We start from the raw sequence: 111988 nt of genomic DNA on the forward strand, positions 1-111988 counted from the left end.
TTAAGTATAAGGATTGGGTTGATGCACAATAATCTTACTTTACTCGACTAGAGATGAGATGAAAGGAATATCCCTAAAAAATATTTTATGGGATCATTCATTTTTTAAGGATTGGCTCTCACTATCTCATAAACACTATGGATTAAGATGGGGAGCAGGGATGCAGGTATTAATTAATTTTTAAACTGTGATTAGGTGGAGGTTAAGGAAGTAATGAGGACTAGGATCCATGATCTTGAATTTGACCTTGACCTTGAGAACTAGATGACAATGGAGTCGTAAGTAATAGCTTTCTCAACTAATAACTGTGGGGTAATTAAACCGCGTCAATTAATTGCGTACTGTAGTGAAAATAGTAGTTGTGAATTAATAGCTTCTTGTACGTTAATTTACGTTTAATTTTTTATTTAAATCTTGACTCACCGTCACTTTGTCTCCTCTATTATATTAAAGTGTATTATTTGCGCTTAGAGTATTTAAAATATTTTAATATCCACACCTATAAAGAGATGCCGAGTGCTACTTTTTAGATATAATAAGGGATAATTTGCACACTTTGTTAGTTGAGGAGGTAAAATAATATCGAGTCAAAGTTTGTCGGAGCACAATGTAATTGAGTTTAGAATTTACGATGACCACTGACCTATGCGTTTACTTTGACCCACTGTGGTTTGTGATTTTACTCATATAAATTTTCAATAAAAAAAGAAAGTATAGTTTTGTAGATATGTACAAAATTTTGGATTTTCTTTTTTATCTAAGTTTCAATTACAATCTTAAAAGTGTTATGATTTTTGTTGAAATTGATATTTTGAACTTTTTCAAAAATGCCTTTATGATTTTTTTTTACTAACAAATCCTTCTTTCTTGAGCACTAGTAGGAACACTAGTATTTAGGTCAAAGTGCAATTTAAAGTCAATTTATATCACAAGATTATTGGTCCTTTTAGAGTATCGGAGCCACTTTTTATAGAGATTATAATTTAAATTTCATCAATCTTCTTTTATTATTTATTTTCTAACTTATATTCCTGTGTGATGGGCCCAACATCTTAATATCTATCATCTATTCATGTAACTCATCTAATGAAAATGCGTATAAATTCAAACTCTAAGTCGTTGATGTCTACTTTCAGCTTCATGGTCAACAGATCTGAACACCAGCAGCTATTCGAAGTGTAGAATTTTCTTCCAACTTGCAAATGTTTGTATGTGTCCAACTTAAGTGATGATTATGAAATATTGGCTAGATGAAGGTTGACATCGATAACAACTAAGAATAATTTGTTGCAAATGCCTGTCAAGAACTGTTACTAGCTAACTTTCAACTCCTTTATATCAAAATAATGATAATAACAGTAATGATAATAAATAAATAATATGAATTGTTAGCTCTTTTCTTTGCTGTTGGTCTAAGGCACAATTATCATGTGATTTCATTAGCTTAAATTAACTTACACTTCTATGACAAGTATATATACTGATCAGTATTCTATTCTGTACCAAGATACCAATGGTTCCCAAGTATTTTTTTTAATTTTATTTTTGTTTTGACATAAATAAGAATTAAATAATATCTCAATTAAATCGATGTCGCTGAGATTTAAACCCGGAAACACTTTTATATCATCAGCCCCTGTAATCTTTTGAGCATTATCCCATTGGTATCAAGAGAAAGAAACAAGAGTTAATGGTAAGAGTAGCCTTTTTTTGTTTTACTGACTCACAGTAATCTACTATTCTTTTGAGCATTTCCTGACTCTCTGAATAGAATTATCACAGTAATCTACTGATGCATGCAATCCTCTCTCTATAAAGCCATTCTTTTGAATGTATTAATTGTGTATCAAATCTGTTTGGTGGAGTATATCTCCTGTGATAATAAACTTTAGCTATGAAGGTATGATCAGGTGCCGTCCTTCCCTGCAAGGCTAGACAACCATCCTTTGGAGCTGACCAAATATTCTTGGTAGATCTTGAGGCAAACATATGCTTGGTTTGCTACGCATCTCGCACTCGGAGCCTTGGAGGTAATGTGAAATCCACGATTATGACTATTTTAGGTAGAAACATCGTTCTGATTAAAAACTCAATCCGTTCTACTATCAAATCTAGCGATTCTTTAGCTAATTTCTATCGGTTTACGCCACAAAAATCATAATTTTGTTATTTTAGAAAAGAGGATACTTTTTCGTAGAGATCTTAGACTTGTATGATTCTTTCGGATTTTGGATCTCCATGATTAGCATTATCTTTTTCTTTATTTGTCTCATTTTTGCTATGTTAATTTGTATAATGCTGAAAAGTTGTAATTTGGAAACCATTGGAGATTGAATAAAGTGACTAGAATTTTGTTTTCCGTTGTTCTTAATGTTCTCTTGATCAATAAGACTATGATGCCCTAGTTGTCGATATTTTCATTAAAAAACCAAGAAGATTGAGGAAGGTGCTCTCGCTTTAGCTCATCAGTGTTCATCCGTTCAATCCTCTCACACTCCCTGCATTGAAATAACCCATGTAAATTTGTGTAGCTCATATAAGTCAAATAGTTGGATAAATTTTTCAATACATCTAAAATAATAATATATTTATCATATAAAATTTGATCAGTATTATTTTTGATGCATCAGAAAGTTTATCAAATTATGTACAACCTTATCTCTAGTAAGTATCTATAAATTTGACTTACTCAAATATGATGGAAAAGTAATCGTTTCAGTTTAAATATAACCAATATAGGTTAAAGTGAAACAAATGAAACTATAAGGAGATGAAGTAAATTTAAACCTAACCATATGAGACTAAAATATAGTTTTTCATTATCCAAAGAAGGAATACGTAGCATTACCCTTTACATTGATGAAAATATTTTGTAAGGTGAATAGAGAAACAACGAGAAAGAGCCAACCATCCATTGATACAAAGACATTTAGGTCCCGTAATCTTTTAGCTAATATATAAAGTTATTCAGTCTAAGCTCTAAGCTTTGAGCTACTATGTTGCTCCTCCAAGCCAATACAACGCCGAGTCATTAAAATGAGCCAAGCCGAACCGCCAAACCTAACTGAACTTGAACTTGTACCTCCTAAGCTCCTAGGTCACAAGTAGATGAATACCCTTCTAATTTCCTAAAGTTAGGTGGTCTAAATTACTATGTCATTCAAAGCCTTAAAAGCATAGCACGAGGAACGTGAGGATTTTGGTTCAATGATAATTCAAGCTAAGGGTTGACCTTGACCAACACCTACAACACATATATAGAAACAACACCTCCATGAGATTTATATCCTAAAGTATATTTTCTATGATTCAAACGGGGCCCACCGCTACCATGCAATGATCAGCCCTTTTAACCGATCTAAATTTAGTTTTTGATCAAACTATCTCTATTTTAAATTTTATTTATCCAAATAAATTCCACCTCAAATGTAATCTTAAAATACGTATATTTTGTGTTAAAAGAAGAAAACAACTTTGCTGGCATTACGTGTATGAGAGTCAAAGTCTTTTTCCCGTAAAAAAGGGCAACTAAATTATTACGCCGGATAAGGTTAAAAAATTTAACGCGTCGGTCCTCGTTTGGTCAAAGTCAACGTTGCATCAGCACGGACCCCCCGCGAGGTCAACGCGGCACTCCCTCTTGCCAGATGGGCCGACCGCGTGGCTCTAGCTGTGACGTCAGCCCATTGGCGCACGTGACGGTATGACGCTGTGACGCCAGCAATGATCTCATGCGGTCGCCATTGCCGACGTCGCGGCGAAGTTTTCTCCTTCCCGGCTGCTGTTGTTGAACTTGAATGCTGGAAGCTTACATGCTTAAAATGGAGTTATGAGAACTCGATTTACTCAAGCGACGACTTTTGAGTCAACGATTCTTTCCTTCGTAGAAAATCTCTTTCCTGTAAGCGTGAGCGACTTCTCGGTGCTGCGTCGCTAGGAAAAACATTGCTATTGAGCAGATTCTATATCTATACTTTTTAAGTCTTTTTAATTGAGTATCAAGAATCGCTCATCAGCGATCGAGCGTCCCAGAGAGAAAACCTCTTGTCTTTTATGATTCTGGGACAAATCCATCGTTGACTTGATTAGCGACATTGGGAGAAAACTTCGTTCTCTTTCCTAGTGATTGCCAAACATGTTCTCTTCACCGGTTGAGGATCGAAAGGAATCAACAGATGCTTCTATGCCTTTCTGTCTCCACTGTTTGCCAGAGTAATCGACAATATATTTTTTTTGTCTAGAAAAATTGAGCATATTTTTCGGTCCAATTATTTTTTAGAAATAAAAGGAAAAGATAAAAGTCAAATTCTCCAAATCAAGAAATATCTTGAATAATGATATAAACCCGGATTGCTATGATACCATAGAATGGAAGGGGGCGCACACCTAGGCTCGACGGGTATGCCCCGACGGCTAGGGTTTGCACACGCAGGTGGATGGGAGTTGATCTGCACTGAGATTTTGTGGGTGCACACTGAAGTGAGTCTAATGATCTAATTTATGGCCGAGGGTTGAAGGAAATGTGGCTTGTGTCCCTTGGCCAAAGAAGAAGGTGGTAGGGTTTGTGTTCTCCAAGGGATTTAGGGTGGCATGTGTGAAGGGGATGTCAGTAGATAGATGACGAGCAAGGGAAGAAGAAAGAAGACGGTAGGCTAAGATAAGCTTACTGTCTAAGGAACGGAAGAAAGTCGCACCAGGGAAGGAACAACTAGGGCTAAGAGGGATAAGGAGCGAGAAGACTAGTCTAACTTATTTTATCACTCATGTGTATCTAAGATACAAATCATAAGGTCCTATTTATCTAGAAATAAAGTAAGAGTTCTAAGGTAACTAAAGCAATCTAAGAATTAATCCTATCCATCTAAATTCTCTCTTACATTTCAACGCAGTTCCATCCTAGATAGTCTGAATATGTAGAAAATCTAAATATGAAAAGCATAGATTATATCTTTTAGAATCATACAAATAACTGTTCTTATTATGCATTGTTCAAATCCTTTGAACTTTTTTTTATTCTTTCATGTCGTTCCAGTAAATTTTGAGAGCTTCTCATCTGGGAAAAGCTATGTTTCATTATTTTTAAAGATCTTTAAGATAAAATATCTAAGATAATGGAAAAGGCCCTTCGAATTTGATTCAGGCAAAGCAATGGAGAAATTTTATTCTAGTTTGGAGTCAAGAAGAAACTCACCAAGTTCTGGAGAGGTGAAAGAACTTGTTGAAGTTCATTAACGAATAACTCATCTCTAGAGAAGTTGAAGCTTGCCTGGGGATTTCACAGTGTTGAAGACGACGAGTCGCACTACTGTTGCTAGGGAACAGATCACTCAAAGTAGGAGAGAGAAATGTTTAGGGGAAATAATTAGAAGAAATAATAAGTTCCCACTTGAATCTATTTATACTGGAGTACACCGAATGGCTTGTTTCATAAAATGCAAATTGAATGAGGTGCATATGTCGAGCATCCGATAGTTGATATCATTGAGAAGAGTTAGATTTGCACTCCACTGTTTCAACTGGTCAAATAAATTCTGAAAATTTAGGGGAAATAGGGGTCTTGGACTGACTAGGTTGGAGATATGGAAATAAAATCTCACGTCAAGTCAAAATAAAAAAAATTAAATATGAATTGGTTTAGAACTTAAGTCGGTGTGTGGAAATCCGAGCAAGAGTAGAAAATTAAAAGTCGAATACAAGTAAGAAAAGTAAATACAACTAACATTCCAAGATAGATTTTTTAATATGGAAAATCTTTCTTGTATAGAGGAAAAAAATAATGGACCGGCTTAAGCTACTCGAGCTATAATACTAATTTGATAAGGATTAGCTTAGAGTACTCAAGCTCCAATACCAAATTGATAGTACCTCGCTAAGGATCATAATCGAATCAACCTAGATAGCAAACGAAGTCTTTGCTCACTGTTTGGAAGTTGTGCACACCGAGCTCGAGTTGCTAACTGGTTTTGGAAGCTGTGCGCACTAGGGTTTTGACAGGTTGAAGGGCTCGGTGAGACTAATCTAGGGGTTGTTGCTAATGGGACTTAAAAAAGAACTTCTAGTGACTAAGGAATGTTATGGGTGGTGTTAGGACTAAACGAAAAGTTATGGTAAGAATTAACAATAATAATGGCTCTTGTAAGATTGCGTACGATGAAAAAGAGGATTGCCACAGTGAAAGTGAAAGTTGCTAAGAGGAGAGGGCGGCAAGGGAGAGAAAGAGTTACTAGATGATAAGGATAAAACTAGAAAGATGAGAGATAGAGATTAGTGAAGATAAATAGTCATAAGCATCTCTAAGATATAACCTCTAAGACTCTATGCTTATCTAAATTGTCCTCAAATCTCTCTTAGATTGGTTCTCCATTCTGTCCCAAATAGAGTTCGAATGACGAAAGTTTGAATACCACAAACATAGATCATGACATTATAGATTTAATTCATATAGTTTCATAACTTTTGAATTTTGCATACTGATTATTTTTTCTAAACAATGCTGACTGTAAATTCCTACAATTAAGAAATATAGACTAATTATAACTTGAACTCTCAGAAATATAAACTAATTCTAACTTGAACCCAATTCTGATTTGGATTATATCGATTCACCATATTTTCATTCACCTTATCCCCAAGGTGAGAACCACATCGGAGACTCGGGTGGTTGAACCAACCCATGCGAGGGTGGTTGAACCCACTTATACGCGTCTATTGTAATCCCATGCAGTAGAACCAAATCTCACTCATTTGTCTTAACCACGGATGGCTATGTGAGGCCCCTCACAATCACAGCTGTCCATAGTGGTTTCAAGTTAATTGATCATAGTGTCCAAAGCTTCTCTTTCATCTCCCTAAATGTGTTCAAAACTTTCACAAGTAGATGAATGGGAACCTCTTTCGTTATGGCTTGGATGTTACAGCGGAGTTCTCCGATGAGAAGATCATCTAGGACCTGTCGGTTATGGGCCCTAGGTAAGGGAAGTAATTGAGCTCGGCTAAGCAAAGTCGATGGCAAGCTGAAGGCAAGGCTTGTCCACCCACAGACTTAGTGAGTCCACACAAATTAGAGCTCTTGAACTAGATTTGGATCATATTGTGATAGGGGTGCATCCAATTGGCTCTTAGTTATCAATTGATGTATCCCAATGGAGGGATGCATCCGATTGGGCCAACAAAAAAGATTGAATTTGGACTAGAAGCAGTGTGCATCGAGGCTGTCAAGTGCACAATGTCTAAGCTAATCCGATTATGGCCATGTCTTAGGTCAGTGGGCTCGATGTGCTAGTGTCAACCTTAGGAGATTTGTGGTAGAGCTCGGTACAAAGAAGATGAACGAGGCTCTAATATGACTAGTGCTCTCGGCGGCTGACAAATTTGTGTGTTGGCATTCTATGCGTGTGTCATTTGCTCTCTGATAAGGTGTGGCAAGCAACAACGTATGTGGTGGCTGTCCCATTGATGGATGCAACTCTAGGAAGGGTTGGAAGAGCACTCAACTCAAGAGAGTTGATAGTTAGGGTGCAGACACCACTAATGAACTCGGTAGGTTGTAAGCACACTCAATTTAAATAGAGATGATGTCCAGGGAAACACAAATCATGGAGGATGCTAGTACTTGGCCTGGTGAAGCCCTAATACATGAAGATCCTATGGAAGGTGGCCAGAGTTACACCAAATTGCAAACTAAGGTGGGTTCGAGTCTAGTCAAGGATGTGAGCACAAAATGATCAACTAATGCTTTAGCACGTCACAATCCGAAGGGGATGAGTCCATATCTAGAAGTGGGTGTTACTAAAGTAGTGAGGACCTTAGTAAGGATTGGGCTACAACATATCAGCTCAACCCTGAGCTTGGGCAATGCTTGAACACAATTTGGATCCGCTGGTAGTTGCTCTTTGAGTGAGCTTTGGTGTGTCTATAGTAAGAAAGGGGCCAACCTTTTAGTGGAAAGGCCCAAGAGAGGTTGAATCATGACTCAGCCTAGTTGTACAGGTGGGTCATAGTCGGATGCTTTAACGCACCCTTAGGTTTGATTTAGACGCGTGGGCAAACTGAATTATTGGGGCCTAACCTGGCCAATTCAGACTTTGGCTATTTGGGGTTATGGTTGCGTGTCCATATGGGTCAGATGGTCGACCAGGATAGAAAGGGCCCTAAGAAGGGCTGGATTGAGGCTCGACTCAAGTGAGGCCTTAGGAATAGTCCAAAGTCAAGGAATGATCCAGCTGATGGTTGGGCATGCTCATGTGTTGAGCTAGACAGACTGGACTTAGGGCATATCTGAGGTGATGTCTGCTAATGCATGCACATGAGGAAGGCCCTCAGAAGGGTCAGACTAAGTCTTGGCTCTGGCCTTAGGCTAAGCATGGTTTGGATGCAAAAGGAGAGCTTAATTAGTTTGTGCGCATACATACAACTTGAGTCGTGTCGTTTAGACTATGAGCTCAACCACGGCTTCCAAGGGCTCTCTGAGATAGTATATGGCTAATCTAAATGTCGGAGACGCAAGTCAGGTTGGGTCACTAAGGTGAACCTTTATGGTTATTAATGGTGTAAACAAGCCGAGCTTGAGTGAGCTAGACTTAGCCCGGTTCGGCTCAAATTAGAATACCTTTAGCTCAAGCTCAAGTTGAGCTGAATAATGCAAGATCTAGTCGAATCATCGATATCGAGCCAGCTCGAATTGGCTCGATCCAAAAATTTTGTAATATATTAGGCTAATCCAATAAAGCCTATTTCATTACAATTAGAGGGTAGTTATAAAGGCATATCGCAACTCTCTCAAGTTTAGCTCAAAAATTAATTAGAATACCTTCAGCCCGAGCATGAGTTGAGTTGAATAATGCAAACTCGGCTCAGCTTAGCGAAATATTGAGCTAGCTCAAATTGGCTCAATCCAAAATCTTTGTAATATATTAGACTAATCCTGCTGGGTAAAAGTGAGTTGCTTTAACCGACTATGATATATAAAATTTATATATCTATTTTGGTTTAATATATAATATCATCCCTCATATTATATATCTAGCCTATTCGAGCCAAGCTTGAACGAGCTGACTCTAGCTCGGCTTAGCTTAATTAAACTTTCAATCTCAAAAATTTAGCTCAGCTTAGCTCGGCTCATTTAGAGCTCGAGCCAAACTCACAATTCTCACAAGCTGATGAGCTTTTTTGACAGCCCTAATGACTGCTAGGTGCATATCCATTGATTGAGAGTTGAGAATGGTAATAGATAGCTGAGTGTTAGTAAAGGTGGTGCTCCCATGGATGTGATGCTACATCTTCATGCTTGCACAACTATGGATGAGGTGCGTCAAGGCTACGCACATATGTGGATGCAATAGCTTTGATCGGTGATTTGATCATCGGCTTCACGCCTCGATCTTAAATCGATAGTTCGCAAGTGTCTATGGGTTCCAACTCTCATTGTCCATGATAGGGCTCATCCATTGACCTCTGGTATGGCTGCCATGGATCAATGTGTTCATCCATTAGACACTGCACCAGGTTTCGCAATTCCATGACCATGAGTGCACAGCATCCGCCTACGGGTGTGCTAGTTGCTTTTGATATGGTATAGATCATGATAGCGTATGTGGTTGCTATCCAATGGATAGAGGAGGCATGTCATCATGCATGGACAACATGGATGTAGCAAAATAGCGTTCCGAATAAGCGTAGCTATTTTAGCTCTAGTTGTATCGTGCCGTATTATTCGGATCGTGTTGTCTCGTATTACCTATTTAATAATCAGATCGTGTATGTGTCTATCAAATTTGACTTGTTTAATAATTAAGTCGCATTCATGTTGAAATAAATTTAACTTTATCCGAATCTTATCCAACCCAAACCTACTTAAACCAAACCGATTACCACTAATATATGCGCTCATAAAGAAAAACTAGACACCTAAATATCAAGAAAATATTTGTACATATGTGCCAATTATATTAAAATCTTACAAGAAATATATATATATAAAGTGAATTTTATAATTAAAAATATACATGCAAGTGGGAGTCACAATTTTATTTTATTTTTTAAAAAAAAGTCAGCTCAAATAGGAATCCGTTCCCCCAGCTCGCTTTCTTCCGAAAGAGCCATTTTATTCAAATTGGCCCAGTTGGCCTGTCGGATCGACTTCCATTTAATCCAAACCTATCAATTTGGTTTGCCAAGTGGTGTTTGCACAGGAACTTCACGACACGATGCTGACATCCTGTCCTAATCTATTCACCTGCGCCTATCTTCCCTGTTGATTATGTCTAGGGTTGCTCTGGCAACCAAATTATTATTATTATTATTATTATTTCCTCTAAAGCATACATTTATGTAATCCTGACGTACGACACCTTATTCTTTTAACAAGTTTCATTGATGATTTTGTCGTATTTTTCTGAGCACTATCTTTAATAGAAAACCTACATATTTGGAAGCTATTAAATAACCATCATAATCTGTCTAAAAACTTTAAAACCCTGAGTGAAGCGTTGCGTTAGAGGTACAAGCACCAAGTTCAATGAGCTAGTTATTACTAATATATATATATAAGTTGAATAATTAATCGAACAAGCTGAAGCCATACATATATATATTTTGATAAAAATATTTATCTGAGTTTAATCTTAATGTCCACGAGATAATGGCTATGTGATTTGTAATGCACATGAAGGCTTTTGTGTTTTAAGTAATAGTAATCTACTACATCAAGTGCATGAGATGCGACACTGCATAGTATCAATTAGCCCATCCTTTCATCTATACATTAATATATTCCAAATGCAACAGAACCTTTATCCTCTTCTGTCCTCTCTATCTATGAGAGTTTGGCGTCTTCATCTGGCTTTGATCAGACACTACTTAGAACTCGGATTGGACCCAATGACATCTCGCCTTGAAGCCCATTTGGTTAGGATTGGGTATCTCCTTACTCGACCAGGGTCGTCTTAAGACTCAAAGCCGACAGCTTGACTATTAGCTCAACCTTGCTCAATCTTCCTTTACGAGTCATGACCTTAACTCCTCCTTCCCTCCTCTCTCATCCTTTCTCTTTCTATCACCACCTCCATTCTTCAGTGTTGGATTAGGCCTCATCATGAGGAGTAGAAGATGTCGTATATATTAATTTGACTAAGAGAATGGCATAGACTTTGGATGCCTATATGAAGATATACAAGACTAACCTTTCAAACAGAGAATAAAGGTCTGTTGTGGGAACTCTAAGAGACGCATAAGAGGTAAAATAGTATTTAGAGAGTCATACAAAGATACATAGTGTGTGGGCTTCCTGTGTACATGGACAATAGTAAAATGTCATAAAAGAATTAGGAATTATTTTATTTGAGATATTTTAGAGTTTGTATATTTTATTTCTTGCTTAGTAAATTTGCTTGTCTATTATCTCAATAGTTTGCTCTATAAATCACTGTGGCTTACTTAATTACTGTTGTTTTATTTCTCCTCCTCCTCCATCATGATGGCTTTCCCTCCCTCATGGCCAAACCTAGGATCGAAGCTTGACTAAATATTTTTTAGCCCAAACCCAAACCTAATCCATTGCCACTCCTAATAGCAATTAGTGTCCCATTATTTGCAATTTATATAAAATAGTAATGCTTAATGTCTATATGGTCATAATACTTACCTATGAGTAAGCAATGTAGCTTATTTAAGTATGCAATGCCTTCTTGTAATTAATTAATGCAAATTTTGGGTATGAAATGATATATAGCTCTTGCTGTTTGGTCTTATAAAGCATCAAATAATAGAGTTACTTTGCGCCTAAACTCATTCTAAAATGGGAACAAAAAGTTTAGCCCACTTTATTTCACTCAAACTAAAACTTTGCATTTAATTTTAATTATATTATTTGAACGAGATAGGTAGGTAACAAAAGAGGAGAGAGAATTATTTGGATAGTAAAATCATAATTAAATTTATGTATAGAATAAAAGTCTAACCGGCATAAATGCTTGCCCAGGAAAAAAGAGGTCTGAAGAGTTTCTATAATTCTTATAACTGCTTATTTTCCAATCACACAATAACTACTTGTCTGAATCAAAGGCAGCTATGCCACTGAGTTTTTTTACAGAACTATTAGTTATGTTCAGAAACCTTTTTTTTTATTTTTACGAGAATAGATTACTTTTAAATTTATTTATCAAACGGAGTCTAATTCTTTATAGTTTTAATAAAAATATTAAATTGATCTATAATTTTTTCCTAGACAAAAATTTTGTCCGGTCCTAAAACGCTAATATATTTAGCGTTTTATATATATATATATATATATATATATATTTCTTTAATTTAGTCCTTCAACAGTTTAACGGTTTTATTAGGGCTAAAAAAAATTAGACTCTATTTAATAAATAAGTTAAAGAATAATCCATTTAAATAAAAAAATTTAAAAATAGATCTACTTTGTTCAAATACTCCTATGCCACTTGCATCGTCTGCAGGGACCCAACCACCTTGAAAGCCGACTCCGGAGGAAGATATCAACAGAGAAACTGTACAGCCTCAACTTGCAAAACGTACGAGTGCCCCCACCACTGAAACAGACATGTATTGACACTTTCCGACTATATTAATTGCATTTCAATTATCTTTTTACTATATGTGCATGTTCATAGCAAACTTGGGGTTTCTTTTCGCAGTAATACACCTTGGTTCAATAATTAGATACTTTATTATGTATATCAATTAGCTGCCGAGTAAACCACATGCAAGTTTCCACATTTGTTGACTAAATATGAAGATGTACTACAGTTATGAGATACCAAAATCTTCTGATAGTTTCAAAATAATTCTTAGTAACCAATGTATGAATGTAGAATTATTTATGATACGATTTTCCCTTAGAATAAGGTTGAATCTATTCCATTTTTAGATCTAGATAGGATTCCGAAAGTTGTAATTATTGGATCTACGTGAAATTTTAATATATTATAGCCTTGGAAAAGAGCTTCCCAACAAATCTCGTTTAGGAAAATCGGATGGCGGGATTTCGAGATATCATTCGAGAAGTAGATGAACATCAAGGAGTCCGTTTATGAATCCATGGATTGAGGCACAAGATCCTAGGTGATGATGGATTATGATAGACCGGTGGTAATGGGGTGGGCACCGATGAGTAAGTGGTGGTGAAAGGATTATGGAAGATGTAATAGAGACTTGAAGAAGGGGGTGGAGGGGGCCGCCCTTAAGGGACTAGGGTGAGTGGCCGGTTGAGGGAAGCTAAAAGTAGCGGAGCAGCGGAATGAGAGAACGAGAGAAAAGAAGAAGATTAGGGCAAAACTTAATTCATTCAATAATCGCTCCTTGGTTGCCATCCACACCTTTAGAAGCTAACCAAATAATTCAAAAATGACAATTATTAACACTAGAAATAGTGGATTTTTGCTGACCGCATCCGAACAAGGTCGAACACGTTCGAACGCACTAAAAGCGTTCTTTGTCAATGCGAACTTGATGCAGGCGTTCAAATGCAACCGTTTGAACGAGCCCAATTGCGTTCCGATGCACATTTCATGTTCTCTGTTTTTGTGAACCTAATGCAGGCATCGCAAGCGCGTTCGAATACACCCACCCGCGTTCGAACGCGACCTACAGAAAACTTATTTTTCTCTGATCAAAACACTAAAATAATTAAAAAAAGACACTCATAAAAATGTATCCACGCTCGAGATGACATCGATGAAATCCGAATCGTATCAATTTGCAAGTTAATTCCACCGTCGGACCCCTTGTTACTTGCAAAAAAAGACTATTTGGTGTTCTAATAATATGCCTATTTAACATATGCAATGTGTAGCTTTCAACTTATTTTTTCCTTCGCGCCAGCCTTAGCGGTTTGCTAGGGCTCGGTCACGGTCTTTTGCCCCTCGGGTGAGGGGTTCTTCTCGTCGACCTTCTCTCCTCTCCCCTCCTCTAGCCAGCACACTAGGAGAGGAGAGAGGTTTTCTCTTCCCTCCCTCTTTTCTTTCCACTTCCTTTCTTCCCCTCCTTAACGAGTTAGGGGTTAGCTAAATAACTGGGTGGTGGTGCTAAGCTGCCTAAGCTAGGCCCGTCACCTCCTTCTACTCCAGACCTCATCTGCCTCCAACTTTGCCGATCTCTTGCTCTGCCCTCTCCGTACCCTACTTCACTGGAATCTCACTACGCCCTCTCCTCACCCCCTCTCCGTTGGAATCCCATACTCAATAGCGCTACCTCTATTCTACCCGTCCCTTCTTCAGTCTTCGCTAATGGTAGTTCTTGGCCTTGTTGTGGTTTCTATAGTCCCTACTCCATCTCCACTATTGCCCTCATGTCGTGGTGGTCATTGCCGCCTTCAACTAGTCGGAGCTCCAGGCTATGATCTAGTCGGCCTCTCTCCGCCGCTACCATCCCTTGCCCCGTGCCGCCTCGCCCCTTACTGGGCCTCCTCTGCTGTGGTTGCTATTGGTGGTGGACCCACCATGGCAGTCGTTGGGTGGTTGCCTTGCTGTCATGCCAGGATCCGCTGTCGAATCTAGTATGGTATTTTGATTGGAGTTTGTTCTGTTGGTTTGGCCGGCTTCTATACGTGTTGGGTTAATTTGGCCTGTGAAAGCCATAGGATACTAACCCTTTGTTGAGAAGTGCTCTGAGTCCAAATCTTTTGCAGTTGTTTCTCTTATGCAGAGAAGTCTTAGCAAATTAAGAGAGAGACTTGCTATTGGGCCGATGTCCTATCCCCTCAATTTTAATTTCTGCATGATTACTTGGATATTACATATTGATACTTTAGATTAATTGTTGATTAGTCTGTATTTCAGCCAAGACCGAGGCTTGTTTTAGGAGATTAATGAATCATCTCAAAAATAAAAATAAAAGGGGCGCATATGCAATGTGTAATAACTATCATTTTTTTTTAAACCAGGCCGCAGCCCCTCTTGTGTAATAACATCATAGTAGTTTTATAACCCGTATAATGACACATCATTCTCGCGTCCATGAAGATATAATATTCCTTAATAGAAAGGTGGAACTCTATTTACTTGCCTTTCTAAAGTAGAAGTGAGACGGTTCCCTCTATTATCTATATAAGTAGGTGGAGAGGAGGCGTACAAGTAGGCAAGCAATCTCTCTCTCTCTCTCTCTCTCTCTCTCTCTCTCTCTCTCTCTTTCTCTGCTCTCTCTCTCTCTCTCTGTCTCTCTCTGTCTCTCTCTCTCTCTCTCTTCCTTTCTCATTTTCAGCACACCACACAACTCTATATCCCATGCAGAGTGAAAAGAAGGTTTGATCTCTTGAAACTTCTACTAGGGTTTTGGTTTGTGGGCTGACAGAAGAGAGTGAGCACTCGGCGGCACGCTGCACCGGAGCGTGCCGGTGCTGCCGCGTGCTCGCTTCTCTATCTGTCAGCTCCCTCCTTATCCGTACTCGAGGTGCTACCAAATCCTGTCTACTAATTATTTAGGTTTTCTTTGTCTTTTCTTCTTGGATCTTTAATTTTTAGTACCTGTTACTATTTTAGTGCAGTCACACTGTACTACGGGACACTGATTCTATCAACTTAATTCATGATATTCTCTGCTCTTCCTCTACCAGTATCCTTTCTTTCTTTCTTTCAGCTTCGCAGTTAGGTGATAGGTGTTAGTTTGCTTTTATTTCATTCCTTGAGCTTGTGTTACTATCTTGTACTCTCTAATATTCGTTTCTTTGGTACGTGGTTCCTCACTTGTTTAATTTGTGAGCCCTTGACCAATATTACTTTTACTCTTTTAGGTTTGATATGAGGAAGGATATGTTTATTTTTGCCATTTAAGATGAGGTGTATTTATTATTCATCAATTGTCAGTACGTCATGTCTTGCAAGCTTCTTCTATTGTGTCATTGGAAGTTTGGAACCTATATTTATTTGTCCTTTTGTAGCATTATTATTTCTGCTGGTTGGTGGTAATCTGGTATGAATTTATTTGTCTATTTCAAGGGCAGGCCTATATTGATTGCATTGCTCTTTATCTTCTAGAAAGGACAACGTGCAGCATAAATACCACAATACCACTTGCTACAAAGAACTAGGGACGATGATCATCTCTCTCTCTCTCCTACTGGCATTCATTCATACAAGTAAAGAAACTTAACCACTCTGAAAGCCAAAAATCACTTGCTCCACTAGAAATCATTGGTCTCTATCACCGTTTCATTGTTTTGCAGAAGATTTGCCAGAGTGGCCATCATCTCTTCCTCTTCTTTTTTTTTATTTTTATTTTTTTTTTATTTTTGGTTATGTTTTGATGGGCCTAAAAAGTGAATTCTAATTTAAACGGGTACAGTTTTATATTTTCAAACAAAATGAGCATGATATGATTTAAATCTATGACCTTTGGCTCTAATAGTATACTAATTTATGAATTACTCTAAAAGCTTAAGTCATTACTGAATTATAGTTTTTATATTCTAACAGTGAATACCAGTTAAGTCTAGGCTGCTATTCCCTCTAAATTGCACGCATTTGTTTGCTTTGTTGTTCTTAATTATTGACCAAGATATATATATATATATATATATATATAGCTCTTTTATTAAAACATAAGTCACCAAAAAATGCTAACCCCAAGTAGAAAAGCAGTAGTAGTTAATAGAGGCATTCAATGTAGTTTGATTAAATATTGAATAAGGCTTCACTACTTCTTGTGATGTACTAACTCAAAGTCCTATCATTGAACTTAATGTATATGTATGTACCTATAGTGTATGCATTTACATATACGTCCATACATATATATATATATATATATATGGATCTTTTAGTCTAGACCACAAACCCAGGGTTTTTTCTCTACTATTTTGGATCAAAACACAATATGAAGCTTAGCGTTTGAATGGATATATAGAGGAAACACAATAATCAGGCCCAGGAACCCGAAGGCAGATTGGTGCTCTCTGACCTCCTTAGTAATTAAAGGGTATATATCCATGCAAAAACAATAGGTTTCGAAGGAAATATTGTACTTCAGATTGGTGTTCTCTGACCTCCTTAATAATTAAAGGGTATATATCCATGACAAAAGAAACTTTTGATATGTAAATCCGAAATTTTTAGAAAGGTATACATATTCAATGAGGAGCTTCTGAGGGGCAGACATGCAAAACGCCCATTCCTCTAGCTTTTTCTCCTCTGGAACACATGCATGTACTCCTTTTAATTTCTCTAGGTGTTACTTGTTAGCCACTTACAAGTTTCATTCAACCATAGAGCTTTTGAGAACCACAAGAGGGTTCCAGATCAGTTGGCCTTTCTCAGGTAAATAGTCCTTTTATTGTAGACTTTCAAATTGAATCGTTTGCACATATCTCCATGTCTTATTGGCCAGTAAATTCTAACAAGAAGTCTGTCAATTGATAGGATGTTATCTGCCAATTTCTGGGTATATTATTACTTCGCATGTCGTTTTGCTTCTCTCTCTTTCTCTTGGCATCTTATGCTATTAATTATAATTTTGACCAACATGGTAGCCCCAGTTATCCTGCACTGTTGCATTGCGTGTTGCAGGAGATAATTTATGTGGACCATCTTAGATTATTTTTTTTAATCATGATTGCCACTAAAAACTTTTAAATATCATATTAATAATTATATATTTCAAAACATATATAACATAATATGAGAACTACCTAATGCTATTTGATATCATAGTACAAGAGCACATAGATTAGGATCCAAGTTTCCGAAAGAGTTTATAAAATCAGTGACATATACTTGATATTTAAACTTCAAAGAAAAAAGTATTTTGGTCATCTGATTACTTTATGTGGCTGTTAAGGTTTTTGATTATATTAAAAATAATGATATACCCACAGACTCTACAAACTCTTTACAAACCTTTTTTGATATGGTTAATCCATTGATAATGATTGTATGAGATGAAATGATAAATTATTAATCAATCAGAGATTTTTTTTTTTTTTTATAGAAGTGATCATCCCAAATAGCATGAGAAATTTACTTGAAAAATCCCAACCTTATAAACCAGTGCAGGATTAAAACTGCTATATTACAATAGTATGTACAATTAGGGGTGCTCATGATCAAGTCGGGCTCGAGCATGGACAATGTCTAGCCTAGTCTATTCCTAGACTAGTATTTGATCGAGTTTGGGCTCGAGTCGTGTTCAAGTTTTTTGACCCAGTTTAGTTTATGCCCATGTTATTAGACGGGCCAATTGTGAACTAACAGATATACCATGTCTAATTAAATCTAAATATTAGAAAATAATATTTTTATATTGTAGAATATTTTTTTAATGACTAAAAAAATGTTGTTATATGATTTAAAATTTTCTAAATGTTCTCACTTCCATAATTATCTGTAATCTCGACCAAATTAGTCACAATCAAATTTTGTGCTCGTTGTTAATACTCTTTAATGAGCACAATAATAGAAACATATATTTAACATTTAATGAATATAAGTAATTAAATAAGATTTAATGAATTTAAATTTAAATCTTGTAAACATTGATCAAACTAATTGCGACTAGACATAGCTCAAAAGACATTCTCTATGGGTCTTAATGGATAGGCTAGGCACTACAAGCTCAGAGTGAGTCGGGCTTGGACATAGTTTGACCCCGAGCCAGTCCAATAGACTTTCGAGCTGGGTTGAGCCGGGTCCAAAATAGACTTGAGACAGGCTATGATCCAATTTTATTAGATTAGACATGGGCAAGCTTTGAGCTCAGGGGCATTTTGAGCATCCCTATTTACAATCTATCTAGCTGCTCGACACCCACGGCTAATGATTATCATTCTTCTTGCTTTTAGCCCCACGATAAGTTACTCCCTATGCAACAGTATATCAATTTGACTAGAACATAGCACATCTTAGTACTCCCATGATGTAACTCCCATGATGTAACACCCTAATTTACATATATAGTTATTGATAATTTGCTCATCATGATATTATGAGAATGTTAATGTTGCATAAACATTAGTGTGATGATGCTCTATATGTATATCTGTTGTGAATATAGAATGTAACGATCATGATAACTATGACATGCTTTATACCACTGTATCATTTCCACCTATCATTAGTAGTCGGATTCTGACTAGGCAGTACCCTTACTCACTTAGCCCAGGATTAAGGGCAGAGTGTATTTTATATGACTATACTATTAGCGGCCTACACCTGAGGTTGGGAGCCTATGTGACATATAGGTAGTTATACTGCATAGTCAGAACTAGATTATGATGATAGAAGAACATGATTGTGAGGTGGGGATATAACTCTAGCGGTACTCGACGACGCAGGGTTAGGGCGTCTGTTGATGAGCCGAGGGCTCCCGATTCTCCCGCTGAGGGCGGTGATGATTTAGAGAGAGTGAGATATGGGCTTACGACTGGGGTCCTTAGTCTGATGGTCACAGACAACTGATCACTTGTAGTGTTGCCATATACTTGTAGGTCGCATTACCGTTAGATATGTATATATCCCCCCTCGATGTATGAGATGATGGATGATTATGTGATGGATGATTATTTCTTGAGAGTATTTACCCTGTGTGGTGAATAGCTCGGTGAGCGATGATAAGTATGATTAATGCTTTGGTAGGCATAAGATGACTAAACTGCTTTTTTATTTCTATACATAACATGTAAACACTATGATTACGATGTGTACGAATAAGAGATTGTATCAAGCTTATATCTGTGTGGACTTATCGTGATACGTTAGGAACTAGCATGTTCCAGGATAGTGACTGATAATCTTTATCGATTGTATTGATGTAGTAACTCATGTTAAGCCATCTCAACAAGTATATTGTTATTGCTAGCAAATATAGGCATACAATGTATATACACATGCGATGTCATTATTTTAGATAGTATGGATCCTACTCGCTAGGCTGTAAGCTCACCACCTCTTGGTGGCATTATTTCAGAGCTAGGAAACGCAGGTGCGGGTAGCGAGGAGTAGATACCTTTCTTTTCAGTTGATCTTTTAGTTGTATTAAGCCCCTGCGAGGGCGTTATGATTGATGATATATTTTGGATGTATATTTGGAAGGCTTCTTGTGGCATGTGGAACTTGTATTCGGACTCTTATGGTTGAATTTAATTATGGTGAATTTGTGCTGTTGTGTGCTTTATGAAATCCTTGTACTGACAAGGTTATGTGATGCACCGCGTGGGGGGATTTATCCACGCGGTTTACACGTGTATTTGGAGGTTTGGGTGTTTCACATGGGATGCTGATGTAGATGGCTAGATACAAAACCTTCAAAATCTTTATATTACAGCTCTGATGATGAAGTAGATTTTAGATAATAATAATTTATTCCTTTTATCTTTAATAGCTCATAGGATTTTGATATGACTCGGTCCATATTGGCTTCACTCGTGACATTGGATTTATTGGAGTAAGCCTACTTATCTAGTTGAGTCTTGTTAGAAGAAATAAAAAGATTTTTGCCAGGGCGTGTTCGAACGCAGGGATTACGTTCGAACGGGTATGCGAACGCCTACACACGTTCGTAAAAACAAAGAACGCAAATTATGTGTTTGAACAGAATCCGGTCATTCGGACGCGGTCATTCGAACGCCTACATATGTTCGCATCGACAGAGAACTGAAATTCCGCATTCGAGCGCGATCGGGCGCGTTCGAACACACTGTATTGAAAGTTGTTGGTTTGTTAGGATTTTTTTTTAACTTAGTTGATGGGTCTACAATGTGAGCCTCTATAAATATGTAGAGAAAAACTTAATTAGAGTTTATCTGATAATTGAGATTGTCTTTGGCCATCTCCTTCTCAATTGTCTCTAGCCGTTGGCGCTTTCTCCCACCTCCTTCCTTCCATCACCTAAGTCTTTGGTCAGCCCCCTTTAACTCCTAATCTCCCTCTTCTATAATAATTTCTCCCCGTTCATACCAAGGAGTTAACATAGCACTTATCTAGCCATTAGAAGGCTAACACGCTAGGATTTATTTGACCTTTGGCCACTGTTTTGTCGATATCTCAAGATCTAACTATCCAAATCCTACGATCTTAGATTCGTTAAAAAACTATTTCCAAAAACGACAACATATACAAATTTCAAGAAGATTCATCGATTGGATTGTTCGTAGATCCCTTTAAAAGTTATGAGCCTAATCGAGTCCAAAACTATTTTGGAACAGATCAGGCCAGTTCGTAACAACTGGTATCAGAGCCAATATTCCTCAGACCATTATGACTACCACAAGATTGAAGGCGGCAAGGAAAACAAGTAATCAAGGCTTGGAGATGAACCACATGGCTCCGTCAAGATCTCCATCCCCATAGAGCTCATGAGAACGGACAGAAGGCCCTCCCGATCTCGGGCAAACTATGGCGTTTATGGCGCAAACGTCGTTGAAGATCAAGGCAACTCTTGCTGACAGAAACCATTATCCTCCAAGATGTACCCCTAAGCATCATTGAAGACAAAAGGATCATCCCTTACCAAGAGATGGGAACCGACGAGGACCAATCTTGGAGGCACCATGGCAAAAGCGCGACGAACCGCATGGGCGCCGCACCAACTTATAACCCTTGCACCTAAAGGCACCTATGGCCCCTTATCTAGAGGAGGAGCCTTGGGATGAGTGGGAGGAGCCCCCACTTCAACCAAGGATCTAGTAACAAGAGCCGCTTCACCGAGGACGCGACTAAATGCTTCAACCCCGTACCGTTTGAGTTGATTTCCCTAAATTCAGTGGTAGTGACCCGTTAAATTGGATTTATAGGGTAGAGCAATTCTTCACATATCAAGAGACACCTGATCACCAAAATGTGCTTTTGGCATCATTCCACCTTGAAGACGTAGTGGTGAGATGGTTTTAAGCAGCATATCGCGCGTGCGCTTTTGCCACTTGGGAAGAGTTCGCTGCCACGCTTTTGTGTGCGTTTTGGAGCCTCCAACTATAAGGACTTCCAAGCTACCTTGACAAAGCTAACCCAAAAGACCTCTATAAGGGCATATCAAGAGGAGTTCGAAAGAATTAGCAATCGAGTCCACGGGTGGTCGGACTCACTCTCAAAAGCACTTTCGTCTCCGGGCTTTGACGTGATATTTAAGCGAAAGTCAAGGCGACTCATCCTACTACCTTGTTGGAAGCCTTCTCAACAACTCAAATGATGGAAGAGAAGATAAAGTAGTTGAAGGCAACACATCTTCCAACATGGAGCACTAGCGACTCGCGCGCTAATCCTAGACCGCCGGTCTTGGGTGTGGCACGTTCGGGGTGGGTTCGGCCAAGCCTCAATTGACCACCCCCACCACGGACAGCCCCTGACCCTAGAGAACAACCATGGATGATGGGATGATGCCTCACACAAGCGGAGATCGAAGATCGGTGCTCCAAGGGCTTATGCATCCATTGCGACGAGCGCTTTACACCAGACCACAAATGCTCCAAACAACCTGTGGCCATCATGCTCATGGAGGAGATGATCGAGGATGATCGCATTAAAGATCTTGAGGAGCAGCAAGATGAAGAAGTTGGCCACACCAAAGAGGACAACTCGCTTGAAGTCTAAGCTGTACTCTCCCTTCACTCTTCTACTGGCAAGTTGACTCTGAAAACTTTTCATGTCGAAGATATGATCAAGAAAAATGAAGTCCTAATTCTTATTGATTCAGAAAGCACCCACAATTTTATGGATTCTCGGATGGTGAGGCATTTGGGATTGGAGTCGAAGCCTTCCAATGGATTTGATGTGGTTATCGGTGATGGCACCATGTTGAGAACGGTAGGCATATGTCGCAAGGTCCAGCTACAAATTCAGAGCCATGTCTTCTGAACTGATATTTATTTGTTAGCTCTACGAGAAGCTAACTTGGTGCTTGGGGTGCAATGGCTTCAGAATCTTGAATAGGTCACCTTCAACTTCACCACCATGGCGATAGAGTTTAGTCATGAAGGCCAATTGATCTAGCTACTGGCTGCATAAAGCATGGAAGCCAAAGGGGAACTGCAGTCCCTAGAGGGGTTACCGAAATCTGAGTGCCGTGAGTTCTTCATACAACTCATTGTAGAGGCCAAAGACGTGATGATCTAACACACTTACCCGCTGATTTAAAGACTATTTTGTAGATAGCAAATATGAGGCCAAACTGTTATCCCTTTATCCAAAAGGATGCTATAACAAAGCTGGTCCAAGAGATATTATCCAGTGGGGTGATAAAACCAAGATGAAACTCCTATTCTTCATTGGTCTTGCTCATGCGAAAGAAGAACGGATCATGGCGGTTTTGTGTGGACTATCAAGCTCTCAATTCTATCACCATTAAAGACCGATATCCCATACCAGTGATTGAAGAGTTGTTGGATGAATCGACGGGTGCATATTACTTCTCAAAGCTGGATTTGAGGGCAGGATACCATTGAATCAGAGTCGAGCCATCCGATGTGCACAAGATGCCGTTTAGAACTCATGATGGGAACTATGAGTTTCTCGTTATGCCTTTTGGTCTTATCAATACTCCCGCCACCTTTCACAGCTTAATGAATGATATCTTTAGGCCTCATTTGAGGCAATATGTATTGATATTCTTTAATGATATATTGGTATACAGCCGTACATGGGAGGAGCATTTGTGACATCTTCGGACGATACTTAGCCTATTACGACATGAGTTGAAAGCCAAGGACTCCAAGTATTCATGGGGGCAACAAAGGGTTGAATACCTGGGCCACATCATATCTAAAGATGGCATGAAAGCTAACCCTAAGAAGATTTAAAGCATGATGGATTGGTCACGGCCCAAGACTACCAAGGAGCTACGCGGTTTCCTCGGCTTAACCAGCTACTATCGTCGGTTTGTGGCGAACTATGGCAAGGTTGCAACTCTCATCACGGCTTTGCTACGAAAGGGTGCATTCACATGGATGGACAAAGCAAGGGAAGCATTTGAAGCTTTGAAGAAGGCGACGATCTCAGCCCCGATCTTTGCTTTAGCTAATTTTACCAAATCGTTCATCATTGAGTGCAACGTGTCTAGAGTCGGTGTTGGGGCTGTTTTAATGCAAGTAAGGAAGACCTGTGGCCTACATGAGCAAGGCTCTTTCCAAAGATTCACAACTGCTATCTACCTTTGAAAGGGAGATGCTCGCCATCATTCATGCTATCACCAAGTGGAGGCTTTATCTCATCGGACGACTTTTCACGATCCGCACTGATCAAAGGAGTTTGTCATACTTCCTTAGACAGCACATACACACACTAGCCCAGCAAAGGTGGGTGTCTAAACTACTTGGATATGACTACGAGTTGGTGTATAAAAAGGGGATTGAAAACAGCGCTACCGATGCTTTATCTAGGTGCCCGAATCCAATCGAGTTGGCGGCGATTTCAACGTCGATTTTTTCTTTTTGTCTACCAGTTGCAAGAGGCATACAAGAACGATCCGGACACCATGACGATGTTGGACGACCTTGCAGCAGATCCCAGCTGTATGCAAGGAGTGGTGGTGAAAGATGGACTCTTGGTGGACAAAGACAAGATCATTGTTCCAGCTAACCACCACTTCCTCTTAAAGTTGATGCGCCACTTCTATGACTCCCCCATGGCTAGACATGAAGGGGTATTGCACACCTATAAATGGCAGAGTTAGAATTGCACATGAGCTGGAATGAAGAAGGCTGTGCAAACGTACGTCAAGGTTTGTGAAGTGTGTCAAAGAGCAAAGACAGAGTCAACAAAATCTGTTGGATTGCTACAACCGCTTCCAATTCCAATAAAGGTTTAGGAGGATGTTGCCATGGATTTCATTGATGGTCCACCCAAGGCCAAAGGATATTCCATGATCTTAGTGGTGATAGATCGCCTTAGTATGTATGCACATTTTGTAGCCTTAGTGCATCCTTACACGGCAAACCGAAGGTTTATATGCACGACATGGCCAAGATGCATAGTATGCCAAAATCAATTATTTCAGATTGTGATCCTATATTTGTGAGTTAATTTTAATAGGAATTCCAAGGGACTACCTTCCATATGAGTTCAGCCTATCATCCTCAAACGGACGGCCAATCCGAGGTACTGAACCATTGCTTAAAGTAGTACTTACGGTGCTTTGTCAACGAGCGACTGCACTAGTGGCTATCTTATTTGCCATGAGCTAAGTGGTCATACAATACGGCCTTTCATTCGGCCATTGCCATGACCCCATTCGAGATCGTCTATGGACAGCCACCTCCGACCTTGCATACATACTTGCCATCAGCCTAAGCCGACCAAACTGAGGTGGACACAGTTTTGCGAGATTGTGATAAGATGTTGAGAAGACTTAAGATGCACCTAGCGGCTACCCAAAATCGGATGAAGCAAGCCTACGACCAGCAGCACCAAGAGAGGTCCTTCTCGATTGGGGACTAGGTCTACATCAAGCTCCAACCATATTAACAAAGCTCGATTAGACCTATTCCTAATCAAAAGTTGGCTCCAAAGTTTTATAGACCATACCAAGCGACCGAGAGGATTAATCCTATGGCGTATCACTTAGACTTACCTAAGGAGACGCAAATACATCTAGTTTTTCACGTCTCAAAGCCTTAAGACTTGAGTTCCCCCTACCAAACTGATTAGAGCTATTCCACTCGAGCCAACAATGGCTAAAGCTGACGAGTCAGGAGCTGAACTGAGTACTCCTATTGCAGTTCGGATCCTAGCCCAACGATGCACTCAAGTCTAAGATGAGTGGGTGATTGAGATTTTGGTGGAGTGGCAAGGACATACAGTTGACGAAGTGACTTGGATGCCCGAATCCGACTTCATGGACCACTATTCCGTGCTAACACCTTGAGGGCAAGGTGAACAAAAGAGTGGTGGAGTGATACGACTCGGTCCATATTGGCTCAACTCGCGACATTGAGTTAATTAGGATGAGCCTATTTATCTAATTGAGTCTTGTTAGAAGAAATAAAAGGATTTCTGTTGGGGCGCGTTCGAACGGGTATGCAAACGCATGCACACGTTCGCAAAAACAGAGAACGCAAATTATGCGTTTGAACGGAATCAGGTCGTTCGAACGCCTGCATACTTTCGCATCGATAGAGAACTGAAATTTCGCGTTCGAATACGATCGGGCGCGTTTGAACACACTGCTGCGAAAGTTGTTAGTTTATTAGAGTTTTTTTAACTTAGTTGATGGGTCCTTAGGGTGAGCCTCTATAAATATATAGAGGAAACCATAATTAGAGTTTATTTAATAATTGAAATTGATTTTGGCCTTTATCTCCTTCTCAACTGTCTCTAGCCATTAGCGCTCTCTCACACCTCCTTCCTTCCACCGCCTAAGTCTTTGGTCAGCCTCCTCTAACTCATAATCCTCATCTTCTATAATAATTTCTCTCATTTCACACCAAGGAGTTAACCTAGCACTTATCTAGTCATTGCAGGGCTAATAAGTTAGAGTTTATTTGACCTTCAGCCACTGTTTGGTCGATATTTCGAAATCGAACTATTCAAACCTTGTGATCTTAGATTCATTGGAAAGCTCTTTCCAAAAGTGACAAATATCCAAAATTTAGGAAGATCCGCCGATTAGATAGCTCGCAGGTTTTTTCAAAAATTACGAGCCTAATCGAGTCCATAAACTATTTTATCAGAATAGTTCATAATAGATTTTGATGAGAAAGAGATCTTCAAAAGTCCTATCACCATTATCATAAAAGCATATTGTAGTCTTTGAGGTCATCTCAACCACAAGACAACTCTTCCCTTTTATAAATCCAAAAAAGAAATCAAATTTGACCTAAAAATAAAATATCTCAAACTTGAAATTCATCTTTATTCGCATTTGAACGACATCCCACATGTTTGAACACCCGAGCATTACGTGCCAATCAGTAGACAACATTCAACACAATCAACAAACTTCGAATGTTTCAAGTTGTTTAAAAACATGATTCATTATTCGAACGCGGTGTTCATTAGCACTATTTATTAACACTATTCATATCCTTTAAACTTTGAATATTTAACTTTTCTTTTACATGTGTCCTTTATTGTACATTATGCCGTAACTCATATACAAAGAAAGATACATTACCAATAACTTTCTTTGATTAGAAATTTATATATATGTATATATTTGGATTGAGTTAGGTTTTAGGATTTGTGACAAGGGGAATACTCATGGGAGGATTTAGTCTCAAAGTAGAAAGCAGGGAAAATAGGGGTGTTCATGGGCCAGTTGACTTGGGGCGTAGGCTTAGCCCAAGTGAGATCATCGATTGGAAAATTCAAGTCTACCGTGGGGCTTCCTAACCGAGAAGGCAACGTTGGCGGAGACGATGACATCGTCGTCGGAGGAAGAGGAGCGGCGACGATGGAAGTGGTGGCGGCAAGGAGGACGAGAAGACAAGAGGTGAGTGAGAGGAAAGGGAAAAAGAAGATGATGAGGATGGAGAAGGAGAAACAAGGAGAGAGAGGGAGAAGGAGAGCATCGAGATCAAGGAAGTAGTGGAGAATAGAATTAGATAAAGAAGTTTATATGGAATTCTGGGCCAGCCTCACCTACTAGCTTTAAAGTTACCGTATGGATATTTTGTTTTAAATTGTCATCTTCCAATCAATCAATTTTTAAGCCATCAAAAAGGTTGAATTCAAAGATAATTACGAAAGACAAGTTGCAGAGAATTGAATTAAATTTTATTTATATAAAATAATATTAATTAGAATTCATATAAAAAAGATATAAGTAAAATAGTAAACTTCTTCAACTTAAAGAACAATGCTAACAAGTTATATATGTGATTTGTGAGGATAATAATAACATTTTTATTTAGATAAAATGCTTATAAGAGAATGAAGAAAATTATATTTTTTTTCTATGAAAAAAATACTTCATTTTGGACAAAAATAAAATGGCATTAAATGAAAAGTAGAACTTTCTCTCTTCCATTCAAATATAAGGCAAGAGCAATATAGTCAGAAATTAGTAAATTGAATGATTTTGTACTCGAAATATTAAAAAAAAAAAAAGGAGAACATGCAATTTGAAATATATCTAAAGTTTTCCGGGGAAAAAATCTCCTATCTCTTATCTATATTTCAAAATACTTAGATTTTGCAAGTTAACTTTCATATTTTCTTTTCCTTGAGTAAAATTTAATTTGTACTTTTTGATATTTAGGAGTTATATTTCAACTAGAAAAGAACTAATTTCCATAATTTTATCATAGGCTTAATCGAGACATTTTGGAGCATTACAAAATATTAAACCCTTGAAATGAATAGAAAATATTTCACATAGCATGATAGTTCTTTAATACAATACGGTAGCTAGGCAAATCTCAACATGGTTAAAGTAAATTCAAGTTAACATAGTTTCTCAAGTGCTCATGATAAAGAGATGGCCTTTCTCTTGGAGGCTCTTCACTGTGTCGTATAAGCATTGAGCTACAGGGGTAAATTGGAGGCCGAGATCCTTCAAGCGTTGGTTTGATATCTTGTAAGGTTGCTTCCGGGGATTTACTTCGTCAGAACACCTATAGAGATGTTAAGCTAAACAATTTAATGAAGAACATATAAATAAATTAACCTTTCTTTATCATTAATGTGATATTTTAAAGGAGTAAAAAGTTTTTATTTTTAATTCCTAAATCATCAAAGATGGAGAATAAGAACAAGATGCACATCTTAAATGGTCAGAAGCCCAAAGGTGCTATAGTTTATTCTCATTAGACATACTTACAGATGGATTTTTCCTATTTTTATTTGTACCGGAAAAACTACCTTCACATAATGGCTTATGGGCATAATCCTCTATTAAATTATATATATCAAAGAAAGCTCCCACTCATATGAATCAAATGTCTTTATATATAGCATGTGGTTATTTTACATAGAGTGTAGGATTTTTCTTTTTCTGCGATGATAGAGTATTATTTCACAGTGTCTTCTTATTTTCACTCTGCATGATTATTTTATATAGAGTGTAGTACAGCGTATTTCCCCGCAGTGCATGCTTATAACCCCTCGTTACCTTGATTGAATGGTTATTTAATCATAGTGCGGGTATATATAATATTTTTGTTCATAGTTGTGATAAAAAAGAATATCATTTCAGAAAAGATTATTTATTACTACTACTTTAACATATACTTAAATAGTATTTTTATCATTTAGTTTAAAACATCACCAATTTCAAATACAATTTTATTATTTTTTTAATACTTTATATCACATCAAATATAATTATTAATTATTATATATACTTTATATTCACTTTCTATCACATCAAATATAATTATTAATTATTATATATACTTTATATTCACTTTATATCACATCAAATATAATTATTAATTATTATACTAGTATTAAATCAAATATTAGAATAACTTATACTTAATATCAATTATTTTCTTAAAAATTAGAATAGAAATATTTATTCCAACCATGGGAACATGTGAGTTAGTAGATCTTTGTTTCTTAGATTAACTAGATACCAAAGGACTATATGAGTAGATAGTTTGATGGTTATATTATTGGATCAATATCATGTGTATTCTTTTAAGTGTTAGTTTTTAAGTATTTAGATAATTTTTGTTAGGTAATATCGTGATATATGTGAAAATTAACAATAATTATTTTATTATATATATATATATATATATATATATGATGTCATGATGATGAGAGTAGTTGAATCCACAGTGGTGGGCTCGTGCATGCAATATATTCCTTATTATCTTCTAGATCATTCTGTACTTTTTTGTTTGCCTTTTCTCATAACCATCACCTCCGAATAAGAAATACTCTTCTTGGACAAGGTTGAAGAAGGTGTTAACCTACCAGCGGACACTTGGATGATCAACTGAGCCCACCAACCATAACACTTACTAGTGCTAGCTTTTGTTTCTTTTATGATTGCTATGTACGTATAGTGATAAAGAAATCCTCATGAAGTATGTAAAATGATATTCTTTCTTTCATTTTTGTGTAAAGAATAAATAATACTTGAGTCTGTCGGCCACCATTCCACGCGGTGGAGATTTGATGCTGGTCACTCGTTCGGGTTAGTCCTTATCGTGATCCAAAAAAAAGTTCAAAATTAACCTATGATTTAATTGACAGTTGTATTTTGATCTTGACTTTGATCTAGAGTGGGCAGTCAAGTGTAATTTACCCTAAAAAGAAGTTAAATCTATTAGAGAGAGAGAGAGAGAGAGAGCACTTACTTGGTTGGAACGGGGTATTCTGGGAAGAACTTTCCCAGAATACGCACGACTTCCTCGCGATGCAGCGCTCTCTCTGCGCAGAGGTATCTGCCGGAGGCCTCCTCCTCCTCGTAGACTCGCACGTGCGCCGCCGCCACGTCACGGACATGCACGTAGCCCTGTACAGCGTTGGTGTACTTCCTGACGGAGCCGTCCAAGTACTTGAGCACATGCATGATGCTGGCATTCACCGTCGGTTGGAGCAGTGGTCCGATCACCAGCACTGGGTTCACCACCACCAGGTCGACTCCCCTCTCCTTCGCTGTCTCCCACGCCGCCTTCTCCGCAGCCGTCTTCCCGTAGCAGTACCAGTTCTGTTAGATGACAATGTCTGATATAGTATCACTGCTTATTTTTTCTTTTAGAGGTCTGAGTTTTAAACATCCTAATTAAACCACTTCTAGTTCCCTGTTGCTGTAGGAAGAGATCGAATGTGAGTGGGTATTGATGAGGGGTCCCATACGATGATATATATGTATTTGCCATGTGGGCACCCGGCAACCACAAAGTTTTAAGTTTTTGGGTCAATTGGTTATCTAATCTGACCTTAGTTTTTTTGCAGTACTCAAGGTCGCTCCAGCACGACTCGTCGACGACGGCGTCGAGTTCGCGATTCGGGTCCATGGTGACTGCACCGATCGAGGAGGTGAACACCACACGGCGGACGGTGCCTGCGACGGCCGCCGCGTCGATCACGTACTTGGTCCCTCTCACCGCGGGCTCCACCATTTGCTCCTGTTGGAAGTAATCACTTATGGCCATTTCATTCATCTCGTAAACAATTAATGTAACTCTAAAAGAAGAGGATGGAATCTTGTACAGGGTCGTCAGTGACAGGGGAAGCAGTGTGGAAAACTCCTTGGCATCCTTCAATGGCGTGGCAGATCGCATCGTAGTCGAGCAAATCCGCCTTGCAAAGGATTAGTCTTTCTGCAGCCCCTTGCAGCTCTTTCAAATGTGCATTCTTGGGGTCATCTATTAATTTTTGGAAAAAAAAGAAAGTTTAATGTACTCCTACTATTCAAACTCTAACACAAAGATTATAATTTTTTAAGTAATTTAAAAGTAAATTGTACGCTTTTATCGTAGTCCCGTTAGTCCAAATGCATGTAGATACTATAATAAAGTAACAATATATATGTATATATATACCCGGATTCCTCACAGTTCCTCTTACAGTATAACCCTTCTCCAAGAGAAGCTTCACCAGCCACGAGGCGATGAACCCTCCGGCCCCGGTGACGCACACCGTGCGGCCATGGCCGGCAGCAATGGAGCCCTCAACCGTCATCTCAGCAACCGTCATCTTTACGAAGATTACTACTAATGCAACAAGAAGCAAGAAAGTAAAATAAGCTAAGGGAAAGAGTGGAGTGGGTTAGGGTAGGTATGTGGAGTTGAGAAAGGAGAGGAAGAAGGTGATGGATTTATAAAGAGGATAGATAGGTGGTGACCCACACTAAGATCCAATATTGTAGCTAAGGAGGAGGGTAGGTGGCGCGGTAATTAACTAAGAATTCTCTAGACGAACATTACATGTCATTAAGTGCTATCTATTAACTGCCAAGTCAAGTAAACGAGATGGAGAGAGAGAGAGAGAGAGAGAGAGAGAGAGAGAGAGAGAGAAAAAGAAAAGGGTAGGTGGGGCGGGTAACTTAATGCTTAATACTGCGGGGAAGAAGTATGAGAAACGTGCATATATTTTTCAACCATTTTGGCATAACAAAATGTCATTAATTAGTTATTTAATTTCAACAATAGTTGACCCCAAATTTAAAGTGTATCTATGAACTTCGTTTGGCACGTTTAGTATTTATGATACTCAGTTTCTCATTTCTAATCTTTGATACCCAACGTACGTTGCTGTCAGTATGTCTTGGGAAACACAAGCAAGCGATTTGCAAATATTGAACATAGGGTGTTGCATATAAATTTCTATTCTATTTCTACCGACAACAAGATGACGCAGAGTAGCGTCTTTGCCGTCCAGAGATGTTACAACTGTACAAGGAGAAGGTTATGGAGGGGGTGGAGCCACAACAAGGATCGAGGAGCATTAACCAAAGTGGAGGGTTCGGCGTGGGATGGTGTCGGTTAATGGAAACGACAGCAGGGTATGTTTGAGCCACTGGTAGTGATAGTGGTGACGGTGGTGGGGATGACGGTAATCATAGTGGGCATCGCCATTCCGGTTGCTCCCGCTCGAACGATGATCTGTGGACAGGAATAAGTCACTGTTTATCAAGAATAGGAATAACTTATCCACGTACAATGGAACCAGATGCTGGAGAACGATGGTGCTTTTCTCTTTTTATCCACTCCGTGTTTTGGCCACTCGATCGTGTGAACTAGTTAGCTCTTGTTTTTATTCCTCTTTACACGGTAATAAAGTTAGTAGAGTTTCACAGTTTGACACACAGACAGTTTAATATGTCGGCTAAAATTTGATGGAGAACCTTTGAATACTTAAATGATAGAACAAACAGTGACTGCCAACATCATCCAAAACTAGCGTGCTTTCAGCATCACCTAATATTAAAGCATGTTAGATCTCCGGCGGTTTTAACTTAAATACTCAGAAGTGGAAGAAGATACGAGGCAATCTGGGCAGTTGCCTTGTCTGGAGCCCCATGCCCGTTAGGTAATGCAATCATACTGTGCATGGGGCATTTGCCAGATCAAATATACTCTTTTGGGCATAGTTAAATTAAAGGAGTTCTATAGTATATTCAATCGCCTAGTGCTCCAATTTATGTTGACCGGCTTGTTTCCTTTATAGTTTGATCTACTATCATTTTACTCTCATCAGTTTTTATTTGTGTCATTAAACCTCCTTGCAATGCAAAAGACTATTGTTATTTTCATTAGCAAAATACTAAAATACCCTATCCTAGCTTAATTCCTCTCTAACACGTTAGTGCAAGTAGAGCATACATGCATACATACATACTACATATATACACAATACACACTAATATTGACCGTATTGGGATTATTGACACCAAAATTTCTTAGCAAAAGAAAATATATTAAAATAACCAAAGTACTCCTCTATTACTGTCAGCGCAAGTTAATACATAGGGGAAAAATATTATTTCATCTTCCCATTAACAGTAGACTACTTAATAGTTACATTTTGATTTGAACCATAGGGGGACTGAGTACTTAAGTTGAAAATATGTAAGAGTTACTTGCAATTTAGCCAAACCACGTATAGTATAATTTCCCAAACAAACCTTATGTTCATTATTAATGTTGCATATTAATTCCTCTTGGTGACATTATAATATATTACTAAGAGACAAGATTTTTTTTTTAAAAAAAAGGAGGAAAAAGAGCATGACTAGCTGATTTAGCTTAAAAAGGAACACTTCTGCCAATAGAGGCATCAGAAGTGTCAAAACTCAAGAGGTTAAAAAGGTCGCAGGGGAGCATAAGTCGCAAACCACAACCCTACCCTAGTGGGTTGCCCAATTAGCCTCCCAATTTTCTTTCCTAAGATAAAAGAAATCTTCACATCCTCAAACACTTCCAGTAGAGTAAAATAACCTGCCTTGAACGACCTAATGTGCCAAAGAACAATCATCTTAAAATCTATATAAGCTTAAGGTAGTTTGACTCCATACTAAGTTCACAGTTCTGGCATAGTAGCTGAGACGTTAGGAGTGGGTTCCCAAGCAATGGTCACAAACGAGCCCAAGTCAAACCAGAGCACTATCCTAGCTCCACCCTGATAGCTCCCTTGTATGAATGCTCTATTAGCATTTAGTTTAAGCCACCAATGATCGAGCGCTCTCCATTTCACTTAGATTATCGTCCTTCGCAATGTGCACATCTCAGTAGATCACGATGACAAATAGGAGGATCTGCCACACCTCTAAACATCATACTATTGCGCTGCTTCAATAGCACTCACAACATGGACACAATTACTGACATGATGCACTAGTTCTAGTTATCGTTCTCGTCGTAGGTGCTTTGGAGCCATTCAAGGCTAATCCTATCAACGATGGCCATGGAGGGGTGCATAGCCGTGTCCACCTACTACTAAACCACAAGCCTAAAATAATAAGCAAAAAACAGGTTATTTATCATCTTTCTATAAAACCCACATAGACTACAGCTCTCCTCTAGGCAGATCCTAAGGTTGTGCAGGAAGTTCCTGGTAAGAATGCAAGCTTCCAGTATAAGGACTGCCCCAGCGGAGCCACCCGGATTCTCTACAACTCCTTCCAACCAGTCTAGACATTCCTCTATGAGGGAGGACATAAGAGTAGATGGAGCTAGCTCTTGGCTCGCCCTTTGTGGTAAGACCACCAAATGCAACAATTATCGATAGTGGCATCATTGAAAGAGAGAGAAGCAATATCAAAAGCCACCTTTGAGCCTCCCTCACATAGAATCCTATCCATCCACTAGCTAAAGGTGAGATCCGGCACCTTCAGATTTTTGTCCAACAACGCATGTTGGATCTCCCTTAGTTGTCTCAATAAGGCAGTCTCAAAACCCAGGGTTTTGCAACTACCCAAATAGTTCTCCCACTGCCAACCCATTTCCTATCGCCTTTTTTCATGGCTTCGATCGTGTGATAGACGCGCCATATTCACGAAGCCTTGGTAAGCACATATAGGTCCATCGGATTTAACTCCCATATTTGGCTCTAAGGATCCTCACCCACATGGCCATCTCCTTATTAAGGATTTTAAAGACCAAATTTCCTAGAAAGACGATCTTGGCCACCCTAAGACGTCTAACACCGAGGCCCTTATCCTCCTTAGGGCTAGTGACCACATCCCTAAAGTTGTAGTCCTCTATCTTTTCAATTATCCCATAGAAATGATTTGGATTTTTGTTATCTTAATTTCTTAAGGATGGAGTCTGGCAACCAAATGCAGCACAGCCAATATGTGGGAATAGAGAGAAGCATGTCATTAACAAGGGTAAGCCTACTGGCCATGGAGAGGAGGTTGCACATTCGCCCAGTAGCTTCCTTCTATTCTATCAAGCATACCTTGGTATTCCTTGACCTCTATCCTACACACCAAGAACAAGACTCCTAGGTAGGAAAATGATAAGCGCTATAACTTTTAACCTTGTCACTGACGTGATATGATCCCTCACCTCCTATTTGAGCCAGGAAGGCAAGAAGAGCTCGGGCTTGTCCATATTAACTCGTTGGTTAGAGATGTTTGCGTACTCCTCCAAGCAACTAAGCACCTCCTTGGCATTAGAGATCATAGCTTGCATAGTTAAGGAGCAAGTCATCTAAAGGTGAAGCAAATTCTAATTATCCATGACCTTATGATGTTTGTTGCCTGGGATGTTGTGTTTTATTATGAATTCTTATCTGTAAGATTTTTAAAGCATGGCATTAAGGATGATAGATGATTAGGTTACATGTTTACCTTTAGATTTATAGAATAGTTGTTGCTATTCTTATTGTTATTCTTGTAGTTGTTGGGCTTGGAAGAGTTTCTATTGGCTTTACTCATGCAAAATTTAGAGTATATGGTTGTTATCCTCTTGATTATTTCATAGCCAGTGAGTTCATATTTGAGGCCTAAAAGGATTTAAGTAGGCACACATATTATAGACATGATAGTGAGATCTCAAAAAGCTTACTTAGGCCCTAGTTTTATGGATCTTGATTGGGATTGGAATAGTTTTAGACTTAGAATATATGAAACCAAAGGATTTGGGATAGTTGGGAATTGGAATACGGTGGTGATGATGATTTAGTTAATTTAATGCATTATAACAGAAGGGAAGTGCAGTTGAGCATGCGAGTAGAGAGATTATAATTGTTGTTTAATTTCTTTTCTTATTAAAATGACATTGAAATTAGTCTTCTTCGGAAGCTATAGAGAGGAATTTGACATTATTTTGTGTGCATTATATGGTCTTAGTAATTTTTTTAAGCTTCCTAAATTGGTCCACAAAATTGCATATATTTAACTTCAATTTTAGATGGAAAGCCTATTGTCAAGATTCATTTATTCCATAAAGAATACTTGATACATAACATGAAGGGATATACATCTATGATCCTTTAACATAAGCTCAATGTTTAGTTAAATCTGAAACAACAGAACAATACAAATAAGGTAACAAGCTCTAGAACACAAATAAAATATGACATTAGGCATAACCCAAAGAAATTCACAAATGCAAGGTGCCTTAAATTAGCCTGCGAGCTCTATTGCGATTTGGTACTCAAAGAGATGGCCCTTCAAATCTTTAACTTGAAAAAGAAATTCCCCAACCAAGCAAACAACAATAATAAAATAAAACCAAAATGATTTAGATTCGGTGACAAGGCATTGATCCAATAGAGAGTGGCAGGGCGAGCGAACAAAGGTGGCTAAGAATAGGAGCGACGAAGTGTAGGATGAGCATGGCGCAGCAACAATAATCGAAGAAACATCTAATAAAAATCTAGTGTGACAGAAGATGACAGTAGAATACGGGCAACAGGGTAGCAATAATTGTTAGAATATTAAGCTATTTGACTAGTTGATTAGATTAATTGGCTAGTGTAGAATTCAAGAATGATGCTTTGGTTTTGATGTGACTCTTAGTATTTTCTATGCCTTTGAATGATAGTAATTTTTAGATTCTCTAGATTATGAAAATCAAAAGAGTTATATATGATAACTAAGAGTCATATAATGATAACTAAGAGTCATGTAGTATATCTACGAGTCATGCAAACACTAAATATAAATGGTCTTATCTTGTGCAAGAAAATCAAGAAAAGTTTAAAGTTTTTATCTACTTCATCTTGTATTAATAGAACAATCTTCTTCTCTTGAGTTTTCCATCACCTTCTCTTAACAACAATATGGCAAGAGAAGTTTAAAGTTTTTATCTACTTCATCTTGTATTAAGAGAACAATCTTCTTCTCTTGAGTTTTCCATCACCTTCTCTTAACAACAATATGGCAAGAGACTGTATAGGGGCAGCAGGACAATGCAAGAAGGCAGTGGAGCTGCACGAGAAGTTGGAGGAGCAACGAGCAAGATCAAAAGGAGGCGAACAAGGAGGTGGTTAAGTGCAGGTGCGACATAGCAATGCTAAGAGATGGCAAGGCTAAAGAGGAGAAGGGTGTGGTCCAATTGGAGCCTTCTATGAAGAGAGCTAGCCAAACAAGGGAAATAAGAGGTAAGTGTTGGCGGTAACAATCTGATTCCAAAGAGTTACAATAAATTCGATCAAAGTAATATAAATAACTTACAGATTACAGAATATAGAATTCTGAATAGTCGAGTCTAGTGTTGGACACTATCTCCTTAAGACCAATTCGCCCTCCACCGATTGCTTCTGGAACAGTGGACGTCGGTCTCCTAGGATACAACGACTGCCTTGCACTGGAAAGGAAGCAGCTTTCTAATGCCTTGATTGAACTTGAACTGTGTTGTACTCTCTTTCGGATGCAGACTCGACTCTAGAAGGAATGAACCAAGTTATCTTCTCTAATGTTCTTTAATTATGCAGACTGACAGCCTATTTATAGAGGTATGCAAAATCACCGAATGGATGCACCAATTCGGATCAGAAACTAATTTACAGACCAGATTTGAACTCGTATCAGGCAAAAATTAAAATTGGACTTGACCCGTGCGTGCGAACCGAACCGAACCGAGCCGAGCGGCGCGCGTGTGTGTGAGTTAAGTTGCATAGTAACCTTTACCAGCCCAAAGCCCATAAGAAGTTTATTACTTATATATCATACTAACATTTCTCAAATATCCAATATGGTACTAAACTTCATTTTCTTTATTTTCCATTGCCATGATACCCACTTTAGAGCCAATTTTCATTCACTTCTCTTCATGGATTTGACTAAGTGAATATTTGACAATAAAGTACACTTTGAGCTAAATTAATTCCACCATTAAACCATCATTAATAATGTGTGGGCCCCACTTAAAACTTAGCTCAAAGTTAATAAAAATTCATGTTAAAAACATGAAATTACTAACAGTAAGTAATTAAGACATATTGTAGGAAACTCAGTGAACTTTGCTCAAAACAAAAATAGAGGAGAAAGAAGAGAGAAAAAAAGAGAATAAGGAAGGAGGAATGGTAAACAAGGAGACTCATGAGAGAGATATTAGTCACATTGCTTGTGGCAAGGGTTAAGCCCTATAACAATTCAACAATAATAAGATATTAGTCACATTGCTTGTGGTTAATTATATAAAGTAAAGTCGTACCTCGAGATAATCACTATCTAAATTATTGAATAAGACAAGTTTGTAATTTTTGTAACAGGTCAATAAAATCTAATGCAGACTAGTTTGTAATTTTTGTTGGGTATGGTTGAACTTTTTTATTTGGATAATCTATGTAGATACATATTTGAGTAGAAGAATAATATGTGACTTAATATTCGTATATTTGTATAGTTCAAAATATTATTAAAATAGTGATATAAAAAATGTCTTTTTGTATTTGTATGTGAATCTTTAATCTACTTTTCATACATATACATATACATATACATATACTTATTATACTATAGATTTGAATAATATCACAAATTTTTACAAGTTCACAAAGCAAATACAGATATATACAATTCGAATTACTTGTTTATTATTTAAATTTTCATTTATGACTTAAATAACTTGGGTAACTAATTTAATCCATCAACGCTATTTAGCTTGTTTGTTAAACGAGTTACACATGTTACCTATATAACAATTTAATAAATAATTTATTTTAACTCATTTAATAATTAGGTCATATTAACGTTGACTTTTTTTTTTCAATTATCTAGGTAAATTTAAGCATAATCATCAAATTGGGTTCCACTAACAGAGATGCACTTAAGCTCGACCAGCTATTATTTGGAGTTGGAGTTAAACCTATGACTTTCTTAGTTATAGAGAAAGTATTATTTCTACTATTTTAAAAGTTATAAAGAATTTTCTTTTTGAAATACCCGTATTTAGTATCATTGAAACAAAAGAAAAAAATTACTATTGTCCATGTTTATCCTACGAGCCAACCGGAACTACCCAAATCACGGCCTACCAAGGTTTGCGGTCGAATCCAACGATTAGCCAACTGATTCGATAACGGAGGCGGCCCAACGCTAACAGAATATGGCTAGTTCTACTTGTGCTGCTGCTGCTGCCGCTGTTACTATCTTCGCATCTCGCCTTCGTCTCTGCTCCGTTCGCCATTCCTCCGTGCTCCTCCGATTCGCCGGCCATCGCCACCCTTTCTCCTCTTCCTCGGCCTTTTCCTCTTCTCTTCCGCGCCGCCACTTTCGCCACCGGCATCGCATGGCGCACTCCGCCGCCGCCACGCGCGCCGCTCTTGGCCTGACGAAACCCAATGTCGTGGAGGCCCCTCAGGTCTACTCATTTGCCAAGTCGGGTTCTTTTAGCTCGTAGTATCGGTGCTGGTCTTTGCAAGCCAGGTGTTTGATGGAATTCCTAGGCGACGTATACTTTGGGTTTTTTAATTTTTGTTTGTCCTTGCATTTTATATGTGGGCGCTGAGTGTTTTTGAGAAAAAAGAAAGTTGTTGATGATTGATGCGAGTTGTTTGATGGAATTTGTAGCAGATGAATTTTTAAGCCCGGGATTGTAGGCTTTAAATTTTATTCTTTTCAACATTGTGTCTTTCTTTGGATTCGGATGTGGGTATTGAGCGATATAATGGCATTCTTTTTCCCTCCTTTTTTCCAATTTGTTTTCTTTTTATCTATATGTTGTGTTTGGACGGCAGGTGTTTGTGGAATTCCTGGACGATGGATACTGGATGCTTCATCTTTTTTGGATTCGAGTTGGGGATAGTTAGTTAAATATTTAATATCGGTCTTCATCAGATTTTAACTTCTGTTTGATTGTGGAAGTGGGTATTGAGTGTTATGATGAGTCATGCATCTCTTTATGGGTAAGTTATTTTCAGATCTTGGTCTGGCACGTTATTATTATTTGATCTGGCTTAATCACTGTATTGTCAGGATCCGCGTGCACGGCGGTTGTTTGATCTGGTTTTGTTTCTACTCTTTTTGTTGGATTATTCTGTGTTTCAGAATTGAGTTGTGAATTAAATCTTCTCATTTGATTTCATCTTTCATTCGTTTTTACTCTCTATGGCCATTTCAATTAATAAGCATCCGTTCCCTTCGGTTCGTTTGGAGTCCTGATGATTCAAAGATATGGAGTTGCTTGTTGTTGTGCAGCAAGTCATATCATCCTCAAGTCCTCTGATAGTTTCCTTGCTAGTCCTCTTAATTCATTATTTGATCTGTCAGCCACTAATTGTTTTTTGGTAATTATACAATTCCTTATGTTCAGTTGTGATATCTGAAATATTCTGTCTTTTGTTATTGTAGATCACTTTTTCTGCCAAGGAGATTGATTTTGCGGAATGGAAAGGAGATATACTTGCAGTGGCTGTCTCAGAGAAGGACATGTCAAAAGACTCGGATTCAAAATTTGAGAATTCAACCTTGAAAAGATTGGATGAGCAGCTGGGCGGTCTTCTGGCAGAAACTTCTGCAGAAGAAGATTTTACTGGAAAAGCTGGACAGTCAACTATTCTCCGGCTACCAGGCTTTGGTTTCAAAAGAATAGGTCTAGTTGGGCTTGGGCAGCATTCTCAATCCGCTACAACTTCATATCGAGGTATTGGGGAGGCTGTCGCAGCTGTTGCAAAGGGTTCTCAAGCAAGTAATGTTGCTATTCTTCTTGCTTCTGCTAGTGATATTTCAGAAGAGTCCAAACTAAGTGCTGCCTCAGCAATCGCTTCTGGTAGGTTCCAGCTTCCAAGTTCCAACAACTTGATCTAGCATATAGTATTATGACTTAATGTTCTTAGAATTATAGAGTAATATAATAAAACAAAAGATTGTATCTAATGGGATAACACATTCAATATTTACTGGATTGACTATTGGATCACCTTAGACATCCCATCTAGTGTGATTTGTAGGAATTGTGCTAGGGGTGTATGAAGACAACAGGTTTAAATCGGAGTCCAAAAAAGCACAACTTAAAGCTGTGGACATTATTGGCCTTGGTAGTGGACCGGAACTGAACCAGAAACTTAAGTATGCAAGTGATGTTTGCTCAGGAGTGATTTTTGGAAAAGAGCTAGTAAACGCACCAGCAAATGTTCTTACCCCTGGTTAGTATAGCTTAGTTTATGCTTATTGAGGTGTAATTTGCCACCTCCTTTTTGCTTCCTAACGGTGACTTTTGTCCCCTCAAATGAGTGAAGTTTCTTGTAATAGCCTCTCTTGCCTTCCAGGTGTACTTGCAGAGGAGGCTTCAAAAGTTGCTTCATTGTACAGTGATGTTTTTACTGCAACTATATTAGACGCTGAGCAGTGCAAAGAACTGAAGATGGGTTCATACTTAGGTGTTGCTGCAGCATCTTCAAACCCCCCTCACTTTATTCACTTATGTTATAAACCCTCAAGCGGTGATGTGAAGAGGAAGTTAGCTATCGTTGGGAAAGGGTTAACTTTTGATAGGTACATGTCCATTTTCTTGATACCAAAATAGTGTACTTTCGATATCTAGATATTAGATGCCATTTATTTTGATGACAAGAAACTGAAATCTTGGTTTGAAGTTTCCCCAAAATGTACTGGTTTCAGCTGCAGCCAATCTGAAACTGTTTGCAAAACCTGCAGCCTCTTAGACCAGCAATTCTGTTGGTTTCAGTAATGAACAATATGTTTTCAGTGAACCAAAAACAGGCTGAAATGTACATGAAAACAATTTTTCTTGATATGATAAAAATGTTGCAAATGTTGTTGATGTTCTTCTATTTTCCACCTTTCATTTGGTAGTGGTTAGATCTTTTTGTGTTTGCGAAACCACCAAAATTAGAGTGGAAATGATGAAAACTACATAAATGTCTAGAGTTGATGACAAAAACTACAGAAATGTTTTTTGGGTGACTGAAATCTAAGCCAAAACTTTGAACTATGATTGAAATTACAGAATTATTTGTTCTTCAATTGCTAATTGTAATAGTTGCATTTCATAAAAATGTCAAATTGCTAATTGTAATAGTTGCATTTCATAAAAATGCTAACTGTCTATACATATTACTGTCCTTGGGCAGGATTAGTTATTCTTTGCTGGCATAATTTTGACATGAAACTCTTCTGATAATAGAAATGTGCATCTGATTAGCAAGGCAAGAAGCTTGTCAAACTTATCATTGACGTGGGGCTGCCTAACCTTTCTTTTTTTTCCATTATCATAGCGGTGGTTACAACATAAAGACTGGACCAGGTTGCATGATAGAATTGATGAAATTTGATATGGGAGGTTCTGCAGCTGTATTTGGTGCAGCAAAAGCCATAGGTCAAATCAAACCTCCTGGAGTAGAGGTATTTTGGTTTCCCATTAGATATCAGTTGAAAGGCATATTCTTTCATGATATATATACAAATTGTAAAGGAATTTCATGCAATTGTGATATTCTCTGTATTCTTAATTGTTATCTGTTTCCAGATTCATTTTATTGTTGCTGCCTGTGAAAATATGATCAGTGGCACTGGCATGAGACCAGGTGACATACTCACAGCTTCTAATGGAAAAACAATTGAGGTACAATTCCCTCTGATTAGGTATTTAATGTATATATTAAAGGAACATTTTGCTGATGATGCCTTTTTCCTATACTTTTTTTAAAAATTCATATCTGTTTTCTATGGATGCTTAACTTGTGTTATTATGTCCATGTCATTCAAGATTCTCTTATAATTAAGGATTTTTCAACAATCTCAGGTGCTAATTTTTAGTATTGGATTCATGATGTTTTGTTCATGTATTTGTTTGGAACATCATTAACAACTCATGATCCACCATGCATCATGAGAGCTACTGACGAAATTCTGGTGGTGCTTAATGTCAATGGACTGTAATAAAGAAAGTAGTTGATTTCTATTGATGGAGCATATGTTTTATGCTTAGACATTTGTTGTCCTTTTGCATTAATTGTGTAATAGGATACTTATGTTTAGGCTTCCTCTGTTTCATTAGATCAATATCTTTCCATCCATGGTTGTTTTAGATAATACTGGTGAAAATTTGTTTTTGTTACATTTATTTCAGGTGAATAACACTGATGCTGAGGGAAGGCTTACACTTGCTGATGCTTTGGTCTATGCATGTAACCAAGGTGTTGAAAAGGTATTAGCTTCTCACATGGATAATGTTTTACCTTATTGAATCATTTAATTTCTTGACCTTTGGAACAATCTATCATTTTTGTTGTTTGCATTCATTTCTGGTAATTAGCAGTAATGACTTCTTAATTCTAATTTCAGCCAAAAGGAATGCTAGTATTTGAAGTTTGGAGAATGGAGATATTTTATTATATTATTTATCCATACAGGAAATTTGCAAATTAGGATCTAGAGTGAAGTAATTATGCATAAACTAGCTGGGGTGTTCAAAATGGCTGAGAATTAAATTGAAAGAACTATGAATACTTGCTACTTGCTACTAAATTAATTTTTGTACTGGATAAGTTAGAATCCTTGTATATACTGCAAAAGGGTTTGGAGTTTAATATTTAAATAAAGATAGTTATGTTCTAAATTCTAACTAGCTATCAGTCTCAAACAGAATTCCAGCAAAATTTACAGAGAAATAAATCATAAATTATTTCCTAGACTCCTAAAAGGCTAAAACTATGATCTAGTATCACTTGGGTCTCCTAAAGGAAAAAAAAAGATCAATATTAAGACACCCTAAACTATCAAAATCCCCATCAAAAAGTAGTTTTTACAAAATTGTGCTGAATATTTATGCACACTTGGACCATTTGTGGGAGAGAGGTTGACAGAGATTGGAAGGGAGAGATCTTGAGAAGAGAGAATTAAAAGCAATATCGTGGTGAAGTTGCTACTAAATTACTTGAAAACTGAAATATTGGTTGAAGATAGCTTAGGAGGTAAAAGAGTGAACATGGAGTTAGGATTTTTCTTTCCTCTTTCTATTTTTTCATTGTTTTATTTTTTTATTTTTTAATATTTTATTTTCTCTTTGCCCGGGGTAATTTTCTTTTGAGTGATTTGCACAAAAAACTGAAGTTGCTTTTTGTTTTGCGCATTTACCCACTTTTGGTTTTCTTTGGAGCTTTTGTGCAAAAAAAACAAAGTTGTTTTTTGTTTTGTGCATTTTCCCAATTTTGGTTTTCCGCAAGAGAATCCAATTGACTCTTTTTAGACTAAAGTGGCCCTACTGTACTTTTGGGTGTAGAAAGAGAGACCTAACTAGTGCTAGTTTGTCCTTCGAAAACAAGAAACTATATTTTTCTTCGGATAAGATGATACCTTATGAAAATAAATATATTAAATACTCTTCTTCTTCCTTACTTTCTCCCATGGATTGAAATATCAGTCAATCCTGATTTGTAGTTGAAAGGAATCTGCCGATATGGCCAATTTTCAATCCGAATAATCCGAAATAGAAGGCCAATATAGCCAATATGGCTAATATGTATCGTTTTTTCAAGCATCCAATTCTGATCTTGAAATCAATAAATAGAACTGTGCTTTCTCCTATCATCATTTTATCTAAACAGGCCCGCCATTATCGTGTTCATAGATGCAGTGGATTAGGTTATACTAATGCTAGTTTATCCTATATAGAGTAAGTGCAGATTAAATATGTAATGTGCAAATTGGCTTATCCATACACAAATGTAGCAGTTTTTTCTTCTTTCAAGCCATCTAGGACTTAAAAATTTGCTTGGAGAGTACTTGGTATGAGGTAGAGAATATTGGTTTTGGTCATATGCAATGATATCATGTAATTTCAATTATTATATGTTTAATACTCACTTGTTACTGTTAAATCCGAAGAAAAAATGTTGTAAATCTGTAGAAACATGTTGTATATCCTCACAAACCGTAGACAAGCACATATACCCAGCAATACGGTGTTTTTCTTTATTTGGTGCTATCAACACTCAAATGCATGCTTGAGGTGTGTTTGCATTTGAGTTTAAGTGTGTTAGAATTGGCTCTATGCATCAAAGTCATGCAATTTCACTTATTATATGGTTAATCCTTAGAAAAATGCTGCAATCCATTGAGAAATGTTGCAATCCGCTTATAAATGGTGTAAATCTACAAATAAAAATACTAGAACATATGTTCATTAATTCAATTTTTTCATATTTGATGCGTTTGACACTCAAATACATGCTTGAGAAGTGTTTGGCATGAGTCACAGTATGTTACATTTGGTTCTACGCATGAAGACCATGCAATTTCACTTATTTATAGGTTAATCCTTAAGAAAATGATGTAATCAGCTAATAAATCTTGCAAATCCATATATAAATATACTAGAATATATTCCCACTAATATGGCGTTTTTTATTTGATGTCATTCGGCACTCAAATACATGCTTGGGTATGTGATATAAGTTAGAATATGTTACTGTGCATAATTACCTTTCAAAATTCTTTTATTACATAGTTAATCCTTAGAAAAGTGTTATAATCCTTAGAGAAGTGTGTAATCTATCATTATCAGTAGTTTAGATTTTATCATATTTTGATTAATCTGCTATACATTAGATAAATCAAAAATAGATAAGAGATCAAATACATGCCTGAGGAGTGTTTGGCATGAATTACAGTATGTTACATTTGGTTCTATGCATGAATACCATGCAATTTCACTTATTATGTGGTTAATCCCTAGAAAAATGATGTAATCAATAATATTGCAAATCCATATATAAATATACGAGCACATATGCTTACTAATACGGTGTTTCTTATTTGATGCCATTCAGCACTCAAATACATGCTTGAGAGTATTTGGTATCATCGATGGCCGTGTCGACTAGCACAGGACATGTCAGTCGACACTTACCGTGCCGGCGGTGTGCCGGCATGTGGCATGAGGGGTGCCACACAGCACCCCTCCTAGCAACTTTACCGCTTACTACTTGCTCGCCGCTCTCCACTCTCCGCTCTTGTCTGCTTGCCGCTTTGGGCCACTTGCCACTCTCGCCGTTTTTGGCCGCTTGTCGCATCGGGTGCCCTAGCCCAAGGAGGAAGAAAAGGGTGAGAGTAAGGGATCGGATCGGGTCGGATTGTTTCACTCTCACCCTTTCTTCCTACTCGGGTTATGACACCTGATGCGACGAGCGGCGAGCAGGCAAAAGTGCCAGTGGTGAGCACAAGGTCGGCACGCGGCGATAAACAGTGAGTGCAAGGTCGACGGTGGCGGTGTTACGAACCGGCTTAATTCGATTTGTAGCAGTAATGCATAGGATTTGGGATTCGCGGGTGGAGACATGCATTCCTAGATTTAGGATGGAGGTGATGATGGAGTGGAAGCCAAGTAGTTGATGAAAGGGACTTGACAATCGATGATGGTGGTGGTGGTTTGTAGATACGGATGCAGATGCGATAAATGGTTGAAGGCTATGATTAGCCTACAACTGTGGTAAAAACCATACAGAAGATAGAGACGATTAAGATAAAGAGATGAAGGGGGAGAAGTAGGCTTGCCTTACGGGATTAGGGGGATCAACAACAAAGGGAGATTAAAAGTTAGACGAGACCGTGCTAACAAAAGAGATAGTGCTGGTTGGTGAAGAGAGAGGAGGGAGATGTAGAGGTCGACGACCTAGTTAAGAGAGATACCAGGGCAAAAGCCAATTAATCTTTTATTCCAAGCATGCCTAAGATACAAGCCATAAGGCCCTATTTATAGAGATTAAATCAAAAAATCTAAAACAAATTTAACTAAATCAGTCTTCCTTATCTTCTCAGATTACTCTTCGTTTTGCCGCAGATAGATTTCGAATCTAGAGAAGTCGTGAATACCAAAGTTGTAGACCTAGAAGTTAATGATCTTATCCAACTGGTTTGATATTATTCGGATATATATAGAATATTCGGTAAATATTTTTTCGAAACTGCGCAAAGCTGGATTTAACTAATTAAATAAAATCCTAACATAGTAAAACTTTGACTAAACCACATAAGAATAATAAATAAGAAAACTAGACTTGATCTATCAGCCCAATGTCTTTCAAGGTGATCCGATCTAGTCCGAATCACATCAAGCGGCAAGCTCATTCTCCCTCTCTTGCGGCACGGCACATGTGCCGTGTTAGCAAGTAGTTGGCGCGGTCCGTGCCTGTGGCATGGTCGTCGTCATTTGGTATGAGTTAGAGTATGTTACTATGCATCAATACCATTCAATTTCGCTTATAATATAGTTAATCCTTGGAGAAGTGCTATAATCCTTAGAGAAGTGCTGTCATCTACCATTAACAGTAGTTTAGATTTAGTCCTATTTTGATTAATCTGTTATACATCAGATAAAATAAAATAAGATTAATAATAGTGAAGCCAAAACACAATAACCAGGGCATTTGAAGCAGCACAACATATTTGTCACATCCTATCTATGATTTGGTGGTGATGAACAACAAATGAACACCAAACAAATTGCATACCCGGATTGTCACTAGGACATGTAAACTAAAGGTGACCACCATCCGAGTTCCAAGTCCTTTTAGATGTCAACAGAAATCATATACACCAAATGGCTTCAGAAAGAGGATCACTATATGCAAGGAGAAGCAATACAAGAAAAATTAGACTTGTTCCACCTTAAGTTTGTGTATTTATTAAAGGAGGCAGGAGAAAAAGGATAGGTTGTATGCACAAGGCCCCTGCTTATGTGGGTTCTGGGGCAATTTGTCTTCAATTTTTAAACAGAAATTTTTTTTTGTGAACTGAATCAATTAGAAGTGTACATACATGTGAAATAAATAATCTCTTAATGGCTGTTGCAGCAATGATCACCTTCATGAAGATGTAAATGCAAATAAAGAATGTATATCTATTTAAGAACTAAGAAGAATGGGTAGCTTTACCAAAGGATTGGTTTTTCAGTGAACCATATTTTCGTCTAGGCTTGTTGCAAGTTTTATTGACATTTCTGTCATTGTTGCTTGCAGGTAATTGATTTGGCAACACTAACTGGTGCTTGTATTGTTGCTCTTGGGCCTAATATTGCAGGTGAAACTTATTTATCCTTGACCTATTCTGCTTTTACTGGAACTGATCTTTTACTTTGTAGTCCAGTTTGTGCTAATAAGTAATAATCACAAGGAAACAGCTGACGAAAGTACTTAATCTGCTATAATAACTAGCTACTAAAAGGAAAATGAGAGACCTATAGATGTGTGGCAGTGCTTGGTCTCTACGTCAATTTGAGTTGTAATATAATTTATTCAGTACTTCCAATTTTGGGGCATGTTAATGTCCTACACCTCTCAAGACTCAGTGCGGTCACTCTTAGTTCATTATGGTCCTCACATTCTGTTCACAGTTGAAGCTTGAAATGGATCTTGAGTTATTTCCACTCTCCTAGTGACCTTGTTTTCTGATGAGTCTATTTGTACTTCTGTGACCTATAAGAGCTTTTGCTTTGAACTGAACTATGATTATGTTGAGATTCTGTAAGCAAACTAGTGTGGACACGTTGTTTCCTTGGGCCAAACCTGAAGATTATTTTGTTTACAGGATTTTTCACACCCAGTGATGAACTAGCGAATGAGGTCTCAGAGGCATCAGATGTCTCAGGAGAGAAGTTTTGGCGAATGCCATTGGAGGAAAGCTATTGGGAGTCAATGAAATCAGGTGTAGCTGATATGGTTAACACTGGAGGTCGTCAAGGTGGTGCTATTACAGCTGCACTTTTCTTGAAACAGGTTTGTTTGCCCTTTGTTATCGTCCTTTTCTTATTTGAGTTAATTATCTAGGCTGGGAAGTTCCATAATCGACCATTTCAATACAAGCTTCTTAGAGTAGACTAATTAGTATAGTTAAATTCACGATGATTGATCATCCAAAGGATATGATTGGTATCTCAATGTAAAACCAAAACAATTTTAGAATGTGGAATTCTTGAATCAGTTAATGAAACGTAGGATCCCCAAGATGACTGATTTCTTATTAAGAACAATCCCACGTATTATCCCAATTAATTTGTTCATTTTCTCCCCACTTGGTTCATCCCATGACAGCTTCGTCCGGCTTGGAGAGACTAGAGAGGGATTCCTCTTTTTTTCATTATTTGGAAAGAGAGAGGAAATTGACATAGATTTTGGAGTTCTCTTTTCTTCTTTTTGTGATTTGAGAGAGAAGTTGTCCCTTCCCTCTTGTAGGACTCTTCATGTGTCCCTCTGTGTCCTTCCTACTCCCTCTTAATATATTAGCCAGGGCCTCAGTAAGAGGAAAGAGAGAACCCATAGAAAGAGTCCACTATGATACAATTATGGAAACTTGGTACAGTGGAGAGCAATCCTGCATCCAGATTATTCTCTTGCATAATCTTATTTCAGATCTTGTAGGAGATAACTCCCTCCAATCTAATCTTGGGAAGAAATTTACCATATAAAACTCAAAGGTTAATCATTACTTCTGGTGATACTAACCAGTACCTCCGGCCATATCAATGGGTTATTATGCAACCACAGTCATATAAAGAAAGAGAAAACTTCGTGCACTGGAGAGGAATCCTGCATCCAGATTTTTCTCTTGCATAACCTTATCTCAGATCTTGTAGGAGATAATTCCCTTTAATCCAATCTTGGGAAGAAATTTATGTGGGTTTCTCCCCTGATTCCATCCAACCTTGTAAAGCTCGAAGGCTAACCACTACTTCTGGTCGTATTAACCAGTGCCTCTGGTCATATCAATGCCTCAACGGATTATTATGCAACCTCAGGCATTGAATCAAGGAGAAAAGTGATGAATGAATTAAACTAATTGTATGCATACAGTCTTTTACCTGTATTCTTTTGCTATAAATTAAGATCATGATTAGAATGATATAGAATGGAATATACTACTTAGGACACTTCTCCAAGTTAAACAATCTCCCTCTCAACTATCTTGGACTTCCAGTCTACCCTTCTGGCGTCGAAACTGCCAATCACCACTACTTTTAAATATTTATATTTAAATCTCAAAGAATGAAGGCCAGAAACATATCCAAAAGCCACAATTTGTGATCTACTTCATGCACAATCTACTTTAATGTAACTGATGGTACTCATCAAACTGAAATTGGAGTTGTTTATTTGCAGTTTGTCGATGAGAAGGTCCAGTGGATGCATATAGATATGGCAGGGCCTGTGTGGAATGATAAGAAACGAGCTGCCACTGGGTTTGGCGTATCAACCTTGGTAGAGTGGGTTTTGAAAAACTCTTCTTAGATCAGATTGAAGTTTGCTTAATCTCAAGAGGGCAGAGTGCGCAAGTCTGTACAAGGGCTTGTCATACCATTGAAGCTTATAAAGAAATTCCGACAGGAAGAGAGTACAATATGCTTCAGTGCTTTCATCCAGCTTGGTTAATAAACAATGGCACTTCTGTTTATCCTTCTCTGTTGCTGATAATTTAATGAGATATTTGATGGTTGTCGCTGAATGGTGTGTTACCCGAATCATGATCTGGTGTTCTATTGTCTTGTAAACATCCTTTTTGTGAAACAACCAGATATGGCTATCTTTGTTATGTGTGAGCCTCATCTATCAAGACATTACTCTTGACATGATACAAATTAGCAATGAACAGAAAAACTGCATAAACAAAGAATTGCCTTTAATTAGCTTTCTTATCCTTCATTCTCCGAATCCTACCAGTACTGTATTCTACCAATATTATCATTCATAGAACTTTTGACTTTTGAACAAGATTTGCCATGAATTTAGGTCAGTCTTGCTGTCATTTGATTCTTCTAACAAAGATGCTCTAGATGTGAATGAACTATTAGATCAATCATATATTGATTGATTGCCTGCGCCATGTTGTTGAGGTTAAATACATCTGATTCTTGTTTTGGATTTTCTTAATCATTCTCACGATGAATCTAAATCAAATATCTTAATAAGATATTTAATTTTCCTAAGCTACAAATAATTCATGATAGCATAATTCTAGTTTTATGCTCCACACATCAGGTATTTATTACACATTGTTTATACAAACAAAATATATAACTTCAATTTAATTATATTAAGCATGACAGTTGCAAGGAAATCATTCTTTTGCTAGATAGCCTAGATATACTCTTTGGAGAACAATTTATCATCCACTTCCCAAAATAGTACTAGACTAAGTGAATTTACAAAGAAAAGGCACACAAAAGCAGCACACAGTTAACTGCTTAAGCCCATCCCTCCCCCTACTAGAAGATGGAGAAGTACAAAAAGAGAGAAAAAATGTTAGCAGAAATGCATGGATCTACTCCTGTCAGCTGAAAGATTTCTCCTTTCTGTACATCCCTAGGACAAAGATGAGGATCCAAAGAAAGGGGAAGGAAAGAGCCCTATGAAACAGAATTTCTCCTGCTTTTTGGAGTGACAGAATGTTTTACTTCTCTAACTTTCACTGATGTCGGCGGGCTGTGAGAACTCCCGGATGTCTCAGAACTTTTGTTGTTCTCTCCATGTCCCTTCCCTGTCCAAAATTTGTCGAAAATTCTCCTTGACCGCGACGATAGCAATAGTCTACCACCTCGGTCCTTAATACTATTTCTACTCTTCTGCTGTCCATTGTTGTGGCACTCTTCCTTGACTTGTAGGCTCTCAACCTGCTTCTGGCTTTCAACCTGTTTCTTTAAGGAGTTTGGATGCTCCATTCCCGGTCCTTCCCAGTCCTCTTCCAGATACGACGTGCACTTTGTAATCCCTTGTGCTGCATCAAGGGTTGGAGCCGTTATGCCACCCGCTGCAGCTCTTACCTGCTCAAAGAAGAGAACTTGGACGACCACTCGGAGTGGCAGATGATCGTTTTGTGCAGCATGTATGCATGCATTCGTGGAGAGCTTCTTGACATCCATTAGAGCGCATATCGTCTTCTTTTCTGCCTTTGTCAGACTTGGATGCTCCTGAATATCATCACAAGGGAGGAAGTAAAAATTTAGAATAGAGCCATTAGATTATAAAGGATGATAATTGTCTTCTTAGTGTGCTTAGAAAAAGTTGCATACACTTTTAGGGAAGTATAGATAGAAGTTCTTCTGCAACTCGAGGAAAAATGACATATTTGCTATGGCAGATGAATTTTAATGTTTTTCTAGATTGCTTCTACAATTTGGCAATGCTGAAACAACGCTAGCAATATTACAACATAAACGGGAAATTGGAGGAGTCTTTTTCATATCCATATATAGGCAAGTGAGATGGCATACAATCTACATTATAGAGTCAATGATCCACAACTCTAAAATTTAAAAAACGAAAGCATTTCAACATTAATTGTTGGACAATAGGCCTATGTTTTTGAAACCAAATACCCCAAAGTGACGTCAGCAAAATCGTCTCTAAGAAAGATCTATCAACCCCAAGATAGTGAGATGTGCTAATGAGTAAGGACTACTTCTCATCTATAAAACAGATAACAAGTGATGCAATATCCACTCTATAAAAGTGAGAAAGCAGAGTCTTTCTTTGAACATTTATGCTTTCGTGATTGCGGAACATACCTTAAGATAGATATCAATAGCTGTATAGAGCCCATCATGTATCGGTCTAGCTGCTTCAGGTACTGATGTTGATAGTTCAATGAAGCTAGACAACGGAAGACTTGGATCACAGGCTACCTCAGCTAAATACCCGTCGACCAAATTTCCTATAGTGAGAAGATATTCATGGTCCAAATTTAACTCAATCATCTCATTTTCATGTTTCTCAAGAAAATCAGCATCATTAGTGATCCCAGCCTTGACCATAAATCTAATGATAAGAGTTTGAACCAGATCAACATCATAAATAGTCTCAGCTGGTGATCTAGATGGAATCATCAAATCCTTTACTGAAGCTTTGTGCAACTGCATACTAATCCTTTCCAAAAGCTCTTCCTTCAACTGTTCATCAGCTCCAACCAAGATAACAATTTTCAACAGTTTCAAGAGAAATCTACAAGAACAGCCTGAGCCCTTATCAGCAGGTAATAGCAAGACAATAGTCTCAACCAAGGTCTTGTTCCTCTTTGTGTAGTCATCAGCAACCAGAGCATCATAAGATTCTGGCAACCATCTAATTGCATAGGCCTTAAGGGCCTCTCCTATGACATCAGCAGACATTCTTCCTTTAGATTTCACAGCAACCATCACTCGCTTGTAAAGATCGATATCTAATTCGCATAAATCCTCGATCCACCAATCCTTTGGAACTGTACGTAACTGATCTTGAGTTTCAATAATTTCATTGGAAGTTGCCAACTTCTTGCTATAGGTATATGACCAGTTAACATTAGCAGGGTCTACAGATGTTTTAGAAGCAATGGAATCAATGCATCTACCAACCACCTTCAGTTCTTCTGACCAAGGTAACAAAGCCTTTGTGGTTTGTAGAACAATGATGGAATCTTTCCAGCTTCGGAAGACACTGGAATTTAAGAAGACTTCAATTTTGAATATCAAATTTCCTCTATCCATATCTTCAGTCATTTCAAGGTACTCTGCTGCACATCTAGCAGCAACAACATTGTATGCATTGAGAGTTACAATCATGCCATAGCAGAATTTAGCACATATCTCGAAAGTCTTTGCTCCACCAGGAAAATCATGCATGAAGACTTCATCAGAGCTGTCCTCACTAGCTTTAAGGACCAATCTTTGCAACTGACTACTCTTCGATAAAAGTGGAAACTGCAAAAAGTAATTATCATGGAAAACTTCAATTAGATGTTCATAGTAGAAGGTAATGTTATGTTAGCAGATATAGCAAAACATACTATGACAAGACAAAATCTAAATCAAGGCAATACAGAAAAAAGAAACAGCTTCACTACCAATAACAATGAAAAGAGAACCATCCAAGTGTCTGTCCAATCAGTTACACAGCATAATTCCATCAAATCAAGCCACAAGTCATAATTCTATGAGATAGTTCTAATTTTGTTTACTACTTGAGAGTATAGGAAGATGACCTTGTGTAAATAAAATTTGATTTCACCAACATGTATGATGACGTCCGTAGCTAGGTCAGATACCACATACCTGCACGAATTGATTCAAATGTGAGCATCAAACCATAAGCTTGCAATGGTACAATACATTCAGTTGAGAGAAAAAGCTGAATGCAGTACATGGGTAGAATACCAAATGATTATTATCAAAGGAATGAGAGAGGAGAAAGTTCAAATATATTGTTCTTGGGAAACCTATTTGAAATCAATTGTTTGTGGCATTTTGTGCATTACCAAGTATAACATTTGTTAATACCAAGTAATGAACAAACCCAAGGATGATGTTGATGAAAAGTAAACTTAACTCCATTATTGCTCTTGAAACACCTATACCAAGGAATCTCCCATTACTCCAACTTTGAAAATGTTCAATCCACACAAGATTATAGAAAAATTCATGGATCTAAGATGCCAAAGTTCATACAACAGAATAATGACAACTAGACAACCATTAATTATGCCTCAGGGCCCTCAAGGCCTTGATCCATAAATCCACTGGTTGACCAGAAATTCTCAACCATAACAGACTTCGGCCCTTAGATGCTGTAATAGGACTATTTCTGCAATTTAAGATTTCAAATACTGGCAAATGTTAGAAATAGTTAATAGCATAGGTAAAAATCTCAATGGTCAAACTATGGGCAAAGAGTTCCACTTTCGTGGACTACATCTCCAGAATTTAGAGCCTCAAATTAACCTTTATATAAAATATTCACAGAGAAGAATCACCCTTGTGTAAATAATTAACCACGGAGGAAGCAAAAGTCAAATACTCCTCATTCCGCAACACCTCCTAGCCAATGAACTAGCTTCATTTCCACTACCCAATCCATGCTTAAGATATAGACCAAAGAGAACAAGGAATGGCTCAGAAAACATCAAACTTCCAAAATCCCAACACCTGTTTGAAGAATGCATCCAAGAACGAAGCATCGCAGGTGTCACACCCACCCAATAGCAAACTACTACTTACCTTCTTCTTCTTCTTCTTTCATTATACTTATTGCTGCATTACAAATCAGCATTTAGTTCAACAACGACAAACGAAAGCTGCACCCAGAAGATCAAATGCGGAAAAAGACAAACATTTGAGGAACAAAACATTAGTCTCTGATCAAAGAAGGCATTTTTATCGAAACCCAATTCAAATCAAGCGCATATAGTTACAGAACAAGCAACTCCAAAGAGAAGCCAGATCACGAAACGACGAAAAGGCCTCACCTGACGTTGCTCCCATCCGACTGGAACGCGTCAGGCTTCGATCCAAGCTTCATAAACTTCATGTCTCCCACTCCACTCAATCCCCAAGACTCCACTTCCTCTCTCAGACCCACCTCCCTCAATCTTTTACTCCTTCCTCTCTCTCTCTCTCTCTCTCTCTCTCTCCTCTCCCTCTCAAAGACCCAACTTTGGAAACAGGGGAAGGAGGGAATTAAACGCAGAGCCGCGATTGCTGGACTGGTCACTAGTATGGCGGTGCGTTGCAGTTGAAGACCATAAAGAACGGAGAGATGGGTATCGGGAAGAGGAGAAATGAAGAATCTTGTGCCGTGCTGTGATGGGGATCAATAACTCCTCGCGCCGCCTCTCTCTCTCTCTCTCTCTCTCTCTCTCTCTCTCTCTCTCTCTTCTTCTTCTTCTCCTCCTCTCTACGTTGTTATAATAGTAGTAGTAGTAGTAAGTAGTACTCCCTTCTTCTTCTTCTCCTCCTTAGCTTTGCTTTCTGGTAATGCAAAAGGAGGTGGGTGTGGGTGGGTTTGGGGGTGTTTGAGCTTCGGAGAAGAATAAGATCTTCTTGCTCGCTCGCAGCCGTTGTCGCTTTCGGTGGTGCGGCGTTGTTCAGGTACCCAAAAATACTCTCTCTCTCTCTCTCTCTCTCTCTCTCTCTCTCAAAATTCTCTTTCTCCCTCTAGAAAAGTTGTGGGTGGTGGTGGGCTTGGAGTGGGGATCAAATGGAAGAGAGGAGGGGGGGGGGGGGACCAGGATGACTTCTTGCCGTTAATATTAATCAATATCAGATAGGAAAATAATAGATAAATATAACACACTGCTAATTAATGGAAGGTCACTGAAGACTTTTCAAATATTATCTTTTATTACATTTTTAGAAATTATTATTATTATAGTTGTCGTTGAAATCTGTTGGACTCTTTCAATTTAAAATAATAGAATGATAATTAACTAGAGCTCTATCGGTTTCAATGCTAATTATGATAACTTATCGAGTGTAACGGTTAATTATGATATTAAAAATATTTTCGGTGACTATTATGTAAAAGAAAAAAAACTTTGTATATAAGTCCTCGATCCCATCTTATTTATGGATTGGTACTCGACAGAGTATTTCCGCTTTTATAAACATGTCCACAGTACGGATCTGCGTGCTGACATACGTTGACATCATCGATGGTTTTTTATAGATGGACCACTTGGGTACACGTAAAGGACCTTTTTAACCATTATTCACTGTCGGGATCCACAAAAAATTCAGGGTTTAAAAGGAAAAAAAAAAAGAAAAAGTATTCAGGGTTAAATAAATTTCACCTGAATTAAAATCAGTTTTTTTAGGTACTTTCCGATCACGGGTTAACTCTAACCCGAAATAATATTGTGAAAAAATTATTTGATAGTTTGATGGTTGGATGGTTGGATGGCTTAGCTTGACTTGGTTGATGGCTCAGTAATATGATTAGCTTGGAGGAACAGCTTAGCAATGCAACGGCTTGAAATAGGTCTCGGCTGTGTTTGTTTCAAAACAATTGTTCAACAACGCATACGGCTTGAAGCCTAGACTAAGCAGCTAAAAAAACCCACTGGAGCATAAGTGTCTCTGTATCTAAAAAAGTTGGCCATTTGTCGAGCCTATATCTAGACTTCGGACTTATAAATAATAAAAGAAAAACTAATTTTCGCATTTTTCTTTTTCTTTATATATTCTATTTAATAAAAATACAGTTATTTAAGTTAGACAATCGGATTTGCTGAAAGTTAAAAGAAAGTGAAATAATTTTGGTCTAAAATACATTAGAGTAAAATATGTTTAACCTAAATATTAATTATAATGTAATAAAGATAGGCTTCCATATTATCCACAAAGGTTAAGTTGAGTTTTTTCTTTATCTCTGGTAATATTTATAACTGCTCTATTATAATTTCTAAATTATTTATTAAAGTATTTAATATTATGCTATTGGTGACTTATTAATAATTTAGAGTAGCTTTTATTAAGGATAATAAAGCATTTCACAAAGCTCTCTTTTCAAAAGCTAAATTAGTACATAAATTATTGTAGGAAACTATTTATCTAGACTCCTATTCAAAAATGTGACACCTACGTAGTACTTTGGGTTATGGTTTGAAAGCTATAGTAAACTAATAATTATTATTGTCTAGGGATAACTTATTAGTAAAAAAACATTATTTTTTTCAAATTTTTAATTAATTTCATCAGTAGAAAATTGTTAAATGTCAACATAGTTTAATATATTGTATTTTTATGCTATTAATATACCCATCTTCTCATTTATTAAGTTTTTATTCTAAGCATTCGGTAAATATTTTTCATCTCCTCCTTACGAGAACTCTCTTTCTCTCTGTTTTCCACCTGCCGTCAATCTCCTCTCTCTCCCTTTCCCTAGTCATGTTGGTTACGAGGGAAGAATCTCCTTTTTTAGCTAACGCGCCATGTCCTCTCCCTACTATTCTTTCTTTAACATTTTTTGAGTTGTTCTCCTTTGTCTGTGTGTTGTTGACGAAGTTCAACAAGGGTGGATACTCGAGCACTGGCATTTTCCCGCCATATCGGTGTTTTTTACCCTTCTCATGTCTTCCATTATCTTCTCCTCGATCACTTGATCTTGAGCCTCCTAACTATCGCTCATCTACACAGATAGGCACAAGAGAGATTTGTGGCTCTCTACTTTCACATCCCTCATCAACATCATACCACCTTTAAGCATGGCAGTAGAAGAATATTAGAGGGAGGCTGACTCTTTTCTCTATAGACTGACTTGTGGGTTTTGAACGGCCATAAATTTAGAGTCTTTTGTGGGGGTTCTTCCTCACACTATTATTCTTATGGTAGTCTTAGCTCTCCAGTAGCTAAGGTCATAGTGAAGCTACCAAATATTAGGCCTTTTTGCTAATGTATTCTTAATCGAGACTAGTTTATTTGTTGATCTTTTGTGTTCGTCAAACTTAATGTTATATTTTCGATTGTTGTAACATGTGTTTCTCGTGAGTTATAAGGCTTGTTTAAATGATCATCCGCCTATCTCCCATATTATTATTTTTTTGTTGGCCATTATGCTTATATATTTAAGTTAACTGTTAAGGTATGGCATTGTTATGTTGTCTTTTGTAGATAAGTATGAAACATCTCATAATATCCTTCTAAGTACGTCATGCTTCTTTACTCTTAGATATTATTAATAAATTATTGTTTCTCCTAAAATATTTAGAGAAATTTATATATAACACGTTGCTTTTAAACAAAATTATGGTTTACAATTTACATTTTTATTATTTACTAATCCAGCCTTATGATTTAGCGAATATGTAAAAAAATACCCTGTGTTAGATTTGAACTAACATTGTGCGAATATTACGTTAAATATGATACTTTATTTCCAAAATAACTAAAATATTATTATTTTTAAATGACTAAAATGCCTTTAGTATGACTTAGATGAAGGTATTTTTATAATTTTTTTTAGTATAATTAACTTAACACAGAAGATTGATCAAATTTAACTAAAAGATCTAACGGCATGCTATTTTCTGTATATTTAGTTCAATTTATAAATAGTAAAAATATACAGTGTAAATTATAATTTTACTAAAAGATAGGGTGTCATATGCAAATTTCCCAAAAAATTATTCTTAATGCATGGATTTAGATGAGCACATGTCAGTGTCTTTGATCTTGCCATCTTTAATTAGTTTTGAATTATTCTGGTAGATAAGTGGAAGAATTATCCTCCCTATCTGTATATCTTAACCATAGTCAACCCAAATAAAGATGTGAGTATCCAGTCAAACTTGTAGTATTATTATTTTATTGAAGTTCTTATAGCAAGTCAAACTCCTTAGAAAAAAAAAAACTTCTTAAAAGGAATATTGAAGTATTTAATAGTTATTTATACATGTAAGATGACATGGTCAAGCATCACTTTCACTGAGATCGAGGCTCAAATTAATCGGACCAACTTGTTGTCCAAATTTCAGAGTTGATTTCCCAACTACAGACATAGAAAAACATATTAGGTGGGATCTCATTAATTTGCTACATCTAATTGTATAATTAGCATAACTAAGTTATTAATTCAACCGATTGGACCGCTAATTTATCTAGAAATATTTTAAATATTTAAATGCAATTTGTTTAGTTCTAAATAAGTTTAAAAACTGATTGTTGTAAATTATTATTAGCTCATAATTTGTTTTACGTGTCTAATTTATTTTAAAATTTAAATTTGAAATTAGAAGTGTTTAGAAATTGCTAACATAGACAGCAATTGGAATAGTGACTTATGTGGAAATTTTAGAGAGAAATTTCTAAATAAATCACTTTCGACTGGGCGGCTTTTAAATATAATTCTGTTGATTAGATCAGCCACTTGTATAAAATTTTCTTCCACACACTTAGTAATTCTTCGGAGGATTTGAAATTTTAATATAAGCCGACTTATATTTAGAAGTTGCTAACTGGGTCAATAATTTTTAAGCACGCTTAATCTTGTATTTAAGTTTTGAAGTATACTTAAACACTTAAAATAACTATTAAGGAGGGCTAATTTGATCAAAAGCTCTATCACAAAGGGTGGTGTATCATCTTTTCTTTTCTTTTTTCTTTTTTTTTTTCTTTATCTCTGGTGATGTCAGATCTAAATGACAACGTAGACAGTAACATAAGAACGACATGAGGGGAACATAGCACAGAAGCATCTAGTGATCAAGTGTGTGTATATATATATATATATATGCCTCCTTCATCCATAGGCAATTAATTGTTTAGCTTACTTTAAAGTTGGTAGATTTTTTTCTTTAAAGAAAAGAAATAGTTGGTAGATGTGTACCAAATTAAGAGCAAATTAAACTTCAAATTGAGCATTAGCAAAACTTAAAATATGATTGCATGCCATGTGAATATTAGGCTAAACTTAGATCTACTTGATACCAACTTGCTTAACTGTTCTGATATTCAACTTATAAATCAGTCCTTATTAGTTTGCAGCATTTTAGGATCAGTTCTTGGGATTTTTCATCACAGCAAATTCTAAAAATTTTATGATGAATAATATCGTTCTAGACTCTCCCACCTTATGCCATGTCATTTTTTATATAAGGCAAGTGATCTAATACTCTTGCTTCTGTGCTGGCCGTAGTTCTGCTAGGATTTGGCACAGGGGCTTCTCTTTCTTTCTCTGAGTTTTCTTCCTTGTTGCCGTCGACAAAGGGTTTTTTGATCCCATCCCCTTCTTTCCTCTTCTCTTCTTCCTCTTCCTTTCCCAAAAGCCTTCTTCTCTTTTCACCCGCACGTCACCGCTCTTTACAGTCACTCCTCATCGTTGCCCCCATTGCTCAAAACACATTCGACATTACTGTCTGTCGCCACCACCCTCTTCATGCTCCTTTCTTCCTGTTGCCAATCTCCTCTGAGCTCTTTGCCCCACCCTCGTTAAATCCAAGCTTGGCCATTGCTCCTCTTGCTGGATATGAGTTCGCGGCATCCTCACCCTTTGTTGCTCCCCTTGTTAGATTTGGGCCTCCACCCCTCTATCTCTTTCCCTCTCGAAGGATTAGCTCAGCCACTCTTTTATACATCTCTCCCATCTCCTCCCTTACTCCACCCGATATGCTATTGTTGTAATAATCTGCCATCGTTGTCCTCCCTCGCTCACTAGTACCATCTACTTGTAGACCTCACTACCATGCCGGGTGCGTGAGGCTCTTCTGGGTGGGGCAAGGGCTCAAAACCCTTTCACAATAGTAGTCTGTGCTCGTTAACATCTATATTTTTAGTAATTTTTTAAATATTATTTGGATCTAGATGATGTACTTATTGAGGGTCCTTGACGCGTTTTTATATTTTAGTAATTCATTGATATGTATCGAATTAATGCTCTTTATACAAACTAAACCACCAACTCTGAGATATTTGTTTGCATATCTAGCCTTCAGGCTATAGTGGCCTTTTAAGCTTGACATTGAATGGAAACGGGTGGCTAAGATTAATTAGAGTGATATGATGGTATCTTTTTAAGGTGATAGTAAACAGTAAACAGTAAATAGTAAACAGTAAACAGAAGAAAGCAGTAAACCCCTCTCTCTCTCTCTCTCTCTCTCTCTCTCTCTCTCTCTCTCTCTCTCTCTCTCTCTCTCGGGTGTTGCGCCGCGAGTTCGAAGCTTTATCTGCGGTTTGCCAGTTCCGACGGGTGACGTCGTATGGTCGTAAAGCCGGTGGGTTTTGTCTTCATTGAAGGGTTTTATCTTCTATGTTAAATGTTCCTTAGAGTCACGGTAGCTTTCAGAGCTTGGTTTTAGGTTTTGCATGCATGCATCCGTCTGCTTCAATGAGACACGTTAGATGAGATAAGACTTGTTACTGGAAGCAGTGAAAAAAGTAAAAAGTGACTTCCTTTCTCTGCTACCATTGTTGGGTGCGTACTAAGATCAAAAGAAATTTTACTCGAAAGAGTGAAAGTGGAATCCTTGGAAGTGGTGTTTTTTTTCCTTTCTTTCTTTTTGTAGTTTAACTTCATTTTTCATACTTGTTAGATAAGAAATATAGGAGATATACAATTGAACCTATATAGTCTGGCTCAATTTAACTCATGTGACTTAAGCACATAATCCCATTGGGATAAATTGTAATTATTAATTCATAGTTAATTATGACATTAAAAAATTAATTACCTAAAAAAATTAGTCTAATTTATGACACATCTAATTTATCTACCATTAATAGTCACCACTCTTTCCTTGCCGGTCGTTGCCTCTTTCTCAATATGTCTACATCACTTTATCTCTTCTCATCCACCCCTCCCTTCCTGTTGCTGCCATAGATACTCTATCACAGCTTCTGACCTTCTTATCACTCTAGTTCCTTATTAGCGGTGACTTTCATAGCTTGTGAGATTGGTGAGGATTTGTTGGGTGTGGTACTAGTCTAGGACCCATTTATAATAGTAGCCTATGTTTGTTAGCATTTTTATTCGACTATTCCTGGCATTGATCAAATTTGGGTGTCGTGCTTTTTAAAGAGTTTCTGTCTTTGTTGTTTTGCTTTTGTCTAGCTATTGGATTTGGCGTGTTATAGGATTTTCTTTTTATTTCTATTATTTTCGGTGGGTGAACCTCAATCTTCTTGTCTTTGTGGTTTTTCAGACAATCTCTTAGATTGCTAATAGAATCTACAAGTTGACTCGAAGCTCTTTGCTTATAGGAATTACTTGGAAGGTTCTTATTTTTTTGTTCTTCTTTGTGCCCTCGGGCTTGATGCTATAATTTAATTATAGTGTTGTCTAATATAGACTAAGTATGTGGTTTGTGTCAAAGAATCGTCGTTTTATTTTTCTCGTCTCTTATATGTATTAGGCTTCATTGTTGTGACAGCTTACCGGCTTTCTATTGAAATAAAATAAAAGCATATCTTAAGCCATCAATGGCAAAGACAAGACATCACCACAATTAACTACTTCTCAAGTTATCCATGGCCAAAGTTTAGGTAATTAATTTACTAGGCTAGCTACTTTAACTAGAATTATTAGCCATAAACAAAGCCAAATGGCTAAGTGATATGATTAAAGGAGATGGTTCCTTGCCCAAAGCCTAACACCCTCAAGATGGCTAATGGAACCAAGCCAAGAAAATTGATAATAGAATGATCTGTCACCTAGACAATGCAAACAATAATCCAGCTAAGGCTAGAAACTTTTAATTTTGGACTGCTGTTATTTTCTTTTAGTTAAAAAATCTGGTTGCATGAATCTGCCAAGTTGATCAATTAGATTACCAATGTCACCCACTCCATCATGATCTCAATTGAAACCCATTCAAAATGCATCATTTATAGGTACTTCCTTTAGGTAACTTATTAGAACACAATATTAATTTTGAAGATTAATAATGGTTGCAATGATAAGGGGCACTCAAACAAGTGCTTATTTTTATTCACAAAATGTCACCTCCTTTTTAAGAGTATATTTGTACCCAAAGAAAACAAAATAAACTTTTTGTTAACTCATAAGAAATATTCTCAAAATATTCTAGAGTTTGATAGAAATGTCCTCCTAGTTGCTTTTGAAATGGTGATAAGGGAAACAGAATGCAATGAGAATATTCCTTATAATCAATTTAGAGATCATTGTACTCTTGCCAATATGTCTATAATAAAGTTTGGAAAAAAAAGGTTGTGTGTGAAGGAAACCCTAAAAATAAATTAATTCAAGGTGAGATAGAATTCAAATAACTCCAACATGATTAAAAGAATAGGCCATTAATTCAAAGCACAAGGCTTATCCCCATTGCTGTCAAGGTATCAAACCTTGTTGGACAAAACTCCAATTAATCTAGTAGTCATTGGCCATGCTTGATTCCAAGCCTTCACCATCTTGCATGCCCACTCCTAGCTAAATTTTGTCACATAGCTGAAGAGCCATTCTAGTGACTGTACATGTCATGGGGGCCACACAAGTGCCACAAACAATGCCCACAAGGCCCATAAGATCATCAAGCAAGTGTTCAAAGATGCCTCTCAATCTCTTTCTTAGATTTTGTAATTTGCGTAAAAGAAATAGAAAAAATAAAATAAATAAAAGAACCAAAATGTGAAATATTAAATTTTAATGCCTCAAAAATATACCTTGTAGTTATTTTTTTAATGGTCAATTACCACATAGATGAATTTATCAACTATAAATGCAAAATCACCTTAATACTCTTTGAATAATTTTTTTAAGAATAGGCCAAAATAAAAGAACCAAAATTTACGATCAAATGAAGGGTATTCTAGATATCTTAATTTAATAGAATATTATGCGCTATGTAGGCTTTTATTGTTAAATTAAAGTTAAATCATGATATTTTTCAGGCGTTAAAATAAATAGTTATATATAAAAGGCAATAAGGTGATAAATTAAAAATAAATTCCTTTTCTTAGGTTTTCTTCTCTAGACACTAAAGGGGACAAGGGGACAAACGTACGTTAAAAGATTGCATATATTTTAGAATCTAAAACTATCCAAAATAAATATTTGGTTTTTGTGGGACTAATTAATGGCCCACATTTTATAGTCCAAAATATTCCTTTCCTCCCATTTAATGCAAACTTTGATTTGTTATCAAATGGGTCAAGAGTGGAGCCATGAGTTTTAATTTCTAATCCCCTGAAAATATTTATGAAAATACTATCTATTGTAGTAATCTAATACTAAACTATATTACCACCGAAAACTCTCAAAATATCAAAATTGTCACCAAAATCATTATGTTATTTTAAAAGTATTATTTCATTAGTTAAACCTAATTCATCGTGATTAAAACACAACTTTTATGAAAGAAAAAAGAGACTATTTTCTATCTAATATTATACCTAATATCATACTACAACCAAATAGATATCTTATTTAATGTGAGATAAAAAAAAACTATTGATAAACATATTTACAACCTAAACTTAATAATGATATGTTAAGAATACTAATGATAATTTCAAAGAAGCCAAAACGATTTTTTTGTGGCAATTATATAAAAAATCTCTTATATTTATTTGGAAACAAAAGGTATATGGAAGAATATTTTAGATAGAGTGGCGCACGAGGCTTAGAATTCCCATATTAAATGATCCATTGTAGCAGACAAATATTTCAAAGTTGGATGTTTACGTCCTACCAAAGTGGTACCCTAGCAAGTGATAAAACGTGCGAGATTTGAAGGGCATTGGATGCTTCTCCTAAGGTTTAAAACCAAACTTATAGATATGATATATATATATATGCTCATAACTTATACATATAAGCTTTCTAATACGACGATAAATAAGACGATATTATTTATTAGGTAACAAATCAACAACGGTATCCTCTTCAGTATTTAATATATATATATATATATAATAGTGACTAATAATAATGGTAAATTTATCCAAGTATCCTGAGTTTTAGAATAATTCACTCACTCATGTTTGACCTCTAGGTCTTATATTAGATTATGTAATGTAACTATAATATATTTATAGTGAAAAATGTATATTTAATTGTAAACCTATTTCCTATATTTCTCCAAAGAAGAAAGAAAGAAATAGGAAAAGGATAATAAATTTAATTTGATTATTTTATCACTTATTCGTTCTTTTGCAATCAAATATGAAATTAGAATTGAAATAAAAATTATCTTTGTTTCAAAATAAATCCTTATTTTATTTTTATTCTAATTTTTTCTTATTCCACAACCAAACGGCAAAAATTACTCATATTCTATTCTAGGCGGCGCAGCCGTGTGAATATTATAAGGCATATTCTATCCCACATACTGATGCAAACATGTTAGCATTCTACAAAGTAGTCAATGGATCTTAGAAAGTAGTAGGAAGTTTTTGATAACTTACCTCTTTGTTGCACACTGGCCCATATATCTCAATAATCTAAGGTATGAAATCTAGAAGAAAGCTACAAGGTTTGATATGGTAGTCTTGGTAACAGTCAAGTCTTAAGTACCAATCAAATGACCTTTAATTACCTGAGATATCATGTACATTGCAAGATAGAAATCATTGCAACCATGAAAGTGATCATTATACATATATTTAGGTGGCTGTCATCTTCAGGGTGGTGGAATGCATGCCTCCACTGGTTAGATTGTCTCTTTTCTTTATATGTTAGGTGTTTTCATTGTAGATGTTGATATAATTTAATCAGTGATTAAATTTAGGTTTAGAGGACAAAGATAATGATAGTTGTACTATGTCTTCAGATCATATAAGATTAAGGGCTTTTGCCATGTAAACTCTTTCTATATTTCATATTTACATGTATATTTCTTTTAATAACTATGGTTTTTAGCTGAGAAATTATTATGTAAATTAGAACTTTAGTAATTAAAAGATGAAAAGATACAAAAAAAACCTTATCAGCAAGGAATATATGCAAATCAGAATAAAGATATTTTTGTATTTCTATTTTGAACTTTGATGAAAACAATGATCAGTTAAGTTTGGAAGGCATTCATTCCTACAGGAAAAAAGAACATTAAAAGGTATCTGTATAAAGAAATTCACATACATTTGGAATGGCTAAAATATAATATAATATATTCAAAGGTAAATTAAATAGATTGGAACACAAAAAGAGAGAGTTGAAGAAGTCACATTATGTGGGCTAATCATAAGTAAAATAAAGAGAAAAGCTAAACCATATTCATATAGACATAGTGTTCTTGTGGAAAATTCCACTCTAATGTTTACGGAGAATTGAATTCATGACTTTTATCATGCAACCAATGGGCCATATTAGCCAGCTTAGTCTAGATTATACTTGTCACCTTCTACTTTTAAATAAGGAAAAGGATGGCAAACTAAAAGGTTGGGAAGAAGGATAAACCCTAACAACTAAAGCATGAGAAATAAAAGTCTCCACAACTTGGTATATAGTTCACATCTAACAGCTGAGACTCTGGACCACTTAGCAAATATATATCTTTCATTCTTTCTTAGCTTGCATTATCTAAAGGAATATTCAAAAATGTTACACCATTGAAGCATATCTTTATCCATTGTCCACACATTTTGGACATAATATAGGTTAATAAACTACGGTCTGTTTAGCAGATGAAAGATTTGTTGATACCCATCTGTAGGAGATTCCTAATTTGGAAGGTTAGATGTTGCTAGCTTATATGCATCATGCATGGACCACATCTGCCATCTACATGCATCAACTTTGCATGGTAGAAATTAGGGTAAAGGTTTAGATGCTGAATAGAAGGCCAATTTGAGATAGTTCCTTGAAGGAAGAAGGAATGGAAGAGTTAAACTTACTAAATGTTCTAAAAGTTTAAACACTCCCAACTTCGACTTTTGAGCTCAAAAAACATCTTATAGAGCCAAGGAGTGGATTTTGAATTATATAAATAAAGGCTAGATAAGTCTAATGTCACATTAATGGATCAATATTGACATTAAAAGCTTAAGCTAATAAAGAACATCCAACATCCATTTTATTATTTTATACTCCTGATAGAAAGCAACACTTAGACTTTTTTTTATTAATTTGAAATGGTCATGCCCCTCAATTGCAAATTGCCTTGCTCACATCTGACCTGCTCCAAAGTGTCATTCTTTTAACCTTCTTTTGAGAATTTTTTGATGACTTCACTTGATGTGATGCAAAGCTCATCTTGTCTGGAAAACTATAGTATTAGTAGTAATAGTAGTTGGGCTTGCATTAATATGATTAGACTCTTATTCTACAAACCATTCTATTGCCATGTTAGGTAAGTTACAATATCTTTTAATCATAATCAAATAATGGAGAATAAGTTGCCAAACTATTTGAAGATGTCATGATAGAGAAGGTTTGTGTCAAATAGTGATAGATATGAGACAATGAGGAGTGTTTTATACTCAAAGAGCAATCACTTGCTTACATTAGGTAGTAAATTAATTCAGCATATGGTCCATGACATGCTTTGAAAGTTCTTAAGTGAAATATGCATATCCATATTATATTAACTAGCTACCACCCATATCTTCTCATTTGTTCTTTGGAACCTAAAAGGCCCATGACTATTAATTATATGAAAGAGGCTTCAAAGAGAACATCTTAAAAATAAACAATCTCTTGTTATAAGATCATACATTAATGCATGCAATAGTTACTCTTATATGTATATGTGCTAACAAAGATTTATCGCTAATGAAGAGAGATAAAATTTAAGAAAATTTATAAAATCACACTCTACATTTTGCTTTTATTATCATTAACATTCTATCATATGAATATTTTTATTATTTGACCATAATATTTTTACTTAAGTTAATCCATCTCTATAACCGACGGGTATTTTAGATACTTTTATTTACAAAATGGATAGGTGATAATAATGTTAATTATAAACACAAAAGGTATGATGCTTCTTTAAATATTTCCCTAAAATCTTAGCCCGAGCCCACTTCAAGAGTATTGGAATAGATTCTGATTCATTGCAGTGGAAAATAGCCTGGCAAATGGCATTTTTGTATTCCTTTTCTCATGATTGGAACTACTTATGATCATCACTCAGCCATTGCTTCAACCAAGTACTAGATTGCAACAATCATGAGCAATCATGAATTCCCATCTGCTAAGGAATATATGTAGAAAGTGTTCATATAAAACAACAAGGCTTTGCTTTCCTATTGTTGATGTTGGTTAGTTGCCATCATGTATGTTATGGTCTTAAAAGAGGACTCACATTATAAGATGAACACATTGCAATTCTGCACTGATTTACTCTAACCTAAAATTGAAGAAGACCCATTGAGGTAGGATTTAAGCATACATCTACCTAATAAAGACTACATTCGATTAAGCTCGACTGGAAATTAATTTCGAGATAGGATAAATGGTCAAGCTTGGCTTAATTAGTTTTAAATATCTGAGTATGGTTGAGTTGCATCTAATTTGGGATTGATTTTATTTAAGGCTTAGTGTATCAAGCTTGAATTCAATGCTGATACTAAGAAGAACAACTACTAAATCCAACAAAAAATTCTTTGGACCTCGTTGAGAATGGGCCGTTTTGTCTTTGGGCCTCAATCATTTTCTAAGTTGTGATTAGCCTACCATTTAATGGTTTTACTTTATTCCTAATCAACCTATAATCTTTTTTAATGTGAGAATACTTTGCTGCCTAAATAATACTGATGTGTTAGCATTTCACGTGATAGAAATAAAATTGTAAGTAACTGTTTAAATTAAATTGAGTCAAGATAATGTCAGCTAGTTTTCAAAATCATAGTTTTTCACTTTTAGTAACATTTTTTCAAGCTATTATCTATTTTCTGTAAGGCGAATAAGCACTTTATATTCTACTATCTATAATTTGTTTATATGAAATTTATAAAATAATCTTCTACGGATCTACTCATATTTAAATGAGTCAATTTTAGGGTTGAAATAAGTTTCAATCCGAGATGTGCAAAATTTGGTTCAGCTAAACTTAAATAGAGCTTGAATTATTTGATAAATTCAATTACAATTTGATACATCAAACTTGAATTGAACTCATTACTAAACTATTGAAAATTTATATTGCAGAAACAATTTCACCAATCACTGGCCATTAGGTTTAATAACCTAATAGTATTATCCATCATCATACACTAATATGGTTTCTGTTCCCTTTAATTAAGGTTAGTGAAACATTAACAGAGTTATCAAACTATTAGGTTAAGATTAAGCTTGTACGTACCACTAAGGATGTAATCGAGCCTAGCTCTAATAAAGTTTTAATTGAAATTAATTTTGAGCTTAAGTCTAAATGAGTCTATTAATAAGTAATTTCAAGCATTAATAACATCAAGTCAAATATCAAACTTAAATTGAATTAAGCTTAAATAAAAAGTATAAACTAATAGAATTAAAATGTAGAATTAAATTCTATAAGATTAATGTATATAATAATCTACTTAAGTAAATCTTAGAATATAACAGAATTTTACTATAGTATAGTATATATAGATATATTATAATTATTTCAAATCTTATTGAGTGTTATTGAGCTTATTGATCAAGCTTAGCTTAAAATTATTTTTGAATCTATTTTGAAGTTCTAGGTCGGCTTAACTAGCTTTTTAACTAGTTTCGGCTTGATTATTTTGGTTCTTTATATCACTTAGTGGCTCTCCACGTATTTTTTTTTTAATCATTCATGAGTTTGAAGACTAAATATGGGCTGAACAAAGGATCAACCCTTCCTAGATATAGAGACACTTTAAGTCATACCGAGCTTTTTTTAGCTATCTAGTCTAAGCTTAAAGCTATATGCGTTACCGAACAATTTCTTTGAATCAAACGTCGCTGAGACCTGCTCAAAACTGTTGCGTTGCTAAGCTGTTATTCTAATCTAACCGTACTACCTATTAACCGAATCGAGCCAAGCCACTAAACTATCAACCACCAAATAATTTTTTCATAATATTATTTAGTATTGGAGTTGAACTCGTAAACTTTTGGTCAAGAGCAATGTGACTAATGACACTAAAGAGTTGGTTGGTGGCTCTCCACGTGTTGCTGCACTCCAACTTTCCTGCGCGAGTGCGGTTATGACTCGGATCGGATAGTGGGATGGATTCTTTTCCAACTTTATTCCTCGTTCTTTTCGATCTCTGCACCTTCTCTCAACGTCTGTTGTCCGCGTACTGCCTTTCTGCGATCTCCATCTCTTTCTACCGTCAGTCACAAAATGGACGGTCGATCCAGTGACCGCATAATACTTTCCTATAAAGTTATGCGTACTAAATTTCTATTCTTATCCGTCGAACTTTGCGCCGCCTTACAAACGAGACCATTCCCATCGACATTTACTCAATTACCGAAACACCCTTCTCCCTTTCCTCCTCTGAGTATGGGCCCCTTCTTTAAAAAAAGCCTCTCTCCCTCCTTCGTCGCTTCCATTCTCTTCCTCTTTCTTCTCTTGCACTGTCCGCTTCTGATCACGTCCTTAATTCACGGTGTTCTTCTCTCCCATGGATTTCATATGCTCTAAGAATCCCACAGTATGCACCCATTTCTGATTCTTGTGACCCTTTTGGTTTCGTTTTTATACTTCTTTATAGCTTCTCCATTTGGTCTCTCCGAGGATTTCATAGTGTTGTGCAAGGGTGATGGCCTGATTGTAGTTAAAGAAGGATCTTTTTCTTGGTTTGCAGGTGTGGGATGGGAAGGAATTCACGCCATGCTTCGCAGATATATATCTTTTATTTTTATATATATATATAAGCTTTTTCTAGTCTTTTTTATTGGTTCAGTTGTTGCTTGGTTGCATTTGTTGGTAGAAAGTTGATCGGTTGTACCTCTTTCTTCGTTTGTGATGTGTTTTCCTTAATATGTGGTACGGTGTTAGGATTTGGAGGGAATGTGGTCACTGTAGTTGCTGTCCTGGTCCTGTTCTTTACCAAGCATAATGCTTCTTGGAATCTGGTAATATGCTCTGCTTGCTATGTTTTCTTGCTCTTGCTTAATTGCAGTAATTTTGGAATTAGAGCAATTAAGTTTGGAAAGTAGTGTTATTGATTGATATGGACTTACAGTAAGTCAAGGAGAGTTTTTCTTCTAGTGAAATGTGAGTGTATACATGGGGCAGCAACAAGATCATAGGTTAAGAATGCCTTATACTTGGGGACTGGGGAGAGAATTTCTTTTCACCTCCTATATTAGTGCCGACTAGGATGGGATGACTGGCAGAGAGAGTTTTGGTCTTCCAATTAGTTAGTCGCCCCTCACGTTTGTCAAGCATGGGGAGCCAATCATTGGTGGAGATAGGTCTATGCTTAAGCAGCAAACCAAGTTATTTAATAGGGAAGGTGCCTTCCATGCAACCCAAGGGACCAGCTCGTCTTATAGCATTAATGCCTTGCCAGAGGAGGGGGGGAACTAAGCAGGATTTGTCAAGGTTGATCAAGAGATGGGCGATAAGCTTGAAGAGGAGTGATATGCTTGAGGTTGTGGTTGCATGATGTGTTCTGGAGAGGAGGGTGTCATCAACAACATGAAGGATGAGAATAATAGTAGTATCACTCGGTCCCAAGCTTTTGACGAGGCCACCTTTTTTTGCTCGGTGAAACAGCCTAGTAGGAGGTTAGTAAAAAGGAAGAAGAGAAGGGGGAAGTTGGTACCCCTTGTTTGTCTCAAGTGGAGAAGTTGGAAGGCTAGTGTATTAACCCAAAAATTTGAAAATAAAAATAAGCAAACAAACTAAAATGAGAAAGAAGCTTTTTGACCTTGTTTGCTTTGAGTTTAGGGACCACTCTGAACTGGTTGAGGGACTCGTACTAGTTTAATAATCAAACATCTTTTATTTTTTTTAAATCTAATTAAATTTATTCTTAAAAAAATTTAGACTAAGAAATAAAACTAACTAATCAGGTTTGGAGCTTAGCTTTAAATCAAACAAGGCCTTTGAGAATAGGAAATTTAATCCTTTCCGATGCCTTTTTATGGTTGTATATATCCATTAATTTCCATAAAGTGCTTATCTAGCTATTCAGCCTTGTACTACCAAAAGCCACATAAACAAAGAAACTAAACAATATAATACCTTTTAAAATAACAGTTAAAAATTAATATTTATCCTAATTTTCTATAATGAATTTCTTTAATTTCTAATGTAACCTCTGAAGCTTGGACTAAGAATAATTTGCACCACCACAGCTGCTGAAAGCAATGCTTCTCAGGCTTGGGTGAAGCCAAAACAGAAACCAAATTTTGGAATGTTGATATTCGGCACTAATTTTACTCTTCAGTACAAAATAAATTCTTTTCTGCAGTCACAATCTTAATTATTGTTTATCAAGCTCTTTTACCCACGACAAGTTCTGCAGTATAAGCTAGCCAGAGTTCTAATTTTATCTTTTTTCTACATTTACTTGATTTATGCATGTTATCTGTCAACCATAACGATCCATAATTCCCTAGAATATCAGGAAAGGCCTATTGGAAAAGGTGTTTTTACATATTGTACCTGCTTTTGGAGCTTGCCTTTCTTTCTATGAATTAAACTTGCTTCTAAGGAAATGCCTCGAAGGACATAATGCCGAAAGTCATGAGTGGTTTATCAGATGCTCTCAATTTGTTTACTGGGTAAGTTATGTGAATACGAGATTATCTGCATATACACTCTGTAATTAACGTTTTCACTTTCTTTTAGTCTTGTTGAAAGCAGACTTCGGATATCTAATGTTAATCTTCACTTTAGCAGATGATCATTGTTCTTATCTCATTCTATGAGTATTGGTTCGATATATTTTGCAATCCTCTCCTATGCTTTTGGTGGATTTTGAAGCCTCTTTTGGAGATCCCTCATTTGCAGTACAAATTTTCATTACTAGAGGTACTATGTTGAAGTTGAACTGTACTTTGTTAGTTTTATATCTATTACTTAATTTGCAATAGTAATTATCTCCATTTTTCTATTTAATATTGGTGATTGATTGGATGCTGAACGTAATCTTTTGTGTGATTAGATTTAGTTTGCTTTATGAGAAATATATGTTAGCAACTAAGCATATTTAACAAATGGTTATTTTCTTTCCCAAAAGTCTAGGTTCATTTTCTGTCTATCTCAAAATTTTGAAAATGAGAAATCTTATTATAAAGGAAAATGTATTGTTGTATCATAACACCCAAGAAGTTATTTCTCAAATTTTATATTATTGCTTCTCTATAATATTTTACTTCTTATTCCCTGCCCACTGTTACCAACAAAGGAATATCCCTTCACCTTCCAATATTTCTGGCATTATTGTCAAAGTTGCCCTGTGGTTCATAAATGTTTTGTAAGTCACTGTTGTAACCACAAGAAAAGAGGCGCAGCAATTATGCTGCCACCTGTATACCTGCATAGACATTAATGCACATATTATCCATCCGTGAATCTACGACACCCCAGCTTGTGTGTGGCTCACAAAATTTATTTGTGATTATAAATAACTTTTAAGAGGTGACCTTCGAACTAGATTATGCAACTTGTTATTAACTTGATATTGAATATTTTGTTCGGATATGCCTGCAAAAAGGTGGCCTGACCACACACTTTGGGTTTTCTGGGATTGAAATTATAAGTTGAAACTGAGGGTTTTAGATTAGATTTTCTTTCTAGAGAATTCGATTTCCGAAAATTGAGAATTTTCAGTTAATGATTTATCCTTCTACTTGAAACCTGCACTATGCACTACCATCTTGTTTAATTTCTATACTAAAGAAAAATTTCTCAGATCTAGGAAGGTGTTAAAGACAAGCTCTTAGAGGACCATTATATTGGTCTATGAATTTAACATTTTTCATCTTTTTGAATCTTACATTCTGCATGCTGTAATTTACGATCTGATTGATTGATTTCTGTCTCTTTTTACTAAAATTTTCAGCTTCAACTTATAGGAGATTCTTTGATAACATCTCTGTTCATTTCTACCCTATGAAGCACGGATACAGGATTCGAGGACACTAATATGGGGATATGGCAAATCTCAAAAGTAGGATGAGATATGGCATGAACATGCCAATAAATAAATAATAATATATGTTCAATCTATTGTCAACTAATATAGCATATGGTAAAAAATAATTACATCCCATATATAATAAGATAAAAGAAAAGAAAGTTATATATTTAATATCTACATGCCTAAAACTTTAGAATAATTTTATTACAGATGTTGATATGAAAATCAAAATGTTAGTGAAACATTGAAACATTATTCAATTATTCATCTGCAACTAATTTGGATCATAAATTACTTTGTAATTATATGTTTAATTCATTATCAAATAAATATAGCCTTAAAATGTCATGAAGGATTGAATAGTCATATATAAATATAAAACATATCTTTTATATCATCTATTAGCCAGAAAAGGACTGGATGATCAAAAATTGTATTAGAGCCGTATCCCACCGTATCGGAGCTATATCGAAAAATTAAATTTATTAATTTTTAATTTGGGTACTCCTTTAGTCATATCTGATACGTATCGGTGGGTCCGAAATGTATTAGATACTAGTACAGAAAAGTAAACGGAGTATCCGTGCTTCATGATTTCTATCTCTTCGATGGTTGAAAAATTGACAAGAATGTAAATGTTGTATCACTATTATTTTTCTAAGATGATCTATATAACCTCGATGGTTGAGGATTTGATAATGCTGGTCAAAATGATATAGAATTAATTTTTTGACAAATGTGGAGTGGCTTCTTTTAAGTTGAATTGCAGCTTTACAGGCTAATTTGGGATATTACCTGACAGGTGATAACATGTCTTAAGGAGAGTTCTTCTTTGTCTGCTGAAGTCATGTTTTGTATCTTTGTCAATGTTGTTAGAGCTATGAGTCAATCTCATAAAAGGTTCCACTTTCTTACTCTTCTGTGCTCTTTTGTGGAATTAATTTCATTTTGAAATAACATTATGTTTTCACCTTTATGCCCATCAAATGTGTACTTTGCCAATGACTTGACCTTTTACATGTATATCCAGAACTTTGCATACTTACTGCTCTTAAACTGTGAAATGTCATTTGTTCCATATGATAAGGTGACATTTTCTATACTCTATACCACTATATCTCCCAAAGTTCTAGTACTTGCACATCTATTGCTCTTAAATTTTGAAATTTAGATGGCTAGTGTAATTGTTTTCATGTTTTGACTTAGTATATCTGAGAATTAGCAGTTTTAAGTGTCAAGACAAACATAAATCCCTAAAAGCATAACTAGTTATCTTAATTCCACATTTTCTTAGCTAAGTAGATAGTACCAATGACTATTGATGGCCATGCCAGTAATGGCACACCCCCGTGCTGATTGCCACGCGTGCCACTGGCACGGTGGGGCGTGCCATGTCGATGGTGGCATGGCACAACCATCGTTGCCAATGACTATGTGCAAGTGTGCATCTTCGAGTCCCTAAAATGGAGAAAGAAAGCAAATCTCATATCTCATTATTGTTGAAGAGATCTTTGACATAACAAATAAGTGCAATCTTCAACAATAATCTTGTCAACCACAAACGAGTATAAATAGTGACCTAATGCAAGAGTTAACAAAATCTGACATTTTAGGACAATTAGGTCAATTTGTAAGAGAAGGCATCAATCACCTCATTAAGTGATGGTTAATGGACATTATCAAGTAGAATGTATGTTTGAAGGAGCTCTTAAGCATATTATTGCAGCGTTTTCTGTTTCCTACCGTTTTTGTTGTATTATAAGGATCTAATCACTTATGATAAATGCAAACAATAAGTAATACATGACAAATGTGTTGCACTATTTTATTTGTTGCATTGTTTGTGAAGTCTTTAGTGTTGTACATTTGTTTGTTCACATGGAGTGACAACTTTCATATCAAATTCTTCAAAGTATCAATAGAAAATGTATAATATGGTAGAGAAAGTTCAAAAGTATAAGCAAAAGCAAGAATGGGCATACCTATTGTGGCATGTCACTTGGCATGGTGTGTACAAGTGGACATGGCTACGTGCTGTCCTTCACGGCATGTGGAGCTTTTTTTTTAAAATTTTTTTTCTCATCAATCATTATTAAATCAACTTCAGTTCCCGTACATGTTTAATATTTATATCATATCATAAGAGAATTATAAAATTTTTATTTATTTGTACAAAGACTATGTGAGACATTACAATAAACAATACTATCAGTGGATGAGTTTTGAAGATTATTTGCAATATTTAGTGCAACATTCTTGTGTTATTCTTGTGCCGACAAATGAAATCTTTGATCCTCCTCGTCTAAATATTAGTTTTAATTATTATAATTAATATTATTATATGTTCAATTATATTATAGAATATTCAATCATATTATGAAGTGCTCAATCATTAATTAGTTTTAATGAATCTATTCAATCATATTTTATGTTGTAATATTTCTATTTAATTGTTTTTTTAATATTTAATAAAATAGGTTATTTATAAAAATAATCTAAAGATAAAATACTATAATGTAACTTTTAATACATATATATAAACCAAAACTTAAAGATTGATATGTTGAAGACTCAAAAATATTTCTAAATATCTTAAAAATTTTATTAAAAATATTATAAATACGTGCTAGTGCTGGTACTGGTACGGCCATCATTGAGCAAAAGTATGCGACCAAGCTTATAGAATTATAATATTCAGTTAAATCACTTACTTTTCATATTTGTTTTCTTTTGCCAACCTACTTAACCTCTTGCCTTTACAAGACACTATTTTGTATGATTCTGAGTATTGATAGGGAAGTTTGTAGCATTTGAACATGTGGGAGGCCATTCGAATGGTAGGGGTGATTCGCCAATGTTTTCGAATGCCATATCACGATTAAGAGACTATTTATATGATGTTTACTTTTGTAGTAGATGAATTATTCTCTTTATATGAAAACCCTAAGCTTGCTTGATCTTCGGCCTTTGTTCTAGATCTCTTTGTGATCGTTGTTGGATGGTTAACAAGGAGTTGTTTTGTATCACAAATTCATCTGGAGTGGTGATCTTATATCTATTGCTTCGTCGACAGTTTTCTTCTTTTACTAGAAATTTCAATGTTAGTTTAGGCGTCTTTGAATATAAGGATGTGCTATGTAATTGGAAGGTGAAGATTGCAGCAATCAAATTGAAGAAGCATGCATCTATCTAATGGTAGCACCTCAAGAAATAAACAACCCATGAAAGAAAAGTCGCATAGAGACTTGGGAGAAGATGAGAAAGATGCTTACAGAGAAATATTCCCGAGGCAAGATTCTTTCATCAAATGTCATAATTTCAAACAAAAATAATTGTCTATTAATTTGTATACTGCAAAGTTTGAGCATCTAATGTTGTAGTGTGATCTCTTTGAGCTTGAAGAACAAATTGTAGCTCACTACCTTGAAGGTTTGCACATTGAAATTCAGAATGTGGTAGAACTACAATCATGTTGAACCTTCGATGATGTTGTTGCCAAGGTTGAGAAACAATAGAAGGTAAGTTCATAGTGACACTTGAGCAACATGTGACACCTGAAAATATTCATTATGAGCACAACTTGTTGCCAAATTGTTGTTCACCCTTAGCCGTCTGCCACCTTTTGACGACTACCGTAACGTTAAATAATTATCAATCTGTTCAATTTCGACCTTCACTGTTTGAATTTTAACTTCAAACAAGATTCAAAAGAACCTAATTCGTGAGGTCTAGATCTGGTTCTTATAAGTGGTATTAAAGCCAGTATTCCTCAGTCGATGGTTAACATGAGATCCAAGAAGACAAATGAGAAAAGAGCATTTATGGAGGATCAAAAACTCATTGCCATCATTGTGGGAGTTTATCTAGCATCACCACCACCACTAGTAACTGCCGGCAACAAGCCACCAGCATGGACAAAGACATTATTTAAATAATATTTGGTCGAATTGAAGGAGATGCAAATCTCTGTCAAGGACTTCATCCAGGCCTTGGTAGATGCCCTACTAGCAGCCCACCGGTGCCGTCGCTGATCACATTGGAATTGACCCTCCATGGCAAGACAAACTCAACCCCTGAGGGAAGGGAAGAACTAGCCCAAATCGTAGCTAAAGCACCACCTCTGATCACAGTGGAGCTCTTGCCATCTTTGCAAACCTTTCCTGCCACTAGCGCGATGTTCGAGCAGCCTCCAGCGATGGCCCCATCATTATTTTCCCCATCCACGGTGGAAAATAAAGGCCGAAACCTTAATTTTCCATCGATGGCGATCCAAACCCACTCACTCCAAGCCACCACCGCTAGCACCTTCGTTGGACCTCCTACACCGCTAGCACCTTCGTTGTAAACATTATCCATTGGAACAACGAAGCCATTTAATAGCTGTTTTGCTATTACTAGTCGGAAGGCCGTCGTCAACAACCCTCTTGACTGCCATGAAATTGTGGCTCGTGGCCGTGGGCCCTTTCTCGGAATCACGTCAAACTAGAGCCACAAGAACTTGAACTTGTGAGGCTATAACTCATAAAAATATTTATAATTTTCATACGAAGAGATCGGTCCAGATTTGGTTCATCTTAGAGGGCTCATAGGGAAGTGGAAATCTAGGGTTTGACTCTGTTGTAATGGTGCTGAGCTGACAATATGTCGAGTCTCTCGCAACAGCCAGAAGAGAGAGGGTGGGGGAGAAGATGCAGTGCATCCACTTTTGTCATGATTTTAGTTTCTAGAAGTAGATTTTTTTCTTTCATTGCCATATTGGCCATTGGCTGTGGACACTTGACCTTCTAATCAGTATACGTATTTTAATCTTTGATAGTATAATGGGTAATGCAGTTTCTTATTAGATATTATATTGTTCTTTGGTTACTTTTTACCAATCCCGACACCTTATCTTGACATTTTGAGCATCTAATTGGATTTTCTAGAAAGTGTTTAATTATTTTAATGTTATCCTAATTGGCACTGTTTTTCATCAGAAGTGGTCTTCAAGCTCATTAGCTCTCTATTCATTCCTGAAATTTAAAATCAGTTAAATTACTTAAATAATATTATATATTCTGATGGAAGGAAGAAATACAAGGAGTTCTAATGTAGAGCAGATAGAAGTAGAATCTCAGTTATCTGTGTTGTGATGAACATGAATGATGATGGAAAGTAAGATGGCTTAGTCCACTATAATGGATGGTGTTAGTCATTGTGATATTAGTTCATTAATCACTCTTTATGACATGTGAACCCCTCTTATGTTCTTTCAGAGAGTTCGACAATATTGAAGATCCTCTTATTCTGCATGAGACAAAGGTTAAAGAAATTCATGTTGTAAAGTTGGTATGTGTTTTTTTTTTCCTAACTTGTACCTGAAAGCTCATGTTACTACAGAATATTATTTGGATTGTTAAAATTGCACCTGTTGGTAGTGATAAATATGTTTGAAATTGTCATAGAATGCAATGGTAAATTGTCTTTATTTATGATACTCCTGCAAGTTACTCATTTAATCAAAATACCCTTGATCACAATCTGTACATCTTAAAACATAGATTTAGAAAACTTTGATTGGTTTGAAGTACTTCAATATCACTCTTAGAGACCTGGTGCTGACATTACTGAACCATATTTGTTCTTCCATAATTTGACACATAAGATAGAGTTCAGATTGGAACCATATAATGTTGGCTTCGAGGAGGTTGGAACTTTGGACTAAGTTTTGCAATATTGGTGAATAATCTTATTTGGCATGCAAAGATAAGTCACATATTGGCTCACATCTTGTCACAATATATTTGTCCATTTGTACAAGCTGAGTATGATTTAAGTCATGTTGTGTTATTTACTGGCAGAGGGCTTTCCTATTGACTATCAGATACTACACCAGGATATACTGAAATGGAAATTGTGTTTATGAGGCCAAAATAATTTATGTGGATTTTGTAAAGAGGAGTCATTTTGCAGCTGTCATTTGGATGAGAGATAGAATCTTACATAGGATCCTTAAAATGTTCCAATGGATAATGTTTACAAGGTTCCTGGTTGTTGCAGCTCTTAAATTTTCAGGGTCAAGTGACTCAAGTCATTTACTTCCTGCACTGGTTGCTCCTTTTCTTGATTTTCTTAAAAGAATTCCTATGATATGTAACTATGTTATTGATAGATTTTAAACCATTACATAAACTATTGACTTTCTAGGTGTTTATCATGTTATTGTTAAGGCTTCTTTGGTTGTTACTGTATCTTCGCTCTTGTAGGCAAGGAATTTCAGCAGTTTCTGGCACCTCCTGACATTCAAGTTTGTAAATGTGATGATGGACATTGGTGTGACACGACAGCTAGAGTATAATGATCTAATTAAATTGCCTAGTGAACTGACCCCTGCTTTGAGTTATGATAAACTGCTATGCTGCTGGATTGCGGAACATAGTAAGCATAAATCCCACTCTTCACTATTTAGAGCCATGTATTATGCATATGGATGGCCTTATATACGTCTGGGTCTGCTGAAGGTACTAAACTCTTTCTTATAATTGCTTTTATTACTGTTTACTATGATGACGTAGCATGGACCTGTTATGCAGTTTGATGCTATTAGAGTTATTAGAATTTCTATCATTTTAAATTTATCTTATTTTATTTTGAACTTGTGTAAATAGGGGTGAGCCCTCTCTTTCAAGATAATGAAACATTTCACCAAAATTCTCCTCTTTTCTTCTCTCTCCAAACCCATTCTAGGTTTGGATTTCTTATTGTTTCAGATGCATTTCTATCAATGTGTAGGCTCAAGTACTTCAAATATGAACTTCTGGAAGCAGTTAAATGGCTTTGCTTTAGCTTCAGAAAGAGCTTTTAGCATCATTTTCATATCTATATACAATTCCATATTCAGATCTTTGTCAGGATGTTGTTGTTATATACTTCATGCAAAATTACCCATCTTAAGTTTCCTTGATTCAATACTTCTTACCTTAAGTGTTCAGCTTAAATACAGAAGTTGATTGTGGTAAGCCAATTGAACACAACGTGAAGGACTTTTTCTTGATTTAATATTACTTTTTAACCAGTTATTAATTTAATAGTGGAATCAAGAAACCATTTTTTGATATAGGTTTCAGTACATCCACATAGGAGAGAGAGGGCCAGCATGGCAGATGCTAAAACTTTAGCATCTGTAAAGATGCCAAATATTTTATTGTTTTATCATGGAAAGCTGAAAATCAGATACCTACAAAAGCAATGGAGCAAGTGCCAAGTACTTGTATCAGTTTTATCAAAATAAAGTACTTTTATCATAAACGCCAAAATTATCCAGTTCTCTTGAAACATTGAAAACGTTCGATGTCTTTAGAAATGTATAAACTTTCAATGTGGGGGATTGTACATTTTGCCTAGTTGAATTTGTCTTCATGATATACTCTTTGAGGAAGGTACTTGGTTTTTTGTTGTGGCTAACATGGGACCCACGACAGGTGTTAATAGATGAGCGAATAAATTGCTCTTTTACATTTTTAGTATATGAAGTTTTGTTGACTGGACAGTTGGATACTAAATGAATGGATTGATGTGGCAACCTCTGGATCTATCACTGAATCACATGCAATGCACATTCCTATAGGGCACGTAGGTCTTGTTTGCATTGAGTTTAGGGACTCTCACTGAATTGGTTTAGGAACCCATAAACTGGTTCAATAACCAAACATTGTTTTATCTTTTCCATATCTAATTAAATTTACTCTCTAAAAAATTAAGACTAAAAAATGAGACTAACTAATCGAGTTTGGGGCTTAGCCTCAAACCAAATAAGGTCGTATTTGTGCAGAAGTTTTGAGGGTGTTACACCTACTTTCTCTCCTTGTTTTGGATGTTCTCTTGTTTTGCTTCACTTCTATTTTTTTCACTTATAGATTACTCATATGCATGAGGAGGAGGCTCGTTGGTTTTAGGTTTGTATTTTGCTTCTTTGAGGTGGTTTGATGAGGAAGATAAAATTGGATGTGTGCTTACTTGTAGGTTGGACTAATATTTCCATCACCACCAGCGGCAAATTAACTATATAAGCTACTATATTTTTTTCCTATAAAATTTGAAGTAAAGTAATATACTTAGATTGCATATGTTACAGCTCCTTTTCTCATGTTTGCAACTTACATATGCTTTTTTTCTCACATGTTTCATTATTTTCCGAGGTTTAGTTTGAATTTTATGCAGGTGATAAATGATGCAATTGGGTTTATTGGGCCCTTGCTTCTGAACAAGTTGATCAAGTATCTTCAACAAGGTATGGAGTTTTTAATACTAAATTCTTGATCAATTAATCAGAGGCATCAGCCGCATGACATCATCTAATGCTACTACAATTGGACAATGTGCTGTCTTAATTTCTTTATAATTTCACATTATAAATACTAAATATACTAAGTATGTTTAAAAGTACTTTTTTAGTTTCACTAAGATGAACCTTTGATGTCACATTCCAAATTCAGTATCAGGACTAACATGTACTCAACCAGAACTTGAGATACACAGAAGTCTTAACATTTAATTCCGAAAATCCAAACTATAAAAGAACTAAATATATATCAACAACCAACTTGAAGTCAATTAATGATAAAAGAGAAATTTGCATTTAACACTGTGCCTTTTATCTATGGTTACACCCTCTATTTTTTAACATTTGCAAATCGAGATCTATGCTTTATTAGATGTGTAGAAAACATTCTATATCTATTAAATGTGTAAAATCTACCATCTGGACAAATGACATAAAAAGAGAATTTTGTCAACCAAGGATTGTTGTGCCGAAGGGACATGCTGTGCTGATTCCTAATTAGCACATTGTTGGCACGCCCATCCTTGCCAATGGCATGCATTAGCACACTTTTAACACACCTATTATATATTTTTTAGGGTATTTAGAGATTTTTTTGGCCATATGTACATTTTGCCTAGTTGAATTTTTTAGGGTATTTAGAGATTTGATGTGGATATCATCGACAGAACACACTAGCATGTGTATCAGTAAAGGAGGTGTTGATAGCTGATTTTTTGTAACGCCCCCGCTTGGCACGGGCATATGCACGCCCATGCGCTCACATGGCCCACGCGGCTCATGCGACAGATCGGATAGGGCCCGTCATGTACAGATACACCTCTGTACTCAAATAATCCATCACCAAATAAATTATACTATTAATCCAAATAACCCTATTAACATATAAATATCAAAGTCAATAATATACCATTACGAAGGTTCACACAATATGGTTTTACTATTAAGGGAACAAATTGGTGAGGATAGTAAGGGGCTTGTTGATGGGTGTCGACATTAGGAGCAGCACCCATGCTGGATGCACCGTCACTCTTGCTATCAGGTTGTTCACGACCCATCTCAATAGCCTTAAGGTGTGCATTGAAATCGTTTAATCTAGTTGTAATATTTTTAACAAATTCTTGTAAATATCTACGGAAATCTTTCATAGTGTTAGGTTCCATAACATATTCGAATTGTATGCTAAAGACTATATGCTCATTTATAAGGATAAAAACACTTAGGATATTTTGTACATATTTGATAACACTAAAAACCTAACTGTAACGAATGAAAAATAACGATATGAATGAAGTTCTCTAAGAATGCAATGCAAACCCTGTGTAGCACTACAAAGGTGACTGGTTCAAAAATCATTCTAATGATTGGTAATGCCTAATATTGTTTTCTATATATATTGAGGCCCATCATAGAAAAATGGAAATGTGCTAATTGTTCCTCTGGTACTGTGCTCTCTCACCAGGTTCTGGTAGCATGGACGGATATATTCTTGCTCTTTCGCTGGGGTTATCTTCCATCTTCAAGTACATATTAATTGTCCATATAATATGCTATTTTTTCTCTTTTAGCTTGTACTGTATTGATTGCTTGCTATTTTCTGCCTGCAGTTTCATACAGAACAGCTTTTGTAGGTGCTACCCACATACAAGAATTTCTAATATTATTCCACATTCACAGGATTTGCATATAATTTTCTGCAACGTACTTTTTTAGCTCTATTTGTTTGCATACTAATCTTCTGTAGAGTACATTACTACATTTATTGCTATATTTTCTATTTATCTTGATTTAGATTTGGATGCTTTGAGGAAACAAGCTTGAGCTTTATTTTGAAGTTTCAGTGCCATTCTAATTCTTGGTCAAGATACTATGGAGCAATTTTCCCTATTTCCATTATGAACAACACTTGTATTGCATGTTACTAATAATATTTGAATAAAAAACAAGGTTGTGTATTTAAGCCTTAATGTTACTTATTACTCATTTAAATAAAAGTATGTGGTTAGAATCAGGAGATTTGTGACTGAAATTAATATTATGAAGGAGAGGCTTCTGTCTATCCCAGGAAATTGATTCCTGTGATACTTATCTCCTTTGTCATCAGAAACATTCTAGATTTTGTTAGTAGTTTAAACCCTTAAATCATATATCTCAAAATTTTGTGAATTGCAGTCTTGTGCAAAGGATCTTCACCTGTTTGCCATATAATAAATATCTCATCGAATAAGTTTACTCTTTTATGTATTGTAATATAATTAAATTTAGAATTCTTAATCAGCTGAAGCTATTATGTAGTTAATAATTTATAGAGTATGAAATGATGTCTAATTGGTATTTATAAATCATCATGCTTTAAAGATCACTGACGACTTGTTGAGCCCTAAGAACATTTTAGGAACATAAATTTCCTTTTAGATTTTTTTTTCTGTAGGTGTAGCTTATATCTATCTATCCTTTGTTCTGCCTGTGGTTCTTAGATTAATTTACTCCAGTAGTTTAGAAAACCACAAACCTGTTCTGTTATATCTTTGTAGACATTAAGCTTCACATTTTATTGAAGTAATATGTTTAAATATGCTTTAATACATGTCTGATTTTGTTCATATTATTTGGTATACAATAGGTCATTTCTAGATACTCAATATACTTTCCGTCTATTAAAATTAAAGTTGATGCTGCGGTCAGGCATAATGGCAATAATCTATCGCAAGGTGAAATTTATCCTCTCTTTTACCAATTGTTACTTGTTCTTAGATATATTAAAACTTGATGATATGAAGTGAATTAAATTTTACCATTAAAATGAGCATGTCAGATCAAATTTTCTTCCACCTGTGCAACAACCAAAAACACTCGAGTTTTTAGTGTACTGTAAGCATTGTTTTGGGTGTGCCATAGCTAATTTAATGGAACATTCTCTTCCTAAAAGGGGTAAGGTTATATACATTTCCCCTTCTCAGATATCACATTAGATAGTCTTATGCATTGGAATGCTCTTTTTTGTTGGATATAGTTCATTCCATCTTTAACATCGATGACAATCTTGAGAGAAAAGGGAGATAGACTAAGCCAATTTGTATTAAACTAAAAGAAAAAGACCTTTCTAAAAGTGAATAAATAGGTGCTACTAGATTACTAATATAGTAGGTATATAATAGCAAGTACTTGATAAAATTGCACCTAGTAGCTAAAAGCATCGAAGGCTATCAAAATAATCAATTAGCTCGAGCTCAGCTCTGACTTGGCTTAACTAAGGCTCGACTCAAAATTAATTAAGTCGAGCCCGATCAAAACTTTTGGCTCGAAATTAATTTCGAGCTGAGCTTGGTCAAATTTAGGCTAGTTCAGGCTCAAATTTATTAATATATATTATTTATTTAAAATATGTACTATTAGATTAAGATTTAGTGGCTCATATCTTTCTCTGATCCTAAAGAACTCGAAATTTTCGGGGAGATAGGATTCTTAGTTTGACTAGGGTTAAATAGATATAGAAAGTCATAATCAAGGTCAAAAACCAAAACCAAATCCTACTAGGAGTAGAAAAGTTGATTAATAAAAGCCAGAGTATGATGAGAAAAATAAAACATGAAAAACACCACGACACAATTTTTTTAATGTAAAAATCTTCTCTCACCAAAGAGGAAAATATGACGGAACCCTGCAAACCAAATCAATATATTTTACTAAAACATAAAAGCAACATTTACATACAACTCCTTGTGACACAGTGATGCTTGAGTGTTTAACTTCTTAAACTTCTTACATGCCTTTCACATGATAAACTATTCCCATGAAATAGAAAGCTCTGTTTGATTCACACTGAAGCTATGGATTGATCTCTGAAACAAGTGTTGTAGTAAGTTGGTGATTCGTTAGCTCATTCACTGCTTTCGATCCATTTTTAATGTAGCATAAGCATTTAGATATATGAACTATGAAACAAGGATGGCCGTGCCAGTCGGCATGCCCCGTGCCGGTCGACATGCCCCGTGCCGACCATCACTTGCCGTGCAAGTAAAGGCACGACACTTGGCATGAGGTGTGCCAGTAGCACACCCCCGTGTTGAGCCGTGCCGATCCGTGCCGGTCTGGCACGGCCATATGTCGTCCGGCACAGCCTCGTGCCGGTCATGTGCCAATGTAGAGATTTTTTTTAAAATTTTTTTATTTCCATCAATCTTTATCAAATCAACTTTACTGATTTTCTTAACAAACATGATATGACATGTAAAACCCATTTTTTTAACTTTTTCTTATTTCTATCAATTAACTTTTATCATTTATCATTTTTGAAATGACAACTTATTTATCATTTTTTAAAATTAGAATGACAATTCATTTGCTAAATCTAGACAACCACAAAGCTGAATTTATCAGAGACAGAAGAAAGAAAAGGGACCATCTTAAGCTCAATATGATTATAGTTAAATGAGGGAAGGACTTGAGTCTATAGGTAGCAGAACATTAGGAGAGATGCGCCCACAGAATGATGATATGAGTTTATTATCATTACCATCATATTAATCACACCCACCAGAGCCACAACACCCTTATTGTTTCCGTGTATATTCAATATCCATATCATATCATCGAAGAATTATAAAATTCTTATTTCTATAAAGACTATGTGAGACGTTATAACAAGCAATATTTTCAGTGAATAAGTTTTGAAAAATATCGACAGTATTTAACGCAACATTCCCATGTTATTCTTGTGCTAGCAAATGAAGTCTTTGATCCTCCTCGTCATTCCACGTTCAACTAGATATTAGTTTTAATTATTGAACTATTATCAATTATGTATTAAATTTTATTATGTGTTCAATTATATTATGGAGTATTCAATCATATTATGGAATGTTTAATCACTAATATTAATCTTAATGAATGTATTCAATCAGATTATGTGTTGAATAATATTTATATTCAACTGTTGTTTTATCTTTAATAAAATAGGTTATTTACAAAAATAATCTAAAGATAAAACATTGTAATGTTGATTTTAAATTTTAATACATATATTTAGACAAAAAAAAAATTCAAAGATTGACATACCAAAAACCTAAAAACATCTCTAAATATCTTAAAAAATTTATTAAAAATATTATAGGGGGCGTGCCACTGGCACAGGGGGGTGTGCCGAGGCGTGCCGTTCGGCACGCCCCGTGTCGATGGTGGCACGGCACGGCACGTGCCACTGGCACGGCCATCACTGCTATAAAGTAGCTCTCTTCACACTTTGAGTTAAAAATTTACTCAATGAGGGAACCTAGAACTCTCTAAGTGTAGAAATTGATCACCCTTGAGTTCCTTCAAGTTGTATATCTTCCTTTGGCCTCTAATTCTTTTTTTTTATGCATTAGGAACAATCTTGGCTTATACTAGAAGAGTTAAATTAGGAAATTTCAGGTTGTACCTGTTTTTGCATTTTCAGGTTGTACCTGTAAAATATAACTAGTAACATGTTTATTATATCAATATGTTGAATTTCTCAAAATTTAATAAATTTCATGTCTCAACTGGGTTTGGGCCTTGTATATACACATCAATTAGAAGTCACTTCGAGATGATTTTTTTTTTCTCTTAGCTGATCCAATTTGAGTCGTCAAGAGGTACAACAATGCTAAATGCATTCTGTCTTTCCCTTAAGGGACGGTGGAGGTGGTACTATGTAATAAATACACTATAAGTTTTCTACTAACCCTTGAGAAAGATTATCAAAACCACTCAAAACCACAGAAAGCATTTCGATCTAATATAAGACTATTACCTAATCTTATCAAAACCACTTAAAAAAATTACTGTAGTGATCTAAGATAGGATTATTTGCTAGACTTTCAGGTAGACTTGAGTTAGGCTAATCAGTTATGAGATTCATCAATTATGTTTTTCACTAATTACTCATGGTTAATAAAATTGTTATTGCATAAAGAATAGCAATATACTAAATCATATATTTTGCTCACAGAAAGTTCGATATTTAATTTGCATGAAAGATACATGATATGTAAAAGCGCTAAGTATAAGCCAAGTAAAAACATGAGTGAACCCACTAACATAAGGCTGTGTAATGACTGAAATCTCTAATCCACATGCTAAGAAAACTCCACTTTTAATATTGAACAAATAATATATTTCAATTTAAACAACATTGAAATTTTTGGAATTCAAAACTAATTAAATTACTAAATTGGGCTAATTCAAGCTTAAGTACTTGGGCTAGGCTACAATTGGCCTGCTAACCACACAAACCAAATAAATGGGATGGGCTCATGACCTAAAACCTACTAACTCAGGGCTAGGCTATAGCTAGCCCGCAGCCCAGTCAACCCAAATGGTAATCTGTGGTGGGCGACGGCTAGCTATTAGCTCAGGTTGGATCTTCGCTAATCCAACCAAACCCGAACTCAAAATCCATTTCAACTAAAGGGCAAAAATGACTAAATTCGTTAAGCTCAACTTTGTCCTTTTCTTCCACGAGTGACTCGACAAGAAAGGGTGGGTAGGGAAGACCACCGGCGATCACCGTAGCTAGCTGTCCACTAATTGCACTTGAAGGCTTCTCACCACTGCAGCCACTTGCTCAAGGTGAGAGGATGTTGGCTGACATTGCTCGAGAACAACTACGTGACCAATAGTAATGGAACTCACCTCGACAGTGGTCCGTGCCATGAGGTCTCCAAAGGAAAAGGCCAATGTATGAGGGTGACGAGGCAAGAGCGTCTCGCACTAGAGTGGTGGCAACTTGAAGCTGCCGGCCGACGTATTTCGTAGATGAAGCTGCGAACACAAAAATAAAGGTACACTCTCCAATAGCTCCGGCGTGGGGATAGGGGAGACGACTCAGCGATAAGTTGTGTTGCACTCTTTGGTAGCTCCAGGAATGGATGGCCGTGCCAGCGGCGTACCGGCACGTGGGACGAGGGGTGCCGCATAGCACCTCTCATAATAGCTTCGCCATTGACCTCGTTGTTGAGCTCGCCGTCGCCCGAGCTCGCGTCGGGTGCCCTAGCGTGCGAGAGAGAGAGAGAGAGAGAGAGAGAGGGTTTATCGGTTGAAACTTAAGTTGCGGATCCGGATCAGTTTCAACCGATAAACTCTCTCTCTCTCTCGATCTCTTTCTTCCCCTCCCTCGGGCTAGGGCACCCGATGCGAGCTCGGGCAACGGCGACTGGGAGCGGCGACGGCGACAGCTAAGGTGTTACCTTTTTCTCTCCTTTTTTTACAGCACAGCCGGCAAGTGTGGTGCCTGTGGCACGGCCATCGTTGGTCCAAGCAATGCTCCAGTGCTCTGATTCCATGAAACAACTCCTATGGGGAAGAAATGAAGAAGAGAAAGAGGAGGAAGGAAGTGGTTTCGGCATGAGAAAAGGAAAGTAGGTCACGTGGACTGTTATCCTGTTATTACACTCTATTCCTAAAGAATCAAAAGGAAGGGCTTTTATTTGTATATAGTCCAAATGTAGGGTATTATTTATAATTTTATCTTTGATTTTTGGCCTCCTTTCATAAAGGAGGCCTGCTCGGCTGATACCAAGTAGCTTGAGCTTTGCTTCAATTGTGCAGCTTAGGTAAAAACTGTCATTACTGTTTGTTTTCCCAAATGATAGAAGCATACCTTATCTTTGGGGATGTCAGTAGTCTCCACACTGATTTATGGGCTTCTAGCATTCACCAATATTCTTTTGGACCGGGATGGATTTTGAGGAATATGTTAATTGAATTAGCATGTCAATATATGGGCATCTGATGACTGATTATGAGCCACACCTTGCTGAGCTTGAGCCAGCGAAGTATTAGAGCGAGTTGTGCTTTGAGTTGCTTGTCCTGGGTTATCCCTGTGAAATTTATTTGTGAGCATTCCCCAATCTTTCACACTCAATACCATGGATTTAATCATATTGAAATGCATACACTACGATACAATACCTTTTGTTTGATCTCTCCATTGTAAGCTAGCAGCTAGATTAAAGAAGAGGTGCCACAATAAGCTACGTAATCCATTTTTTGTGGGTTGATAAGTTGAACATATCCATTAACGACATCCTCTGAAGCTGCTGAAGTTGTAGATTAGCTCTAAGTGTAAAGTTAGTTTGTGGTGAACATTCTTGACTACATCAATGGGACTTTATATTCCTACTAGTCTAGTTTTCTCTTGGGATCATGTCAGGAACTTGAGCAGACAATATATGGTGATTTCCTAGTTCTTTTGGTAGGTATTGTTGAATTTTTGTTGTTTCCTAGTTCCTTTCGTTACAACATGTTTAGTTCCTGCTTTCAAAAGCTTGCTACTTTTACTTTTATCTCCCCATTCATTTTATGCGGAACTCTGTGTTTCAAATATGACAGTGCCTACACATCAGTCTAGCAGAACGCTCAAAGTTCTCTGAAGGAGAAGTTCAAACTTTTATGTCTGTTGATGCAGATCGGACTATAAACTTGTGTAACAGCCTTCATGATGTGTGGAGGTACCAGGATTTCTTTTACCTCTGCATATCTAATCAGATACTATACAAACATTTGAATGAGATTTTATCCTTTTAAGATAACTTAGTAGGTTTCAACTTCAGATTAATATCTTTACTTGTATGTAGATATTGAAGGTTGAACCCTTATCTAAACATGCAGGAAAATCTAAGATATATAAATATTATATCATTTGTGTTTCTCAGAAATACTGTTGTCAGACATACCATTTTCTGATAAACTAGCAACCAGGCAGCCAGTTTAGGCTAACCAAGATAATTTACTTCTTACACAGTTGAAGGCCTTTTACATTATTTTCTCTGACATTAAATTACTGAGGCAGTTCCAAAGTATTTCATTTGGCAAAAAGTTGGAGGTTTCAAATTTGAGGAGTTCTATTCTTAAGAAGATTGTGCCTTGTTCTTACTCTTAACTATGGGATTTTGCAACTTGTTTCTACTTTTATGGATATAAGACTCCACGTATGGCTCTGCTTGCTTTCTTAAGTGTGCAGCACAGTTTCAAAGTAACTCCGGATGCTTAAATAGAGAACCTTTCCAGAAGACCTAACAATCATTCTTGACTAGTCAATCTTCATATTTCTTCTGCATCATGAATCATAAGATCCACTCCCCAAATGTATTAAAGCATGTCTATAAGACAACAAGGGATTTCGTTAATCATCAAATACACTTCCTAGATTGAGTTTATGCCCTATATGACATATAAGAAGCAACGTAGCCTTATTTTTTTTTTTTTACTTTCTACAAAATATGTGCAATCCTACCTTGCAATGTGATGCCTATAAGAAAATAGCAGAGTTTGACCTTTCACTTATTACTAGTTCCATAATACTAATTGGAAAGTGCATGTCTTTTTACTACGAAATTAGTTTAAATGGGATGAGCCCAGTTATGTTTTATTATGAGAAGGAAGGGATTACTAGATTACGAGGGAAAAATAAGAGGAAAAAAGTGTGAAAGGGATAGATGTGGAAGAAGGGAAGTGGAACTGCCACTTGTTCTAGATCTGTAAGAATGAGATTTGTTTGTGCAATGTTTTGTAATGGCAAACTCATGGGCACAAAACACTAGTAATTAGTGATTATGTTGTACAATATAGGGTTTTATGTATGATCTAATTTTCCACTATTTATGGAAGAATTGTACATGCAAAGAAATCAAAGATGAACACCAAAAGAGCAAAACTCAAAAATACTGTAGAATTGATTTGAAACCAATCCTAGCCGATTCGGATTTTAGCATAGTTTTGATGATAAATCATATAAGGAATATAAATTAGGTGTGTACCGAGCCCAAATTAGTTCGAAATGATCACAGAATTTATCAGGCTTGGTTTTTACTTTTAGATTTCTTTTAGCCCGAATTGTAAATGTTCCAAATACTTATTCAAGGGATCCAGAGGTTAGCCAAAAGGATGCATCTCATCCAATGATCCTCCCATAAAAGAGGTTTTACTTTCTACCATTGTGTGAGAAAATATATTTTTCCGAGTTCTTGTCAATTATTAATTATGTCTTGAAGCCATTGGAAGAGTTTAAACCAGAGGCTTATAGACTCCATCATCCAAAGACAACTCAAGGAGCTTCAAATTCGTCATCTATGAGTTCTTAGTTCTTGTACGAAACATACTTTACATTGTGTTAGGAGAGCCACTTTTATGTTTAAGTGTTGAATCTACATCACTGATTGATCATCAAGAGTATCAGAGGAACTAAACTGAATCATTGACATCAACACCTACATCCGTAACTCAGTTGCAAACCAGAGGCAATCTAGTTTCATGTAGTAATTAATTGAGAAGGAGTTCGACAAAGAGAAAACTTAAATCAATGGTAATTGATAGTGTGGTAGGAGCAATTATAAGTAAATCTTATTTCTATGATTTGAGTGATATAGATGGATTTGGTTTAGGTGGGTCCGTGGCTTTTTCCTCTCTTTGGTGATAGAGGTTTTCCACATTAAAAAAATTGTGTCGTAATTTTTGTTGTTTTACTTTTCCTACTCTCATAGGCTTTCTTGCTTTTGATTTCCAAAGTACGATTCTTAATTGATTTATTTAGACCTAGTAGGATTCAATTTTCCCAAAGCTAATTGAATTTCATTGACTTTCGAGTTTTACTTAGTCTCTATATTGATTTTCGAGTTTTACTTAGTCTCTATATTGACTTTCTAGTTTTACTTAGTCTCTGTATTGATTTTCTAGTTTTACTAAGTCTCTATATTGACTTTGACTTTGATTTTCCATATATTTTTTTGATCTATTTAGACTAGGATTTCTATCATCCCCGAAATTTCAAGATTCAAAAGCCAAAGACTATCTGAGCTCTATGCTTGAAGGTCTTATTGTTTCTCTCCTTCCAAATGCACCACTAGAAAAGGCTAAGCATGAAGTCAATGCCTCTTCAAATATTGTGGTCGATATTAGTGAACCTCCAGGTCGACCAATAGTCTTGCATAGAGGAGTGGGGATCCTTCAAATGTAGAAGAGACGAGAGTTGATCCTAGAAGCTTTTAGCAATGAAGCACTTAAATAAGAGGTGAGTAGCTGACTACGGTTCGCAAATGCAAAGGGGACAAACTGTGGGATCTGCAAGCCTTCGATGGCCAGATTGTCCTGGTGTGAATTCTCTTAAGAGTGGGAGTCAGAGGATGGCCTTAACCTTGGAAGGAAGAGGGGCTTTCCAAAGATAGTTGGCTCTAGTTAGACCTAATTGATGCCAAATGAAGAAAATGGTGAAGAGACCTTGAAGCATAGGCTTAGGAGGAGAATCTCTCGGAGAGAAGGGCAAATTGTTTGAGCGAGAGGGAGACTGGATTAAAAGGAGACCAACATCTTGAGGGAAGCCTTTGTTCTACAAATTCACTAGCACGAAATCTATGGAGCTATGCCTACGGATATGGCAATTGATGTACTTTTGTAATTTTCTAAATTACACTATTTCTAGTCTACTTGTCAAAGTATAGATTTAGATATCATTCATCTTGGAGGAGTTTAGGAATAATGGAATTGTTTGTTTCACGAGTTATGCACTAACAACAGCCTTTGTATCACATGCATGTTGTGTTAGTTTGACCACTAGGAAGGACAAAGCGATTAACTGCAATGTAAAGCAAAAGGAACTTGCACATATGCATGATGCGGATCGGCCTAGGCGGTACTCGAGCTTTGACACCAATTGATGTAAACCGATTGATTCAATCCACAATAGTCTATGGACAAGAACTAGTACGGAGCTTGTGATGGCATTTCTGGGAGATCTACTCTTTGGATCCTTTTGAAATTTGGATATGGATATGTTGTTTTGAAAGAGAGGTTCCTAACTAATCTAAAACCATAAGATTTGGATGATTAGGTCTTGATATATAAACCAAACCGTGGCGAAAGGACGAAGAAAGACTGTCTTATGAGATGGAGGTTTAGCTATTGATACAGACTAAATTTTGGTGAATAGTAAAAATGAAGTTAGTAGTCGAGAAATAGAGGAAGAGGGAGAGGAGGCTAGCCTTTGGGGACAAGGGTGGCGTGGCCAGACGAAGAAGGGGGTTCAGCATCTAAGATAGAAGGCCTAAGTGGGACGAGTCAAGTGAGAGAGGGGATAGATTGGAGATTAAGAAGCTTAAGCTCAATATTCTATTTTTGATAGTAAAAATGAAGTTAGTGACTGGGAAATAGAGGAAGAGGGAGAGGATACTAGCCCTTGGGGACAAGGGTGGTGTAGCCAGACGAAGAATGGGGTTCAGCGTCCAAGATAGGAGGCCCAAGTGGGACAACACACATATATATAGGTGGCTACCCAAACTCTCTTTGGCTATTCTATAGGTGGAATACAAAGCAACAAATAAAGAGAAGACTTTGACTAACCCAAGGAGAGTCACTTGGCTATCCTAAAAAGAGATTCTTGGCTACCCTAAAGCAACCAGAATTTAAAGACTAAAGATCAATAATTAAAGTGCAAAGTGGGTCGATCAAGATACAAGTTACTATGGCAGGGAAAGATGATGAAGAGAACAAACTAGTTAAAGTAAGTCATAGGTGTTATGACCCGAAATTGGCATCATGGCTAATTATGTATCCCAATATATTGAAGATACATGAAGCCTTAATATTAACTTTTCAAAATTCACAATATAAAAGAACTCAATATAAATTAATAGAACAAGAGAACAAGCTGGTTAAATTAAGTCATAGGTGTCATGACTCGAAATCGGTATCACGACTAACCATGTATCCCACTATACTTAAGATACATGAAGCCTTAATATTAACTTTTCAAAATCCATAATATAAGAGAACTCAATATAAATTAATAACTCCAACTTAATCAAATAAAAACTCTCGAGGTAATGAAGAGGTTCATATTAGACAATCGATGTCTTTTGAAATAATACTAAAAACAACTAATGCAACAAAAGGGAAAATCAAATCGTAAGTAGAGGTAAAAGATGTCCTGGTTCACCATGTTCATTCGTCATGCCATTCAGCTTCTGAGATTTGTTAAGAGAGTTCTATGAGTTAATTAGTGGATGAATCCATCCAAAAGCCAGTTGAAACCTTAAGCTGTAAAGTGTGATTTTAAATTCTAAAGCTCAACAATTTGCAATACACCAATAATACAAAGCATGCTCATAATAAGAATAACAAGGCACAAATATACTAATGTGAATGATAAATTGATAACATGCTCGCGCAAAACTTCTCAATCTCTAACAAATGTCATATTTCTCATTTTAGGGTTGTGCCTGTGGATCCATATCCTTGATTTGAAGTTTCTCTTGAGACAAAATAGTAACGGCCGAAGCTTAATGAAAACTAATGCTAATACTCATTGGTTAAGGCGGAAACTATTAAGGTTTCTAGTTTTGACATCTATTTTGGACCATAATAGTCCAAAATTATTAAAAATTAGCCAAGGTTTGAAAAATCGGGATCAGGACCGGGATCGGCCTTTAATGATACGTATCGGTCGGATTGGATTTTTTTAATTACAGAAAATTTAAATATTATTTCAAAATGCAGGAAAATTTAGAAAACATGACAAGAATATAATAATTATTCATACATGAGCCTTAACAATTAAACTAAAGTACTTACTCAAAAGTTAAAACTTCGATGAATATCGAGTTGGCTCTCTTAAATCCCTATGGTCACCTTTATCATAATCACCATAAGTTTGTAAATAATAATGTCTAGGCCCTGGTGCTCCAAAGTGTGATTGCATCATATTATTCATATTAAATAGATCTTGTTATCTCTGAGGAGGATAATAATTAATATGTGAATCTTATGTTTGAGGATACTGAGGAAGATACTAAGGATACTAAGGAGGATAATAACTGGCATATGGATCATGTGATTGTTTCAAACAACAAATACTTGATGAACTATAGTTATTAGAAGCAACATCTTGATAATGATGTCGCTGACATGTATATACATCCTCAGTTTTTCTATCTTCAATCCTTATACCTTCTTAACTTTCCTCAGCAAATGTGGAAAGGACGATCTCACCACCAAGTGTATCATCAGGATCATTAGGATTATCGCTAGTATTAGTAGCTATATTATCTTTCGCTATCGAACAACTTGTTTTAGCCTCTACTCTAGTCTTAATCTCCCCAATGCCTTATTTAACTATGAGTTATCTCTATTATATAATAATTTATTTTTCACTTCTCTGATCCATGGAGTTAGGGAGTCTTCTTCATCAAAAACATGATTTAAATCAATCAGTTGGTCATTTTCTGTCTTTTTTTTAAATTTCTCTCTCAATCTCATATTATAATGGCAAAAGGATTTGCTTATGAATATCAGGCTCTAGTTTGCCAATTATTTTTCTAACTCCCAGTAAGACTTCAATAATCATTATTGACATTTGTAGAGAATTAAAATCTTGGATTCAAAAAATAACTTGTAGAAGTTTGTAAGCATTCAAATTTTAAAATCTTTAAATAAAAATAAAATAATAAACTAACGCTTACTAGCATCATGTATATCTCTATATAGTTGTTTGTTTTATTTGAAGTTAATCAACTTCCACCACTTTTTATAAATTTTGACTATATTTGTTTTTATTGACTCTTTTACTAAGTCCATAGCGTTGTATAAGAAACCATCTCAGACTTGTCGTCGCTGTCTACAAGTCACAATACCTTAATAAGAGGCTTAAATATTACAGCGACAATTGTAATATTATGTCAAAATGCATTTCTAAGAGCTGTTCTTCAAAGCTTCACCCAAAATTTTATTTTTAGATTTCATATTCTTAATTTTTGTAGACCACTCTGCTGATATAAATACCCATATAATCTCATCTTTATATCGCATTATGCTCTCCAATACTAGAAAATGAGTGACAAATCTAGTGAGGTCGGGTATGATAATGTATCTACCATTAGTCATCTACTTGAGCAAATTAAGAACCCAACCATAATTATATACGAAGTTTGTTTACTTCTGATTTTTATGTATGACTATGTTAATTTTAAGATCTTTTCCTTAAATTCTAGGTAGACTCGATTATCATAAAGAGATTTTCAATCTAGTTTGGAACTATAATCAAAGCCATACCTTCTCGTCATTTAGGTTGCGCTAGGTACACGAAGAATAACATTTCACAAAGTATAACGATGCACGAAGAGATGAATATAAGTGAGTGGTCAATGTGGAATAGCTCAATTTAATAATCCAAGTAGGAGCAAATATCTTCATCGAAGATTCGCTGGGTCGTCTCTGATTGCTCCAACAAATATCTAATAGCCGAATCGACAACTTGACCCTCAGCAAGGGAGAGGAAGAAGATGAAGTAGGAGAAGAGAGAGGTGTTATGGTGTGGGGAGAAGAGGAGGATGTCAGGGTTTTATAGATGAGAACTATTTTTTTGGGTTACCAATGGCATCATGATGATCGTGGCAGGATTGATCACGATTGTGGAGTGAAGCAGTTAAGGAAAGAAGAGAAGAAAAGGAAGGAGAATGCACATGCATTGCATGTGACCTCTCATTTTTTTTTAAAAAAATTCTGGTTGTTACAATAGGTATACTCTTTTGTAATGAATTTATACTGCTCATATAAATGTATGGTCATGTTTTATATTCCTACCAATTTAACATTAAGAACATAAGTTCTACAAAGCATATCATACTTGTGTCACATAAATAAATGTCTTGTCAAGTAAAAAATATTAGATTAACTTGGAAGGTGTCTTAGTTCATGACCCCCACCAATATGGGGCTCCAGGTCTCTAGGGAGGGCAAGATGAAGCTGTTTCTTTGATTAGAAAGCACTCTGGCTGCATCCATGTCCATTCCTTAACAGTCACCTAATAATTCTTGAATTAGTTAGTTTGTACATCATTTTTCTTTTTGTCTCTGGCATGGTTGTTTGATATTATGCTTTATTTAGCTTACCATTGCAGATAGGAGTGGCGCTTTATCTATTATATACACAAGTCAGCTATGCATTTCTATCTGGCCTTACCATAACAATCTTACTCATCCCAGGTATAATTTCCTGAAATGATTTTGATATTGAGATCTTTGTGTTTTTCTTTTGTTGTCTTCCATCATTAAGGTTTTTCGGGATGATTTACTGAATAGTTAAAGTAATTCTGTTATACATGCATGACTTTTTTTCCTTTCTTTACATGCTCTTTGAATTCCTTGTGCGAAATTCTTTTTTCTAACCATGGCATTTTTGTGCAGTAAATAAATGGATTTCTACATTAATTGCAAGTGCAACAGAAAAAATGATGAAGCAAAAGGACGAGAGGTGATACAGTGCCATTTCTTTATTCTTTACAGTTTCTGCATATTTGTCCTTTGATGTTCTTGGAGTGTTCACTATTCTATAATGCCAAATTGTCAATCATGAACCAAGTTGTTTATTCATTAATTCTCTCGCATGTGCATAGACTTATTGGCTAGACATTAGGAATTGAAGGACACCAGGATGAAGGAAATGAGTAAGCTTATCTTGAGAAGCACCATTATCATGTGTCAGAAGCCTACCTGAATGCCTAATATCTTTCATACAAATCCAGAATAGGTGCTACGGAAATGCTGTTATAAACATGTCAGTTCCTAGGTTTCTGTAGTTATGGTAATAAATAGATTTAGTAGAGTATTTTTACACAAAAGATTACTTTGAAATGATCTTGGCATTCACATGTGTAGGTTTGAGCTCGGCTCGCCCATGCAATCTACACCTCTTGACCCATTGTACATGCCACCTTAACTTTTTTTTTTGAGGAGGATACCTAGATGTTTCCAGATAATTGACTGCTATTCAATATATAGAAAATAGCACCTTAGAAAGAAAAAATTAATAAATGCAAACACTTGGGAATCAAACTCTAGGCTTGCTGAATAAAACACGAAGCTTTAACAGGCTGTACTAGAAAGCATATATGTAAATTAATCCAGGTATATTCAATATTACTTTACAAATATATTGAGCTAATATGAGCCGAGCTCGAGTGAACCAAGCCCGGCACGAGCTCTACTTCTTTAATAAATGAGCTCAAATTTTTTGAGCTTGAGCTTGAGTTGTTTAGAGCTCAAGCCGAGCTCAAGAAGCTTGTGAGCCAACTATCCCGATCGGCACTATTTGTAACTTTTTATGCAAAATTATACTTTGTGCATCCTTATACTCTACTGAAATGTCAAGAGAATCAATTACTTATGCGCAAAATGAAGAAAATTTATAGAAAATTTTCATGATCAGGATTAGAAGTGCTGGAGAAGTTCTCACACATATAAGAACAATGAAAATGTATAACTGGGAAGACCTATTCACCAAGCGTTTGATGGAAAGAAGAGAGTTGGAAGTGAAACACCTCTCAGTATGCTATGACTCATTTCACTCCATTGCACCTATACTTTCTTAGTTTCTTTAACGTTATATTTGTTAATCAATAAATTCCATGTTGTAGACTCGGAAATATTTGGATGCGTGGTGTGTATATTTCTGGGCAACCACTCCAACACTTTTCTCTCTATTTACATTTCTCATGTTTGTATTAATGGGTCATTCATTGGATGCTGCTACGGTAACACAAAACCTCCTTGTTATTTTCATTTTAAGTTTAACTTTTTAAGTATATATTTTTAAGAAATGCCTGCTGGACATTTCCTGCAGGTTTTCACTTGTGTTGCACTATTCAACACATTGATATCTCCTTTGAATTCCTTCCCATGGGTGATCAATGGAATTATTGATGTAAGTTAACTGCTCTTGGCATCCTTTTTAATGTTGTGTTGTTGACATATATTACTTTCACAGAATTATTTAATGTGGTATCCCAGGCAATAATTTCTACGCGAAGGTTGAGCAATTATTTGTCCTGTCCTGAGCATAATGCTGAATTTGAAAATATTTCCTCCAGAGAGTTACCAACAGATGATCTAGCATGTCAATTTCATAGAGAGAGTAATGCAGTTGATATTCCCATTCCTATCATCCTTCAAGATGCACACTTTTCCTGGTCTAGCAGCTCTGAGGTTGTGAAACATGCAGTTCTGAATAGTATCTCTCTGCAACTACCCAAGAATCTTCTGGTTGCTATTATTGGAGAGGTCAGACTGATGTTTTCTATCTTAAACTAGCTTGATTAACATAGTATTAAGATTTCCTCATTCTTGAGCTTTTTAGCATCTTCCTTTTTTTAGGAAAGAATAATAAACCACCATTCCTTCATTTAATATCTGAATGGTAGTAAATTACAGGTCAGGATTATAACATGCTTTGATGGAAAATTACTTTAATATGCTTTTGATTTTCTCCATGAAAGTTTCAGTCTTAATTATCTTACTTTTTTAAGCAGTCTATTTGCATTTCTCCTTATTTCGTCAATCACATCCCTATATGTTAGAATCAAGTTGGAATTAACCTATTATTTCTTCTATCCTCGTGTCTTGTCAATAAATATTGCTCGTGTTTTACTGTGCACAAATTGCCCCTACCTCTAATATATAGCTGTAACATGATCACATTGTTTAGGTAAAATGAATGGGTAGGAGGATTTAGATCACGTGAACATATGGTCTCATCTTTAAGAGTTAATTAAGTCTTACAAATGTGAAAAATAGTTAAATACTGTCTAGAAGATTTATTTCACTTAGAATGACAAGTAATAACCACAATATGAAATGCAAGGGCACATAGCAGACACAATGATGTTAATGTGGCAAAAAACCTTCATCAAATAAGGGTAAATAAACCAACTATCTCCTCTTGAGGACAAAGAAGCATTCAAATAATCAACATTATGAGGCACTTACAAATAATCTGATATTACCCACAACTATCTCCGAAGTGCTAATTGACTCTTTTAATGCATCGCTTCCCGTGCTTGGTATTTAAATTAGTGACTCTTAAGATTGAAGCTCTGCCTCTGTGACTCAATAAAGTGGCAAACCCAATCTTAAATGAGGTAGAAATCTACCAAACTGAGGTATGAAGACCGCACAGATCATCTCTCCACGACTCCTCCGTTGCGTGATCTTCAAATAGACTACCCTTCCTTGATCATCACGTCAACTTGCTTTATCAAAAAATGTCTTAGCCACTGATTTGTCCTCTGGGATTGGTGCTCTATTTACCTCAAGACATCCCTTTTATAGTCCCAGAATGTAGGCATTCAATAAGCCCTAATTTGAAGACAGACAGACTAAAAGAAGAATCTTCTGCTCTCCTCTTGAATGGATTAAATCTCGTTTGATGCCCGAGTGCTCTAAGGATATCTCGTTGCAACCAAGGTTCTCAGTATTAAGATTGGTATTGATCATCCGAAAAAACGATACGTATCGGCCGTATCGGATCGGACTATTTTTTAATTACGTAAAATTCTAAATATTATTTAAAAATGTAGAAAAGTTTCTAAAAATTTAGAAAAAATGGCAGAAAAATAAGAAAATAGAAATTACTAACAAATGGAGCCTAAAAACTTAATTATTTTTTTCTTATTTAAGAATATACTCACTCTTTTACTTTTTTCCTCTCTGGCTCTCAACAGCTGGTGTTGGTGCTACAGGGGCACTGCAGCAGCTACTGTTGCTTCATCGCAAGCAGCAGTAGTAGAGATCGTCGGATCTATTCGGTGCAGAAAAGGAAAGAGAAAGAGAATGTTAGAAGAATTAAAAACTAAAAAAAACTCACCCGAGGTCGTCGGAGATCTACTTGATCGCCGATGGAAGAGATGAGAAAGAGAAGCAGAGAGACAACAATTATTGATGTCCTTCGGGTTGGATCCGACCCATTCCCACCCGAATTGGGCTGGATCAGATCGAGTATCGTCTGAAACAGCGGCTGGGTTCAGCTAGGATCGAGATCTGCCGAAACTTCGAACTTTTGATTGCAACAAACTTCCAACATTGGAAAACTTTTGCCCTCGGGAAAAGCTGTTTGAACAGACTTCAAATGTTGGATAAATTTTGCTTTCGAGAAAAATATGTTCAAATGGATCTATCTTGTTTGAACAGATTTCGATTAGAAATCTTGCAAGGCTGCCGCACTACTCTTCATACTGAAAAAGCTCCAATTTTGGTTGCCAAATGGGTAGTGGTTGTGCTATTAATCTTTATAATTAAATTTAAAGAAATTATATCATGAAAGGCTTTACTTTCACAAAATTTGCCATTCATAAAAACCAACACAATGCTCTCTTCATTATTATGAGTAATTAATTAGAGTTGCTATAGTACATGAAATTAGCAAGAATTTCATTTAGTTGTTTGTAGGCAACTTGGGAAGAAGGATTCCTTCTGCTAACCTCCTCCAAAGGCCCATCCATATTGTGGTGGTCTAAAGAAGACATACATTCAATTATTCAAATTGTATGTAAAAGTTGGTTTCATTGTACTCTAGCTTAAGTTTAATGTCTATCTATAGATATCTTGTACATTATGATAACTATCCATACTAGAAATCAATATCCTTCGTCTCTGTGAAACTTATCTAGATCTTGTTTCACTCTTTCAAGTACATTAAAAGGACTCCATGAGTACCAGAAATCAATATCCTTCGTCTCTGTGAAACTTATCTAGATCTTGTTTCACTCTTTCAAGTACATTAAAAAGACTCCATGAGTACCAGAGAAGGACATGGTTTACTTTTTATACAATATTTCTCAAAGTTGACTTACCAAATATTCAGCATATGTTTTATCTTGACTAATATCACTAGCATATCTTGGAGTCATACTTTGGTCTTTATTGCTTTTTCAGGTTGGTTCTGGCAAGACATCCTTGATAAACTCCATTCTTGGAGAGATGCAGCTTATTCATGGGGTTGTACATTCCCATGGCTCAATTGCATATGTACCACAGGTTTTATTTGCAAAAAGACTATGATTTCACTTGTAATTTATTTCTCAGATTTATTGCTGATGCCTAATGGTTGTTGTAGGTTCCTTGGATCTTGTCAGGTTCATTGCGTGATAACATTCTGCTTGGGAAACAATTTGATGCTAGAAGGTGGAGTTAAGCAAACATAACTGCATCTTTCATGTTTACCATCTCCCTGGCCTCCTATCAAGCTAATCCTATCTTAGATTCTTTTATTGTAAAACTTGTAGTCGTCTTGTTTTCAACAAATGATGCTAATAGTTCTTCATTGAATATCTGACAAATGAGTTGTCTTCTCCCATCTGACAAAGTGCTTGGATTGCCTTTTAATATAGATATGGAGAAGTATTAAAGGCTTGTACACTTGATGTTGATATATCTTTAATGGTTGGAGGTGATATGTTGCATATTGGGGAAAAAGGAATGAACTTATCTGGTGGACAGAGAGCACGTCTTGCATTAGCAAGGTGAAACTTTCCTTCCCTATAAGCTGTTATGGAGGTTGCAAACTTTTGATTTCTGATGTCATAACTACTTGAATTTTTACAGGGCTGTTTATCAAGACTCTGATATTTACCTACTTGATGATATACTTAGTGCTGTTGATCCGCAAGTTGCTCTCTGGATCTTACAGAAAACTATCCTGGGGCCTCTGATGAACCAGAAAACACGGTTGCTATGTACTCATAATCTTCAGGTTGCATTTGATAGATATTACATTAGGATTCTTATAACATAATATAATTTCTTGTATTTATTTGGAAAATGTAATTTTCAATTTTTGTGCTCTTCTGAACATTAAGATTGCCATGTTGATACATTTCCATGATTCATTATGATCATGCATATCTGGAAATATGTTAGACAACAAGGTAAGTTCTTAGCATTCATTCTACAATAGTGCAATATATACTGAACTGTTGGTAATTGGAATTACTATTAATTTTCAGAAACCAGTAAACAAAATGAATTTTTTGGTCTTGTAGAAGAATAAGAGAAGAGGGGAGTTAAGACCTTTTTGTTCCTCTTTATGCAGGCCATTTCTGCTGCTGATATGATCATTCTTATGGATAAAGGACACATAAAGTGGGCTGGGACATCAGCTGGTTTTAAAACATCTCCATATTCAACAATATGTAAACCAGATGATTCAAATATCTTGCCATCAACATTCTTGGAAGAAGAGAAGAGGACAAGTGCTTCCAGTCAGTTGGACTCCAGTCTATTGCTAGAAATTGATGCTATAGCTGCTTCGGATGAATTACAAGAGAGTACTGAAAAAGAGATAAGAAAAGAGGGCAAAGTTGAACTTAGTGTGTACAAGTGAGTGAATTATAGCAGTGGAAATCTTGGGAATAGCTATGTTTAAAATTTAGATTATAAATGAAGTAAATAACTTCAGCAAAACTAAGCAAGCGAGTTATATCCTGATGAGAAGCTATACATATTTTATCTACTACTTTTGAGCTGTTTCCATCCATTTTACAGAAGTTATGCAATGTTTGCCAGCTGGCCAGTTGTTATTCTCATATGTGTCTCAGCCTTTTTCATGCAAGCATCTCGCAACGGAAATGACCTCTGGTTATCGTATTGGGTTGATACTACTACTGGCACTGAGTACACAAGCTTTTATCTGGTAACAATATGCGCATTTTCTCCATTTCAATGCAATTGCCACAAAAGTTACAGCATACATTTCTTTGATCCTTTGCACGCATGCAGTTATGAAATCTCTTCATAATTAGTGCATGCACCAGTATGCTGATCAAGACATGATTTGTGTAGGTCATTCTTTCCATATTTGGTTTCATAAACTCCCTTTTCACCTTGGCAAGGGCATTCTCTTTTGCAAATGGTGGTCTCCGTGCTGCAATTCGGGTGCATGCCGAACTTCTTAATAAACTACTCAATGCGCCTGTTTATTTTTTTGATCAAAATCCTAGTGGCCGAGTTCTTAACAGGTAGGTGTACTTCAAAACCTTATAGAAACTCTTGAATGAGTAAATTTCATAAGTTAGCTTTCAGAAACTCTTGAGTGGATATATTCTCTAATCGAACTATTTTGTTTTGCAGATTATCATCAGATCTTTACACAGTGGATGATTCGCTTCCATTTATCCTAAATATTCTTATGGCTAACTTCTTTAGTTTGTTGGGCATTGCGGTAGTTTTGTCCTATGCACAGGTAAATATAAAAGAAGGCATCAATTTTGGTCGTGTTATGACTGAATTAGTGTTCTGAAGCAGAAACTAAGATTGTTACCCATAAATGGCATCGTTCAGGTCTTTTTCTTGCTCCTATTATTTCCATTTTGGTATGTCTACAGAAAATTGCAGGTACTTATCCTCCCACTTCTTGCAACATGTCATACTTATTTTCATTTAAACTTGTGTCATATAGAATGATTTTTATATTTTGCATAATTTTGAGGCATATAGACTATGTGACAGTTTGAACATTATGTGCCAATGATGACATCCATTACTATATGACATCAACATGCTAGCTTGTCAAATTTTAATTTTTGGTTTGATACATTTTATGATATTCAGATCTTCATGGTTAAATCTCATGGGGCTCAAATCTTCTTGATGCCTGAAATAGTAAAATCAAATTTGATGTAATCAAATCTGAAATAGTATTGGGAGATCACTATTTCATGACAATTACAATTTGCAATAAGAGGTGTCCTCAAGTCTGAAAATTTACTATTTTATAACAGTGTCTCCTAATTTGTATATGATTACTTCATATTTTGTCATTTATATAGTGACTACTAATTTCCTGTATAGATCTATCATCTATGTGTATCTGCTTGTAATAGATAAAACATGTTATATCATTATGCAGGAGAAAATAATGTTTTTTATAGTTCTACTATAGGTCAACATCACGTGAACTCCGGAGGCTTGACAGCGTTGCTCGTTCACCTATCTATTCATCTTTTACAGAAACATTGGATGGCTCATCAACTGTAAGGGCATTTCAGAAAGAGGTAATGAAGTTCCTTAGTTTCATTATATAAATCTTACCAAATAGACAAAATTTTGTTCAGATTTTTATAATGAAATGCTATGATTTCTTAATTTATTCATGACACTTTTCTAGGTTCTAGATTATGCACCTTTTCTACTTGTGTTCTTTGACCTTAAGAAGGAACAAAGAAATCTAGTGGATGCTTGCATAAGAACTTCTTTGGTCTGACCTCCCTTTGATCAAAGTGGATCAACTTTTTTTGGTCTGACCTATATATGGACTTTTCGTTGAATGCAGTTAATCAGATGGCTTCTCATGCTTCTTTCTTTTTTCTGTATGCGAATATATAAATAAAGAAGTGTAAATCGATAAGTTTTTTTAGAGAACTGAAAATTTGGTAAATACGACCTACAAAATTCTTGTGGTTTTTTATGCAGAATGTAATGTAATATGTTATTTCTAATGTGTATTATTTGTTCACTGTGAGGCCATTATTACTCATAGCCTTTTACACTAAAATTCTAGTGTAGATGAAGTTTCTTTGAGATAATAAAACTTATCTGATGGAAAATAATGTACAGGAATTATTCATGACCAGATTTATAGAACACATATCATTGTATCAGCAGACATCCTTCTCAGAGTTGACAGCAAGCTTGTGGCTCTCTTTGCGCCTCCAAGTATTATTCCTACTCTATTAAGTTTCTCATAGACATTATTTTCATTCTGCTATTGGATGTATTTCGAGTGTTATCAAATGTAACATGTATTTCGAAGGAGTATTTTAAAATTAACTGAGCATCTCTTTTGGTGGAACTTTTATCTTTTTTATGTAGTAGAATTTGTTTTTTCTGAAATAACCGGTGAATTGTTTTAGTTGTTGGCAGCATTTATCATTTTATCCATCTCCATGATGGCTGTTATTGGCTGTGGCAGACGTCTTCCATTTAGTTTTGGTACACCTGGACTGGTAGGTTTAACAAGGAAGAATCCTTAACTTTACATGCTAATCCTTTGGTTTCATAAGCTATTACTGGCAAGTAGACTATCTTGTGTCCAGAACTGTTCAATATTAAGCTATTATCTATTGCAATGCAGGTAGGCTTGGCCCTATCTTATGCAGCACCAGTTGTATCATTGTTGAGTAGCTTTCTGACTAGTTTCACGGAAACAGAGAAGGAAATGATCTCTGTTGAGAGAATTCTCGAGGTAAATGGATCATCTTTTTGTTGTCATAAAGCATTCACTTATCTCTGAAAGAATTGGTCAACACTTGTAGTATATGGATGTTCCTCAAGAAGAACTTCAAGGATCACAATGTCTTGAACCAAACTGGCCAACTGAAGGAAAAATTGAGTTTGAACATGTTACTCTTAGATACAAGCCAGCATTGCCTGCTGCTTTAAAGGATGTTTCATTTAGTATTGCTGCAGGCACGCAGGTACTATCTGATCATTGCAAGTTTCGTTTTCTAACCAAAATTTTACTATTTCTTACTAAGTGAAGAACATAGTATCTGATCATTTCCATTGGTTTCTTTTTCTATCAAATCTTTTACCGTATTATTTATTAGGTTGGAATAGTCGGGAGGACAGGAGCTGGGAAATCTAGTGTACTAAATGCCCTTTTTCGTCTCAGTCCCATCTGTGATGGGCGCATTTTGGTAGATGACCTTGATGTGGCTGAAATTGCTGTTAGAGATCTCCGTAGACAATTTGCGGCAGTTCCCCAAAGCCCATTCTTGTTTGAAGGAACTTTAAGGTAACTCTGCTATTTTTATCTTTTGCTTCCAACTCAATTTTTATTCATGTTGCTCAAATCAGTACAGTTTCACTGAGGTATATTGCATCACATTTTAAATTGGAAAACTCACCCTTAGATAGTCAAGCTAGTTGTCTTTTGATTATTTTAGGGAAAATCTTGATCCTTTTGGTATGGCGAGCGACATAAAAATCTGGGAAGCTCTTGAAAGATGCCATATGAAGGCAGAGGTAGAGTCAGCTGGCGGACTTGACATCTATATAGAAGGAAGTGGAGGTATATCATTTTCAGTTGGCCAGCGACAGCTCATATGTCTTGCTCGTGCAATCATCAAGTCCTCCAAGGTTAATTTTTCGATAGCTGTCATTTGCAAAAAATATTTAACTGGAACATCTGAATTCAAAGTTCTATCAGTTTTTATTCAAATCTTTTGTCATTTAAGTCTATCAATAATCTGTGAAGGGGTACACCCAAGAGTAATGCTGCTGCCACTTATGATCACAAGAGTAAAACTGTTTTCCTTCCAGCTTCCATCAGTGTCTCCTTTTTCTCCTTTCCTCCTCTTCATTACAGTCACATCGTTACCCTCACATCGCAGAGACCTGGTTAATATTCCCCCTTTGTCGTTCACCACTATCTCCCTTTGACACACATTAGAAAATGTTTGAATATTTTTCTTTATTTTAAAATTTTACATCTCTTTGGTAAATGGAATTAGCTATTACTGCTTACTAAAGGAGAGGACAGAATGAATTGGTAGCACAACAATCTGCAAAGAGTCCAAAAATACCTATTCCTGTTAAAACATAGGGAACCAAGAAGAGGATCTAACGGATGGAAAAAAGAATCAAATCTTAAATATGTTTATCTACTGGTCTTATATTTTATCTACATTGCAATCTGGATTTCTTTGCTTGTCTTGTCTTTGTTGACCTCTCCGTCCATGAATCTGCTGTGATACCCCTTATCTGGAACAGCTGAAAAAATATGTAGGGAAGGTACAAAATTTGACTATGATCACTCCCTGAATATTTCAGCATAAATTTCTGTCTAGAAGAGATGAACCACTAAGTTCATAGCCACTAAAACAATTATTTCCCAAGTAGTATATATTATATATATATCTATGTTATGTTACAAAAGCCTGGGCACAATTTTGCAATGATAACAGTTATTCCCAGCAAGTAATTTTCCTAGGAAATTTCATTAGTAATATACAATAAGATTTGTCTATGAATTTTGTTTTTCCACTGTTCATGGATATGGCATTCTCTTAATGCTCGTTACTCTTTCCTTTGAATCGTTATCTTCCTGACTCTAGTGGTCAACTCTTCTAGTGCTTAACATACAATATGTTCTTTGTAGATACTTTGCCTTGACGAGTCCACAGCAAATATCGACACTGAAACAGCACTGCTCCTGCAGGATACTATTTCTAATGTATGCAGAGGCATGACAGTTCTCACTATAGCACATCGTGTCTCTACAGTAATGAAGATGGACCATCTTTTAGTTCTTGACCATGGTGTCCTTGTAAGCCTCTCTCTCTCTCTCTTATATACATGTGTGGGTCATGCTCGTGTGTGTGTGTTTGTGTTCTTAATTTTGTTAGGCCTATCAGATATGGTGGCTTGGGGTCGAGGGGGGCGGGGGGAGAGAGAGTTTGGTTGACCCCCTACCTGATCCTCTTAGAGGAAAGAAGTGCAACTATATCTACCATTATGATGAAGTTGATGAAGTAGTTAATTCCACATAACACACTGCTATTCTATGAAAGATGACTCAATTTGAGCTTGAGAATGAATATGTTGCGGACCATGTTGCATCTCTCTTTTGGAGTTGGAAATTTTTAAATATGGCATATTTTATTTATCAGAGTAGTCTAAATATTAGTATTATCTTCCTCGTAGGTTGAACAAGGAAATCCAGAGTTTCTTTTGAAGAACAAATTCTCAAGATTTTCAAGCTTCGCCAAGGCATCTACAGTGTGACCCTCCGAAGTTATTTCGTTGTAACATAGCTACGGTAGTGTATCTTCTGTTTATAGTTTTACGCAATATTCTCAGTGGAAAAGAGATGCATTCCTCTCTACTGGAACAAAGATAGGGATTTGTTACTGTTTTGATTATGTTGTCATGACTTTGTTGCGGCTTTCTCACTGATCAAGTATCCGTTCTGATGCCAGATTTGGTAATGAGTTTGTAGTGTTGGCTGATGATACTATTGCAAAGTGAATATGTAGTTAGTTTATAGTTGGTCATTGTTAATTTGCGTAATTTATAATTTTATAAATATTAGATAGTAGATATTAGATAGTTTTTACTATCCCTATCTTTCAAAGCAAAAGTGGTAATAATTTTTGTAATGAACTGTCAGATTAACTTGTAGAACATAATCTGTAATTATTTTATTATAATTTGTAATTATTTTATATATTATATAAATATATGTGAGAGAGAGTAAATATATTATTGGCTGTGTTTATCTAAGGCAAAAATTGACAGGATGTTATACTTTATTAAAATATATTATATTAAATGCATAGGAGGCCTTTTTTTCTCTTCACTATTCAATAAGGATAAAATTGGAAGAAAAAAATAAAAATAAAAAGTCAACAATGGAAATGTAAAGTGAGCCTGAGTGAGAAAATAGAATGTGAATTTTACTTTTTTTGTTGCAAATGTTTGTCTTATTCTAGAATTATGATGGTAGGTTTTATGTAGATTTTGATTAATATATAGATTAGACAATTAGATCAATTCACTCAACAAAAACAAAAAGTCATAATAAACTTCGTAGATTTGAGTTTTGAAATACAACTAAACTATAGTAATCATTCATTGTTTGATCGAATGGTTATTATTCATTATTATATTCTAGTATAATTTTGAAAGAGAGACTTTGAAAATAAAGTTTCGCAAAACAATCAATTAAACAATTGATCCAATTCAATTACTCAATTGATTACTCAATCAAATTAGTAGTATCCCTAGAGTCCACTCCTTCCCCATACTATGAGTGATGAATATTATATGGTAGCAGCAGGAAATTCTTTAGCCTTGAATCGGGGTATTCAGGAAGAATAGGTTGTTCCAACTCGATAACGTCAAGAATTCTTGACTATTGCATGGGAACAGATTCATCTTAGAAGCATTTTTCCCTTCCAATATTTTTCTATTGGGGCTTCCCTCATTCCTTTTATTGAGCATAATGATGCGAATCGGGCTTTAATGAGTTCTAATATGCAGCGTCAAGCAGTTTCGCTTTCTCGAGAAGTGCATTATTGGAACTGGGCTGGAATGCCAAACGGCTTTAGATTCGGGGGTTTCTGTTATAGCCGAACATGCGGGAAAGATCATTTATAAATGCAAAATTTATCAAATATTAATATGAATCTTTGCAGAATAATTGAATCCATGACTAAGCTAAAAGTGATGCTTATTTATCCCATAAGTTTGGAAAATATAAAGTAATTTGCTCCCTAGAAAAAATTAAAAAATTTTGGAGAGCCCTCATGGCTGGTGCCTCTACTTTGGCGGGAGGTTCTGGGGAGGTTCCTTCTCAGGACACGGTTGGAACTAATAGCCTAGAAAGTGACGTACGTCAGGAAAGATGACCAGAACGATCAACCTCTCTTCTATCTTTAAGGATCTACTCGCCAAAAT

General features: G+C 36.1%; 4 protein-coding genes across 10 annotated transcripts; 2 read left to right on the plus strand and 2 right to left on the minus strand.

The window, feature by feature from the left end:
• Positions 1 to 28225: 28225 nt before the first annotated feature.
• On the minus strand, positions 28226 to 31619 carry LOC140759908 (cinnamoyl-CoA reductase 1-like). Its single transcript, XM_073096603.1, has 5 exons — positions 31376 to 31619; positions 31044 to 31198; positions 30770 to 30958; positions 30185 to 30537; positions 28226 to 28489 (listed from the first exon to the last, which is right to left on the minus strand). Exons 1-5 carry the CDS (start codon positions 31527 to 31529, stop codon positions 28333 to 28335), a joined length of 1008 nt encoding a protein of 335 aa, XP_072952704.1. The 5' UTR covers positions 31530 to 31619; the 3' UTR covers positions 28226 to 28332.
• A 7613-nt stretch (positions 31620 to 39232) lies between these two features.
• LOC140759907 (leucine aminopeptidase 1-like) lies at positions 39233 to 50875 on the plus strand. Its single transcript, XM_073096602.1, has 10 exons — positions 39233 to 39589; positions 40579 to 40996; positions 41178 to 41372; positions 41496 to 41721; positions 42465 to 42591; positions 42716 to 42811; positions 43319 to 43396; positions 48207 to 48267; positions 48775 to 48962; positions 50343 to 50875. Exons 1-10 carry the CDS (start codon positions 39335 to 39337, stop codon positions 50469 to 50471), a joined length of 1773 nt encoding a protein of 590 aa, XP_072952703.1. The 5' UTR covers positions 39233 to 39334; the 3' UTR covers positions 50472 to 50875.
• A 449-nt stretch (positions 50876 to 51324) lies between these two features.
• LOC140760116 (phototropic-responsive NPH3 family protein NPY1-like) lies at positions 51325 to 56118 on the minus strand. The gene is made up of 4 exons (XM_073096942.1): positions 55453 to 56118; positions 54193 to 54262; positions 52745 to 53911; positions 51325 to 52147 (listed from the first exon to the last, which is right to left on the minus strand). The coding sequence occupies exons 1-4, from the start codon at positions 55512 to 55514 to the stop codon at positions 51587 to 51589; spliced, it is 1860 nt and encodes a 619-aa protein (XP_072953043.1). The 5' UTR covers positions 55515 to 56118; the 3' UTR covers positions 51325 to 51586.
• Positions 56119 to 70837: 14719 nt separating this feature from the next.
• LOC140759960 (ABC transporter C family member 13) lies at positions 70838 to 110565 on the plus strand. Of its 7 annotated transcripts, none has more exons than XM_073096686.1 (36): positions 70838 to 70987; positions 71141 to 71181; positions 71327 to 71411; positions 72906 to 73070; positions 73189 to 73320; positions 75234 to 75331; positions 79687 to 79759; positions 80677 to 80931; positions 82631 to 82700; positions 84214 to 84274; positions 85375 to 85462; positions 91104 to 91222; positions 98646 to 98743; positions 98945 to 99011; positions 99966 to 100083; positions 100174 to 100290; positions 100380 to 100460; positions 100547 to 100816; positions 103466 to 103567; positions 103647 to 103714; positions 103921 to 104052; positions 104135 to 104282; positions 104622 to 104908; positions 105074 to 105221; positions 105371 to 105546; positions 105659 to 105770; positions 105869 to 105922; positions 106459 to 106581; positions 107144 to 107242; positions 107440 to 107532; positions 107661 to 107771; positions 107842 to 108003; positions 108136 to 108323; positions 108475 to 108667; positions 109689 to 109856; positions 110234 to 110565. In XM_073096686.1, exons 1-36 carry the CDS (start codon positions 70958 to 70960, stop codon positions 110312 to 110314), a joined length of 4413 nt encoding a protein of 1470 aa, XP_072952787.1. In that variant the 5' UTR covers positions 70838 to 70957; the 3' UTR covers positions 110315 to 110565. The 7 variants fall into 7 exon arrangements, with proteins under 7 accessions (XP_072952787.1, XP_072952788.1, XP_072952789.1 ...); XM_073096688.1 differs by having other exon boundaries at positions 70870 to 70987; positions 72914 to 73070; XM_073096689.1 differs by having other exon boundaries at positions 70870 to 70987; positions 73001 to 73070.
• The last annotated feature ends 1423 nt before the right edge of the window (positions 110566 to 111988 follow it).

Source organism: Typha angustifolia, chromosome 5 (genome assembly GCF_048772165.1).
Source record: "Typha angustifolia cultivar Huaian chromosome 5, ASM4877216v1, whole genome shotgun sequence".
NCBI classification, from domain to species: domain Eukaryota; kingdom Viridiplantae; phylum Streptophyta; class Magnoliopsida; order Poales; family Typhaceae; genus Typha; species Typha angustifolia.

Bases quoted from the DNA above. Each gene is read 5' to 3' on its own strand.
- LOC140759908 (XM_073096603.1), bottom strand. From the start codon at position 31,529: ATGACGGTTGCTGAGATGACGGTTGAGGGCTCCATTGCTGCCGGCCAT. The intron at 30,959-31,043 runs GTACAAGATTCC...TACTTCCAACAG, and splicing joins CCCCTGTCACTGACGACCCT to GAGCAAATGGTGGAGCCCGC. The intron at 30,538-30,769 runs GTCAGATTAGAT...GTCATCTAACAG, and splicing joins AGTACTGCAAAAAAACTAAG to AACTGGTACTGCTACGGGAA.
- LOC140759907 (XM_073096602.1), top strand. From the start codon at position 39,335: ATGGCTAGTTCTACTTGTGCTGCTGCTGCTGCCGCTGTTACTATCTTC. The intron at 40,997-41,177 runs GTAGGTTCCAGC...TGTGATTTGTAG, and splicing joins TGCCTCAGCAATCGCTTCTG to GAATTGTGCTAGGGGTGTAT. The intron at 43,397-48,206 runs GTATTAGCTTCT...TGTTGCTTGCAG, and splicing joins GTAACCAAGGTGTTGAAAAG to GTAATTGATTTGGCAACACT.
- LOC140760116 (XM_073096942.1), bottom strand. From the start codon at position 55,514: ATGAAGTTTATGAAGCTTGGATCGAAGCCTGACGCGTTCCAGTCGGAT. The intron at 53,912-54,192 runs GTCATCTTCCTA...TACTTTTTGCAG, and splicing joins TCAAATTTTATTTACACAAG to TTTCCACTTTTATCGAAGAG. The intron at 52,148-52,744 runs GTATGTTCCGCA...GATGATATTCAG, and splicing joins CTATTGATATCTATCTTAAG to GAGCATCCAAGTCTGACAAA.
- LOC140759960 (XM_073096686.1), top strand. From the start codon at position 70,958: ATGGATTTCATATGCTCTAAGAATCCCACA. The intron at 80,932-82,630 runs GTACTAAACTCT...AATTTTATGCAG, and splicing joins TACGTCTGGGTCTGCTGAAG to GTGATAAATGATGCAATTGG. The intron at 100,461-100,546 runs GTAAGTTAACTG...GTGGTATCCCAG, and splicing joins TGATCAATGGAATTATTGAT to GCAATAATTTCTACGCGAAG.